The sequence below is a fragment of the Microcaecilia unicolor genome, chromosome 1 (genome assembly GCF_901765095.1).
Source record: "Microcaecilia unicolor chromosome 1, aMicUni1.1, whole genome shotgun sequence".
In the NCBI taxonomy this organism is placed as follows: domain Eukaryota; kingdom Metazoa; phylum Chordata; class Amphibia; order Gymnophiona; family Siphonopidae; genus Microcaecilia; species Microcaecilia unicolor.
This window is the reverse complement of record NC_044031.1, coordinates 731767792-731891922: the sequence shown is the minus strand read 5'-3', so window position 1 is coordinate 731891922 and position 124131 is coordinate 731767792. Positions and strand designations below refer to the sequence as shown.

Below are 124131 nucleotides of genomic sequence, written 5' to 3'. Positions count from 1 at the left end.
TGTTGAGTTGAGGACAATGTCAGAATTTAAGAAAGTGTGGGATAAGCACGTGGGATCCCTTTGGGAAGAGTTAGGGGTTACAGGGGGATGGGCAGACTGGATGGGTCATTTGGCCTTTATCTGCCGTCGTGTTTCTATGTTTTTTCTGCGCACTTTTCTGTATCTGTGTTTAATAGCTAATACCTTCATTACCAGGGGATTTAAATGAGCTGTGTGCTGATGTCAGTGTGAGGCTGTGCACAGTTACCTCATGCACAAAACTGATTTTAGCATAGAACACCCACAGTGGCACACAAAACTGTGCACAAAAGGCACACTAAGCCCCTCTTTGTAATATCTGCAGGCTTTTCCGAAGGAAGTGTAGCACAGACGTCCTTCAGATGCTCAGGCAAAGTTGACACTTGCAGACCGCAGCAGCCCTTCAGGTGCTATACAGTGGATTCCGGTTAATTGGGTCACTGCTTAATCGGGACAGGACCATTGATATGAGGCACAAAACTTTGTGGCTTGGTGATCCCATTATACTAAGGCTAAATGTGCCTCATATCAATGGACCTCTATGTCTTGAGACAGCTGATTGCGAAACTCTGACCAAAGTCGGTGTGATGGACTGACCAGTTACACATTACCTGTTCTACTTGATAATTAAGTTAATCATCATGTTTGGGGATCTACTTGAAGTCAGTTCTGTGAAGTCAGCATTTTTACACTACAGTTTTTGGGTTAGAAGGGGTTTTTTGGAGCCCGTGAAGATTTAACAGACCGTTGATTTCTTTCCACCCATGTTGTTTTCAACGTTGTTTTTGGGTGGTTGGTTGGGCTTTCCACTGAGGCTTTTTTTTCCCCTTTTCTTCAAAAGGAAATATTGAACTTTACAGCTAAAATATTCTGCAATGCACGTCACAGAACCATAGTCATATATATATATAGAAAAATACTTTGGTGCCAATATATGAGAGAAATATTAGAGGATATTATATTTACCCATATTATACAGTTTCTCTGTAGAGAAAGATGAAGGGTTAAGGGGGTATTGGGGGTATTAAGGGGGAAGGGGTTTGACACTATGCTTATTACTGGGGGTGGGATGAGGGTCAAGGGAGATAAACGAGAAATACTTATTGGAAGCCCATTTTAATGGCTTCATGTTTCATGTTTCTATACTGAATGTTCAAATATTTTCTGTCTTGAAACATTTGTATTGGTTACTTTGAGTCATCAATAAAAATTGATGAAAGTAAAGGTGTGAATAAACATGTGGATAAAAAAAAAGAGAAAGATAGGACCATCCTCTATTCATTTAATTTCACTTATTCAACTTACATAAGCACATGTCGGAACTGCAAACACCCAAGGCGGTTCACAACATGCAAATATAACTTAATAGGCAATCATTTAAAAATATTACATAATGACACACATTAAACCAAAGTTAGATTATTTATGCAAAGTACAATTAATATGCAATCAACACCATAATAATAAACAGTGGAGCACTGTCCCAAAAATTAAAACCGTGGCTAACAAAATTACTTTTTACACACAGCCAAATGTACATGTTAAACAAAAACTCTCCCAATCACTGTGCAGATTAAAAAAAAGAAATATAAGAAGCCATGATTTAACGTATATCTAAATAATTTTTAGAAAGTAATTTCTAAAGCAGCCTGTCCTAGAAGAGAATTCCAGAGGTTGGTAGGACTGTACAAGTGAAAGCCTGTTCTCAAATACCTACTAACATGGGATACAGTACTTAAAAATGCATCCTACTGTGCCAGCCTCAAAGCACAAACTGGGAAGGGTCTTTCAAATAACCAGGCCCAAGATCAAACAGTACTTTAAAAGCAAGCATTAACAGTTTAAACTTAACAGCATAAGAACATAAGATGTGGCAAAGTAAGTCAGACTAATGGTCCATTGAGCCCAGCATTAGTGCTGGCTTAACCATTAAACATTCCACAGATATTATTACTCCGAAACACTAATAAATAAATAATGCAAAAAAGGAAGGAAAAGCCTCAAAGGCGCTCAGACCCTATTGGGTTTTGCAGAGTGGTAGCCATCTAAACAGATCATTGCTTCATCATCGGCAAAACATCTTCTGTAGATTTTATCAATTTTATCAATTTTATAGAACCACTTATCTTGTAAGGTGACGACTATTTTTGATGTGTCAGAAATAATAACTTTCCCCCAGGAAGGGTTTTGCCGATGATGAAGCAATGATCTGTTTCGATCGCTACCATTCTGCAAAACCCAATAGGGTCTGAGCGCCTTTGAGGCTTTTCCTTCCTTTTTTCATTGTTTATACATTAGTGTTTCATAGTAATATCTGTGGACTGCTTTTGAGTTATAGCTTCAGCATTGGTAATTCCACACCCTTTTCTATCTCTATAGCAGTGCCGTAGCGAGGGCTAATGGCACCTGGGGTGGGTCGCCGCTGCGCACCCCCCCCCCCCCCGGGTGAAGCATGGCACGACCCCCCCCCCTCTGCGGCGCACCCCCCCTCCGGACTGCAACCCCCCCCCGGACCGCATTCTTACCTGCGGGAGGGCCGATCCGCCCCGAGTGCACGTCACTCGGAGCTGCGTCGGCCCCGCTGGTTCCCTGCTCTCTCTGCCCCGGAACAGGAAGTAACCTGTTCCGGGGCAGAGGGAGCAGGGAACCAGTGGGGCCGGCACCCCCCGAGCGTGTGCACCCGGGGCAGACCGCCCCTCCCGCCCCCCCTTCCTATGCCACTGCTCTATAGTTAACCATTAAACAGACTAAGATGTCACCTAGGGGCCCTTTTACAAAGCAGCGGTAAGTCCACCGCGGCTTACTGTGCGGCAATCTGGAACTACTGCCAGTCGAGCGCAAGCTCCAGCGGTAGTTCCATTCCCAGTGCATGGCATTTCCAACGCTAGCGGAAATATTTGAAAAATATTTCAACAGGGGGTTACTCGGCGGTAATCAGGCAGTGCCGCATGCTGCCTTTACCACCACCTCAGTGAGTGGTAGTAAGTGTCCCCCCCCCCCCCCCCCCCGCATGGCCACACAGTAAGTGCAATCTTACCATATGGCCATTTTTTTTCGGCCTTTTTACCCGCTGTGATTAAAAATGGCCTCAGCGCATGGCAAGAACGGCCACCACCACTTTTACCGCAGCTTAGTCAAAGGACCCCCTAGAGTGGCAGGTTCTAGGGGGCAGCAAAGAGCAGCTGCAGTCAAAGAAAACAACCCAACCTCAGAGAACCATCCATGCGAACGTTTACCTGCAGGGAAGGTGGGCGAGGTTCAAACAGAGCATTCACATGGGTAAATGGCTTTTGAGAATGGCCCTCATTGGGTTGATTTTAGAACAAGGTGCTAATGTTGAATGTCAAAAAGGTGCTTGTTTTATGTCCATTCTATAAAGGTGTTGACAACACAGCGAAGGTGACTAACCCCCTGTTTTCTAAGCTGCGCTAGCGACTGCCATGTGCTAATGCTGACACAGCGCATTCACTTTGAATGGGTTGTGTCGGCATTGCCGCACGGCTTAGTAAATAGGAGGGTAACCCACCACAGGATTTTTGAACACACCTGTGTTGTTGACATCTTTTGAGACCTGCGAGGGTCTGTTCTTCCGTCCATTCTGTAAAGGCAATGTTTATGCCTACATTACTTCATAAAATAAGCACGGTGAACTAGCGTACAAAAGTCCACAGAGATTTCCACCTGTTCCAAAGAAGGTGGGAGCATATGCATCAGCCTAAGAGGGTAATTCTATGAGGGGCTACCTAGATTTAGGTGCTAGGATAAAGCCTATTTGAAGTGTACTCTACGAAAAAAAAAAAAGTAGATGTGTAGATTATGAAATGTTAGAATCTGCCTTTGTAACTATGTGCCCCTCCCATGTCTGGCCATGTGATCAGTAAGCACCAAAGCATCTAGATTTGTATTTACAGAATACTGTTTAACAGGAAACTACTCATTTATACAACTATGTATTCACATATGAGCAGAAATGACTAGGATACCAGCATTCACATATGTAACGCCTCTTTGCCTGGGCGCTTCTGGGTCTGGGGTTCTAGTGGGCTGGAGCCCCTGCAAAGGGCAGACTCCGTCAGACCCTTACTCACTCACTTGGTGTGCGTGGTGCCTCCACCTAGGGAAAGACGTAGTGTGTGGGATGACCCTCTTCTCCCCCCCAGGAAACTCACAGTCAAGGTCCAAATCTCTGTGGGAAACAAAGCTGGCAGTTAAGATAGGTCTGTCTGTGGGGAGACAGCTGTACACCTTTTATTCCAAAAGACCACTCCACAGGCAGCAGATTAAAACTCAAACAGTTTAGGGGGCGTGTCAAGATGGCTGCTTGACCAGTTGGTTAGTAAACGCTCTGATCGTCTGGGCTAGAACAGATTATTTTTCTCAATATGCCGCATTCTAAAAGAAAAGGAACGTTGAGATTAGTTCCTCAGCCTACCTCAACCTCCTCTCCAACCAAGCCGTCTTTAGAGCGTTACTTCCCCGGTACCTCCAAGCTACAGCGGGGAAATGATCCTATAGCGGGGGTTTCTGGAGAAGCAGACTCCCCGCCGGGAGATGAAACTTCCCTTTCTCCACCATCAGTTTCGATGATTCCTCCCTGCCCAGCGTCGAAGGCGGTCCTAGAGGGAAACCTAACCAACCCCGGAAGTGCATTGGAAATGGCGACCAGCGAGGACCTAGGCCTGCAGCAGCCGACGCTGAAAGCTGAAGGAGCTTTGTCTTCTTCGGTGAAGAGCTCGGAGGTAACTCTGGAAACGATTTGGGTGATGTTAAAACGGATTGATACTACATTTCAAAAAGCGCCAGGCGATGTTGAAAATCTTAATAGTAAGTTTGAAGGATTAAAAATGACTGTAGACTCTGTCAAACAAGATCTAACAACGCAAGTAATATCTTTGCAAAAAGAGGTTGATTCAATTAAAGACTTTAAAAATATGGTCATTAAAGACAATGGCGATCTAAGAAGAAAAATAGAGCAGATTGAAAACTTTAATAGACGCCTCAATCTCCGCCTCTTAAATTTTCCTAAGTTATCGGGAGTAACTCCAATAGAGACACTCCGAAGATATTTGATTGAAATATTGAAAACTCCTCCCGAGGCTATACCCCTGGTAAATATGATATATTATATTCCTAAACCAAAAGGAGAAATAGGAGGTGTGGAAAACGATATTCTTGATCTTCAAAATATATCTGCCATATTGGAACAATCTTCAGAAATAATCATTGAGAGAGCTACATTGATTGTTTCAAATAATACAATCTTAAGACTTTACTTTAGAAATTGTAAAGCTCAATTTTGCGGTTCTAAAGTCTGGATATATCCTGACGTGACTAAACAAACTCGGCAAAAAAGGAAATCTTTTCTTGCCTTGAAACAAAAGACAATAGAAATTGGGGGTTCCTTTTTTTAGCATACCCTTGCAAATGTGTAGTTAAAATGGGTCAAACCAAATATACCTTTTTTTCGCCGGAACATCTAAAATCGTTCCTAGAGTTGAAACAGTTGAAATAATGTGTAAACTAAACTTGGAGGCTTGTCGGCCTTTTGCTTTCGGTTTTGTATTATGCCTATTTGATTACTTCTCTAATTCATTACTCCCCTTCACTGATTTGAGGTCTAAGAAAGGGTAATATGTTTCCTCATTTGAATTGTCTAAATTCTTAATTCTCTTTTTCATGTCTTATTATTAGTTTTTCTTCTTATAATTTTCTCTGTATATTAATTCAAGGATTGTGAAATGAGAATATTAATATTATTATTCACCTGTGTTTCTGTTCACAAGATCACTCTTGTTAAATTATGTTAAAACAATAAATAAAGGAAAAAAAAAACCTCAAACAGTTTATTCTTCAACTTCAAACCACAGGAACATCCGACTGTATGAACTCTTCATCAAATAGTACAATCCTTAAGTAAATGTTCCTCTGGTATTCCCCCAGCGGAACTCCTATATTCTCCTCCCAATGTTACAAGGCACTCTTAAACAAGGTTATTTACACTTTGTACAGCTCCAGTCTGTGCCTGTCCCCAAACTGTATTTAAAACATGTATTGATTTTAACATAACCCTACTCTGTAAGCCACATTGAGCCTGCAAAAAGGTGGGATAATGTGGGGTACAAATGCAATAAATAAATAAATAAATAACGGAATTCAAACATGCGTGGGATATGCATAAAGGAATCCTGTGCAGCAGGAATGGATCCTCAGAAGCTTAGCTGAAATTGGGTGGCGGAGCAGGTGGGGGGAAGAGGGGTTGGTGGTTGGGAGGCTAGGATAGGGGAGGGCAGACTTATACGGTTCTGTACCAGAGCCGGTGATGGGAGACGGGACTGGTGGTTGGGAGGCGGGAAATACTGCTGGGCAGACTTATACGGTCTGTGCCCTGAAAAAGACAGGTACAAATTCAAGATATGAGTTTATCTTGGGCAGACTAGATGGACCATGCAGGTCTTTTTCTGCTGTCATCTACTATGTTACTATGTAAGATAGTGTTCCAAAGGCTGTGGTCCTCTCTATGATTCAGGTTCAGGCCCTCTTGTTTTAACCTCCACCCAGGATGACCTTTGCATTGGCTCCATCCTGGCTGTGGGATGGGCACTCCCTGACTCCTATCCCACATTCCTGGGTTGGGTCTCTCCATTGCCCACCCAGAGCTCTTATTCACAGTTACTGTTTCTCTTAACAGCAAGTCTCCCTTCCTTTAGCCAATGGATTCACTTCTTCTCAATGGGACCCCCCCTTCTCTTTTTGGGGGTCATTTGGCAGGAGCTTGCAGGCAACCAAAGACCCACAGCAGCGAAAAGAAAACCAAACCAAAGAAAAGAAAGACCCAAAAGAAAAGACCCCCTATAGGGCAAACACTTAACTTTATCTCCTCCTAGTCTCTTCCCCCCCCCCCTTGCCACTCTTCAGTCTCTCAGCCCTATCTTTCAGCATTTTATTTTATTATTATTATTAACATTTGTATAGCGCTACCAGACGCATGCAGCGCTGAACACCTGACACAGAGAGACAGTCCCTGCTCAATAGAGCTTACAGTCTAAAAATACAGACAGACAAGACAATTAAGGGCGAGGAAAGTACTGGGTGAGAAGGAACAAGGATAGGGGAATTGAGTAGTGGTTAGGAGCCAAAAGCAGTGGTGAAAAGGTGAGTTTTCAGCATAGATTTGAAAACAGGTAGAGATGGAGCTAGACGTATAGCTCAGGAAGTTTATTCCAGGCATAAGGTGCTGCGAGGGAAAAGGAACAAAGTCTGGAGTTAGCAGTGGAGGAGAAGGGGGCGACAAGAGAGATTTGTCCAGCGAGCGGAGTTTACGGGAATGATTGTAGGGAGAGATGAGAGAGGAGAGGTAATGGGGGACTGCAGAATGGATGCATTTAAAGGTCAGTAAGAGAAGTTTGAACTGTATGCGGAAGCGGACAGGGAGCCAGTGAAGTGACTTGAGGAGAAACAGTCCCCTTGGGCTGGACTTCCTCCTACCTGGGGACCTCCCAGTCACTCCCCCCCCCCCCCCCCCATTGACTCTCTACAAGGACTTTCTTAGCAATCCCAAACTAATAGGGGATTACACATCTATTTTTGCTGCCTGAAACTAGGCTACAATATAAGTCATCCAAAATTTGAGCACAGATCCCAGATCCATGTGCAAACTAATTAGTGAATGAGCCGTTAAAAATCAATAAATTGGTGTTAATTGGCAGTCATTTGGGTTTATGAGCGGATCTATCTTGCACCCTATTCTATAAAATACATGCCTTAATTTTATGATGCACAACTCAAAAGAGGGTGTGGCCATCGGAGGGGCATAGGTGGGTCAGGGGCGTTCCTGGAATTTAGGAAGTTATGGAACAGGGTCATTTACACACCCAACCACCATTAATTGTACACCAGCATTTATACCAGGTTTCAGCAGGTGAAAGTTAAGCCCGAGATCTGCGCTAAGCTAGTATTCTGCAAAGACCACCCTGTGCAAAGCGCCACTTACAGAACACTTGTTTAATGTGGATCTTCCCACTGCCTGTGAGTATAACTTTCCTAAACTCAAGTCTTATAGCTCATACAGAATGTGAGTAATTCTGTCCAGCAACCATCTCCGGAAAAGGTTCATTTGCAGATTAATACCTTTCAAATATTTGAAAGTCTGTATCATATCACTCCTGTTTCTCCTTTCCTCCAGGATATACATGTTCAGGTCAGCAAGTGTCTCCTCATACGTCTTGTAACGCAAATCCCATACCATTTTTGTATCTTTTCTTTGCACCGCTTCAATTCTTTTTACATCCTTAGCAAGATATGGCCTCCAAAACTGAACACAATACTCCAGGTGGGGCCTCAACAACGACCTGTACAGGGGCATCAACACCTCCTTTCTTCTGCTGGTCACACCTCTGTCTATACAGCCTAGCAACCTTCTGGCTATGGCCACTGCCTTGTCACACTGTTTCGTCGCCTTCAGATCCTCAGATACTATCACCCTAAGATCCCTCTCCCCGTCTGTACATATCAGACTCTCACCGCCTAACACATATGTCTCCCGTGGATTTCTACTCCCTAAGTGCATCACTTTGCATTTCTTCGCACTGAATTTTAATTGCCAAACCTTAGACCATTCTTCTAGCTTCTGCAGATCCTTTTTCATGTTTTCCACTCCCTCCTGGATGTCCACTCTGTTACAAATCTTGGTATCATACGCAAAAAGGCAAACTTTACCTTCTAACCCTTCAGCAATGTCACTCACAAATATATTGAACAGAATCGGCCCCAGCACCGATCCCTGAGGCACTCCACTACTCACCTTTCCCTCATCCGAGCGAATTCCATTAACCACCACCCTCTGGCACTTGTCCATCAACCAGTTCCTAATCCAGTTCACCACGTCGGGTCCTATCTTCAGCCTTTCAAGTTTATTCAAGAGCCTCCTATGAGGAACTGTGTCAAAAGCTTTGCTGAAATCTAAGTAGATTACGTCTATAGCACGTCCATGATTCAATTCTCCAGTCACCCAGTCAAAGAATTCAATTAGATTCGTTTGGCACAATTTACCTTTGTTGTCTCAGATCTTGCAACTTATTGGCTTCCAGGAAATTCACTATCCTTTCCTTCAGCATCGCTTCCATTACTTTTCCAATAACCGAAGTGAGGCTTACCGGCCTGTAGTTTCCAGCTTCTTCCCTACCACCACTTTTGTGGACCACAATATGCTCTTCTCCAATCCCATGGAACCTCTCCCCTCTCCAAGGATTTATTAAACAAATCTTTAAGAGGACCCGCCAGAACCTCTCTGAGCTCCCTCAATATCCAGGGGTGGATCCTGTCCGGTCCCATGGCTTTGTCCACCTTTAGATTTTCAAGTTGTTCATACACACTCTCTTCTGTGAACGGTGCTATATCCACTCCATTCTCATATGTACTTTTGCCAGTCAATCAAGGTCCTTCTCCAGGATTTTCTTCTGTGAAAACAGAACAAAAGTATCTGTTTAGCAAATTTGCTTTTTCTTCATCATTATCTACATAGCGGTTCGCTGCATCTTTCAGTCTCACAATTCCCTTTTCAGTCTTCCTCCTTTCATTAATATACCTGAAGAAATTTTTGTCACCCCTCCTTACATTTCTAGCCATTTGTTCTTCTGCTTTCACTTTCGCCAGATGTATCTCTCTCTTGGCTTTTTTCAGTTTCATCCGGTATTCCTCTCCATGTTCCTCTTGAGTTTTTCTGTATTTTAGTAACGCCAACTCTTTAGCCTTTATTTTCTCAACCACTTGCTTGGAGAACCATATCGGTTTCCTTTTTCTCTTGCTTTTATTTACTTTCCTTACATAAAGGTCTGTGGCCATATTTATAGATTATTTCAGCCTGGACCACTGTCCTTCCACTTCTCGTATGTCCGCCCAGCCCATCAGCTCCTTCCTCAGGTATTCCCCCATTTTACTAAAGTCAGCATCCTTGAAATCCAGGACTGAGTTTTGAGTGGCCACCCTCCACTTCAGCTGTCATATCAAACCAAACTGTTTGATGGTCATTGCTGCCCAGGTAGGCACCCACTTGGACATTTGACACACTATCCCCATTTGTGAGCACCAGATCCAGCGTCACTGCCTCCCTCGTGGGTTCCGTCACCATTTGTCTGAGCAGAGCACTTTGAAAAGCATCCACGATCTCTCTACTTCTTTCCGATTCCGCAGATGAAACCTTCCAATCTACATCTGGCAGATTGAAATCTCCCAGCAACAGCACCTCTCTCTTCTTTCCCAACTTTTGAATATCTGTGATCAGATCTTTATCTAGTTCCTCTGATTGTGTTGGAGGTCTGTAGACAACACCCACGTGGACAGAGGTTCTATCATCTCTTTTTAAGGTGATCCATGTCGCTTCTTCCTTTCTCCAGGTCCCTGTCACTGCGATATCATTTCTCACATACAGAGCTACTCCTCCACCTTTACGACCATCTCTATCCTTCCTAAATAGATTATAGCCTGGTATGTTTGCATCCCATTCATGGGAACCATTGAGTCATGTCTCCGTGATTGCAACAACGTCTAAGTCTGCCTCCAACATCAGGGCTTCAAGGTCATGAACTTTATTGCTTAGACTGCAAGCATTTGTGGTCATCGCTTTCCATCTACATTTCAGTGGAATTTTTATCTTCTGTTTAGTTTTTTATTTTTTTGTTTAGTCTCACTTCCTGCTGTGTTGGTAAGAAGTGATTTGCTAAGATTGTTGTTTTCATTGCTTTCTTTTCTACTGTTGCATCTTGTCTTTAGCTGGGGGTGAACACTTGAAGTGACCTGCCTCCATATGCCACCCCCGTCTTCTAGTTTAAATGCCTAGAAATATATTGTCTGAATTTCTAATAATTCATAACATTCTGTTTGCTTTTATGACCACCACAGGATTCTGAGCGCAGGATTTCAGCATATAAGGCTGAATTCTATATATAATGCCTAAAACATCTGCGATGAAAAAAATATGCCTAGTTGTATTTTATAAACTATGCCTAAAATTAGGTGCATTTTATAGAATGTGCCTAAATTTAGACATAGTTTATAGAATACACCCAGTGCCCATTTCCTGCGACTATATTTAGTCATGGCCATTTACGCCAACTAAAACCTAGTGTGAATGCTGATGCCTAAGCTATGTGCAGAGCGGATATATTCTATAACACTGCGTGTGAATGCAAGGAACACCCATGACTCACCCATAGCCATGTCCCCTTTTCAGATCTGTGTCTTAGAATTTAAGCACATCAGTTTCTAGAATACGCTTAGAAAGCTGTGTGCGTAAATTCTAATTAAAACCAATTAGTGGCAATAATTGGGAATGGGACTTGATATACCGCCTATGTTTTTTTTTTTTTTTTGCAACTACGTTCAAAGCAGTTTACATATTATATACAGGTACTTATTTGTACCTGGGGCAATGGAGGGTTAAGTGACTTGCCCAGAGCCACAAGGAGCTACAGTGGGAATTAAACCCAGTTCCTCATGATCAAAGTCCACTGCACTAACCATTAGGCTACTCCTCCAGTGGCAATTATTGACACTGATTGGCTTGTTAAGCCAATTAAATTGTGTGCGCAAAACAGAATACAACTAGATTTGCAAATGCAACTTAGGTCATACTATATAGAATGTTGGGGATAGTCCACAATGACTCAAAGATCCTTTTTCTGGTTAAAATCCTAATACAGAGTCCAGCATTATATAACAGTAATTAGAATTTGTTTTCCCTATCTGCATCACTATGTGCTCGTCCATTTTCAATTTTGTTGCCTTTTTGATACCTGTTACTTGAGTCTGGTCAGGTTCATCATATTCTAGCTTAAATACTTTTGCATTGGCTGTAAATTCAATCCGTTTTTTGTTGCTTTGTGTCCCAGCCCAGATTCCTTAGCCACGATGGACAAAGATCATCCAAGTAGGTTGCTGACATAATCTTGGCTAAGATTCCCTTAACATTATTTCTTTCAGCCACCCCAAAACCACATAGGGGCAGTTCTATAAACTGGTGACTCCATTTAGGTGTCCCAATGCTGTGAAGTTAGCATCAATTCTATAACGGTATCTTGGCATCGAGATTCCATTATATAATTCTAGCATAAGGTCAGTATTGGTGAGCCACAAGCATGGGCGTAGCCAGACAACAGATTTTGGGTGAGCCTAGGCAAGAAGTGGGTGGGCACCAAGTGTTCCCTCCCCCTCCCCCACCAAAATGCTCTTTTCTAACTTGGCAGTCTGCAGCAGGCATGCGCTAAAAGCTCAGCATGCGCAGGTGCCGGTATTGTGGACAGTAGCGTTTTCATTACCATCAGGGGGAAGTCTTCAGCTGGTGGAGCCTGGGATCCCCACCAGCTACTGCTAAACGTGTGCTAATGTTGGGTGGGCCTGAGCCCTAAGTGGGTGGGCACCGGCCCACCCAGGCCCACCTGTGGCTATTCCACTGGCCACAAGTAGGCCAACTCTCTTTTGCCATGCCAACAGGAGGTGTAAGTTGGTGCGCCTAGGTGTGACAAGTGATGCGTGTAGTCTTTAAACTATACACATAAAAGGGAGACATGCCCATGGCCCACTCATGCTCTGCCCATGTGTTCGACCCCCTTGGCCATTAGGCACAATGGCACTTTGGTGCTACCTTAGAAAATAGGTGCCTAATACTAAGTTATGGTTTCTTTCATGCGAGTAAGTGATGCCTACCTCTAGCAGGAAAAGAAAAAGGAGAAAATCTCTGCAAAGTCAACCAAAGGTTCGAAAACAACAGAGGTGGTGGTCCAGGAAAGGACGTCCAAGATGCTGCTGCTGCATTAGACCGTTATTTTTTGTTTTGAGTAACGGCCACATACAGCAGCATCTCGGATTTCCTTTCCTGTTTTTAAGGACATTGTTTAAGGACTTGTGTCCTATCGAGTTCACATTGAAGGCTGTGTTTGATTACAGCTGATGACTCTGGACGAAGGCAATTGCCAAACTCAGCCGAGTAAGGTCATTCCTCAATGAAACTTTTTGTGAACCTTTGGTTGTCTCCTCCTTTCCTGGACTACCACCGCTGTTGTTTTCAGGCCTACCTCTAGGCGTCATGCTATAGAATTGCCCCATAGTGATGAGGAACTTAACCCACTAGTTACCTCTGCATAATGTGTCTTAATGCAGAATTGTCATTTTTTTTTTGTTTGGTTAGGTTTGATCAATCTGATTTAGCAACACTCACCCCCCCAATGGGATCAGGTAACAAGACATACTGTACAGGTTCTCAGTCTCAGATCTCAGTCTCTGCAATAATCCAGTTTATTTGACCTGAAAAGGAACCAGAGTTCATTCCGTAAAATGCACCTTCCAGCTATGGTGAGTTACATCCCATTGCCATCCTTTCTCAGCAACCTGCCTCTTCCTCCTTCTTTAAACTGCAGAATAGAGAGAGGGGGGGTGAGGAGGGGGGCCGCAGGAAGTTTGGGGGCAGAAGAAAGACTATTTCTGGAAGAACATACAGTTGACAGACACAGCACACCCATGGATAATTTAACACTGACAAATGAACAAACAGTACAATCCTTCACATTCTTCAGTCAGGTGACTTTTATCACCGCATACCTAGGTTAACAACATTGTTGTAAAAACCTAGGTTAACAACATTGTTGTAAAAACAAAGAAAATAAGCCAAGCATACTCAAATAAATCTCACTTCCCACTCACTAAAGGCTAAATGAAATAAGTTTAGGGACTAGAGGGAGGGCTTCGAAGTCACCTAGGGTGCCAGGGGGCGTAGCCACGGGTGGGCCTGGACGGGCCCAGGCCCACCCATTTTCCCTCCAGGCCCACCCATCCTTCGCACGCTGTCGCTGCCCTTTTGTCCCGCGGAGGCAGCGTTCAGCGTTTCCTTCCTGCCCTGTCTTCTCCCCAGGCTCCGCTGCATTGACCCGGCCTGCAAGAGGAATCGTTTTCCTTTTCGGCCGTCGCGCTGCGCTGCCATACACACAGGCAGCTTTGCTCCTCCCCCGCTGCGTCCATTCTGGCCCTCTCTGATGCACTTCCTGTTAGGGCCGGATGAACGCGGCGGGGGAGAAGCGAAGCTGCCTGTGTGTATGGCAGCGCAGCGCGACGGCCAAAAAGGAAAACGATTCCTCTTGCAGGGACGATGCAGCGGAGCCTGGGGAGAAGACAGGGCAGGAAGGAAACGCTGCCTTCGCGGCACAAAAGGGCTGCAACAGCGCGGGAAGGATGTGGATTCGCGGGCCTGGGGGGGAAGTGGCTGAGCTGCTGGGACATGGGAGGGAGAGGAAGAAGGGACTGACGGGAAGGGAGAGAGCGTCTGGGATATGGGAGGGAGAGGAAGAAGGGACTGACGGGAAGGGAGAGAGCTACTGGACATGGGAGGGAGAGGAAGAAGGGACTAGAGGGAAGGGAGAGAGCTGCTGGACATGGGATGGAGAGGAGGAGGGGATTGGATGGAAGGGAGAGAGCTGCTGGACATGGGAGGGAGAGGAGGAAGGGGCTGGAGAGCTGCTGGACAAGGAAGGAAGAGGAAGAAGGGACTAGAGGGAAGAGAGCTGCTGGACATGGGAGGATAGGGAGAGAAAGAGGGGAGATGGATGAAAGGATGCAGAGAGAAAGGGGAGAAACTAGAAGGATGTGGAGAGAGGGAGGAGACTGAACAGAAAAGGGTAGAGAGATAGACACTGGATAGAAGGAGAGGGGAGATAGAGACACTAGATGGAAGGATCAGGAGAGAGGGTAGATGAGTGGAAGGATAAGGAGAGAAAGAGGGAAGACACTGGATGGAAGGGTAGGGAGAAAAAGGAGACGCTGGATGCAAAAGAAAGAGGGGAGACACGAAGGATGGGGAGAGAAAGAGGGGAGCTGCTGGATGGAAAGAGGGAGAGGATAGAGTAGGGAAAGACTGGAGAATAAGAGGAAGGGGCATGTGGAGAACAATGGTGAGGAAAAGATGAAAAGCCATAGGTGGTGAATGGACAGGAAACCCTGGCAAGAGAAAGACGAAGGAAAGCAGAATCTAGAGACTGGGAGCAACACAATGAGAAAAAGTAAATGGCCATACAACAAAGGTAAAGAAAATAATTTTATTTTTAATTTAGGGTAAAGTAATATGGTGTTAATAAAGTTTCAGAGACCAATACTTCCTTCCTTAGGTCAGGAGAGGATACCGTAACAGCATTATACTGACCTGAGGCAGGAGGTTTTGGCCTCTGAAAGCTCACTGAAAAGTGTGACTAAATATTTCCTGGGGGAGGGGGGTAGAGAGAAAATTTTGTGCCCACCCACTTTGGGTTCAGGCCCACCCAAAATTGGCAGTCTGGCTACGCCACTGGTTTGGGGGGTGGCACAAGATCAAGCAGAGCCGGCCTGGTGGAGCAATATGGGAGAGATCCACAAGCCCCATCAGCTGAAGAAAGAACAAGTCAGCTAGGCGGGGAATCTGTACCACAGCTCCCCACCTTTCTTCCTTCTCAAGGCCAGCACCACAAGCATGTCCAAATTTTAGAACTAAAAGTAAACGTACCTTTCATTGAAACGAGATGTTGAAATCCCTCTTTTTAAAACAGGTTATACTCACATTCACCATATACTGTAAGGTCACAACCTATTCAAACTTCAATCAAGTCCAAAACATGGCAAATGGATTTAAAAGAAAACTGAGAAGGCTGTGATCACTATGAATTTCATGCTTGATTGAGTGGTAGATGTGAGTATAATCCATTTTAAAGGTGGAACTTGAAGTCTGAGATTTCATTTACGGGACTTTTTTTTATCTTTCAGTGTGGAACTCATATTTTTGAACAATTCCTGTTGCAATTTATTTTACTGTCTTACGTTGGATTTTCAGATTTTCTCTGCAGAAGAATTCCAACAAGATTTACATCTCTTTTTTCGCCATGTTTAATTAAGAATACATTTTCTTCATTCCTAAGTGACTACTGACATAAGTATAGCTTTAGAAACTGTATATTTCCCTTAACATTATCTGAGAAAAATTTTTTCTAGTGCAAATTTCAGGACATTATATTGAACTGTTTTTGTTTGGATATGCATAAAGATCTTTGCAGAGTGAAATTGCGAGATTAATAGCTGCAGACACAGATCTGATCGGAAACAAGCTACAGGAATGCTTTGATAAGTTGGGTATAGGTATTGCACCTTATGAGCTCTGGAAGCAGCTCTCTAGCACAATACAGTAACTGTAAAATAAGAGTCTGAGGTCATGCTCCACATATGCAGTGAAAACACAAGAAAAATCCCATTAAACACCATTCATAAGCTCATGGAAACCTTACTTACCTATGAAAACTCAGAAGCAGAAACAAAAAAACAACGGAAAATCAAGCACGAGTCAAGCAACGAGGCAGATACAACTCGCCGGTAGCCGTTGTGATCGAAAAATCACTCGCGTGCCTATAAGGTCCGTATAGTGACGTGTATGTTACACGCCCTAGACGCACGTCTATGATGTGTGACATGCGTACACTACCCACGGTGATACCGTGTGTTTCCCGAATGAATGTTGTGCGCATGCGTTTCCTACACCGCTAGCGGGGATTTCACCAGAATAGCGATACTTTCATGCATCCGACTCTTGAATACCTCGCCGAAAATTTTCCAGTTGTGCTTTTTTAGAGCATCCATTGTTTTTTCTAAAACGGTAAGTCTACTACGTGACTTTTACGTTTTCGGCTCTTTAACGTTTCGTTGATGCATCTGGCCCTCTGTGCTGTATATGTGAACTGCACAAACCAACAAATGCACTGTGCTGCCAAAAAAGGTGAAATCAATGAATAGAAACTCACTATTTAAGGGGCCCTTTAATAAAGGGTTGCCGCGTGGCAACCTGGAACAACCACCGGCCCGATGCGGGTGCCGGCAGTAGTTCCAACCCCAGCTTGCGCCATTTCAGGAGGGTTACTGCCAGGGGAGCACAGGTGCCCTTACCGCCACCTCAATGGGTGACGGTAAGTGCTCCCCCCCCAAAATGACCATGTGACAAGTGCAAATTAGCTGGACCCAAAGATGGAAAGAGAAGAATCAAGACAGGTGCTAGAGAGGACAGAGTGGACAACAAAAAAACAGATCAGAGGCAGAGAGATAGAGAAGGAAAAGAAGAAGACAAGAGAAGAAAGAAGACATGGAAAAGCAAACCTGGGAAATAATTTTGAAGACTGACACAAGGGGTCAAGGAAGGAGAGAGGTTCTGCATGAGGGGCAAGGAGGGAGAGAGGTGTCGGGCAGGGAGGTCAGTTAGGGATTTAATGAGCTGGGTGAAGAGAGGGGGCATGGAGAAGGAAAGAGGTGGTGTAATGGTATCAGTTTATTATATTTTGCTGGATTATATATACACCAATATATTTGTGCAGCTTTTATATATTTGACAGTGCAGCAGAGAAAATAGTTTCATTTCAAGCCCCTCTCTCCCCATCCCTTTTTCTAGGAACTTCTGATAGCAGGGATAGTTAATTACAAACACTTAAACACAAAAGAGCTTCCTCTGCCCTCCCACCTAACAAAAGATGGACTAAGGTGGGTACCTGGACGCTCATCAGGACATCTCTGAAAACCAAAGACCCAAGAGACCGAAAGTCTGGAGAGCCCATTGAAGACAAAGACTTCAGAGGGGAAACCATAAACAGGACATTTGCTTGTCAAAGGTATACCTGCCCCTCCCATCAGCTTTCAGACATGTGCAGAAAGGAAGGACTTATAATGTGGTCATGTGAACAGACTACATTAACCATAATATCTTGCAAAATATCCAGGACATGCACACACCATGCTTCTCTGCTAACATTATAAAAGGCCTGGAAACAGCCCAGCTCGTTCTCTTGGAACCTGCCTCCTCTTGGGACCTGCCTCCTCTTGGGACCTGCTGCTCTCTTTGGGGTCTGCTGATGCCTTGCCCCTCAACATGTGCTCATCAATCAGCTGGACCACAGCATGCTTGTAACAAGGACTTGTAAGTTAACCTACCTGCTACTTTGTTCTATTTTATGCACAGATTATCTGTAAAGATCTCTTAAAACCTACCTCTCGTGTGCAATTGTATATTAAATCAACCTTTTTGAAGCTAAAATTACGGTCTCTTTGTGTTCTGAGTATATGGTATCTTTTATATATACTTAATTTATTTAATTTATTGCAATTATCACCTTTGGTGATTGGTGGAGAAATTAATATCCTAAAACTTATAAATACAGCACCTGCTCTTAAATTATAAACAGTGGCGAGTTGCTCTAGAGCTATTTTCCCCAAAATAAATCCTTTCTTGTAGTGGTGGGCTTGGGGGGAAAGTAGACTACTTCCAGGACCCGCAGGGAAAGGAGGAGGAGTAGAGACAATACCACAGTGGAAAATGAGTGAAATGTTGCACATGTAGGGGAGACATGCTACACATAAAGGGAAGAGAGGAGACAGGTTGAACATGAAGGGAAGAGGGGAGACGTGCTGCACATAAGAGAAGGGAAGAGGAGAGACAGGTTGAACATGATTACCGCATAGCCATTTCAATTTTTGGCCTTTTTAGCCACTGCAGTATAAGGGGCCCTGGTGTGTAGAAAAAAAAACTGCTGCTAGCACAGGGCCCCTTTTACCACAGCTTAGTAAAAGGGCCCCTAAGAGAAGAAAAATACCTCAGTAACCGTCGTTTTTATAAAGTATTTTAACTTTCTGCCAGCTGTAACTGTCTTTCACAGGTCATCTTTAAAAACCTCTCATCTTTCACGTGCTGCTTTCATCCAAAACTTGGTGGAGGAGTAGCCTAGTGGTTAGTGCGGCGGACTTTGATCCTGGGGAACTGAGTTCCATTCCCACTGCAGCTCCTTGTGACTCTGGGTAAGTCACTTAACCCTCTCACAGAAACAGAAGCCTGCGCAGCCGCATTGCTGATCTGCAAGGGCAGGCTTCTACATGGAATGTTGCTAGTGGAGGAGTAGCCTAGTGGTTAGTGCAGTGGACTTTGATCCTGGGGAACTGAGTTCCATTCCCACTGCAGCTCCTTGTGACTCTGGGGAAGTCACTTAACCCTCCATTGCCCCTGATACAAAATAAGTACCTGAATATATGTAAACCGCTTTGGATGTAGTTGCAAAAACCTCAGAAAGGCAGTATATATCAAGTCCCATTTCCCTTAATAAAAATTTGTGCCATATATTCTTGACACTTTTCCTATGGCTAATACTCATAAACAAAGTGATTCTACTTCACAGGATCCAAGCCATAGGAGCCAGCTCTGTGGGTCCTTGAGCAACCCCCAATATTGAGCAAACTCTTTAACTGTGTCCAGGGAGGGGCAATTTCATAAGTACTGCCATACTGGGACAGACCGAAGGTCCATCAAGCCTGGATTGGCCACTGTTGGAAACAGGATGCTAGGCTTGATGGAACTTTGGTCCGTCCCAGTATGGCAATACTTATGTACTTATGTAAGCCCAGCATCCTGTTTCCAACAGTGGCAGGTCCAGGTCACAAGTACCTGGCAAGATCCCAAAACAGTGCAATACATTTTATGCTGCTTATTCTAGAAATAAGCAGTGGATTTTCCCCAAGTCCATTTTAATAATGGTCTATGGACTTTTCATTTAGGAAGCCATCCAAACCTTTTTTAAACCCCACTAAGCTAACTGCTTAAAACATTCTCTGGCAATGAATTCTAGATTTAATTACACGTTGAGTGAAGAAATATTTTCTCTGATTCATTTTAAATGTACTACTTTGTAGCTTCATTTCGTGCCCCCTAGCCCTAGTATTTTTGGAAAGAGTAAACAAGCGATTCACATCTACCCTTTCCATTCCACTCATTATTTTCTAGACCTCTATCATATCTCCCCTCAGCCGCCTTTTCTCCAAGATGAAGAGCCCTAGCTGCTTTAGCCTTTCCTCATAGGGAAGTCGTCCCATCCCCTTTATCATTTCTGTCGCCCTTCTCTATACCTTTTCTAATTCCACTATATCTTTTTTAAGATGCGGAGACCAGAATTGAACACAATATTTGAGGTGCAGTAGCATCATGGAGCAATACAAAGGTATTATAATATTCTCATTTTTGTTTTCCATTCCTTTCCTAATAATACCTAATATTCTATTTGCTTTCTTAGCCGCTGCCGCACACTGAGCAGAGGGTTTCAACATATCATCAACGATGATGCTTAGATCCCTTTCCTGGTTGGTGACTTCTAATGTGGAACCTTGCATTACGTAGCTAATAATTTGGGTTCCTCTTTCCCACATGCATCACTTTGCAGTTGCTCACATTAAATGTCTTCTGCCATTTAGATGCCCAGTCTCATAAGGTCCTTGTTTAATTTTTACAATCCTCTTGTGATTTAACAACTTTGAATAACTTTTTGTGTCTTTAGCAAATTTAATTACGTCACTAGTTACTCCCATCTCTAGATCATTTATAAATATGTTAAAAAGCAGTGGTCCCAGCACAGACCCCTGGGAAACCCCAGTATCTACCCTTCTTCATTGAGAATACTGACCATTTAACCCTACTCTCTGTTTTCTATCTTTTTACCAGTTTTTAATCCACACTAGGACACTACCTCCTATCCCATGACTCTCCAATTTCCTCTGGAGTCTTTCATGAGATACTTTGTCAAATGCCTTTTGAAAATCCAGATCAATTGGCTTTCACATTCCCAATCATTTTGAAAAGTTGACTCCTATGATCCAAGCAAAAAACGAGCACTTATCTGAAAACCCAACAGGGGTTAGTCCAATAAAAAGGTAATTATGTCAACTGTTTTTTGTTGTTGTTCACCTTTCTTTCTATGTATCAAATAGGGGAACCAAGCATTGTGAATAAAGGTCCCCTTGAAGCAGCTTTGAGCTGCATGGCAGTCCTCTGCCTGCATTCCTGCCAGTAGGGGTGGTGTACTGGCAGCAGCCCTCTGCTCACCCGCCTTCCCTCCCCCCTCAGCATCTCTCTCTCTCTCTTTCTCTCCTTCCTTCCATTACTCCAGTCTCTCTCCCAATCTTTTTCTCACTGATCTCTCTCTTATCTCCAGGTCACCTCCCCCTTCCTAGCATCTCTCTCCCTCCCTGCCTCGTGGTCATAAGTACATAACTAATGCCACACTGGGAAAAGACCAAAGGTCCATCGAGCCCAGCATCCTGTCTACGACAGCGGCCAATCCAGGCCAAGGGCACCTGGCAAGCTTCCCAAACTTACAAACATTCTATACATGTCATTCCCGGAATTTTGGATTTTTCCTAAGTCCATTTAGTAGCAGTTTATGGACTTGTCCTTTAGGAAACCGTCTAACCCTTTTAAAACTCTGCCAAGCTAACCGCCTTCACCACATTCTCCGGCAACGAATTCCAGAGTTTAATTATGCGTTGGGTGAAGAAAAAATGTCTCCGATTTGTTTTAAATTTACTACACTGTAGTTTCATCACATGCCCCCTAGTCCTAGTATTTTTGGAAAGCGTGAACAGACGCTTCACATCCACCTGTTCCACTCCACTCATTATTTTATATACCTCTATCATGTCTCCCCTCAGCCGTCTCTTCTCCAAGCTGTATAGCCCTAGCCTCCTTAGTCTTTCTTCATAGGGAAGTCGTCCCATCCCCGCTATCATTTTAGTCGCCCTTCGCTGCACCTTTTTCAATTCCACTATATCTTTCTTGAGATGCGGCGACCAGAATTGAACACAATACTCAAGGTGCGGTCACACCATGGAGCGATATAACGGCATTATAACATCCTCACACCTGTTTTCCATACCTTTCCTAATAATACCCAACATTCTATTCACTTTCCGAGCCGCAGCAGCACACTGAGCAGAAGGTTTCAGTGTATTATCGACGACGACACCCAGATCCCTTTCTTGGTCCGTAACTCCTAACGTGGAACCTTACATGACATAGCTATAATTCGGGTTCTTTTTTCCCACATGCATCACCTTGCACTTGCTCACATTAAACATCATCTGCCATTTAGTCTCCCAGTCTCGAAGGGTCCTTCTGTAATTTTTCACAATCCTGTAGCGAGTTAACGACTTTGAATAACTTTGTGTCATCAGCAAATTTATTTACCTCGCTAGTTACTCCCATCTCTAAATCATTTATAAATATATTAAAAAAGCAGCGGTCCTAGCACAGACCCCTGAGGAACCCCACTAACTACCCTTCTCCATTGTGAATACTGCCCATTTAACCCCACTCTCTGTTTCCTATCCTTCAACCAGTTTTTAATCCACAATAGGACTTTTCCTCCTATCCCATGACCCTCCAATTTCCTCTGTAGTCTTTCATGAGGTACCTTGTCAAACGCCTTTTGAAAATCCATATACACAATATCAACCGGCTCCCTTTGTTTCCCTGCCCACCCTATGCTCAGCTGATGGGCAACATTTTTCTCCTCTCCCCCCCCTAACTTCAGGCATCTTCTGCCCACACCAGCGCCCCACCAGAACCATCATCTTCCACCCTTGTCCCCTCCCCTGCCTGAACCAGCATCTTCAACCATACCCATGCTCCTCCAGAACTGGCATCTTCCACCCGCGCCCATGCCCCCCCCCATAACTGGCATCTTCTGCCTGTACCCCCCCCCCCCCAAGAACCAGCATTTTCCACCTGTGCTCCTCCCCCCCCCCCCCCCCCAAAGAACTGGTTCCTGTGCTTCTCAAAGGTAGTTTGCAGGAATGTTAATCATGAAATGGTCACACATCTCCCTGTATATTGGCAAAGTATCTCAAGGGTTTGCTTTATGGTGCAAAAAGCTGGAAACATTTTTCTAACCCAAAATGATAAGAATGTGTTTATTTGTGTGTGTGTGTTTGAGGTAGCCCCCAATGTCCCAAGAAAGGTTCCATGGGAAAAAAAAGAGAAGTAATTGCAGTGTTAGTTTGCTTATATAAGTAAAAATGAAGGTCGACAAATAAGAGGTAGGTGATATCTTTGAACTGGACTTTAAACTGATGGATTTGTGACTAGCATGCATGAGTTGCATTCCTTTATTTGGAGGCTGATGCACTAACATGCAAAATGTTTCCACAAACAGGGCTTCAGATTAAATAAAAACATACAAAAATGTCTACGTTTTAGGGGGTTGTATGTTTTTCTAGGGGTGTGCAGTCCCATTTTCATTGTGTATGGATTTCATGTCTGTTCTGTCCTCTGACAGCCTTGGACTAGTTTATAACGTGATCCTAAAATGTGTTTAATGCCTCTACTGTTATTCTCATTTCTAAGGACTATCATCGCTGTAGTTCCCACTACAAAGATATGTGAGCAATGCATTATGTGTAATGTAGTTCACAGGTAATGCAGCCACACTTGCTTGGCTGTATAAGAACTGTTACCATTGGTTGTGCGGCTGCCCAGACCTCCTCTCTCTCTCAGCCAAGCTTGGCTCCTTTGTCTATCTGTTATCATTTCCTAGTCATTCTTACTATCTCTGTCCTGAGAAGTCAGCCAGGTATGACCTTTCTCTCCAAACAAGGGCTGTCCTCTAGCACCTCCCTTGCCACCAGGTGGCAGGCTCTGACCCTATTGGTCCTTACCTCCTCCTCCCTGAGCCTGTGTGAGGCTTCTTGAGCTCCATGTCCCTTCAGCCATGAGGCATTCACCATCTTGCTACAGACAGCACTGTCCTGCTGAAACTCCCTGCACTGAACTTGGTTTTTTACCTTGAAAATATCTCCTCCCTAATGAAATATCGCACACTCCAGTCACCCAGCTTTGAGCCATTTCTATCTGCTCAACTATCTCTCACCTCCGCTATAAAGCTAACTCTCTTCAGATCTCCACCTCCAACCACTGAAACAGCTCTTAGGATTACGGAGTCTCTGTGCCCTGGGGCAATACTTCTGAACATCTGACTGTGAGTAAATCACCTGTGTTTATGCAATAAAAGAAAATTCAGAAAATAATAGAGACTTCAGGTGTGCCAAGGTTATACTCCAAGATATCACAGACTTTACAGTAATGGCTATGAGAGGCTTGAACAATGTCATTTGTGGGAATTTTTGTTTTATTGGGGGGGGGGGGGTGTTTTTTGTTATGGGAGCAATATTGCTAGTAATGCACACTTTCGGAAAAAATGAACACTTCTAAAAGTGTGTGCAGTCTTTCCCGATAGTGCACACAGGAGGGAATTCAATAAATGTCTCTGAAACCTAGGTGCTGAAAGCATTCAGTGATGTTCCACCCACGCGTGCCCCCCCCCCCCCCCAAGAACCGGCATCTTCCACCCATCCCCCAAGGTTAAGCAACTATTTTTATGCCTTTCTTCCTCTGACGCTCTTCCAACCTTCTCATTCAATGCCAGCAGCATCAGTGATCCAGGCAAGCCACTCCCTAAAGCAGTTTTCTTGGGGGGTGTAAGTGAAAGATGTTGGTTCAGGTGGGGGGGGGGGGGGCATGGGTGAAAGATGCAGCATATCTCTGGGATCCCCCCAGCACACCTGGGATCAGCCACAGCACACTGGTTGAAAAACAATGAATTAGAAAGCACATGTCTAACATTTTACAAAAAAGTAGATTGATATTTCATCAAAGTTGGTAAAGAATTCCAAATTTGACATGACTGGTAAGAGAATAAAACTAGTGTAAAGTATGTCTTAAAACACAATCCTTTAAAAGAAGGAGAACATATATATTAAATCTGCCATGAGTATCATATTTTGAAAAGCGTGTAGCAATCAAAGCAGACATATAACTCAGCGCTAAACCCTCCAATATGTTATGAACCAGGCAACAAAGTTTATTTAAAAAACTCTAGTCTCTATTGGCAACAAATGGAGCTTTTCATAGCATATAGAAAGTTTATCAAATTTACTCAAGCCACATACAGGCAAATTGCGGTATTCTGGATAGTTCTAAGCCATCTCAGAGGTATTTTGTACAACCCACATATATAATGTTACAGTAATCAAGCTCTATAAGAATTAATGCTTGCACTAACAGTTGAAATGATTGAGGTAAAATATTTACAAATCCATCAGCACATACTTTTTTTTCCAGCAAATCAGTTTAATATTTTAAAATGTCTAATTATGCATTTTTATAGAATTCATATAAGATGACCATGGTTTAGAGTTTAACTATCAGAGCCTTGGGTGTGGGCCAGGGACCTGAAAATGAATTGAGTGAGGGGGGGGGGGGGGGGAATGACTGAAAATTTACCTAGGGTGCCAAACAGTCCTGCACTGGTCCAATCAACCAAGTCTCTTTTTTTAGATTTTTGCTCACACCTTTTTCAGTAGTAGCTCAAGGTGAGTTACATTCAGGTACTCTGGATATTTCTCTGTCCCAGGAGGGCTCAAATCTAAGTTTGTACCTGAGGCAATGGAGGGTTAAGCGACTTGCCCAAGATCACAAGGAGCAGCAGTGGGATTTGAGCCATCTCTGGATTGCAAGACCAGTGCTCTAACCATTAGGCCACTCCTCCACTCCACTTTATATTTGTGCCTCCTCAATTAACTTTCAGGCCCTTAGACCCCACCCCCTTGATGTTTTGATAATTAAACTCCACAATCATGATCACCCCCCCCCCCCCCCAGCACCACTTTTCTAGAATCATCTATGTAAATGCGTGGCCCTGGCTAGTGACATTTTGGGATGTAAGAAAGCAAAAAATATTTTAAAATAGAAGTCAAATAACAGCAATGACAACATTGTGCAAAGACACTTAAAACAAATCACTATAAACTCTTGTAACACTAGTATAACTCCTTCAGAAAGAGCAAAGCAGTACTCTCGGTTGCCCAGACCATAATTAATTGTTTTCCTTATATGTGTTAGGTTTTATGTTAGCTAATTTAGGAAGAGAAATGAAGGGAAACGAATACAGATTCTTTACAGAAAGACTTTCATTTTTACCTCAAAGGTGCTCTTAAAATTTTCAAATACCACTTCGGAAAAGGAAGTATCTATAGGCCCATAACATATCAGAAACATGAAATTACAGTAATTCAGGAATCTTGTCACTCCTCCAGTCAGAAGTGTGAAGTGCAAAAGTGAGGAGGGTGTGATTGTAGCTTGCCACCTGCTGCTGTGACTGGTAAATATCTACATATCCCGGCAGCTAGTCTTTTTCTATATTACCTCTAGCAGATGCTAAAGTAACTGCTGGTCCTAGGGGAAAGTGTGCACTAATTTTCACCACAGGGGGCGGGGCGCAGGATGAATCGAGTGTGTGCCACTGCCACTGTGGGAGTCGGTCTACAGGAGTTTGGGGCGGGGTGTTATGGAGGAGGGGCTGCCGGGCAGCAAGTGGCCGGGAGAACCAGGCAGGAAACGGTGATCAGTTGGGCGGGACTGGACGAGGGCAGAGGAAGGAGGAGCAGCACAGCCTCCCTCCACCTCCTGAAAGCAAAGATCCACCTGCAGGGGGCCCCAGGGCAGCCGATCCGATCCCGACCAGCAGGTGCTTCCAGGCTGTGTGCGAGGAAGAAGATCGGTGCCGCTACTGCCTTCGGGTCCAGGTGATTTCCGATGGGTTCCGACGAGATCTCCCGGCCGGAGCTCAGGCGCCTCTTCTCCGCCTGCGACGTGAATCATTCAGGGCTGGTGGAGTTCGAGGACTTCGCGTCCCTCTGCCGGGACCTGAACGTGAAGCCCACCCAAGTCCGGCTGCTCTTTGATAAGCTGGATGTGGACCGGGACGGGATCATCGACTTTGAGGACTTCTCAGCCCGCTTCCAAGAGGTGTCCGAGACCCTGGACCTGGCCCACTTTTCCCCCAGTGCTCACACGGCTTGGGATGAGTTCGAGGACCGGCTGGGAGAGGAGGTACAGCATCTGGTCAGGTAAGAAACGCCGAACTGAAGGACCCGAGTGACCATGGCTGGGCTGTGTCCGAAGCACTGTCCAGGGACCAGCGTTAACCCCAAGGAGAGGCACATGGGTGTTACTGAATCGCAAGCGGTGCATTCGTGCATAACCCTTACACCTTGTTGTGACAGGGTGAAGACATTGTGGGGTGAGGAGGAGGGGGAGGAGATGGGAACCCACCCCAGCTAAACTATTTATTTATTAAGATTGATTTGCCGCCTTTATGAAGGAATTCACTGAAGCTCGTGTACAGTAAAACTAGTCAGGGATTGACTGACTGTCTCTGTAGCTCGGTAAAGTCCTGGGTTTGTCAGTCTTGGAGCTAGAAAGATGCAAATTCAACCGTAGGGTCCCCAGATAGACAACAGGCAGGTCTTAGAAGTAACACTCCCAGTTGACTGATGCAGCTTTGTAGTTCAGAAATGCAAGAAGTGCATCTGAGAATGCTACAGGGATATCATAGTAACATAGTAACATAGAGATGACGGCAGAAAAAGACCTGCACAGTCCATCCAGTCTGCCCAACAAGACCATAATACCCCTATGGCATTGAGAAAGTGAGCAGTTGCCCTAGTAAAGCGGGGACAAGTACCAAGGGAGCAACAGAACCTCCAAAAGTAATTAATCTAATTTATTTGAAAAGAGTATATGTCAGGGGCGTAGCCAGACACCCAATTTTGGGTGAGCCTGGGCCCAAGATGGGTGGGCAGAAGAACTCTGCCTCGTCCCACAAGTGATTTGGTCTCTCCCTCTCTCACCTGCATGCCATATGGTCTCTCAAATATTCCCCCTTCCCCCACATACCTTTTAAATAGCAGATTTTCTCCCCGGCAGCAAGCAGCGCCCCACAGCCTTCTCTCTGATGCAAATTCTTGTTTCCGCATAGGCGGGAATACATCAGAGGGAAAGCTGTGGGGCCCATGAAAGCAGTATCAGTCGCTGCTCACTGCAGCGACTGGAGAGACAGTTGTTGGGAGTTTTCAGCTGGTGGGGTTTGAGGATCCCTGTCAGCCACATCATAGGTGTGCTGCTACTGGGTGGACCTGAGCTCAAAGTGGATGGGCCCAGGCCCACCCTTGGCTACGCCACTGGTATATGTGCCACCATAGGAGACAACTTTTCAAAATTATTGGGGGTGCTAAGCCCAGTGGAAATAACCCCTCCCTGGACACATACAAGGAATTTTCTCAATATTGGGGGTGCTCAAGCACCCACAGAGTCGGCTTCTATGTGTTCCACTTACTATGCTGGATAATCGGTTCAAAGCAGCTTACGGCCGATAAAATGTCACAAAATCCACGATGCAGGCATGAATCAGCTCGGGACAGGAACGTTCCCATCAATTGTGTGTCCGTACAAGTAGATCCCATGAAAAGCGGGCCATTTATTTCGCAGACTGGAACCACCAAGAACTGCGTGGCTGTTGCTCTGTGGATTTCCCAATGTAAGCAGAAGATGTACATGGGGATGCAACGTGTGGCAAACGTTGGGACTGAGGTTATGGTCCTTGCTAAATGCATCCACGTTTTCTGCCCTTGCTTTGGTCTTCAGTATAAGTCTTACAGTTTTAAGACCCCAGATGCACTTGTTTTGGTGCTTTCAATTGTATGCCTTGTTAGTAAGAACAGGTGACAAAATGGCATCCAGCACCGATGACTGGGCTCAAAGGATCAGCTTCTAGTTCATGGGATCTCCCTTGCCCAGGAAAAAACAAAACTGTCTGTTCACGCTCTCCAAAAATACTAGGACTAGGGGGCATGCGATGAAACTACAGTGTAGTAAATTTAAAACAAATTGGAGAAAATTTTTCTTCACCCAACGCATAATTAAACTCTGGAATTCGTTGCCGGAGAATGTGGTGAAGGCGGTTAGCTTGGCAGAGTTTAAAAAGGGGTTAGACGGTTTCCTAAAGGACAAGTCCGTAAACCACTAATAAATGGACTTGGGAAAAATCCACAATTCCGGGAATAACATGTATAGAATGTTTGTATGTTTGGGAAGCTTGCCAGGTGCCCTTGGCCTGGATTTGCCGCTGTTGTGGACAGGATGCTGGGCTCGATGGACCCTTGGTCTTTTCCCAGTGTTGCATTACTTATGTACTAAAACTGGACATTTAAGGTTTGTTTATGATAGCAGAAGAAAGTGGGACTGTTAGGGCCATTGCTTCCAATAGGATCACTGCTGTGGGCTGAAACTTTCATCCTGCAGACACCAGCTCATAAATATTTGCTGAGCCCTGGCCGGCAGTGATTTTATCTCATTGTTCTGCCCCTTGTCTGCTAGTAGCACACTGAAGTCCTTGTTTAAGCCCAAGAGCCCCAGTCTAGCAAGAACATTGGGGTTGGGCTTCCCACTCCAGCAGCCTTCATCACAGCTGCTGGGACAGGAAAGGGAGGGCTAGTGACACCAGACGGGGGGGGGGGGGGGGGGGATAAGAAGCCTTAGGGGGATTGGCTAATTCATGGGTCAATGGCTTTTCCCACCAAGATCCCAGACTATGGCAGGTGTCTAGGGAGGGGGAAGGGGGGGAGAAGGTGATTTAAGGGGGGCTGCCTCTTTTCTGCTCCTCAAAGGCGGTTTATCCACCCACCCTCCCCGTGTGGATTTGGATATTGGGTTGGGGCATTGGGGTTCTCTCCCAGGGTCTGAGTTGGCTGGGTTGTCGCAGCAGGTGGACACCCGAGCTACGGGCATCAGCTCATCAGGAAATGAGCTTACTTGAGGCTCTAAGAGCCGGCAGGTTGGGGGGAGGGGGGTCAGGTGACCCAGTATAGGTAGGCATGGAGGTCCACGCCACTAACACTGTCCTAGCTGACATGTCAGGCTGTAAGGGCTAAAATATGTTTATTGATATTTATGATATGTTATTGTAGCTTGGGTTAAAGTTTGGTTAAGAATGCTTATGGTTAAACTGTTCATTTAATAAACAAGCTGCAGCCTATATATTTTGCTACCAATTCACATAGTTAAATTTTTATGTAGGGATGGGATGCAAGGAAGCAGAACTTTGTGGGGGGGTGGGGGTCACTGGAGGAACAGTCCCAGCGCCCAGTGTTAACAGTGCTTTGTAATATTGTCCAGGTGTCCAGCATATGAAACCTTTGTGTTGGGTTAAGGTTGGTTCTGATTCGATTGGAGGTAGTTCTCTAGAAGAGACCATATTCTTTTTTTTTTTTTTTTTTTTTTTTTTTTCTTCTTTCTTTCTCGCCCTTTCTCTTGGGTTCCCCATTCTTCTCCATTGCATTTCCTTGTCATTGTATATTTGGAAAACTAATAAAATATCTTGAAATAAAAAACCCCCAGTGCTTTGCGATTGACAGAGCTTCACATTGTGCAGCATCTCAAACCAAACACTGTGTGTCGATAGGATCTTTGAATCAAGGTAGTCATAGGTGAGTCCCTAAGTCAGTATTATATGTAGCAAAGAATAGATTATAGACCTGATGTTCATTAAAAGTTGAGCTCCTGCATTTATGACCTTTTTAAAAACAAATTTAGGAGCCTACCCTGCCCCCCCCCCCTTTTATAAAGCCACATGGCAATGCCAACACAGCTCATTCACTTTGAATGGGTTGTGTCAGCATTACCACACCAGCAGCTGTTAATGCGGCTTTGTAAAAAGGGGGAGGGGTAGGTTTTCAGCTGAAAATTCGTCTTAATTTAGGAGCTTAAAAGTTATGCTTATAAAAGAATTACCATTTATTTGCCCTGATTTATGAGCCTAGTACTGAAAATCAGTATTAAGTTCCTAATTATTTGTCCCACCCTAAATCTGTCCCTGTTGCCACCGACTTTTTATGCCCCTAAATTTAGTTTAGCAACATTTTGAATATAAAGTTATGCTCGTAGCCTTTCTAAATTTTCAAATAGGCCAATTTATGAGCCTAACTCTTAAGCTTCAATAAATCCTTTGAAAATCGGACTCTGTATTTATGACTTATTTAAAGAACAATATTCTCAAGTACAAATCCAAGGGGCTCCAGCTGTTATAATTATTACACTCCCACAAAAACACCAGAGTCATTTAGAGCCACAAGACTGTGGTATTAAAATGTATATCTATATAGTTCTTATTGTTCCGTTGTTTTGAAATGCCTGTGATGTGCTGCTCCGAAGGTGTTGATAGAAAAACTGCATGAGAGCTGCTGAAAACAATTGAAGTTCGGGGCTCCAAACACCAGTGAACTGAAATGCGGAGCTTCAAATGCCAAACTTACTCCAGCACAGTCTGTTTCACCCTATGGAGAATCAGCATTTCCCTTAGATTCAGGCTGTGTACCAACACACAGCTGTGACGTCTTCAGGTCCATATTAATTAGTTGGTATCGGGTGGGTTCCCCCCCCCCCCCGGGACAATTACCACCAAGGACTTTTTAACTGACCATATAGTTTGGGTGGTGTGGGGGACATTGCAGTTTGTATTTATCTATTTATTTATTTACTTGTGCAAAAAAGGCCCATTTCTCAAAAAAAATGAAACGGACCCTTGGAAGGCTCTCATCTAAGCAATTTGTCCTCTCTCCCCTGCCCTCTCCTCTGTGCAGCGATTCTCCCCTGCCCTGGCCTCCTCTCCATGTCCAGCGATTCTCCCCTCGCCTCCCATCTCCTCCATGTCCAGCGATTCTCTCCTGCCCTCCCCTCCATGTCCATCAATTGTCCTGTGCCCTGCCCTCCCATCCGTTCGTAACATCCTGACGTCAACTCGCCTCCAGCATTCCCTTCCCTCTCACTGTTCCGCCCTCCTCTGATGTAATTTCATCTTTACGTGAGAGCGGGACAGCGAGAGGAAAGGGAACGCTGGAGGCTTGCTGACGTCAGGATGTTACAAACCCAGCTAGCCAGCCAGCCATAGAATGTTGAGGTACAAATTATTATATTAGATTTATGACGTTTAGAGATTAAATATGAATTAGATTAAAACCTAGTTTGGGTGGTGTGGGGGGCATTGCAATTTGTATGTATTTACTTACGTATGACATGGGCAAGTCACTTAACCCTCCATTGCCCCTGGTACAAAATAAGTACCTGAATATATGTAAACTGCTTTGAATGTAGTTGCAAAAACCTCAGAAAGTCCAATTTCCCTTTCCCTTTAGAGATTAAACATGAATTAGGTTAAAACCTAGTTTGTGGGGGGCATTACCCCCCCCCCACAAACCGCATGCCTGGAAGGGGAAAGGGATGTGTAAAAGATAATGTTGTGAGGGGCTACTGACCCCCCCCCCCCCCCCCAATGATCTAGAAGAGGAAAGGAAGGGAGATTACTTGCCCTAGTGTGTTGTGTTTTGTATTTTGGGGGGGTTATGGGTGAGAATTGCCCTCCCTGCTGTAGTGGGACTTGTCCAGATGGGAATTGGTGGGTGGGAACCGTCCAGGTAGGAACTGACCTAGAACCTAATTTAGTTTAATTCTAGTTTATGCATTTGGTTCCTAGATCTGAAACTCATTCGTAGTGACTCTTGTTGTAGCCAGGGCTGTCCCAAGGGCTGTGCAAGCAACACAGCTGCCCAGGGCACAAGGGAGGCAGGGGGGACACAAAATTGCTCCCCATCCGTTGTCTCCACGGTGCAGCGGGTGGGCTGGGACACTAAGAGGCATATTTTCAAAGCACTTTGGGAGGCTAAGTTCCATAGGTTTCTATGGAACTTTGGGAGGCTAAGTGCTTTGAAAATGAGCCCATAAGTGTTGTGTGTGATTCTGGCTTGGGACACTCTTGGTTGTAGTGATGGGAACTTGTATGCTCAGCTACCCAGTCTGTGAAAGCAGCCAAGGAGAACACAGGACCATTTCAAATCGCACAGAGTAGGCGGCCACCTTAGTTAGCAGCTGAGGGAGTACACCATGCTGCCACTGTCACTATAGCAGTGGTGACACTTAGTTCCTTCTCAGCTGCTTCACTGCAGTCCTGCCACTGTTAGCAATGGTGCCCTCAGCAGGAACTTCTCACTTGCTCACCTCACCAGAGAATAACATAGTAACATAGTAGATGACGGCAGAAAAAGACCTGCACAGTCCATCCAGTCTGCCCAACAAGATAAACTCGTATGTGTATCCTTACCTTGATTTGTACCTGCCTTTTTCAGGGCATAGACCGTACAAGTCTGCCCAGCAGTATTTCCTGTCTCCCAACCACCAGTCCCGCCTCCCATCACCGGCTCTGGCACAAACCGTATAAGTCTGCCCTCCCCGATCCTCGCCTCCCAACCACCAACCCCTCTTCCCCCACCTGCTCCACCACCCAATTTCGGCTAAGCTGCTGAGAGGGGATGCTTCGTCCCCTGCACCTCCGTCCTGCAGCATCACCTTTCCGGGTAGGGCTGTAGCAGAACTTAGCAGCATCCTGGAAGGCAGGTAAGTAAAGCAACAAAGCTAAGTGGAGTAGGGAGCAATATTCTGCAGTCAGTCCTGAGTTGTTGACATATATCTTAGCTTGGGTAGACTGGATGAGTCAATTGTCCTAATCTGCTGAATCTCTGACAAAAGTACAATGAACAATGGTTACTTATTGCAATTAATATTGCATTAATCTGAGTTAAATATTTAAGTACTTTGTTGATATTGCAGAAACCATACAAAGGATTATTTCTGTTTTATGGAATGTCAGTGCTACATACAGAGAGGCAGGAGAGGATAAAACATTAGCGAAACCAAACCACAGCAGCGTCAGCAAAAGGCATCACGTGGACTGTACCTGGAATATCTTTCTCTTCAACTGTCTTTACCACTGAGCTGTTGTAAGGAAACAGTATGCTTTCTTCGGGTATTACAAGACCTGAACCATTTACTATAGACACAGTAAAGCCTTTAACAGGAACGGATTTTACTTCGTACTCCTGCAGACACAAGGCTGATCTGCCACATGTTGACTGCACATTTTGTCCATTAGATTGTAAGCTCCTTCGAGCAGGGACTGTCCTTCTTTGTTAAACTGTACAGCGCTGCGTAACCCTTGTAGCGCTTTAAAAATGTTTAGTAGTAGTAATTACGGCTCTAATTGGCTATTGATATTTGTACAGCTTTCAAACACATTGATAATTCAATGATGTTTAAATAAAACCTCCTGAATATACTTAACTTCTTGCTTGAGTTGGTAAGTGAGATACAAGATTGCTAACGCCCCACTTTGCAAGTCTAACTATCAGTAGGGAAGGAGAGTCTGCAGGAGAAGGGGGTGGTTTAGTTTGAAAATAGTGTTTTTTCCTATGAGTTTTACTCAGAAATTTTTACCTTGTATCTTGTCCTTAAGTTGTGGTCTACAAGATGTAAATTTACCTATGTATAATTGATATTATTATTCTTTTTTTTTTTCTTCTTTTTCTGTAAATAACATTTCATGTTATTTTTGATGACTAAAGAAAAAAAAAAAAAAAAAAAAGAAAATAGTGGAGAGGGAAAAAGGGAGGAAGAAGAAGCACATACTCAGTAGGGGTGCCAAGATCATAGGCATATTTGGGGGGCGCAAGGGGATGATCCCCCCCCCTAAATTCTGCAGGGCAGTGGTAAAGAAAGGAGTGCCTCCTTTCCCCCCATATAGTCCAGCATCTCCCCTTCTGCCCAGGCTCATATCTTCTTTGTTCCCATGTGGCGGGGAGGGGGGGCAGGGGGGGCCCATGGCATGTCTCTCCTGCTCCAGTCCTGTGTGCCGCAGAGCAGAGTTATCTCGCTATCGTGTTAACTCTGTTCTGCCAGCCACAAGTCCTTCTTTTGGCACTGTCCAGCCTCCTGTGTGAAGTACTTCCTGTTTGAACGCGACAGGAAGAAGGACCTATGCAGCAGAGCAGGAGAGGAGACAAGCAGGCCCAGAGGGGAGGCATGGACTCGGGGGGGGGGGGGGGCGTTTGCCCTGGGCCCAGCTTTTGTCTCTCGGTGGCCCTGCCACGTGGTTGCAACTGTTAGCACTAAAAGCAGCAAGAACGGGCCACGGAGCCTCCAGTGCAAGTGCCCTGCAAATCTCTTCCTCCAGGACGAGGTCGAGAAGCCATGCGCTAGGGCACTGGTACTCTCTGTGATAAAGAGCTGTCTGCCCAGTGATGCTCTGATTAAAGAAAGATTTATTATAAAACATTTTTAAAGCAGGTCCAAGTGTATAAAGTGGGGCTTCCAGACTGTATTCAATGGTTGTATTCAAGCACACAGCTGGTGATTGGAGTGCTAGGTATGACTAAAGCTTAGTTACACCTGCCCAAATCATGAAAAGCTACATCATGTGTTGGATTGTCATCGTCCCCTCCACCAGCCTGTGAATCACTGAACATACGTGCGCTAAAGTAAAGTCTGTGCAGCCTGAAGTATCTTGCATGTCACATCATAATCTGGGTATTATATTCAGTGCCCTGGGTCTTTCTCAATTTCACAAATAAGTCAAGAATATGAAACAGGAAGGTTAAATTACTTTTGTCCAAATAATGTACATGATCTTTGAAAGCTGGGAATCTCTCTTCATTATCTTGAGGTGAGTGGACATGTGGTGTGGAGGGGAGGTTGGAGCACCATTTGGGATATCCAGCGGTTCAAATCCCATTACTGCTCCTTGCGATGTTGGGCAAGTCACTTAGGGGTCTTTTTTTACTAAGGTGCACCGAAAAATGGCCTGCGCCGATGTAGACGCATATATTGGGCACACGCAGGTCCATTTTTCAGCGCACCTGCAAAAGCCTTTTTTGGGGAGCCGAAAATGGACCTGCAGCAAAATGAAAATTGGCGTGTGTCCATTTTGGGCCTGAGACCTCCTTACCCGTTGACTTAGCGGTAAAGTCCCATTCGTTAACCGGGTGGTAATTGTCAGTGCACGTACAATGCTGATTACTGCCTGGTTAGTGCCATGCGCTGGAAAATAAAAAATATTTTCCAGCGCACGTAGCGGATGTGCGTCAAAAATTGTTACCGCCCAGCCACGCAGTAGCCGGGCAGTAGTTCAAAACTGATGCGCATAGGATACACGTACATGCCTAGGCAGCTTAGTAAAAGGGCCCCTTAACCCTCCGTTGCCTCAGGTACAAACTTAGATTATGAGCCCTCCGGGGACAGTGAAATATCCAGTGTATCTGAATGTAACTCACCTTGAGCGACTACTGAAATAAAAGTGTGAGATAAATATAAATCAAATTTTTGTTTGTCCTCTGAGGAGAAAGTGTGCCTGGGCCCAAAACTAACTAATAATCAAGCAGTGAGGATCCATGAGGCTCCTGACATCGCCTTCCAAAATCCAGGGAAAGTCATAGTTTAGGAGGGTGCAGCCTGCTTAAAATAAAACGGAGGTGTTTATATTCTAAAATCTTTAGGAAAGCAAACTGAGTCAGCTGCGGCGTGCCTGAGCTGGTCCGACCTGCTGAAATTGATGAAGGGCCAGAAGAGAGATTTTTCTGCTTTTGTTTCCTGTGCCAGTGAGAAGCAAGATGAACATCGGGCTCTGTAACCAAACCCGAGACAAGATATTTATTACCTCGCCCTCGGACAAATGCTACTTTTAGACACACAATCAACTCACCTACATTTAAACCGTTCCGTTCTAATGTTAGTCGCTTCCCACTCAACTAATTGCATTATCTGCTGGATGAACCTTAGTAAACCCCAAAAGGTGGATCTTGCAGTTTTCATTAGCTGTGTAGAAAAGCAGAAAATGTTATTTTAGCTACTTTTATTTTAGTGGGAAAACAGTATTTTTTCTACTTTCATAAGCTGGACAAAAGAGCCAGATTTACTAAAAGCTGCTATTTGGTTACTGTGCATTAATACATATTAGCACATTGTTTACCACTGATCTGGGTTACTACTACTATTTAGCATTTCTGCAGCGCTGCACAAACATAGAAGAATGACAGTCCCTGCTCAAAGAGCTTACAATCTAATAGACAAAAATAAAGCAAGCAAATTGATTAATGTTTAGAGGAAAGAGGAGGGTAGTTGGGGGCGAGTGGTTACAAGTCAAAAGCAATGTTAAAGAGGTGGGCTTTCAATCTAGATTTAAAGATGGTCAAGGATGGGGCAAGATGTAGGGGCTCAGGAAGTTTATTCCAGGCGTAGGGTGCAGCGAGACAGAAGGGGCGAAGTCTGGAGTTGGCAGTAGTGGAGAAGGGAACAGATAAGAAGGATTTATCCATGGAACGGAGTGCACGGGAAGGGGTGTAGGGAAGGACGAGCGTGGAGAGATACTGGGGAGCAGCAGAGTGAGTACATTTATAGGTTAGTAGAAGAAGTTTGAACAGGATGCGAAAACGGATAGGGAGCCAGTGAAGGGTCTTGAGGAGAGGGGTAGTATGAGTAAAGCGACCCTGGCGGAAGACGAGACGGGCAGCAGAGTTTTGAACCGACTGGAGAGGGGAGAGGTGACTAAGTGGGAGGCCAGCAAGAAGCAGATTGCAGTAGTCCAAATGAGAAGTGACAAGGGTGTGGATAAGGGTTTTGGTAGAGTGCTTAATGCTTTGGGTCTTATTTTATTTATTTATTTATTGCATTTGTATCCCACATTTTCCCACCTCTTTGCAGGCTCAATGTGGCTTACAATACATCATGAATAGTGGAATTGCATAGAGAATAGACATCTAGTGTTACAGAAAGATCATTTGGCAAAATGATGATGAAGAAACATGATAGTAGTATAACAATCAGATATTATAAGACAATGCTGAATATATGTGGAGGAGTTGTGTATGTGTACATTGGTTGATCTTTGTGGTATGCCTTGTTAAAGAGATGGGTCTTCAGCAGTTTTCAGAAGTTCATTAGTTCGTCAATCGTTGCGCGGTAGTGCATTCCATAACTGTGTGCTCAAGTAGGTAAAGTTTGACGCGGGCATTAGTTTGTATTTTAGACCTTTACAGTTATTTACTAATAACACACATTTACAGCATTCAAGTACACTAATGAGGTAGTGTGCTGGGCTTCCTTAATCTGGCCCTAGGACAAAGTGTTTGACAAGTGTGGAAGGAGCTGGAGAATTAAGGAAGCGATGACAGGATAGCAGTCACAGACTGAGTCCCTTCTCTTGGCGTCACACACACAGAATTTGTGTGAACATAAGAATAGCCATACTGGGTCAAGCCGATGGTCCAGCTAGCCCAGTATCCTGTTTCCAATAGTTGCCAATCCAGGTCACAAGTACCTGGCAGACTCCCAAATAGTAACAAAATTTCATGCTACCAAGCTCAGAGATAAGTGGAGTGGAGGAGTGGCCTAGTGGTTAGGGTGGTGGACTTTGGTCCTGAGGAACTGAGTTCGATTCCCACTTCAGGCACAGGCAGCTCCTTGTGACTCTGGGCAAGTCACTTAACTCTCCATTGCCCCATGTAAGCCGCATTGAGCCTGCCATGAGTACATAAGTACATAAGTACATAAGTAGTGCCATACTGGGAAAGACCAAAGGTCCATCTAGCCCAGCATCCTGTCACCGACAGTGGCCAATCCAGGTCAAGGGCACCTGGCACGCTCCCCAAACGTAAAACATTCCAGACAAGTTGTACCTAAAAATGAGGAATTTTTCCAGTCCATTTAATAGCGGTCTATGGACTTGTCCTTTAGGAATCTATCTAACCCCTTTTTAAACTCCGTCAAGCTAACCGCCCGTACCACGTTCTCCGGCAATGAATTCCAGAGTCTAATTACACGTTGGGTGAAGAAAAATTTTCTCCGATTCGTTTTAAATTTACCACACTGTAGCTTCAACTCATGCCCTCTAGTCCTAGTATTTTTGGATAGCGTGAACAGTCGCTTCACATCCACCCGATCCATTCCACTCATTATTTTATACACTTCTATCATATCTCCCCTCAGCCGTCTCTTCTCCAAGCTGAAAAGCCCTAGCCTTCTCAGCCTCTCTTCATAGGAAAGTCGTCCCATCCCCACTATCATTTTCGTCGCCCTTCGCTGTACCTTTTCCAATTCTACTATATCTTTTTTGAGATACGGAGACCAGTACTGAACACAATACTCCAGGTGCGGTCGCACCATGGAGCGATACAACGGCATTATAACATCCGCACACCTGGACTCCATACCCTTCTTAATAACACCCAACATTCTATTCGCTTTCCTAGCCGCAGCAGCACACTGAGCAGAAGGTTTCAGCGTATCATCGACGACGACACCCAGATCCCTTTCTTGATCCGTAACTCCTAACGCGGAACCTTGCAAGACGTAGCTATAATTCGGGTTCCTCTTACCCACATGCATCACTTTGCACTTGTCAACATTGAACTTCATCTGCCACTTGCACGCCCATTCTCCCAGTCTCGCAAGGTCCTCCTGTAATCGTTCACATTCCTCCTGCGACTTGACGACCCTGAATAATTTTGTGTCATCGGCGAATTTAATTACCTCACTAGTTATTCCCATCTCTAGGTCATTTATAAATACATTAAAAAGCAACGGACCCAGCACAGACCCCTGCGGGACCCCACTAACTACCCTCCTCCACTGAGAATACTGGCCACGCAATCCTACTCTCTGCTTCCTATCTTTCAACCAGTTCTTAATCCATAATAATACCCTACCTCCGATTCCATGACTCTGCAATTTCTTCAGGAGTCTTTCGTGCGGCACTTTGTCAAACGCCTTCTGAAAATCCAGATATACAATATCAACCGGCTCCCCATTGTCCACATGTTTGCTTACCCCCTCAAAAAAATGCATTAGATTGGTGAGGCAAGACTTCCCTTCACTAAATCCGTGCTGACTTTGTCTCATCAGTCCATGTTTTTGTATATGCTCTGCAATTTTATTCTTAATAATAGCCTCCACCATCTTGCCCGGCACCGACGTCAGACTCACCGGTCTATAATTGTGGGAAAGCACAGGGTACCAATGTAACAACAACAAAAAAAGTAGTGGCTTCCCCATGTCTATCTTAATAGCAGATTATGGACTTTTCCTCCAGGAACTTGTCCAAACCATTTTTTTTTTTTTAAACTCAAATATACTAACTGCTGTTACCATATCTTCTGGCTATGAGTTCCCCAGAACTTAACTATTCATTGAGTGAAAAAAAAATATTTTCTCCTCTTTGTTTTAGTTTAAATCTATTTTATTGATGGAATAACATCAAATACAGCAGTTAAATCACAGTGAAACATTTCTTGAACATGTAATTCCATACATTTTCTTCCCCCCCCCCACTTTCTCTTCCCTCCCCCCAACCCTTCCCTTCCCTATACCCCAACCCCATTCCAATCCCAACGTTATGCAAAAACTCCAACAAGTGCTTACCCATATTAAATCTCTAACCCACTTAATCCTTTATAGAGCATAAGGTCGCCCACATAACAAACTCTGCTATGTCATAAAAAAAAAAAAAAAAAAAAAAAAAAAACTTCCAACAGTGCCCCACTCCTTTGATGTCTTGCTAACAAAAATGCGCAAGGGGCTTTTGGCTCTTATAGCCCCCCGTCGCAGTAGGTCACCACTGTGGAATACATGTTCATTGAACCCTTGTTAATATTTGCCATTAGGATTTACTCATATTATGACATTATATACTTGCAACAAATCAAACTCAAAACTTGAACATACCTTTCGACAGCACTCCCAATGCCAATTAAACATTATCCCGTACCAGTCAACCTTTTCTTCCCCCCTACCCCTCCCCCAACTCCCTCCCTCTTACCTATCCCCTATCCTCTATCCTCTTCACTATAGCACCACTTAGTAGTAATTGAGCATGTGATAAGACACAGAACATACCCCCCCTACAACAACTTGATATCCCAATCTTCTCATGTGGGTACTGTAGCGAACATGACATTAAGAATTGAGGCTTCCAACCTCCTCTTCCACTCATCACACCTTTAACTTCCAGTCGTGACGGCTTACCACAAGTTCTCGACACATTCATCCCTATCACATCTCTTCCATGCACCCGATCTAACCTAAAACATTCAATACTTGACTCCGTGCTCTTGGAGATATTTTTTGCAAATAGGCCCCCCAGACTTTCATGAACCGCTGCCGCCTCTTTGGTGAGCTACGAGCGTCCTGCATTTCCCATAACATCAGCTCATGAAGCTTGTTCCTCCAATACCAATAAGAGGGGCCTTTATCCATGATCCAATGGTTGAGAATACATTTTTTCCCCAAAATGCAAACTTTACTAAGAAAATTCTTTTCCTCTAGTGAACCTCTATTCCAAACCCTCACTGAACTAAATAAGACCCGCTCAATGGACAGGTCCACCTGATATCCAAGGACCCAACTTAGGAACCGGGAGAGAGCCGACCAGAACCCCTGTATCACCCTGCACTGCCACACACCATGAAGAAACGATGCATTGTCCACTGCACACTTGGGGCATTCACTGGTTTCCACCACACCTGCATACCACGCCTGTTTAGCTGAAAAATATGCCCTATGGATAGTTCTAAAGTGGCATTCCTGTAACTCAGAACTATGCACCACCCTTACGCCTCCCTGAAGCGCGGCTAATATAGTCCCCTCTATTATTCTACTTCCCACCTCCTGACTCCATTTCTCAGCTAATGGTTTAACATCTCTTTTGGGTTGTTTCCCTATCAGCACCCTGTGAAACCAGGATACTGATATTTGTCCAGCTGCATCCCCGGCCAGGAGCTCCCTGATACTCATCCCAAACTCTGGTAGTAGGTCTGCGGCGGGGAGGCTATATATATAATGTGATAATTGGTAGTAGGCTAATTTCGCTAATATTCCTCCCGCACAGAGCCTCTCAAATTCTAAATAAGTCATGACTTTCCCATCTCTCTGTAGGAAATACTCTAAAAGTATCACTCCCTTTTTCTCCAGATCTCGAAAGACCTTATTTTCCCTCCCTGGCACAAAATCCCCATTGCCCATAATGGGCAGCAATACACTCTGCTCTGGATTATGCCCTAAAAGTCCCGCTACCTCTCTCCACAAATATCGCAAAGGCTGCAAAAGGCAGCTACGTTTTACCCCTTGCGGGAGATTACTAAATTTTGTGTGCAAGAGGTAGTTAAGGTGCCAGGGGCTAAAGTACAGACGCTCCAATTGTGTATCAGTGTATGTAGCAGTGCCCAAAACCCAATCTCCCAGATGGCGGAGCAGACATGCTTGGTTATATGTGCGCATATCAGGAATCCCCAGTCCCCCACTCACCTGGTTCCCGCCAAGACTATGCCACCTGAGTTTTGGTTTCCGCCCCGCCCAACAAAAACGATTTACCTGTCTCTGGTGGGCTTTTAAATCTTTTTTCCATAACCGTATTGGCAATGTTTGTAACATGTATAGCCACTTCGGGAACACCAGCATACGATACAAATGTATCCTTCCCATCAGTGACAACGGCAAGGAGGTCCACTTGACCAACTGTACCTTTGTGTTCTGCAATAACTGAGGAACATTACAGGCGTACAGCCTTGCTGGATCTATTGTTAATTGGATACCCAGATACGTAAAGGATCCAGTCACCCAGCGCAGCGGGAACTGTTCCCAGTCTGCCCTCCTGACCTCCGGACTCGCCAGGGCCTCAGATTTCATATAATTTAAATGTAACCCCGAAAATTCTCCATATTCCTTTATGCTTTCCATAAGATATCCCAAGGACCTCTTTGGGTTTGTAATTAACACCAGCAAATCATCGGCGAATGCCGCAATTTTAAATACCCTATCTCGAATATGTACTCCTTGTATATCTGTATTAGTCCCAATCTCTCGTATCAATGGGTCGAGTGTTAACACGAAAAGGAGTGGAGAGAGAGGGCATCCCTGGCGCGTTCCCCGGCCTATAGGAAACCACTCCGACCCTAGACCATTGACCAAGACTCGCGCCCGAGGGTCGTTATATAATACCCTAACAGCCTGTAGAAAGAATCCATTCATCCCATACGCCTTAAGTGTTTCGAAAAGGAACCCCCAGTCCACCCTGTCGAAAGCCTTTTCGGCATCAAAACTAATTAACATTGCCGGCGTTCCCTCCCTCTGCACTTTTTCCAAAGCTAGAATTATTCTTCGCATGTTCTTTGCTATTTTCCTTCCCCTTATAAATCCCACCTGTGGCTCCTCCACCAAAGCAGGGAGATACCTGGCCAACCTATTGGCTAACAATTTAGCCAAAAATTTAGCCTCTGAATTCAAAAGTGATATTGGTCGATATGATTCTGGGCGATTGGCTGGCTTACCCGGCTTTAACAGCACTGTTATGTGAGCCTTATTCATATGTAATGGCATGGATCCCCGCTGAACTGTTAAATTAAAGACCTCAGTCAGAATCGGACAAACTTCAGTCTGCAATAGCTTATAAAATTCGTTCCGCATTCCGTCCGGGCCTGGTGTCTTCCCCAAGGGGCTCTGCTTAATCACCCACATCACCTCCTCCACCGTAAAGTCTGCATTTAATACCCGGAGTTCTTCCTCTTCTAATCTAGGTAGATCTATACCAGTCATATAAGTCTCGCTAGGCGTGACTAAGTCATCTTGCGGCTGATACAGTTGCTCAAAAAATTTCTTGAATACTCCTGAGATTTCACTATCCTGATGTACCATGGCTCCTTGTTCATTTGCCAGCGTGAGCACCTTACGGTAGCCTGCCTTCCTGCCCATCACCCGTGCCAAAAACTTCCCTCCCTTGTTAGCAAACTTATATAGCCGATACTTATAATAGGCCAGGGACCTCTGAACTATACGATGCACTAGCTCATTAAGACTCTGTTGTGCCTCTAACAGCTGAACCCGGAGCCTCTGCGAATGTCCCTCACTATATTGTCGCCTCAGCATAGTTACTCTCTTCTCTAATCTAAGTATCTCTTGTTTTCTCACTTTCTGTTTAAAACTTGTGTATGCTATAGTCTCTCCCCTGAGAACCGCCTTAGCAGTCTCCCAATAGAGCATTGGATCCGCCCTATGTATCTCATTGGTCTTGCTAAAGTCTTTCCAACATTGAACCAAGTGGGGAAGAAACTGCCCATCCCGATATAGCCAGCTTGGAAATTGCCACACCCTGTCCCCTCTCCTCCCCTCATCTAACTGTAGTCTCACCATTACCCAGGCATGATCAGAGACCACAACTGGGCCGATCCGAGCGGTGTCTACCTGTGTGAACAAGTCCTCTGTGACAAATATATAGTCAATTCGAGACCAAGTGGAGTGAGCCCTCGATAGATGGGTATAGTCCCTCTCAAGAGGGTTAAGTGTTCTCCACACGTCCACCACAGCAAATGCCTCTTCTAGCGCCGCTATTCCCCTCCGAGGTCCGGCCAGCTCTCTCCCCGTTGGTTTAGACCTGTCCAGTGCTGGATCTGCTGCCTCATTAAAATCTCCCCCCATTATAATGGGTATCCCTCCCAAACCCTTCAATATACGAATAAGCTGCGTATAAAATTGTTTTTCAAATGTGTTTGGTGCATAGATGTTACAAAGTATAACCGGTTGCCTATCCAACACTACAGATGCCAGCACATATCTCCCTTTGTCATCCCTCACTACCTTGCCAACCTCCACATGTATTCCTTTTCTTACCAATGTGAGCACTCCTCCCTTCCCTCTCACTGCTGGTGACTCAAAAATTTCGCCTACCCACCATCGTTTCAATTTAATATGTTCTGCCTGTGTTAAATGTGTCTCCTGCAGAAATGCAATTGACGCCTTTTGATCATTCAGAGTTTTTAAAATTTTTTGCCTCTTAACTGGTGAATGTATACCCCCCACATTCCAAGTTAAAACCTGTAGTGGAGCCATGTAGTCTCTACATATCTGTCAATGCCTCCATATGATATTCCTATAATCTCAGCGGCGAGGTGTCCCAGCCACCACCTCCCCGGTGCATCCTTCCATTCTATCACAGCTATTTCATCACACCACTCATCCTTCACATCCTCACCGTGTGCATATTTGTGTTCTGTGTCCCCCCTAATCCCTACCCCCTCTATTTCCCCCTGTGTCCCGTCCCCACCCTCCCCCCACCCCTCCTCCCTGTAACTCTTCAGAGTCTTCTTCTTGTCTCGGACTTCTCTCACTCCTGGAAGCCCCTAGCCCATCAGCACCTACTTATTTTTCGAACCCCACCCCTCAGGACGCCACCCAACTCATGGTCAGATGGCCCTCACAAATCCCAAATCCCCCACAGCCACTGAAACCTCTCTGTGTTCTTACCATTGTAACTGTCCTACCAAAGAAAAACATTGACCATTAACTTACAACCATAACTTTCACGTAACCCCCACATTATTCATCACCTCTGGGTCCGTGGCCCCCACCCACAGAAAAGCGTAGGAGGGGGCCACCCAACTGTCCAGCAAAGTTCATACCCAGTACTATCTCATGTGTTGGGCTCCTTCATATCCTTGTCTAGGAACTGCTGGGCCTCCTGTGTGGTCTGGAACGAACGCCACTGGTTCAGATGGTGAATCTTCAAAATGGCTGGATAAAGCAGCATGAATCTGGTCTTCTTAGCAGCCAATGCAGAACAAATGGGGTGAAAACGGCGTCTCTGCTCCTGTACTCCTGCCGAATAGTCTTGAAAGATCTTTACCTGGGATCCCTCATATATAAGGGAATCTCTCTTCAATCTGTAACCCCGCATGATTTCTTCCTTGTGCAGGTAATTGAGCACTTTAATGATGACGATTCTCGGTCTCTGCAAGTTTTGTTGCCAGCGCCCCAACCTGTGGGCTCGTTCAATACACAGCTCTCCGTAACTGTCAGAGAGAGCCAATTCTTTTTTCAACCACTGTTCCAGTAGATGTCCCAACGATTTTTCCGGAATCTTTTCAGGGATTCCCACAAGTCTCAGGTTACATCTCCGTGCACGGTTTTCCATGTCTTCTATTTTTTCCTGTTGCAGCTTAAGCTGATTCTGGAGTCTGGCAATCTCCTGTGTATTGTGTGAACAACAGTCCTCCGTTGTGGCTATTCGATTTTCCGCCTCTCCCACCCTCCTCTCTGTGTCTGCTGCAGATGATTCCAAATTTTTTAATTGCCCCGCCAGCAGATCAAGCCTTGGGCTGAGGGCCGCACTCACCGCTGCTGTTATTTGTGCCAGCTGTTTATCAGTAAACTCTACCTCCACTGAACTTTTCAAGTCCTCCATTTTATGGTTGGGCCTGAGAGGTGTGGGCTTTTCTTTATCAAACTTCGTCCCCTTGCGAGTGGTCCCAGGCGACATGTGTTTCAGGTATTGCTCCATACACAAAGCTCACCAGTTCATATGCGTCCTCCGCACAGCTTGCCTCCCGAATTTACTAGGCTTTAGTTGTCCAACTTCTGTGGGGACTGAGCTCCTATGCGTATTCTCAGCGTCCTCGGGGCACTCCGGAGTTCTTCTGGCACTCAGCCCGTACCTTCCGTGGTCTCTCAGGTTTGGAGACGGGGTGGGAGAAACGTTATACCACTTAGGCTACCGTCCAAAACCTTCACCCCCAGACTGGGGGGAGGGGGGCAAACAGGAAGCATACACCGCACTATCCTGCCCGAAACTTGTGCCCACGATATGCCTCAGAGAGAAAAGAGAAGAGAAAAAAAAAAAAAAAAAAAAAAAACTTGTGCCTCCCCCAGACTCTCTGCTGCTCTCTGTCACTTGCCTGCTCAAACCCGTTTGAGCCTCGCTTCTACTCCGGGGTTCGCATTGCGTCTGGGGGATCTGCTGTGCCTGCTTCCGATCCGCACCTCTCTGCCTCCAGTTTTTAACAGGTGCGGACTTCTCCCCTCGCGTACGTCCCTTCTCCCCTGATCACCGCTGGCCTCTGGGTTTCACTGGTGTCGTTTCTCTTCTGCCGCCGCCATCTTGGAAATGCGGGTCGTGGGAAACTCTGCGCGGGGGCTGTCGGCTTCTGTGGTGGGGCCGTTCGTAGGTGCTTCCTGGTCTCCGCTACCCTCCGATGCCCCTTAGAGCCATCGGAAGCGGTGCCGGTGCCGTTGGTTTCGGGGCTTCGCTCGAGTGATACGGAGCTCACAGCTTGACGGCCATCTTGCCGCTCGGCTCCACCGGAAGTCTCTTCTCCTCTTTGTTTTAAAAGTATTGCCATGTAACTTCATTGAGTATCCCCTCAACTTTGTACTTTTTGAAAGAGTAGAAAATCAATTTATCTTTACCTGTTTTACACCACTCCAGGATTTTGTAGACCTCAGTCCTATCTGTCTCTTTTCCAAGCTGAAAAGCCCTAACCTTTTTGCCTTTCCTCATCTGGGATGGGTTCCATCCCCTAAATCATATTGGTTGCCCTTCTTTGAACCTTTTTTGAGATATGGCAACCAGAATTGCACAGAGTACTCAAGGTGAGGTCGCGCCATGGAGTAACAGAGAGGCAGTATAATATTCTTTGTTTTATTTTCTATCCCTTTCTTAATGAATTCTAGCATTCTGTTCGGTTTTTGACCACCGCCACACAACAGAAGATTTCAACATCTCACCTAGATCTTTTTCTTGGGTGCTGACTCCTAATGTTGAACCTAGCATCAAGTAGCCATGATTTGGATTACTTTGCATCACTTTGCACTTGTTCATATTACAGCCACATTGAGCCTGCAAAGAGGTGGGAAAATGTGGGGTACAAATGCAACAAATAAATAAAATAAATAAATTTAATTTGCCATTTGGATGCTCGGTCTTCCAGTTTCCTAAAGTCTTCCTGCAATTTCTTACAGTCTGCATGCATTTTAACAACTTTGAATAGTTTTGTGTCATCTGCAGATTTAATCACCTCACTCATTCTCATTTCCAGATCATTTATAAATATGTTAAATAGCACTGGTCCCAGTACAGATCCCTGGGGCCTCCACCCTCCTCCACTGAGAGAAATGGCCATTTAACCCTACCCTCTGTTTTAACTAGTGCCCAATCAAAAATTACCTCCTGTCTCATGACTATTTTTTATTTTCTCAGGAGTCTCTCAGTTTATGCAAATCTGGTTAATAAGTACATAAGTACGTAAGTATTGCCATACTGGGACAGATCGAAGCCCAGCATCCTGTTTCCAACAGTGGCCAATCCAGGTCACAAGTACCTGGCAAGATCCCAAAAAACTACAATACATTTTATGTTGCTTATTCTAGAAATAAGCAGTGGATTTTAATAATGGTCTATGGACTTTTCCTTTAGAAAGCCATCCAAACCTTTTTTTTAAACCCCGCTTAGCTAACTGCTTTTACTGCATTATCTGGCAATGAATTCCAGAGTTTAATTACACGTTGAGTGAAGAACAATTTTCTCAGATTCGTTTTAAATTTACTACTTGGTTCCTCTTCTCGCTCCTTGACAGGACGCAGGAATGTGATGACCCAGCACATAAAAACACTGTAATGGACGGTATCCATGTGAAACAGCCCTATTTTTTATAACAGTTTTAATCTGAGATTTGCCGCCTTTTTCAGGAACTATTAGCACGTGGCTGTTTTATTCAGAAAATGGAAAATTGGCCATTTTTCAGCTGCGGTAGATATGGCCTTAATTCTATATATAGCGCCTTAATTTCTGTCTGGAAATCAAATTGTATTCTGAAACAATGCGCACAACTTAATTGGTAAACTACCTCATCAGTGCTGTTAATTGGATGCTAACTATTAGCACTAATTGGCATTAATTATAATTTACGCATACAACTCGCTAAGTGTATTCTGTAATGTGGTGTGTGTAAATTCCCAAGTCGCACAGTTAAAAAGGGGGTGGGGTTATGGGTGTGGAATAGGCGTTTCTAAAATCTATGTGCATTATTATAGAATAGACCCGCTCTGCACCTAATACAGGCATCGGGATTTACGCATAGTAAAGCATAGCCTAAATGGACGTTATTCTATATACTGTGTGAACATTTAAGCCTATTCTATAAAATTTAGACATGCTTTAGAAAATACACCTAGGTGTATTTTTTTACTCGCAGATTTTTCACGTGCAATATATAGAATATATAGAATCTACCCCTTAGCGCTCAGGAAATTCTAATATAAGGTTGTGCAAAAGCCACTTTTTACTACAACTTAGTAAAAGGATCCCGTTGAATGACCATGATCCTGCCTAGCTAGCAGACAGACTAAGTTGTTATTCTCCAAGCTGTTTAAGATCTGTTGCAGATGGATTCGTCAAGGTTCTGTCAATTTGCCAGATCTAAGGCTGGTATCTTTGTGTGCAGTTCCTGTAAGTGGAATGCCTTAGGAAGAAGAACAAGGGAAATATGATTTGGGCTTCAGCTGGTGAAGGCAGAACTGTTTCGGAGTGTTTTTCCTTAACTCACGTCTGAACTTTCATGGCCACGTATTTCATCCTTTATTAAGATGTTCAGATTGAAATTGCTTTTCCTCTACTTATTTCTGAGCTATATGGCTACAGATTTTGCTTTTGTTGGGCTTATGAACATAAGTATTGTCATAGTGGGACAGACCAAAGGTCCATCAAGCCCAGCATTCTGTTTTCAACAGTGACCAATCTTGGTTACAAGTACCCGGCAAGATCCCAAAACAGTACAATAACATTTAATGCTGCTTATCCTAGAAATAAGTAGTGGATTTCCCCCTGTCCATTTTAATAATGGCTTATGGACTTTTAGGAAGCTATCCAAACCTTTTTTGAAACCCTGCTAAGCTAATTGCTTTTACTACATTCTCTGGCAAAGAATTCCTTGTTGCCTTGGACCCAGTAATCCACTGGATTCCAAACACTTTAATATTCTCTGCTTTAAAAGTGTTTCCATTAATTTACTTATAACATGAGTCAGACTGGCTGGTCTGTGGTTCCCAACCTCTTCTTTACTTCCGCTTTTCTGGAGAGGATCACATGTGCTCTTCTCCAGTCCTCCGGGACCACTGGTGACTCTAGAGAAACATTGAAAATGTCAGCCAGTTGAGCTGCTAGAACTTCCTCTAAGGTGTCTTTTTACTAAGCCGCAGTAAAAAGTGGCTTGCGGTAGTGTACGCGCGGGTTTTGAGCGTGCGCAGCAATATTTTTCAGTGCACGCACCAAAAATGCCTTTTTAAAATTTTTGCCAAAAATGGACGTGCAGCAAAATCAAAATTGCCGTGCGTCCATTTTGGGTGTCTGACCTTACTGCCAGCCACAGACCTAGCGGTAAAGAATCTACGCAGTAATGACCTACGTGTGTCAGATGCCACTTGGCGCACGTCTGCTATGCGTGTCCGAAAATTGAAAAAAAATATTTTTCAGACACGCGTAGTGGACACGCGGCAAAAATGAAATTACAGCAAAGGCCACGCGGTAGTTGGGTGGTAAGTTCATTTTGGCACGTTTTGGGCGCGTAGATGCTTATGCAGCTTAGTAAAAGGGGCCCTAAGTTTCTTCAATACCTTCTGATGTGTGCCATCCTGCCTCATTGCTTTCTCCACCTTTAGTTTAGCCAGTTCCTCATAAACGCAGTCTTCTGGAAATTGTTCAGGGTCTACCACACCTTCATTCCTATTTGTGTTTGTCTTCTGCAGTCCTGCTCCCAGCCCTTTAGCTATGAACGCAACAGAAATATTTGTTAAACAATTCTGCCATATGTTTATCAGTTTGTACATATTCCTCCCCTTCACTTTGAGTCTCACAGTGCCACTTCCTCCTATCTAGTGGCATACCAAGAGGGGGGGGCGGTGGGGGCAGTCCACCCCGGGTGCACGCTGCTGGGGGGGTGCCGCGGCGCGCGCCTGTCAGCTGAGTTCGCTGACTTTGCTAACTTCGCTGCAGCTCCCTCTGCCCCGGGAACAGGTTACTTCCTGTTCTGGCCGGGGCAGAGGGAGCTGCAGCGAAGTTAGCGAACTCAGCTGACAGGCGCGTGCCGCGGCACCCCCCCCCCCAGTGGCGTGCACCTGGGGGGGTGTCATTTTGCCGGGGGGGGGGGGGGGGCCACACTGCACCCGGGGGGGGGCGCATCGGCGATCCGCCCCGGGTGTCATGCTGGCTAGGATCGCCACTGCTCCTATCACTAACATATCTAAAAAAAAATGTCTTGTCATTGTCCCCATTTTACCGTATTAGCTATTTTTTCTTCCATTTACATCTTTGCTTTCCTGACTACTCTACCATATTCTCTTAGCTTTTCCAGATATTGTCGCCTATCTTCCTCTTTCTGCGATCTCTTGTAGTTTATAAAGGCTAACCTCTTTTTCCTTACCTTTTCACCTACTGCTTTTGAGAACCAAAGCCGTCTCCTTTTCCTCTTAATTACTGTCCTTTCAAAAAGGTTTGTTGCCTTTACAATTGCTCCTTTCAGTTTTGCCTACTGCTTTCCAACTTCTTCCAGATGTTCCCATCCAGACAGCAATTCCTTGATGTATACGTGTTCTATAGATAGGGGTCAATTCTATAAAGAGTGGCAAAATGAAGGAAAAATGGAGAGCATTAAGCAATCATTTTATAACAGCATCTGGGTACTCAGATTCTATAGTAGCGCTATAGAAATGATTAGTAGTAATAGTAGTAGTAGAGATAGCAGTCTTGCCTTGGTTACCTTACTCAGTAGTTTTGGGCTGGGATTTCCCCATTTATGGTGCCATCTGGGCCTGATCGATGGCCCAAAGAAGGAGGAGGGGTCTTTTTTTTTTGTTTTGTTTCCTGAGATCTTCCTGCTGATGGACTCCAATTTCTATATTGAAAATTTCAATATCTGGGTACTCAGATTCCATTATGGTAACATTAGGAGTGAGCACATACCCCTGGTTTATGGCAGGCGTAAATGTTTATACCTACGTGTGGCAGTTAGACGCAGAGGCGTAGCCAGACTTCGGTGGGAGGGGGGTCCAGAGCCCGAGGTCAGGGGGCACATTTTAGCCCCTCCTGGCATTGCCGACCCCCCCCCCCCCCCACCGCCACCACCACCACCAACTTTGACACCCCCCCTGCCGACGACCCTCTCGACCCCCCCTCCCGTTGCCTACCTTTGCTGACGGGGGACCCCAACCCCCGCCAGCCCAGGTCCTCTTCTTCCGGCGCAAGGCTTTGTTCTGTTTCTGAGTCTGACGTCCTGCACGTACAACGTGCAGGACGTCAGACTCAGAAATGGAATGAAGCCTTGCGCCAGAAGAAGAGGACCTTGGCTGGCGGGGGTTGGGGACCCTCACCAGCAAAGGTAGCTGATGACGGGGGGAGGGGGGTCGAGAGGGTCGTCGGCAGGGGGGTCCAGGGCCAAATCTATGGGGGCCCAGGCCCCCGTGGCCCCAAGTAGCTACGCCACTGGTTAGAAATATGACTGGCAGTATTCTGTGTTACAGGCGTAAATGTGAGACTTTCCCATGGCCTGCCATTTCTCCACCCATGTGTACACCCCCTCATCCTTATGCGCTAACTGTGCTGAAATCCAGGTGTATTCTATAACTATGTGTGTAACTTAATTGACTTAACAAGCTAATCAGTGTTTTTAACAGTACTTAACAGGCAATAATGTGCAGTAATTGGCAAGAATTTACACGCACAACTCACTAAGCATATTCTGTAATGAACTGCGTCTAAATTCTAATGTGCACAGTTCAAAAGGGGCATGGTTATAGGCGGGGAAATGGGCATTTCATGAGCATTCCAAAATTTTGATTCATAGTTATAGAATATGGTCCAGTGTGTGTAAATCTACATGCAGGGATTTATGCCACATTTTCGTTGGCGCAAATAGACGCGCATAGTTTTAGGTGCTGGGCTATCAACTAAGCATATTCTGTGCCTCGGTGGGCCAGGGCCCACCCACTTAGGGTTCAGGCCCACCCGACAGTAGCATACATTTAGTGGTAGCTGGTGGAGATCCCAAACTCTATCAGCTGAAGACTTCCCTTTGATGGTAAGCCAAGGTGGAAAGAAGCGTTTTCTCGCCAGCTGAGATATTTTTTTGGTGGTGGTGGCGGCGGTGAAGAACACTTGGTGCCCACCCACTTCTTGCCTAGGCCCACTCAGAATCTGTTGTCTGGCTACGCCCCTGGTCTGTTCATGCTTTCCAAAAATACTAGTACTAGGGGGCATGCGATGAAGCTACAATGTAGTAAATTTAAAACGAATCGGAGAAAATCTTTCTTCACTCAACGTGTAATTAAACTCTGGAATTCGTTGCCAGAGAATGTGGTAAAGGCGGTTAGCTTAGCGGAGTTTAAAAAAGGTTTGAACGGCTTCCTAAAGGAAAAGTCCATAGACCGTTATTAAATGGACTTGGGGAAAATCCATTATTTCTGGGATAAGCAGTATAAAATGTTTTGTACATTTTTGGGATCTTGCTGGGTATTTGTGACCTGGATTGGCCTCTGTTGGAAACAGGATGCTGGGCTCGATGGACCTTTGGTCTTTCCCAGTATGGCAATACTTATGTACTTATGTACATCAACGCTGCTGGCCTCCTAATACAACAGGATAGGGTTGTCAGAAATCCAGGACTGGCCAGAAATATCCCTCCGGGAATTGGGTAACTTGGCAGCTCTGCAAAGGGAGAGAAAAGTATTTGATCTAGGTACGTGCCTGGATTCGTGCATATGCATTCCAGAAGTAGTATCCATCATTTCTACATGAAGTGTCTTGAGGCTCGGGTTGGGTGTTTAGTATTTGTGTTTTTCTCTGATGCATTTTGGTAGCTGCATCACTAATTTCATGCGAAAAAGCAGGCCTAGAAACCCACAATGCACAAGGAAGTAAAACTACAAATCCCAGGACAGGCAAAAGTGCCTCCCAGAGCAGACTGGGTGAAGGTCATGTGGCAGCTCTGGAGTGTTGTGTAACGAGTTCCTTGAGTAGGAATAGTAGAATCAGTTGTACTGTGGTTAGACTGAGTATCTGCTGAGAGCAATGAGTCATAAACAGCTGTAGTACATGCATTCAGAGAACGAGGAGTAACTTCAGGAAGGAAGAGAGAAAGTGGCCGCAAGAAATATCCCCCGGATTCTGTACAGCTTGCCCACATTTGGACGTGGATCCCAGATCCACACATTAAAAATTAACCAATGTTATCAATAATTGGTGTTAACAGAAATTTAATTAGCAGTAATTAGGATTTATGCGTGGATCTGCCCTACACACTATTCCAGTGGTTCGCAAACCAGAGCTCAGCCTGTCAAGTTTTTGGGATATCCAGTGCATGCCAGTCTCTCTCATGAATATTCATTGTGGATATGTCAGACCTGTGAGTTCTTGTACCAAGTAGAGTGTTGCCGAGCCCGGTACTCGGACCAGGTTCTGCTTGGCGGTCGGACAACCCCAGGCTTAGCCCCTAGGTGCAGGCGGCCTGCAGGGCTTACGAGATGGAGCAGGGTGATGAGCATGATGGCCAGACAGGCAGCAGGCAAGAGAGTGATCCAGGTACAGGCAGAGGCAGCAGGTACAAGAGTAATCCAGGCACAGGCAAGGTCAGTAGGCAGGCAGTAGACATGAGAGTAATCCAGGTACAGGCAAGGTCAGTAGGCAGGCAGCAGACACGAGAGTAATCCAGGTACAGGCAAGGTCAGTATCAGGATAACAAGACAAGAAAGAAAACAGGGTAGAGAAACGCTTACCCCAAATAGAAGCCGAAGCAATGAGGCAGAGGGAAAGCGTCCCAGAAGTAGTGCTGGTCTTCAGACATTAAGAGGAATCAGCTGGAGAGGAGAGCTGCCATATGTAGGTGGTTTGAGAAAGAGGAGTCTGCCCGCGGAGAGGGCCAATCCCTGAAGAGTAAGGAGGCGGACCGAAGGTCCCGACCAGCCCTGGAGGCGCGCAGAGCCAGCAGGACGTAGGGTGACGTGGCAGTCTGGGCACGCGTACCGCGCTGAGGAGAGAGAGGGGGAGCGTCGCACAGACTGGAGTGCCGGACCTGCTACGACGGCGAGCGTTCCTGCGCCGCCGGAGCATCCCGCCAAAGAGGAGGTGAGGGCCGTGACAGGATATCCCCAAAACCTGACTGGCTGTGAAGCTCTAGGCAGCAAAATAGGTACCAGGAGCCTTCACAAGCGGGACAAACCTTGGAGTAAGGGGGACGCTGTGCTCCTGTGAAGAGTAAGCAGGAAGATTTTGCATTCATTTTTGCCACGTTTGTTGTGATTTCTGCTCTGGGCTGGTTTCTTCATTCTAGACAATTACAATCGAATGACCCCTGACGCAGGCGCTTGGTGCTGAAACATGGCCCCTGTCGAGTTAATTGGTACAAGATTTACGTACAAGACATATGATGTACAATTAAAGGTTTGTCCCTCTTGTGAAGGCTTCTGGTACTTTTTTGCTGTTTGGACTTTTGTTGTTTTGTTTTTTTGTGTGTGCTTTGAACCCTCTCTTTGTTGTTTGGGGTGCATCCAGGATCAGGTTTGGAAACTACTGCCCTATTCCATAACACGCATGCCTAAATTTCTTATGGGCCGATGCCCAAAACCTAATGCTGGCTGGAGGCGATTAGCACCTGACTGGCACTGGTGTTAGTGAGCGTGAAATGCTCACACAGTTCTAGTGTAGGAGCCAATGTGAGCACCAAAGATTAGTGCAAATAGCATGCAAATGTAGTCAATCCTATTCCCTCCCAATGCTCAGAGAACAGCGCACAAAACAAAGCCGCCCTTACCGCTGAAAACCTAATGCCAGCTCGGATCATGCGTTGGGGTGTTTGAAGAGAGAATTTCCCATGGTTTTTTTCTTTAAAAGCAGTTTTTTTTTTTTAAATTTCATTTGAAAGCAGAAGGAAGCTATTGCAAGCCTCTAAGCACTGGTAGTGAGAGACAAATGTATGCAAATCAGGAAAAAAAACCCGAAAGTGAAAGCACACCCTGGAGCCTGTTTTCTGCGCTTACATATTTTATTTATTTGTTACATTTGTGTCCCACATTTTCCCACCTATTTGCAGGCTCCATGTGGCTTACATAGTACCGTGAAGGCATTCGCCAATTCCGGTATGAACAATACAGTAATGTTGTGGTAGAATAAGGTTCGTGTGCTTATCACAAAAACTCTTGTGCGCACGCGCCAGGCATGTTCCTCCCCCTTGCACTGACTCAAACATCGTGCATATCATTTGCATCTTTTTACGGTTGAGCATTGGGGAGCTATTTTTTTTTCAGCGCTGGTCCCGCAGTATTGATCGGGCACTGTTCCAGATAGTGCCGAGTTCTGAGCTTCGGCCCAATAGCGAGCAACTTGAAAGGGGCATGTGGGCGGGTCAAGGGTATTTGCACACGATATTATAGAATACCTGCATTTGCATTCCTGACTGTCCTCGCTTTTAGCAGGTATAAGTGCTCACACCCAAAGTTAGGCGTACGAAGTGCACCAAGCTACTGAAGGATGCACTGCGCAGAATACTATCTCGGCACAGATCGTAATGGCGCCTAACTTTGGGTAGCAAAGAGAGGGGGCGAAGTACAAACAAAAATCCAAAGTACACAACAAAAAAGTACCAAGAGCCTTCAAAAAAAAGGGGGAGGGTAAAACCTTTAATCATATGTTTAGATGAAACAGTTCTTGAATGAAGCAGACACTGTCCGTGTTTCAGCGCCCAGCGCCTGCGTCAGGGGTGTAACAGAGTGCATACGGCTGTATTATAGAATACAGTATCTTTACTAAAAACAATGTACTGCGCCGCCGTGTTGTCCCTGAAGGCAAACCTTTGCACAACATGAAACAAAGAGATACTATCCCAAATGAACGCTTTCTGTCACGGATTCAATGAATGAGGTTTGTTTGTTTTTTTAATTCTAGCAATGGCATTAAAAAATGTATATTTACTGCTCATTATTCAGATAAGCTTCAGTGCTGGTAGCCATTTATACAGCCAGAACCAGTGCAAGAATATTAGATGCTTTAAGGGGTCCTTTTACTAAGGCGTCCAAAAAGGTGGCCCACACTGCCTTTAGCGCGTGGGTTTCCAATGCGCTGTGGCCACATTTAGCGCACCAGTAAAATGGTCGTGTCTGTGTATTTTTTTAATGGTCATGCCAGTGGTGTAGGGACCGCCTACCCATTTTGGGCTCAGGCTCACCCAGTGGCAGCACATCTGTGATATGCCTGGCGGGGATCCCTAAGCCCCCACCAACTGAAAACTCCCAACACCTCTCCCTCCTGTGTACCTTTTCATTAGCAGATCCTCACCAGCAGTGAGCAGCGTGACTGATACACACTGTTCGTGCCAGTGGTGTAGCCACAGGTGGGCCTGGGTGGGCCCCGGTTCAGGCCCACCCAACAGTAGCACATGTTTAGTGGTAGCTGGTAGGGATCCCAAACTCTGCCAGCTGAAGACTTCTCCCTGATGATAACGAAAACGCTACTTTCCAAGATACCGGCACCTGCGCATGCTCAGTTTTCAGCGCATGCCTGCTGCAGATTACCAAGGTAGAGAGAAGCATTTTCCCACCAGCTGAGAGATTTTTTTGGTGCCCACCCACTTCTTGCCTAGGCCCACCCAAAATCTGCTGTCTGGCTATGCCCTTGGTTCATGCCGACCCCACAGCCTTCCTTCTGACGTACTCCATCTATGCAGAAAAAGGAAGTTGCATCAGAAAAAAGGCTGTGGAGCCGGCGTGAGCGGTATGTATCGGTCACGCTGCTTGCCTCCAGCGAAGATCTGCTCTTTAAAAGGTACATGGGGTTGGGGGGGTTGTTGAGAGACCGGTTCGCCCTTCAGGGAGATTTGAGAAACCAGATCGCCTGCAGGTGGTGGATTGAGAGACGGGGTTCTCTTTGGGGCAGAGTTCTGCCTACCCAATTCGGGCCCAGACCCACCCAAAATTGAGTGTCTGTCTATGCCCCTGGGCCATGCGCCAGTTTCCCCATTAGTGCGTTGGCATTACCATGGGAGCCTTTACCACCACCTATTTAGGAGGCCGTAAGGGCTCCTGCGCTAATCGGGAAGCATGCGGTAATGTGCTCGCAGTACCCGATTATTGTGGGCATGCCTACTGCCTGCCTTCCGTGCTGAAAAATTAAACAATATTTTTCAGTGTGGGATTAGGTGTGGTAAGTGGCACAGCACCATGGGGCCTCTCAACACGTCCTGCGGTTGTGTTTTTAGCGCACGGTAGGCCCGCGTTCGGCCTACCACACCTTAGTAATAGGACCCCTAAGTGAACTTTCAGTCCCCCTCCATGAGATTTTATATAATTACTCGACAATCATAACCCATCCCAGAACAATCCTGTAAAAATGCATAGATGGATATCGCACTTCTAGATATGAAATTTGTTCTCTATGTACATAAGTAATAAGAGCAATTTCCATGATGGAAATTGCTCTTATTACTTATGTACATACAGAATAAATTTTAGTCATGTAAATGGGTTATTTAAACATTACAACATACCGATTATCTTAGCCAGCAGCGCTCACAGGTCTGTTCTCCCTGGGGCAGGTTTTCGTAACGCTGGCCATCAAAGGCGGATGGATTTTCAACATATTTTCTAAACAGAGACCTGGTTGCTCTGACAAAGGATTTTAGGTTGGATTTGGAGGGTGTCAGTCCTCAGCTTTCAAGCTGTTTGTTATGAAAAGATTTCATGTTAAGTCGATGATATTTTTGGTATAACTGAGAACAGCATAAGAATGATTTTTAATAGTATTTGAAAAGTATATTGGACAATACAGATTCTTAAAGGAAGGTCTACTACCATTTACAGAAAAGCAGTAGCCCAAGGTCGGGTGCTGGAATAGATTTCTGAGGCTTTTTCCTTCCTAAGAAATCTGTGGTATGTCTCAAAGAGTGTGTTGAATAGAAAATCTAATGGATTGCGTAAGACTCTGATTAGTGGGGTTGCTGGTATTTTGAAATTTTGAGTCCCTCACTGAGGAGTGGCCTAGTGGTTAGGGTGGTGGACTCTGGTCCTGGGGAACTGAGTTCAATTCCCACTTCAGGCACAGGCAGCTCCTTGTGACTCTGGGCAAGTCACTTAACCCTCCATTGCCCCATGTAAGCCGCATTGAGCCTGCCATGAGTGGGAAAGCGCAGGGTACAAATGTAACAAAAATAAAATAGATACTATTGGAGATTCTACATGGAATGTTGCTATTCCACTAGCAACATTCCATGTAGAAGGCTGCGCAGGCTTCTGTTTCTGTGAGTCTGACATCAGACTCACAGAAGCAGAAGCCTGTGCGACACATTGGTGATCTGCAAGGGCCGACTTCTACATGGAATGTTGCTAGTGGAATAGCAACATTCCATGTAGAATCTCAAATAGTAGCAACAGTGGAGGAGTGGCCTAGTGGTAATGGAGGAGTGGCCTAGTGGTTAGGGTGGTGGACTTTGGTCCTGAGGAACTGAGTTCGATTCCCACTTCAGGCACAGGCAGCTCCTTGTGACTCTGGGCAAGTCACTTAACCCTCCATTGCCCCATGTAAGCCGCATTGAGCCTGCCATGAGTGGGAAAGCGCGGGGTACAAATGTAACAAAAAAAAAACTGTGAATATTACCCACCTTCTGTACGGGTAAAATTACCTCCTGCTTTCTGTTTGAATTTGTGTGCTTGTCAGGATCTGTCTTGCTGTTGAGTGCCTCCCCCCCCCCCCCCCCCCCCCCCCCCCCCCCCCCCCCCAGAAGCTTCCACCCTAGGTGGCTGCCTGTTTTCCCTGATGGTTAAGCTGGCCCTGCATTTAGCAGTGATATGGCTGTGCAGTTTAAGTTAGGACAGTGATTTATATATACAAACTCAAACCATGAAACTATGAGTGGCTGATTTTCACTGCCATAAAGTAATAAGCCCTTGCTATGCCCTGACACTATTATCTTTCCTTGCATCTTTTCTTCAAATTTGAGTAGTAAAAGCATATCAAAAAGTTCATCATATTTAAAAAACGTAGCTTTCATAAGTCTGTAAAAAAGAGTCCAATGCCCGTTATATTATTGATATTAGTTTTGTGCTTCATTGATGTGGGCATAATATATATTGCTATTCTAACCACTGAGCTGTGTACATTTGTTTCAACGTGTTCTCTTGCGGAGGAAAAAGTCTCAACAGACTCCTTAACATAGCCTTGTGGCTTTTAATTAACCAGAGTTCTTGCTGTCATCATCGGCAAAAAATCTCCTGTGTGTTCAGTCTCATTAACTAATTGTTGCTTATTTGTACAGTCTGTGTTCTAATTTCTTGCTTTAAATATCAAATAAAGCCAGCACTTATCTTGCTGCTGTGGCCGTGGCGTGGAGAGACTAAGGGGAAGATGCATCAATGAAACGTAAAACAACCGAAAACGTAAAAGTTTTAGAAAAAACGATGGATGCACTAAAAAAAACAAGTCGCACATGTTCGGTGCGGTATTCTAAAGTCGTATGCATGAAAGAATCGTTAAACTGGTGTAATCCCCGCAAGCGGTAGAGGAAACGCATGCGCACAACCACTAAACCTACGATATCACCGTGGCTATTGTACGTCCTTTATGGACGGGCTTGCCCCCCCCCCGCTCCGCCCGAGGTCGCCGCTGCTCGCCGCTGCCCCCTGCATTAAAATCATGACTTTTTTTAGCCAGCCACGGCCCCCCCTCCCTTCCTCTCTTTCTGAAAACACAGCTCCCACCATCCTCCGCCTCCCTCCGTCTTACCGGGCCCGTGCCTCTCACCTCTGTGTGATGGTGCTGCACGGGCAAGAACAGCTGATCGCCTCCTCCGCGAGTCTCACACAGAGGTGAGAGGCGCTGCACGAGCCTGGTAAGACGGGGGGGGGGGAACGGCGGCGATGACCTCGGGGGGGGGGGGGCGGCGGGGGCGGAGGATGGCGGGAGCTGTTTTTTCAGGAAGGGAGGGAGAGAGGGGGGTGTTAATTTTATTAGGATCTGCCTTCTCTGTTGCGCAGCGGAGCCATGGCCCTTCTATTACTCCTGACAGAAATGTCTATCCCCTCTAGGTACTTAATTATCCCAACCTCGTATCTGCACATGACAGTGTTAGCAGTCAAGGCAGTATAAACCTATGCAATTATAAAGGAACCCAGTATTTAGTAGGTAAAGAAGTATAGTTTATTAATATTGATATCTTACCAAAGATAGTACAAGCAGTTCAGTCATATGGTAGAACAGCATCTCACGCCACGTCTGTATCCTTCTCTCTCCTAGCTCCTGGCTTCTTCTCTGATCTTTCTCTTCTGCCCTGATACCTCTCTGACTGCATCTCTTATACCATTCTGGTACAATTGATTCCAGTGGCCCCTAGCGTTCTCACCAGGGCTCTTGCCCTTTATCAGTTGATAAGGAATGACTTCACTTATTCTCCAGCTCTAACTATAAACAAAATAGGCCCAGAGCACATCTTGTGAGATGACTTCACAGGTCATTTTGCTCTCTTCAGCACTCCTCAGCTCTCCCCCCTCCCTTTGGGTATGCTCAACCTAGGTACATCTAGCCCTTTATCAACTTAAATGAGCCTAAAATAACTTTCTCATGACTTCTCACAGGTTCTAGTCCCATGGGTTGTTTACCAGAGCAGATGCCCCCTCCCTTGCCTGTCAGCTCTCTGGGAACTCACTTCAGCCTCAGCTGCAGTGAGAAATACATTTTGTATCAGACATGATTTTTCCTTTTTAAAGAGGCCTAGCTCTTAGCCTGAGCCATTGGCCTGTATTTTACTGAGAGCAAGGGCTACCATATTTCTTCAGGGGCTGGGGCTGGCTAAAAAAAAGTCACGATTTTAATGCAGGGGGGAGCGGGGAGCAGCGGCGACCCCGGGCGGGGCAGGGGGGCAAGGCCGTCCATAAAGGACGTACAATAGCCACAGTGATATCGTAGGTTTAGCGGTTGTGCGCATGCGTTTCCTCTACCGGGGATTACACCAGTTTAACGATTCTTTCATGCATGCGAGTTTAGAATACCGCACCGAACATGTGCGACTTGTTTTTTTTAGTGCATCCATCGTTTTTTCTAAAACTTTTACGTTTTCGGTTGTTTTACGTTTCATTGATGCATCTTCCCCTTAGTCTCTCCACGCCATGGCCACAGCAGCAAGATAAGTGCTGGCTTTATTTGATATTTAAAGCAAGAAATTAGAACACAGACTGTACAAATAAGCAACAATTAGTTAATGAGACTGAACACACAGGAGATTTTTTGCCGATGATGACAGCAAGAACTCTGGTTAATTAAAAGCCACAAGGCTATGTTAAGGAGTTTGTTGAGACTTTTTCCTCTGCAAGAGAACACATTGAAACAAATGTATACAGTTCAGTCAGTGGCGTTCCTAGGGGGGCTGACACCCAGGGTGGATCGCCGATGCACCCCGCCCCCCGGGTGCAGCGCCCCCCTGGAACAGCGTGACACCCCCCCCCCCCCCCGGTGAAAGAACACCCCCCCCGGGTGCACGCCGCTGGGGGGGGGGGGTGCCGCGCGCCTGCCGGCTCTTCTTTTTCATGCTCCCTCTGCCCCGGAACAGGAAGTAACCTGTTCTGGGGCAAAGGGAGCATGAAAACGAAGAGCCGACAGGCGCACGGCACCCCCCCAGCGGCATGCACCCGGGGCGGACCGCTCCCCCCTTGGTACGCCACTGAGTTCAGTGGTTAGGATAGTAGTGTGATAGTACTGAAGTAGGTTGATCCTAAGAGACACTAGGATATAGTGCATAATATATATTGGACACTTTAGTAGTTTTTTACTTGACTGTCCACATAGTGCTGCTGAACATTCACGGACAAGGAACTTATACATTTAGCAGTTGCCACTATACGTATAAGTTCCTTTGACTGTTGACTTGGCATTTTGTGGGGAGGAAAGAGGTGACACCAACCTCTGGTACTATTCCTGATCCTAGAGCAGAAATTCTTAACCCTGTCCTTGGGACCCACCCAGTCAGTCTAGGTTTCAGCACATCCACAGTGAATATTGCCTGTCAATGTTTGCAGCATTTCAAGCATTCCCCAGTTTTGGGGGTTTGAGTTTGATATTGTGGTACTTGACTGTTAAAGTTATTTGTTTCATGCAGAGTCTGGTTAGTTTCTTGCTTTGTATTTTTCTATGTTCTTTTATGTAAACCGCCTAGGGATAGGCAGGGTATACATTTCTTTAAAAAAAAAATATGAGAGGGATTTGCATGCCCTGTCTTCATTGTATGCAAATCTGCTAGTGGATTCCTGTATTGACAATCCCTGCCCTAGAGGGAATTGGGAGCTCCCCCAGACCCTGCCAAAGTTTCTCTCTCTCTCTATTTCCCCCCCCCCCCCCCCCCCCCCCCCCCAATTCAACCTACGTCTGCCAGAAGATGAACAATGTCTTTTACCCCTGACTGGCTTTGATCCTCAGACAGACTTGAAAGGGAAGCCGGCAGAAGAGAAAGAGGTTACAAGTTAGTACTGTTTGGAGGGAGAAGGGGAGAGAAGAGAGTGTTGACACTACTTGTAACAGTGACATAGCGCTGTTTTCAAAGCATGGAGCTCAGGGTAGTCTCAATTCTCCCCCCCCCCCCCCCCCCCCCCAAGGATGATCCTGCTACTCCAGTATCGCACAGTCCAGCCTATGAGGTTTGTCATTTCCTCCTGCAGTACACTGCTGGCTCTAAGGAGTTTCTGGAGTAGGCGTGCAGAACAGTGCAGGAATGATTTCACTTCACCCTCTATCCTAGGGCCTGATTGTTTAATCCCTGTGATGTTGCTGAGGTAACAGTGAAGCTGACTCAGTTTGGCTTGCCTCCACCTGAACAGCAAACAGATGTAAATTGTGCAAGCCATTGGCAATCCAGGTGTTCCGTCAAAACAGAAACGTTGAGGTTAAGGCGACCGACCCACTAAATGAGCCTCACCCTCTCTTGGGAGATAAGGGGCTTTCTTCCATCTCTGCCTTAGTTATATAGGGTTGATAATCATTATAGTCCCCAGAACTCTGACTCCAGGAGATCTTTCAGTTGTGTGCTACAGTCCCACCTCCTCCCTGGAAGAGTTTGGCTTTATAGAAAACACTGATCTTAGGTTATTCAGCATTCTCTCTGAATATGAGTGTGTTATAGACTAGAGTGAGGTCTGTGCCTGTATACTAAACAATAAAGCACAAAAAAATAAGTACATAAGTAATGCCACACTGGGAAAAGACCAAGGGTCCATCGAGCCCAGGATCTTGTCCACGACAGCGGCCAATCCAGGTCAAGGGCACCTGGCAAGCTTCCCAAACGTACAAACATTCTATACATGTTATTCCTGGAATTGTGGATTTTTCCCCAAGTCCATTTAGTAGTGGTTTATGGACTTGTCCTTTAGGAAACCATCTAACCCCTTTTTAAACTCTGTCAAGCTAACCACCTTCACCACGTTCTCCGGCAACAAATTCCAGAGTTTAATTATGCGTTGGGTGAAGAAAATTCTTCTCCGATTTGTTTTAAATTTACTACACTGTAGTTTCATCGCATGCCCCCTAGTCCTAGTATTTTTGGAAATCGTGAACAGATGATTCACATCCACCTGTTCCACTCCACTCATTATTTTATATACCTCTATCATGTCTCCCCTCAGCCGTCTCTTCTCCAAGCTGAATAGCCCTAGCCTCCTTAGTCTTTCTTCATAGGGAAGTCATCCCATCCCCGCTATCATTTTAGTCGCCCTTCGCTGCACCTTTTCCAATTCCGCTATATCTTTCTTGAGATGCGGCGACCAGAATTGAACACAATATTCAAGTTGCGGTCGCACCATGAAGTGATATAACGGCATTATGACATCCTCACACCTCTTTTCCATACCTTTCCTAATAATACCCAACACCCAATGCATTTTCAATTCTTACACTCCAAAAGCAAGTGCAAAGGGCATGATAAATCATAAGCAGCAAAATAGCCCCTGTGTTTACTAAGCTGCTTGGCAATGCTGACACAGCCCATTCAAAGTGAATGGGCTGTGTTGGCATTAGTGCACGGTAGCTGCTCGCCCCGCTTTGTAAGCAGGGGGGTAGGTATGTGCCTAAGGCCCAAAGGTTTAGGAGACACCATCTCAACCGTGTTAACTCAATGGCTTCCAAAACAGATTTGTGTTCTCATAAGATAGCTGCTGGCAGAAAAGTGGGAGGAAGGATCGGAGCCACCACTGCAGACTGTTTGTCTGTTCTCCCCATTCCTTGTGCGGTGTCATCCAGTCAGGAGTTTACCTGCTGCTGCTTTCTCATTTAAAATATGTATCCAAAGGTTTCCACCTCCGAAGAATGGCTGCTGCTTTTTTCTCTGTCAGTTTTCCTCTGTAGTCTGAAATGCTTTGATGTTTCACTTATATATACTGTCATCTACCATCATTTGCTTATTTCCGATCTGACGAAGAAGGGCAACCTTCGAAAGCTAATCATAAGTACATAAGTAGTGCCATACTGGGAAAGACCAAAGGTCCATCTAGCCCAGCATCCTGTCACCGACAGTGGCCAATCCAGGTCAAGGGCACCTGGCACGCTCCCCAAACGTAAAAACATTCCAGACAAGTTATACCTAAAAATGCGGAATTTTTCCAAGTCCATTTAATAGCGGTCTATGGACTTGTCCTTTAGGAATCTATCTAACCCCTTTTAAACTCCGTCAAGCTAACCGCCCGTACCACGTTCTCCGGCAACGAATTCCAGAGTCTAATTACACGTTGGGTGAAGAAAAATTTTCTCCGATTCGTTTTAAATTTACCACACTGTAGCTTCAACTCATGCCCTCTAGTCCTATTATTTTTGGATAGCGTGAACAGTCGCTTCACATCCACCCGATCCATTCCACTCATTATTTTATACACTTCTATCATATCTCCCCTCAGCCGTCTCTTCTCCAAGCTGAAAAGCCCTAGCCTTCTCAGCCTCTCTTCATAGGAAAGTCGTCCCATCCCCATTATCATTTTCGTCGCCCTTCGCTGTACCTTTTCCAATTCTACTATATCTTTTTTGAGATACGGAGACCAGTACTGAACACAATACTCCAGGTGCGGTCGCACCATGGAGCGATACAACGGCATTATAACATCCGCACACCTGGACTCCATACCCTTCCTAATAACACCCAACATTCTATTTGCTTTCCTAGCCGCAGCAGCACACTGAGCAGAAGGTTTCAGCGTATCATCGACGACGACACCCAGATCCCTTTCTTGATCCGTAACTCCTAACGCGGAACCTTGCAAGACGTAGCTATAATTCGGGTTCCTCTTACCCACATGCATCACTTTGCACTTGTCAACATTGAACTTCATCTGCCACTTGCACGCCCATTCTCCCAGTCTCGCAAGGTCCTCCTGTAATCGTTCACATTCCTCCTGCGACTTGACGACCCTGAATAATTTTGTGTCATCGGCGAATTTAATTACCTCACTAGTTATTCCCATCTCTAGGTCATTTATAAATACATTAAAAAGCAACGGACCCAGCACAGACCCCTGCGGGACCCCACTAACTACCCTCCTCCACTGAGAATACTGGCCACGCAATCCTACTCTCTGCTTCCTATCTTTCAACCAGTTCTTAATCCATAATAATACCCTACCTCCGATTCCATGACTCTGCAATTTCTTCAGGAGTCTTTCGTGCGGCACTTTGTCAAACGCCTTCTGAAAATCCAGATATACAATATCAACCGGCTCCCCATTGTCCACATGTTTGCTTACCCCCTCAAAAAAATGCATTAGATTGGTGAGGCAAGACTTCCCTTCACTAAATCCGTGCTGACTTTGTCTCATCAGTCCATGTTTTTGTATATGCTCTGCAATTTTATTCTTAATAATAGCCTCCACCATCTTGCCCGGCACCGACGTCAGACTCACCGGTCTATAATTTCCCGGATCTCCTCTGGAACCTTTCTTAAAAATCGGAGTAACATTGGCTACCCTCCAGTCTTCCGGTATTACACTCGATTTTAGGGACAGATTGCATATTTCTAACAGTAGCTCCGCAAGTTCATTTTTTAGTTCTATTAATACTCTGGGATGAATACCATCAGGTCCCGGTGATTTACTACTCTTCAGCTTGCTGAACTGACCCATTACATCCTCCAAGGTTACAGAGAATTTGTTTAGTTTCTCCGACTCCCCCGCTTCAAATATTCTTTCCGGCACTGGTGTCCCCCCCAAATCCTCCTCGGTGAAGACCGAAGCAAAGAATTCATTTAATTTCTCCGCTACGGCTTTGTCCTCCTTGATCGCCCCTTTAACACCATTTTCGTCCAGCGGCCCAACCGACTCTTTGGCCGGTTTCCTGCTTTTAATGTATCTAAAAAAGTTTTTACTATGTATTTTTGCTTCCAACGCTAATTTCTTCTCAAAGTCCTTTTTTGCCCTCCTTATCTCCGCTTTGCATTTGGCTTGGCATTCCTTATGATCTATCCTGTTACTTTCAGTTGGTTCTCTTCTCCACTTTCTGAAGGATTGTTTTTTGGCTCTAATGATTTCCTTTATCTTACTGTTTAGCCACGCCGGCTGACGTTTAGTCTTTTTTCCCTTTTTTCTAATACGTGGAATATATTTGTCCTGAACCTCCAGGATGGTGTTTTTAAACAGCATCCACGCCTGATGCAAGTTTTTTACTCTGCGAGCTGCTCCTTTCAGTCTTTTTTTCACCATTTTTCTCATTTTGTCGTAATCACCTTTTCTATAGTTAAACGCTAGCGTACTTGATTTCCTAGTTTCACTTCCTTCAATGCCAATATCAAAACCGATCATATTATGATCACTGTTATCAAGCGGCCCTCGTATCGTTACCCCCTGCACTAGATCATGAGCACCACTAAGGACTAAGTCTAGTATTTTTCCTTCTCTTGTCGGCTCCTGAACTAGCTGTTCCATGAAGCTGTCCTTGATTTCATCAAGAAATCTTATGTCCCTTGCGTGTACAGATGTTACATTACCCCAGTCTATATGCGGGTAATTGAAATCCCCCATTATTATTGTGTTGCCCAGTTTGTTTGCGTCCCTGATTTCCTTTAACATTTCCGCATCCGTCTGTTCGTCCTGGCCAGGCGGACGGTAGTACACTCCTATCACTATTCTTTTCCCCTTTACACACTGATTCCAAGAAGTGTTTTGCTTCCTGCAGAATTTTCAATCTATTTGATTCAAGGCTCTCGTTAATATACAATGCTACCCCTCCACCAATCCGATTCACCCTATCACTACGATATAATTTGTACCCCGGTATGACAGTGTCCCACTGGTTATCCTCCTTCCACCAGGTCTCAGAGATGCCTATTATATCTAATTTTTCATTTAGTGCAATATATTCTAACTCCCCCATCTTATTTCTTAGGCTCCTGGCATTCGCATATAGACATTTCAAACTATGTTTGTTGTTCCTAAGTACATCATGCTTAGTACTTGACAGTATTAATTGGCAATCTTTTGTCTGATTTTTATTGTTATTTAAAGATACCCGATCTACTACAATCTCTTTTGCAACCTCACTATCAAGAAATGTATTATGTCCAATAAAAAAGGTATCATCTTATTTTCTTTTCCATGTTTTATTTTGTTTTATTTCTATTGATTACCTCTGTAGTCAGAACCACATGGGGACCAGTTTGTGAGAGTTTTGAAATGTATTTATAGTATGCTACGGGGCCCACCAGTCCTGTCTTTCAAACCTGTTTTCTCCAGTCAACCAACCACTTGTATTAGAGCTAGGGGTGTCTTTTTGATTGCGTTTTGTTCTTTTGACTTGCTGTTTTTGGAGGCTGACATCTATTAGGGCACAGGGTGAATAAAATGAATCAGATCTTTAATGTTAAGACTTATGTATGAGAGAGAACACTATCCAGTTTATTTTCGAAGGAGATCGCCGGCCATCTTCTGACACAAATTGGGAGATGGCCGGCCATCTCCTGAAGCCGGTGAAATCGGTATAATGGAAAGCCGATTTTGGCCGGCTCCAACTGCTTTCCGTCGCAGAGCCGGCCAAAGTTAAAGGGGGCGTTTCAGGAGGGTATGGGAGGCAGGACGGAGGTGGGACGGGGAGCGTTGTTAAGACATGGCCGGCTTCAGCTGATAATGGAAAAAAAGAAGGCCGGCTCTGAGAAGCATTTCACCGGCTTCAATTGGTCCATTTTCTTTTTAGGACCAAGTCTCAAAAAAGTGCCCCAATTGACCAGATGACCACCGGAGGGAATAGGGGATCACCTCCCCTTACTTCCCTCAGTGGTCACCAACCCCATCCGACCCAAAAAAAAACAAACCTTTTTTGCCAGCCTCTATGCCAGCCTGAAATGTCATACCCAGCTCCCTGACAGCAGTATGCAGGTCCCTGGAGCAGTTTTTAGTGGATGCAGTACACTTCAGGCAGGTGGACCCAGGCCCATCCCCCCCCTACCTGTTACACTTGTGGTGTTAAAAGGGAGCCCTCGAACCCCCCCCCAAAACCCACTCCCCACGACTCTACACCATTACCGTAGCACTTATGGGTGAAGGGGGGCACCTATATGTGGGTACAGTGGGATTTGGGGGGCTCAGCACCCAAGGTAAGGGAGCTATCCACCTGGGAGCTATATATATATTTTTTTTAATTTTTAGAAGTGCCCCCTAGGGTGCCCGGTTGGTGTCCTGGCATGTGCAGTGCATTACAAATGCTGGCCCCTCCCACGACCAAATGCCTTGGATTTGTCCGGGTTTGAGATGGCCGGCCTCGGTTTCCATTATCGGCGAAAACCGATGCCGGCCATCTCTGACATTTGGCCGGCCCCAACCGTATTATCGAAACGAAAGATGGCCGGCCATTTTTTTTGATAATACGGTTCAGGACTGCCTTTTACGGCGCCGGCCATATAGATGGCCGGCGCTGTTCGATTATGCCCCTCCACATATTTTTTAACTAAATAATTTAGTCAGATCATATTATGACTGCCTCATAGTATTCACTAATTATTAACTTCCAGCTTTGGTGTGGGAGATGTAACATACAACAAATGCAGTGTCCTCACTGCAATAATTATCCTTATTAACTTACACTGTATAAACTACAATTCGTGTATTGTATAAATAATAATTTTATTGGCTCTTAGAGGGTGGATATCTGCTAAGATTTGTTTCACCACTCTTGTGGCAGAGTGGAGGAGTCAGAACCTGGGGAACTGGGTTCAATTCTCATTTCAGCACCTTGTGACCTTGGGCAAGTCACTTAACCCTCCTTTGCCCCAGGTACAAAATAAGTACCTATGTATAACATGTAAACCACTTTGATTGTATCCCCAGAAAGGCAGTATATCAAATTCCTCCTCTTCCCACCCCCCACCCCCATAATGGGTCCATTTTCATCTACAGGATGACCCTTTTTCAAGGTAAGTTCTTAATTTTGAAATTACAAATTAAGGGCCCTGTTTACTATGCCGCCCTGTAGGCGTGCAAACGTTTTAGCGCGCGCTAATGCTAGAGACACCCATAGGAATATAATGGGTGTCTTGATCGTTAGCAAGCGCTAATTAGCGTGCCTACAGCGTGGCTTAGTAAACAGGGCCCTAAATAATTATATGGGTATAGAAGCCACGAATTAATAAGTATATCAGAGATGAAAATGGACTGATGACGAAAAGAGGTAAAATCAATGTTAGCAGAAATGCAGTGTACTAAGATTTCCACCCTCTGAAGGTCCAACAAAAATATTATTTATATCATGTAGTAATTGGGCATCTTTAATTAGATAGGTCATGTATTATCTTCATGCCTCCATGAAGAGGAAGTTTTTGGTACATACCGTATAAGTCAGGGGTTCTTAACCTTTTTGGCCATTTTAACTGACCAATGAAACTCTCACACCCTCTTCCTAAACCTACTGGTGATTACAAACAGCTACATAGGTCACTGACTGTTAGCCGCCAACAACGTTAACTTGCTAGCATGTCGCTACAATTGCAGTAGTCCACAGTTATACAAACCAATAACTGCCTTCACTCTGTCTGGAAAGTTTCAGTAAATTGCCTCAGATTTCAAGACCCTTCTCCGCACCTGGTTTGACCTTCTCCTAAAATCTTTGGGGGTGTGGGCAGCACTGGTTAAGAACCCCTGGTCTACGACATCTAGCTGGTAAGAAATACCTACTTATTGACTCGATGCTCCTTTTTCTGCAGAAGTCGGGACCAGCTCTGCGAGATGTACCAGCTGATCCATGCGGGCTCAGACTTTGGGCTGCTCCAGCAGTACGAGAGGCTAATAGTGGACATGATCCAGGACTTTCGTGCCCAGAGACTTAACACAGAGAAGCTGGAATCTGTACTGAAAAGGTAGAAGCTTATTTTGAAGGGAATGAGGCACTACATTTCTAATGGGCCGTAGGTAGCATAGTAACATAGTAAATGTTGGCAGATAAAAACCTGTACGGTCCATTCAGTCTGCCCAACAAGATAAACTAATTTTACATGGTATATGATTTGGTAGTTTGATTTGTCCTTGCCAATCTCAGGGCACAGACCGTAGAAGTCTACCCAGCACTGTTCTTGTACTAAGTTCTGGAGCTAACGTCGAAGCCCCTTAAAATTTTACACTCCAGCCCATCATCCCTATCTATTCAGTCACAATCAGGACATAGACCGTAGAAGTCTGCCCAGCTCCAATTTTGTTTCCCAATTACCGACGTCGCCACCCAATCTCCACTAAGATTCCGCGGAACCATTCCTTCTAAGCAGGATCCCTTTGTGTTTATCCCACGCATATTTGAATTCCATTGCCGTTTTCATCTCCACCACCTACCGCGGGAGGCCATTTCACATCTCCACCACCCTCTCCGTGAAAAAATACTTCCTGACATTTGTCCTGAGTCTTCCACACCCCCCCCCCCCCTTCAACCTCAATTCATGTACTCTAGTTCTACCGCCTTCGAGATGGTGGTAGAACTAGAGGACATGAATTGAGGTTGAAGGGGGGCAGACTCGGGACTAATTGTCAGGAAGTATTTTTTCACGGAGAGGGTGGTGGAGATGTGGAATGCTCTAATATGAAGCGTCAAGTGTGCCAGGGGTTGAGGCTTCAAGGTCCAGGACTTAGGGCTGGAAATGTGAACTGGAATTAAGATGAACCCCTGACATACGGTTGCCAACTGGATTCAGATTTGCCCAACACTTACCCCATTGCATGCAGGGACTTGTAGCCGTGCTTTCCCTTGGAAATCCAATGGGGAAATCAAAAACCACAAGTCCCTGCATGCAAAGGGGTAAATTCAGGACTGGATCAACCCCGTTGGGCAAATCTGGATCTAGTTGGCAACCCTACCCTGGCACCTCATCATCAAACACAGGTGACGCGTCACAACTCCTGATCCATAGCATTTTTACAGCTTCTAAAGACTTGGCGGAGCTGGGGGGAGGGGGCTGTTGAAAAACCCTGATGTGTCACCTATTTCTGATAACCTTGGAGTCAGTCTACCTCCTTCCCAATAACATAGTATCCTTCGCTGGCTCCCTATCCGTTTCTGCATACTGTTCAAACTCCTCTTATTGACTTATAAGTGCATTCACTCTGCAGCTCCTCAGTACCTCTCCACTCTCATCTCTCGCTACATTCCTCCTCGGGAACTCCGTTCACTGGGTAAATCTCTCTTATCTGTACCCTTCTCCTCCACCGCTAACTCCAGACTCCGTTCCTTTTATCTTGCTGCACCATATGCCTGGAATAGACTCCCTGAGCTGGTACGTTAAGCTCCATCTCTGGCTGTCTTCAAATCTAGGCTAAAGGCCCACCTTTTTGATGCTGCTTTTAACTCCTAACCCTTACTCACCTGTCCAGTACCTATATATTATCATTCCCACCTTAGTTATTCCCTTATCTCTTATTTGTCCTGTTTGTCTGTCCTAATTAGATTGTAAGCTCTGTCGAGCAGGGACTGTCTCTTCATGTTCAAGTGTACAGCGCTGCGTACATCTAGTAGCGCTATAGAAATAAGTAGCAGTAGTAATAGGGAGTTTGCCTTAATTTATAGCAGCTTTCCTTATTTAAAAAGAAAACTTCCATTTTCAAGAAGTCAGAAAGTTAGATGCATTGTTCCAAGTTGCCAAATAACCCAGAGGAAAGATTTAAACCAGTCCAGCTTTTAGAGAGTCCTCCCTTCTGATGCATTGTGGTATTTGTAGTCATAGGCAGCAGAATGGGATGGGACTCGGGGTTCATGGCCCCGCTAATATTTCGTCCAACACAGCATCAGCACCTAGAGAGCTCAGGAAGTAGTTCAAAAACCAGAAATATCCAAAAGTCTTTTGATGGAGACCAGGTCACATGGCACCCCCCTGGCAATTCAGAGTTTCCACAGATTTGTATCAGGTGTTCTTAAGTGTGTGATCACACTGTAAGAGTCAGGTGGAGGGAAACAGATTCACAGAAACACAGAAAGAGTGGATGATCCTGTTGATGGATGTCACCCTGTCCCCAGATAATGAATAACTGCAGAAATGAGTCCAGTCAGGCCAATGGAAGCCTGATGAGAATAAGGATGTGTGATACACAAGAGGGACAATTTCAGCAGGATCAGCTCCCACTGCGCTAGGGAGAGGAGGGGGGGCGAGGCAGAAGAGTGTGCTGTCAGAACAGTGAATTTCCCCTTCACTGCCTGAACCCAGCTGCTTCCTCACAAAATGAGGCTCTCCGTTTCCATATATGCCCCACCACCAGGACACTGCAGGAGGCTCTTGGCTTCTCTGTTCCTGTGACTTGACATTTGCAGGCATAACAAACTGATTAGTCCTTCAAGTGTCTGGGCAAAACCTTTTCATCTTTGCTTGAAATGCAGTGTAAAATCCTGTCTTGAGAACAAGAGAACACGCCATGGAAGAAGGGAAATGAAGTAACTGGGATATAGTCAGTGCACCAGTTGCTGTACTTGTCCACCAGCTGGTTTTTGCTTGGGTCCCTAATCTGGAATGTGCCCCCACTCCCCCAGAGGTACCTGTTGCATCAGTACAAGACAGATCTCAGCCAGGGGCAGGCAGGCAGGCTGGACTCCAGTCACCTCGCTAATGAGAAAATTTAAATAAGTGTACATTTGACTCCTTTTCATTGTATTGTCTAAAGCTGTGTGAATGAATATTTTTTTGGTGATCAAACTCTTTATGCTTGTTACTCTAAGGTCAAGGGCACTGAGCACTTAACATAGTAACATGAACATCTTAACCTCCTGGGCCAACGCCTTCAAAATTAAACTGAATAAAGAAAAACCTCAATGCTTAATCCTCTCATCAAAACACTCCACTCTACTCCCAACCACTCTGACCACTCTCGACGTTACAATCCCGATATCCAATAATCTAAAAATCCTAGGAGTAACGTTGGACAACCATCTAACTCTAGAAACACACGCTAAAGCCACAACAAAGAAGATGTTCAACATGTGTGTACTGAAAAGAGTAAAACCATTCCTCCCCCAAAAAACTTTCCGCAATCTGGTACAATCCACAGTACTCACCCATGCCGATTACTGCAACAGCATCTTCATTGACTGCACAGCCCAAATCTTGAAAAAAATCCAAACTGCCCAAAACACAGCAGCTAGACTCATCTTTGGCAAATCACGATTTGAAAGTGCAATACCACTTCGTGAAAAAATACACTGGCTCCCTATTAAAGAGCGAATATAATTCAAAGTACACACACTAATCCACAAGATCCTTCATGGAGAATCCCCAAGCTACATGACCAAACTAATCGATCTCCCAGACAGGAATGAATCCAAATCCTTTCGAACATATCTCAATCTTCACCTCCCCAATTGCAAAGGCCTCAAATATAAAACCTACTACGCTTCCAACTTCTCCGTTATAGGCAGTCAACTCTGGAATACCATACCAAAATACATCCGAACAACCAACGAACTCCTACCCTTCCGAAAGCTGCTGAAAATGTATCTCTTCAAATGAGCATATCTGACCGACCCAACTTAAATTACGAACCTAACCCACATCACTAATCCACACCACTAACACTAAGTATACCTCAGTTCTTCCCCCCATGTCTTCATCTTGTCATTCTCCACACAACTTATCTCTGTAACACTTTGTAACCATACATTGCGTTATATACTCTGTAGCCATACTATGAGGCATATTTTCAAAGCACTTTGGGAGGCTAAGTTCCATAGGTTTCTATGGAACTTTGGGAGGCTAAGTGCTTTGAAAATGAGCCTCATTGTGTTATATACTTTGCTTTACACTTTGTAACCATACACTGTGTCATCTCTGTAATACCTTTTATCCATGCTTTGTAAGCCGCACTGAACCTGCTATTGAGTGGGAAAGAGCGGGGTATAAATGCCACAATAAATAAAAATAAATAAATAAAACATAGTAAATGATGGCAGATAAAGACCTGAACGGTCCATCCAGTCTGCCCAATAAGATAAACTCATTTTACATGGTATGTAATACTTTATACGTATATTCGAGTTTGATTTGTCCCTGCCTTTCTCAGGGCACAGACCATAAAAGTCTGTCCAGCACTGTTCCTGTACTAAAAGTTCTGAAGCTAACGTCGATGCCCCTTAAAATGTACATTCCAGCCCCTTCCTATCTATTCAGTCACGATCAGGGCACAGACCGTAGAAGTTCGCCCTGCACCGGTTTTATTCACCAAATACCGGCGTCGCCACCCAATGTCCGCTAAGATTCCATAGATCCATTCCTTCTAAACAGGATTCCTTTGTGTTTATCCCACGCGTGTTTGAATTCCATTACCATTTTCCTCTCCACCACCTCCCGCAGGAGGGCATTCCATGTATCCACCACCCTTTCCATGAAAAAATACTTCCCGACATAAGTCCTGAGTCTGCCCGCCTTCAACCTCAATTCATGTCCTCTAGTTCTACCACCTTCCCGTCTCCGGAAAAGGTTCGTATGCGGATTAATACTTTTCAAATATTTGAACGCCTGTATCATGTCACCCCTGTTTCTCCTTTCCTCTTGTGGTATAAATCTCTCCCTTACCTCAGCTGAAGCCTTTTTCCTCTGGAGTTAGACTGGAAATGGAGTAGTTAATCTCTGTCAAACAAAACAAAACAACCTCTTGTTATAAAGACTGCAAAGTACTTATCAATACTACACTCCTACAAAGTGCAAGAGGATATAAAAATGAGAAAGGGAAAAAGCCTCTGCATCCACACCTCCACCCCGTATTTAGTTTTTGAAGTGTAAGAAGGAAAACCGTGGGTGAAAAATTACAGAAGGACCTTACGAGACTGGGTGGCTAAATGGCAGATGACGTTTAATGTGAGCAAGTGCAAGGTGATGCATGTGGGAAAAAAGAACCCGAATTATAGCTACGTCATGCAAGGTTCCACGTTAGGAGTTACGGACCAAGAAAGGGATCTGGGTGTCGTCGTCGATAACACACTGAAACCTTCTGCTCAGTGTGCTGCTGCGGCTAAGAAAGCGAATAGAATGTTGGGTATTATTAGGAAAGGTATGGAAAACAGGTGTGAGGACGTCATAATGCCGTTGTATCGCTCCATGGTGCGACCGCACCTTGAGTATTGTGTTGAATTCTGGTGGCCGCATCTCAAGAAAGATATATAGTAGAATTGGAAAAGGTGCAGCGAAGGGCGACTAAAATGTCTCAAGGCGTTCGTGACATCAGTAATTCAAGCACGAGACATCTTCAATGTGTTGGAATCCCTGTAGTTAATCTCTACACCATCTGGAGCTTTCTTGGCAGCAGATGCTTAAAGCTACTGCACTAAAGCCCACAGTGCAAACCCCATAGTGAGACAATAGCGCAGAAAAACAGCTAACCAATACTCAAAGCAAATGAGATTCACATTTTATGCGTGGATAATTTACTCTGTTAAATCGAAAGCAAGGGAAGGAATGTACCAATCGCGTGCACACAAAAGTTTCAAAAGTAAGCGCGGCTCTTGTGCACATGACCAGACAGAACCAGAAGTGTAAGTACACATTGGCGCTGTTCTTCTGTGCCTTTTGAATATGAGCTTTTCAAAAATTGCACTGAAATTTTTGAAAGGCTTATATTTAAGCACAGAAAAACAGGCACCAATGTGTGCTTTTCAATTTCAGTTTTGATCAGAAACATGCACAGTGCACATCTTGGTTTCTCACTCTCTGCACATCAGAGTACATAAGTATTGCCACATACTGGTACAGACCAAAGGTCCGTCAAGCCCAGCATCCTGTTTCCAACAGTGGCCAATCCAGGTCACAAGTACCTGGCAAGATCCCAAAACAGTACAATACATTTTATGCAGCTTGTCTTAGAAATAAGCCGTGGATTTTCCCCAAGTCCATTTTAATAATGGCTTATAGATTTTTCTTTTAGTAAGCTATCCAAACCTTTTTTTAAACTCCACTAAGCTAACTGCTTTTACTACATTCTCTGGCAAAGAATTCCAGAGTTTAATTACACGTTGAGTGAAGAAATATTTTCTCCGATTCATTTTAAATTTACTACTCTCTAGCTTCATTTCGTGCCCCCTAGTCCTAGTATTTTTGAAAAGAATAAACAAGCGACTCACTTCTACCCGTTCCACTCCATTCATTATTTTATAGATCTCTATCATATCTCCTCTCAGCTTTCTTTTCTCCAAGCTGAAGAGCCCTAGCCACTTTAACCTTTCCTCATAGGGAAGTCGTCCTATCCCCGTTATCATTTTTGTCGCCCTTCTCTGTACCTTTTCTAATTCCACTATATCTTTTTTAAGATGCGGTGACCAGAATTGCACATAATATTCGAGGTGCGGTCACACCATGGAGCAGGAATGGACTGAGAGTACTCTGGGCCATGCTGGTTCTGCCCCGCCCCACCCTCCACCATGCTGGTGCTACCTACCCTGACCCCCGCCATGCTGCTGCTACCGGTACCACCACCAGTGCCCCCACCCCTGCTGTGCTGCCTCCCTCCCACCGTGTTGCCACTGTCCCTCCCCCCCTACATTGAAAAGCCCTGGTGGTCTAGTAGCTGTGGCTTCTTCAGGGGCAGGAAATGAATCCCCTCTTTTCTGCCCACCTGCTGCCTCTAAGCGCCATGTTTACAAAATAGCTGCCAAGACTTCTCACGGTACCGTGGGAGTCTCGGTAGCCATTTTGTAAACACAGTAGTGCCGTGCAACCAGGGAGAATAGCGGCAGCAGCCACTAGACCACCAGGGCCCCATAGGGGCTGGAGTGTGTGGGAGTGGGCAACAGGGCAGAGCCTCTGGGCCCTTGGGCACTGCCCAGTTGCCCGAATGATCAGTTCACCCCTGCCATGGAGCGATACAAAGGCATTATAACGTCCTTATTTTTGTTTTCCATTCCTTTCCTAATAATACCTAACATTCTATTTGCTTTCTTAGCTGCCACTGCACAATGAATAGAGGGTTTCAACATATCAACGATGACACCTAGATCCCTTTCCTGGTCAGTGACTCCTAATGTGAAACCTTGCATCACATAGCTATAGTTTGGGTTCCTCTTTCCCATATGCATCATTTTGCACTTGCTCACATTAAACGACAACGTCATCTGCCATTTGGATACCCAATCTCCCAATCTCATAAGGTCCTCTTGTAATTTTTCATGATCCTCTTGCGATTTAACAACTTTGAATAACTTTGTGTCATCAGCAAATGTAATAACCTGGCTCAGATTCTATAAATGACACCCAAATTTGGACACTAAAAAGCATTGGTGCTGAGAAATGCCAGAGAATGTGGTTATCTAGCTTAGCAGGGTTTAAAAAATGGTTTGGACAAGTTCCTAAAAGAAAAGTCTATAAACCGTTATTAAGATATCTTTGGGAAAATCCACTGCTTATACCTGGGATAAGTGGCATAAAATCTGTTGTACTCTTTAGGGATCTTGCCAGGTACTTGTGACCTGGATTGGCCACTGATGGAAACAGAATACTGGGCTTGATGGACCTTCAGTCTGTTCCAGTATGGCGATGGTTATGTACTTGTGCTAAAATTCTATAATGGAAATTACACGTGAAAATTCTGTTATAGAAGTGGTATACTGTCTGCTTAATTTTGGCACCTATATGGTGGCAACCTTTTATAGAGTTGTCCCCTTAAAGGGTAAATTTAGAAAGGGGCATCTGCATTTACTATAGATGCCTACAACACATCTACTTTGCATTCTATTCAATAAACAAAAATAGATGCCCACTTTTCTTTATAGTAAACCAGCATAACATGCTCATATTCTAAACGTTATCACTTTTACCAACTAATGAAAATTATTTCACCAAGATTGCTAAAGAATACACGTAGATTACAGTATTGTATCTATGTGCATAATTGTGCACTTTCCCTTGCATGCCCAAATTCTGCCCATGTGAATGCCCACCTACAAACTATACACCATTGCAATTAGGTGCCTTTTTACAGATTGGTGTGTAACAGAGATATTGACACTTACACACAGATATATGCATAATTGCTAGAATTCTGGTTATTTACTCACATTCTTGGTGCCCTCCTTATAGAATTATCCCCAAAATGAGAGTTAGCTCTTGACAATGACCAAGGCCAACATTACATGGAATGGAATAGGGAAGTATTGTTTTATCTCTTTCTTCTGTATCAAAGAACTGTGATCCAAGGTGACCAAACTGGGACTAGTTCACATAACCTGCCTGGTTTCTGTCTGTCTTCTCTTGTCCATGTCTTCCAAATGGCATCGCCAGGACTGAAGAAACAGCATCCCTACAGATGGCAGAATTAGAAGAAGAATTACAACAGCATATGGCAAAGATGGAGCATAAAATCCGTGAAGAGGTATGAAAGGCAGTTCCTGGATATTATCACCATAGCTAGTAGGATCTCTGCCCATCAGGCTTGATCCCATGTAGACAATAACTCTGAACTAACCTGACTTCTAGAGACAAATCTACTCTTCTTCCATGGAAAGTTACCATTAACCCTTGTAATTATAGTTTGAAAAGAGCACGTCACAATTTTTGTTGACTTATCGTATTGCTGGAATTAAAAGCTGTTTTGACCCTCACTAATGCTGTGCAGTTTCCACCATGTTGGAGATTAATACAGACAAAATTCTTTATTGTATATTAAGTGAATGGCGGATAATAATGCAAAACAGTTAGCTACATCTATTCAGGAGGCATTAAAATGTGCCGTGTTATCTGCTACATTAAGAGTTAACATGCCGGAAGTTACCAAGTCCCTGACCAACCATTTTCCACCCCATTCCGTGGAAATTATCATGCGTTAACTGGTAATACACTCTCTTAAGGGTTAATGCATGTTAACTGCCATACAATTAACAGCTTAGGCGCTCATTTTCAAAAGAGACAAACAAAGCGGCAGATGTACTCAAAGGTTTCTCACAGACGGCAGGTATGGCCAATAAACATTGTTCAAAATATAGAACAGGAAAAGTTCTCTACGATGACGAATCACAGAAGGCAAAAGTAGAGACTAATAGACGATTCACCACTGGAGACGTGAGTCCAACAGTCTTTATTATATCAGAGATAGCGACCCGACACAGGCCGTGTTTCGACGCTAAAAAGCGTCTGCATCAGGGGTCAATAAATACACCAAGTAATGAATGCAAAACGAAGAGTCCTACTTGTATATGTGTTGTCAACTCACTGATCACGTAGCACCAAACAGAATATGCTGGATACAAACTATCAGAGCTCTGATAGTTTGTATCCAGCATATTCTGTTTGGTGTATTTATTGACCCCTGATGCAGACGCTTTTTAGCGTCGAAACACGGCCTGTGTCGGGTCGTTATCTCTGATATAATAAAGACTGTTGGACTCACGTCTCCAGTGGTGAATCGTCTATTAGTCTCTACTTTTGCCTTCTGCAATAAACATTGTTGCCTGAAAAAAGGACCCGAGATGGAGTGTTGTGGCTATTTTTAGGAATAAAAATATGCGCATAGTTTTGAAAATTCAAATGTGTGAAGTGCATGTAGTTTAGTTTATTTATTTGTAGCATTTGTATCCCACATTTTCCCACCGATTTGCAGGCTCAATGTGGCTTACATTTGCCGTAATGGCGGTTGCCATTTCCGGGTAACAGAATTACAAATGGTATTACGTTATGGTGCATACATACATGGTAACATACATGGAACATAGCATATATGGAACAGATCATGGTATATATATATACACCATGTGCATACATACATGGTAGAGGAGAATACATTTTGGTAATGCATGAAGGTTCCTGAGTAGTAAATTGGATTGTAACATATATTAGGTTATCAACTATAGAGAGACCCTATTTGATATAAGGTTTAAGGTGGTAGTGTTTGATCATTGATAGCAAAGAGGTTAATCAGTCATGTGATAAGATTTCTGGTACGTATAGATTGTGTATGGTGTTGTTATTTGGACTTTAAGATGGTTATTTATTTTGTTTTTGTTTCATTTGTACCCCGCGCTTTCCCACTCATGGCAGGCTCAATGCGGCTTACATGGGGCAATGGAGGGTTAAGTGACTTGCCCAGAGTCACAAGGAGCTGCCTGTGCCTGAAGTGGGAATCGAACTCAGCTCCTCAGTTCCCCAGGACCAAAGTCCACCACCCTAACCACTAGGCCACTCCTCCACTGTTGCTACTATTTGACATTCTACATGGAATGTTGCTACTATTGGAGATTCTACATGGAATGTTGCTATTCCACTAGCAACATTCCATGTAGAAGTCGGCCCTTGCAGATCACCAATGTGGCCGCGCAGGCTTCTGCTTCTTTGACGTGCAGGACGTCAGACTCACAGAAACAGAAGCCTGCGCAGCCTTCTACATGGAATGTTGCTAGTGGAATAGCAACAATCCATGTAGAATCTCCAATAGTAGCAACATTCCATGAATCTCCAATAGTATCTATTTTATTTTTGTTACATTTGTACCCCGCGCTTTCCCACTCATGGCAGGCTCAATGCGGCTTACATGGGGCAATGGAGGGTTAAGTGACTTGCCCAGAGTCACAAGGAGCTGCCTGTGCCTGAAGTGGGAATCGAACTCAGTTCCTCAGGACCAGAGTCCACCACCCTAACCACTAGGCCACTCCTCCACCTTCTTGAAAAGGATGTATTTTCAATAGCCTTCAGTAGTTCCAAATCCCACCCCAAAAACATCTCCCCCAAAATAAATGAAGACATGCATAAAATGGCACACCAAGCATATTTTTATCTGTATACAGGGCAGGCATTTTATAAAAGCAGTATTTGTTTGTGTGAAAATGGCTTTGAAAATTGCCCTCTGAATGGTCAAAGAATGGAGGCAGCACTTTTCAGTTCTGCTTTTCAAGAATATCAGACAGTGGCATACCAAGGGGGGGGGGGGTGGTGGGGGCGGTCCGCCCCGGGTGCACGCCGCTGGTGGTGTGCCGTGCGCCGGTCAGCGTCATTGGTTTCCATGCTCCCTCTGCCCCAGAACAGGTTACTTCCTGTTCCGGGGCAGAGGGAGCATGGAAATCAACGACGCTGACCGGCGTGCGGCACCCCCCCCAGCGGCTGCATCCGGGGGGGGCGGGGTGCATCGGTGATCCGCCCCGGGTGTCAGCGCCCCTCGGAACGCCACTGATATCAGATCAGGAAAAGACAAACTGGTAGTGTGGTAGAATGTGACAGAGAGAGGACAGGACAGGGGGCAGGGGAATGATGGATAGATTGCATAGCAGCTTTTTCATTTTTAACTTTATTTTTAGCAATTAAACAAGTAAACCTATAGGCATCCACTTGAATCAGAAACACAATTCACTAATTTACATAAAAGGTAACAAAGTTAGGACTCCTTTTACAAAGCTGCACTCCCAATTAGCAGCAGGCTAAATGCGAAGAAGCCCATTCTATTCGCATGGGCTTCATTGCATTCAGTGCACCGCTAATGGTAGCGCAGCTTTGAAAAGGAGCCCTCAATAAGGAAAATATGGGGGCCCTTTTGCAAAGCACTAATGTCTGCTTACCACAGCAAAATGGGGTGTGCTGAGGTATCCCGCAGTGATTTTGCAATGTGCATGTGCTACCCACTCAGTAAAAAAATAAATTTCTTTTTTAGCTCTGGGAGCAGAGAGTGAGCGTGTTCTGTGCTAATCAGTGGTGTAGCAACGGGGTGTCTTGGGGGTCTGCCCCCCCAAATTGGATCTGAGGCCCCTAGTTTGGCTGGCAGGTCGCACATGCTCAGTTTCATTAAAACCGAGCATGTACGCAATGTGAGGGGAAGCGGGGCATGCAGTGCGCAGAGAAAAGCGCTGGAGATAGGCTTCAGCTGGTGGACGTTGGAGACCCCTGCCAGCCAAGGTATCAGTGGCGTAGCCATGGGTGGGTCCGGGTGGGCCCAGGTTCACCCAATAGCAGCACACCCTACGATGTGGCTGGCAGGGGATCACCAAGCCCCGCCAGCCGATAACTCCCAACAAGTTTCCCTCCTGCGTACCTTTTAAATAGCAGATTTTCGCAAGCATTGACTGATACAGACACTGCTCCTGCCAGCTCTACAGCCTTCCCTCTAATGCAGCTTCTTGTTTCCGCATAGGTAGGAGTATGTCAGAGGGAAGGCTGTGGGGCCATCGCGAGCAGTGTGTATCAGTTGCTGCTCACTGCCAGCAAAGATCTTCTAAGGTATGCAGGAAGGGGGGAGTTGAGAGACCATATGGCATGTGGGTGGGAGAGACTGAATTGACTGGGGGGGGGCAGAGTGGGGTTCTTCTACCCACCCACCTTGGGCCCAGGCCTACTCAAAATTTGGTTTCTGGCTATGCCCTTGCAAGGTATGTGGAGTTGTGATAGGGTGGGTGTTGCAGCAGGGAGGAGGGTCAAACTGTGCTCTCCCAATTTGGGCTCTGGACCAGTGGCGTAGCTACGTGGGGCCACGGGGGCCTGGGCCCCCGTAGATTTGGCCCTGGACCCCCATGCTGATGACCCTCTTGACCCCCCTCCCGCCACCAACCCTCCCCCGCCGCTGCCTACCTTTGCTGGCGGGGGACCCCAATCCCCGCCAGCCGAGGTCCTCTTCTTCCCGCGAAGGCTTCGTTCTGTTTCTGACATCCTGCACGTGGCTTTTTACCCACTGTGGTAAAAGGGGCCGTGGTGTGCGGCAAAAACGGCTGCCGCTGCTAGTGCAAGACCCCTTTTACTGCAACTTCGTAAAAAGTCCCCTAAGTCTAATTAGTAAGGGGTTAGGTAGTTGCCCCCGAATAAGCTTCTTTAACCCCAGAATGGATTGCAGTTGTTCTGGGATTTAAAAATAATTTTAAAAAAGCAGCAGGTAAATGTATTGTTAGATAATTGGGATTAGGTACAAGGACACTGCAGCATATAACTGACAACCGATGCCAAGTCTCCTGTCTCATTGACAGAAAACAACTTTCACCTGTCTTGGGTAACCTGAGCTATGTCAGGAAGTATCCATAATTTTCATCCATAAAACTGAGATTGGAAATATAAATACGTGTGGCCACTTTTTAAATTGTATTTTGAATTGCACTGAATTTACTCCATCTCTAGAAAGCAATTTTCAAAGCTATCCACATTACGTAACTAAGTGGCCTCAAAATGGCCTTTCCTCAATGTGGCTAATAGCAGATGCATTAATCTGTGACACACCTATGTTGAGAGGAGACATTCCCAGGAGCATCTTTAAGTCAGGGGAGGAAAAGTATACACGTGGATGGCATTTTCAATGCTAAACATAGAGACATAAAAATTCTAGAGATAAAAAAAAAATGGATACAAAAGCTGTAAGTTTCAAGGTGAAAATACAGGTGTACTTTCACTTTGAAAACTGTAGGTTAAAAGCACCTGCAGCCTTTGTCCCAGTATAGAGAGTTAGGGGAGATTTTCAAAGTGATATCAATAGAAATCAGACAAAATAAAACATGGAAAAGAAAATAAGATGATACCTTTTTTATTGGACATAACTTAATAGAAGTTATGTCCAATAAAAAAGGTATCATCTTATTTTCTTTTCCATGTTTTATTTTGTTTGATTTCTATTGATAACCTTAAGAGTGGACTAACACGGCTACCACACTCCTCTACAAAGTGATATCTAATTTCTTTTCTTTGACACTCTAGGACCAGCAGAAACTTGAAGCTGCCATCTCGGAGATGCAGAGGAAACACGAGGCTGAACTGTTTGACTTGCAAACTCTTGTTGATAGGTTGAAGAAGGTGGGAATTCATTTTTCGTCATCATTTGATATTCAGTGCCCATAAACAGGAGAAGACATAAGATTAGGGTTACCATATGGCTCCAGAAAAAGGAGGACGGATTGAGCCAGCCGGGTTTTACTTCCATTGCTTTCCATTGAAAGCACTGGAAGTAAAACGCCATATGGTAACCCTACATAAGATTAAGCATATTATGGGATGGGTAGTACCTAGAAACAGCAAAAACTGTAGAACGGAGAGAGAGAACTGTACGGAGTGGGAAAGGAAGAAATGTGAAGCTAAGTGTGAGAGCCGAGAAAGACTTGCTGAAAAAGAAGCTTTGCTTCCCTGGAAGAAATGGTAGTTGTACAAAAATGATACTTTCTCTTAAGCTTCTGACACAGATATGACTCTTCTTGGCCCTCACAGGCCTGTGAGTCAGACTGAGCTAGTATTTACAGTGAAAGATTAAAATGAACGTTTATCTTGGAGACTCCTTTTGCTTCCATATTAACACGCTGAACGGTATTGGTGTAGTACAGTGGTTCCCGAACGTTTTCAGTTCATGGCACCCTCCGTGTCTGAGCAATTATTTGCGGCGCCTCCCCTCCCCCGGCCACACAGGTCTCCATCTTTTTTCTCTGCACAAATATAACAGTGCTAGGGTGTCCCCATAACCAGCCCCTTCAAATGCCACACAGATTACGATTTATAACAAATTACTTCTCTACCTATGAAAAGTTCTTCCATTGTTATACTTCCTCTTTGTACATCTGTCTGCTGCACAAGCCAGCATGTTTAAAAATATAAGTGAGATTAAATAAAAAAAAATGCTACCAACAATTAAGAATGATAACTTGGATGCAGCAGCTCATAGGTTTGCTTGCTTTGTTTTGAATGGGAAGGGAAACAGAGACTGACCTATTGGCTTCAACTTTTTGACTTCATCCCTTAAGAACATAAGAGTAGCCATACTGGGTCAGACCAATGGCCCATCTAGCCCAGTGTCCTGTTTTCCAAACAGTGGCCAAGCCAGGTCACATGTACCTGGCAGAAACATCCTTGGCAGTCACCTCTGCGAGTCCCGAAGGTCGTCTGCTCCATGTCCCCAGTGGCCGTGACAAAAACAAAAAAAAGCAAGCGCGGGGCTGCAGCAGCCTTCAGTCATGGGCTGTCGGCTCTGCTGGTCCTCTGCCCCCGCTGATGTCAACTTCCAGTTCCGGGGACAGAGGACCAGCAGAACTGACAGCACATGTTGGAAGTGACCACTGTGTCAGGGAAGCAGGGGTGGGGTGCCTATCCTGCCAACGGCCCCTTTTGAAGATGGTGGGCCCAACTTGGAGCCTGATTTGCACTCCTACGGCTGAGAATCCAACGTGCTGTTGGCTACAGCAATGCAAAAGAGCACCTGCTTTTTACCTGTTTCCAGTGGCGCACCTAGATTGGCTGCCATCCGAGGCAGGTCTTCGCTATGCCCCCCCCCCCCCACCAGTGCCTCACCCCTCTCCCCCTGAAGTGCATCACCCACCTCCCCCTCCTCCAAAGTGCATCATCCTCACCACCTGGGGGTGGTCGGAGCAGTCGCGTGTCTATCAGCTCCGCCAGTCACCTGCCATAGAACAGGAAGTAACGTTAGAGGGGGCAGGGAACCGGCGGAGCCATGCGACTGCTCCATGCACCCCTTGCTGCCTGCACCCGGGGTAGATCGCCCCCACCAACCCCGCCCTTGGTACGCTACTGCCTATGTCCTTTTTTCGAAGATTGTTGCTCCAACTGGATGTGTAACTCCTGCATGTCTTTCTAGGTATTTTATAAAAAGTTCCACGTTCGGCAGAGTCTTTTGTAAAATACTGGGGGGACTGAACACATCCTGACCTGGACGTCTCAATTCCCCCGTCCACATCATAGGCAAAATGGGACTTTAGCTATGAGCAAGTGTGCCTGAAAGTGTACATTGAGTGCTGATAAACAGAACAGGGATTTAACCAACCATACAAAGCTATGTCATGATCACAAATAGGAAGATTTATCCCTAACATGATGATTAGTTTATGCTAGTGTTCCCAGTTTTACAGGGTTTTTTTTTTCACTACCATAATAATATGCTGTTTTTTTACATTTCTCATAAGGATCAAGATGAAAGAAAGCTTATAGAATCTAAGGAGGAAGGCACCAAGCTTAAGGATCAAGTCTTTGAACTCTCACAGGTGGGTGACCCTTCCGCATGGGCCTGGAGCAGATGATACACTATTTGATGAATGTGACTATGGGGCTGAACTTTCCTGAACACTAGGCCCAGATTGAACACAACATTTTTTTAGAGCTATGCCACTGATGCATAGCACCGATTCCCATGGCCAAATTTGGACGCCAGGACTTAAGCCTGCTGAAAAAAAAACAGGTATAATTCCTGGCAGCTAATTTGGGCGCAGATCCACGGTATTGTTTTACACTGTGCACAAAATTTCCAGAATGCCCCTCCCATGGCCAGTCCCCCTTTAGGGTTGTGTGCTTTGGGATTTGGGGCGTGCGCGCAGTTTTATAGAATGGCATGTAGCAAGGTGCGCGCACACATGCAAAGTGGTACCAATTAACATCAATAATTGATTAGCGCCCAATTATTGACATTAATTGGCTCATTACCCAGTTTAGTTGCGCGCACATCTCAGGTTCACACGTAAATTTGAGCACCCTTTATAGAATCCAGGGATGTGCGTTTATTGAAGGTTGGACCCTACCACTCTATGCGGATTACACTCCTCTTTGCCTAAGTAAGGAAGTCAGTTAAGGTTTGCTTTGATGCCATCCTTCTGCTATATAGGGATCCTCTGTGTTTATCCCATGAGTTTGACAGTTTCAGCATGGATTTTGTCTCCACCATCTCCTCTGGGAGTCAGTGGTGTTCCTAGGTTGCATGCCTCCCAGGGCGGATTGCCGCTGTGCCCCCCACCCCCCCAAGCACATCGCTCTTACCTCTGGGGGGTGCAGGGAGCAGCCACACGGCTGTCAGTTCTTCCGGTTCCCTGCCCCAGCACAGGAAGTAACGTCAGAGGTAGCAGGGAACCAGAGAAGCCAACAGCCGTGTGGATGTTCCCTGTACTGCCGTGCACCCGGGGTGGATTGCACCACCCCGCCCTTGGTACCCCACTGCTGGGAGGGCATTCCAAGCATCCAGCACCCTTTCCTTGAAAAAGGACTTCCTGATGTTGTTAAGTTTACCTCCTTGTAACTTCATTTCATGTCCTCTAGTTCTACCTGGATCTGAACACAAGGCATACACTACAAGGCTGGTTGGTTGCAAATGTTGTGTAATCCGGCCTTGTGGAGAAAGAGTCTGATAGGGTCACAATGAGGAAATGGGAATAATGTAACAGTTGGACTTGTAAATAAAAGTTGGTAGGAAGGGATGGATGCCCAAATACTCTCTGTTGGGAGGGCTGGTGATGAGATCAACAAAATCTTGGAAGGGGGTATTATGGGCCTGAAAATAATTTCAGAGAGGAGAGGGGTTAAAGCCAGGTATGGGAAAGGAAAAACAAAATACAAGTAAGGCATGAAAAGGTGCCCTAAACGACCAGATGACCACTGGAGGGAGTCTAAACATGGTTGCCAGTGGAGCTGTATGATGAATTGCGCTGGAAGATAGCTTCCTGTGACAGGGAGTGGAGTGACAGAGATCTGGTCTCTGAGAAGAGATTCATTTTGGCAGAGCTGTGCTTTGCTGATGCTCTTGGGGCCATTGGGCTTGTCATTCCTCCTGGCAGTTGCTTTGGAATGCAGGGGAACCTGCTGAGTGAGATTTCCTATCTCCTGCCACCCAGACTTTAAGGGGAAGCAGATGTCTGCAATTTTAGCCCATTATGACTTGAATGCATTTAATCCCTGTATCCAGCAACACTGAGGCTTCTGCTGAGCCTCAATTCACAGTTGGCTTTTCTTGCAAATTCACTAATAATTATGAAACACTTGACTTTGAGCACACATGCACACACACATATATACACATAGATACACATACCTGTTTATACATATATAGATATATATATACACACACAGATAGATACACTTATATATGTACACTAGAGAGTTGCATGGTGACAGAAATCTTACCTGTCCCCACAATAATGGTACATTAAAAAAAATTCCGGTCAGCTCTCTGTCTCTCTCTGTGTTCGAGCTGCAGCACTGCAGGCAAGGAAGGAACAGAAGTTGGAACTTGGAACACCCTGGTGCGCACATGTAAGGCTTGTCTCAGAATCACTGTCACTGTGTACCGAGATGTCAGGTGTCATCTGATGTTTGTTCCTGTGTCAGAACTGAGGTCTGCGCGTCAGCCCGGGAGCAGAGAAGATCAATAGTAACATAGCAAGTGACAGCAGATAAAAACCTGAATGGTCCAGTCTGCTCAATAGTCACACTCATTATCAATTCATAACTAAATCAACAATGAATGTGATATTATATACTAGATTATGGTCTTTCTTTGGCGTTTCTGGGACATAGACCATAGAAGTCCGCCCGGCCCGATCCTTATGTTCCAACTGCTGGAGTAGTCATCGAAGACCACTCCAGTCTATTTGTCTTCTCATTTGCGGGAAACAGACCGTAAAAGTCTGTCCAGCACTGTCCTCAGGTTCCAGTCACTAAAGTTGCTGTCTAAACCCTTTCCAGCCCATCCTAAACCAGATTGCCATATATGAGACACAGACCATACAAATCTTCCCAGTATTGGCCCTAGTTCATCACAGCCAGAGTCACCATCTAAGCATCACTCGACACATCCACAAATGCAGTTTAGGGTTTTTTTTATAACTTCCATTTTTTAAATTAGAGATCTTCTGTGTTCATCCCATGCCTTTTTGAATTCCATCACCATCTGTGTCTCTACCACCTCCTTAATGGAGACTTTCCACATCTGTGCTGGTAAAGCAAGGAGGAAGAGGAGACAGCACTCAAAGAATTTGGTACTTGGTTAAGTGAGAGTCTGGCATAAGTGCAGCGAACACTTCCATGGGAACCCTGCAGGAACTGCTTCCGTCCCCGCGGGAACCCCGCAAGGAACTGCTTCCGTCCCCGCGGGAACCCCGCAAGGAACTGCTTCCGTCCCTGCGGGAACCCTGCAGAACTGCTTCCGTCTCCACGGGATTTCCGTGAACCCCGTTCCCATGCAAGTCTCTAATACACGCACACATATGTACACATAGATAACACAGTCCACAAGGGGAACAGGAGGAAGCCCTCTATGGGAAACAATGAAGAACCAAAAAATAGGAGTAGATGGTAACACACGGGTCACAAGACAGGAGAGTTCACATCCAAAGTCTTTATTGGGCACCAAAGTAGAGACTACACAGGCCTGTGTTTCGGCGGGGGAACCGCCTGCTTTAGGGGTCACAGGATTCTGTGTAGTCACTGGTTTAAAATGGTACCTGTGGTATATAGCATACAAGACTGCCAGGCTGCGGGGAATCCCGCCAAAATGTGGCAGCACTCAAAGTTGCTGTTGTCATCAACTTTGAACGCTGCCACGTTTTGGCGGGATCCCCCATGGACACACACATACACACAGATATATATATATATATATATATATATATATATATATACATACACATTTTATTTATTTATTGGGATTTATTAACCGCCTTTATAAAGAGATTCACCGAAGGCGGTGTGTGTGCGTGTGTGTATATGTATGTATATACAGTGCACTCCATTTAAGTGCACGTCGGATAAGCGCATGCTCTGTTTAACTGCATGCCATACTTCCATCCTGTTTTTGGCGCGATCAATTTCTATGGGGACAAACTTCGGTTTTAGCACACCACTGATAAGTGCAAGATTCGCTTATATGCATGGTTTAAGACTGCTCCTCTGCAGGAAAGACTCCGCATAAGCGCACGCACGGAATATGGAAGCTGATTGGCACGTGACAAAGGGGCGATAAATTTGAAATCTCGGTTAACTGCCACAGGCAAAATAAGCGAAAGAATGTTGTTAGAGTGTACACTGGAGTCATCGTCATCATCGTCGCGCAACTGTAAGACTTTAACACTGGCTGAACGAATAGAAGTTCTTAAAAAATTAGAAAACAAACAAAGTCAAGCATCTACTGCTAAAGAATATGGTGTCAATCCCAGTCAAATTTCACTTATCTTGAAGCAGAAAGATCAGCTTCTGGAAGACTGGCAAAACAATACAAATCCACACAGGAAACGAAAACGGGCGGGAAAAGCTGAGGATGTAGAAGATGCTCTTCTTCGGTGGTTTTCTCAAGTCAGGAGCAGACAGTTTCCTGTCAGTGGTCCACTGCTTATGGAGAAAGCTAATCGGCTAGCTGAAAGTCTTGGACTAACTGAATTCAAAGCCACTGTTGGATGGTTGGAAAGATTGAAGGAGAGGAGCAACATAAAATTCAAGAAACAGCATGGTGAAAAACAAGACGCTGATGACTTTGGTGCTGAAAATTGGGTTGTTTCAGTTCTTCCTACCATCTTGAACGAGTTTGCACCTTGTGACATTTCAATGCTGACGAAAACGGTCTCTACTGATGAGCGATTCCTGATAGAACACTTGCATTCAAACAAGCCGAAACTACAGGAAGTAAAACATCGAAGGACCGACTGACGATCCTCCTTTCCTGCAATATGAATGGGAGTGAGAAGTTGGAACCACTCGTTATTGGAAAAAGCAAACAGCCCCATTGCTTCGAGAATGTTAAGCGACTTCCCGTGTCATACGAGGCTAACGCAAATTCATGAATGACTAGGGAAATTTGGAAGCAGTGGCTAAAGAAGTTAGACACTAGAATGTGGGCACAAAAGCGTCAGATTTTGTTGCTTTGTGATAATTGTGCTGCACACAGTGATGATGTCAGGCTGTCTAACGTCAAGGTGGTCTTCCTGCCTCCAAATAATACCTCTCTGATCCAACCTATGGATCAGGGCATAATAGCCAATTTCAAAGAACATTATCGGGCTCTTGTGCTACGTTGTCTGATGAGCGTTATGGATGACCAGACTGGCAAGGATAAATGTGCTGTTGAACTGGCTCATAATCTATCACTGTTGGATTCCCTACATATGCAGAAAGAAGCCTGGAATCATGTTACACAGGCAACCATTGTGAACTGCTACAAGCGGGCAAGCTTTGTTAAGGATGTGGAGAGGGACGAAACAGACGCAGCTGTTGCAAACGCGTCAGATGAATAGGCTATTGACATCCTAGCCGGTGTTACTGAAGAGGAGTTTCATCACTACGTAGCTGTTCATTACGATCTACAAACAGCCAATGACAGCACTGATGTCGAGATATGCGCCTACATGCAGGCAACGGCTGATGTTGAAACAGATGATGAAATGAGCAGCGAGGCACATGCTGATGAAATTCAACAACCTCCTGTCACTTTTTTGCAAGAGCGCTGGAGAGTCTCAACACCGTGTGGTCCTACCTGGAGGCCACTGGATGTCAGTGCTATGACAGTTTTTACAGTCTGGCAAACGTAGTCTGTGGAACTCACAGACACAATAGTGTACAGAGGACTATGACTGATTACTTCAAGTAAGCCTAATGTCAGTTAACGGAGACTGTATAACATCAGTTAACGGAGACTGTATACTGTACATATAATAAACAGTGCTGTACATATGTTTATCAGATGTCAAGCTTCTTTGGGTCACAACGGTTAAGTGCACGCTCCGGTTAACTGCATGTATTTCTTTGGTCCCAGACCCTTGCACTTAAGCGGATTACACTGTATATATGTATGTGTGTGTATGTGTGTGTGTGTATATATATATATATATATATATATATATATATATACACACACACAGGCATGATTGCTTTCAAGTTCAGCCTCATTGCAATCTTTTTTAACAGATGAAAGCTGTGAAACTGTTGTTGAATGCTTGTCACTTTGAATTTGGGAACTGAAATCAAGATGCATCTTAAGATGTCTGTAAGACTATTGCAACAGTATGAGGTGCCCTAAGCAAACCTTCAACTTTGTGCCCAGCCCCAATTAATTGGACAGTATTAGTCTCCCCCCTCCCAGATTTTGAAAAACGCAACAACCATGATCACTCTGCTACCACCCCTCATAGACGAATTCTGTAGAAACAGATAATTGAACATCATGGATACATATTCAGCCAGTAACGGTCATCGATTTTTATTTATTTATTTTTTTAGCTGCCCCCAGCTTTATGCTCCGGATATTCAATGCTGGAATGTGTCCGGGAACCAGCATTGAATATCCGGGTATGTGTCGACAGCCCTTAAGGAGGAGATTCTATATATGCGCCTAAAAAAAAAAAAATGGCGCTGAAATCAGTGCCAACTAAGTGTATTCTATAATCAGTGCCTAGATTTAGGTGCTGATCATAGAATATGCTTAGTTGATATTTCAGCGCCTAAATCTACGCGCATCCATTTACACCAGTGAAAACTTGGTGTAGATCCTTGCTCACAGATTTAGGTGCACTAGGCCATATTCTATAACTAGGCGCCTAAATTTCAGAACACCCATGAAATGCCCATTTCTCCGCCCATAACCACACCCCTTTTTGCCTGTGCATGTTAGAAGTTCTCATTAGCTTGTTAAGCCAATTAATATACATGCGGTATTATAGAATCTGTGCTGATTTCAGCATCTGAATCTAAGAGCACTATATAGAATCCAGGGGTATACGGATAAGTGAAACTGGACAAAGATAGGACTGTGTTTTCTGAGGTTCGATTTGTCCGGTTATCTTATACTGTTAAGAGCTGACTATCAGCACATAACAGCAGACTCCATCACAACTCTGTCCGTGGACCGCCCAGAACATACCCAGTTTCGGCTTGGGTGGTTAGAGGGTATATTCAGTAGCACTGCCTGGCCAAGTGCTACTGAATATCCCTGGATTGCCCCACACAGGAGATTTAACCGGAAAGGAGCCACTGCTGCCCATATAAATCGTTTTGAATATCATAAGTGCATAAGTATTGCCATACTGGGACAGACCGAAGGTCCATCAAGCCCAGCGGTGGCCAATCCAAGTTACAAGTACCTGGCAAGATCCCAAAACAGTACAATACATTTTATGTTGCTTATTCTAGAAATAAGCACTGGCTTTTCCCTAAGTCCATTTTAATAATGGTCTATGAATTTTTCCTTTAGGAAGCCATCCAAACCTTTTTTTAAACCCTGCTAAGCTAACTGCTTTTACTACATTCTCTGACAACAAATTCCAGAGTTTAATTAATTAAAGTAATTTCCAAAATGAAATTCACCCAGGTAAATGTACTGTTTGAAAACTGCCCACCCCTCTTAGGGGTAAAAGTATATGGGGACAGTTCTTTGAGGTGGGGTTCACTAGGTGAGCTTAGACACTTGCCCATGGCACCAGAATTTGGGAACTGATAAAATGGCTGGGCAGAACAGCATGGCTGGGAAGAATCCCCATACTCTGCCAACTGAAGAGAGAATTGACTGGGCTGGGAGAGGTGACAGGAGCCTGTGCTGTGGATCCCTAACATTCTTCTTCCTGTTCATAAAGTCCAGCACCGCAAACATATTAAAAATGTGTGATAGTGGGGTGTATCACGAGAACAGCATCAGGAAGTGCTGGCCCTGTGACCACATGCTTTGAACATGCTCACATGCAGGCCTTCAAAGGAAGAAGAGCAGTAAGTAAGTTGGGGTTGGAGGGGCAGGCACAAAGTTGGTTTGCCTAGGGCACCCAGTACCCTTGGTCTAGACCTGGTGTGGCATCAGGACCTATTGTTTAATGGCAGCTGCTGTTTGCCACTTTCCCCTCAGAAGTTCTCTAATGGTTAAGTTGGTCCTCAACATCTGGACCCCCCTGAATTCTGGCTTTCATATTGTGAAGTTTATGGGTTGTTTGTTGTCACATTTTTTTAAAAGCCTGCACAGTATATTCTGCAAAAAGCAGAGAAAAATCAGTTGCATTTCCTAAAAGCAAGTCATCGTCACCAGCTGGAAACTTGACATTGAAGCTGTGGCGTGGTTGGTAAAGGCTGGTGAAATCTTAAGTTTAGGTCACCACCATGGCAATACTGCGTAGTGCAGGACCTTAGGAAAAGGATATGATGCAATTCTCCACAAATGACTCCTCTTCCTTCCTTCTAGGAGAACGAGCATTTAAGAAGGAATCTGCTGGAATCTCATACCAATGTGTCCCTGCTCCAGACGAAGGTGGACAAGTTGAAGAATGATCTGGCAGACCAACAGCTGCAGCATGAAAGGTGAGAGGTATAGGGAACGGACTCATGGACTAACAGATGCCAGTTAAAGCAGTAGAGCAGATGAGTGATCTAAGGGAATAGTAATTGTAAAATGAGATGAACTAAGAATCTCCAACATGTGTTCAGGCTGAGGTCCAGTGAATGGTACTGCTGACCAAAAGATGGAGTGGAAAAAGTGATTGGAAAGCTGCAGATGAGATGAATGAAAACGGTTTAACCTGTCCTATCGTTACAATGAGTAGTAGGACTCGGCATTATTAGAGCACATGGGGTGAAGACTGGTTCGGTGTATTGGATGGAAACTATCTTTCAGCATGATGGAAGATGTTATGCTTTCTGTAGTTGTCTTCTGTGTTTTAACATTCTTTCTTGGTTCAGGGAGAAAGAGATTATGAGGATGGTGGCTGAAGACAGCAGAGGAATTAGCAGCCAGATTGAAATTCTGCAGTATGTATATAACACATTTATTTAGTCTACATGCTGCTCTCCTACCCATGCTAACCCAATGCCCTCCTGTCTTGGTTATGCCTATACCTACTCTTTGTTATTACACTGTCATAAAGATTAACATGGAAGCACATTGTATTTGATGCTTTACCTACTATTGCTCTGTGCTACTGAGAAGGAACTATGGGCTCTGATATCTCATATGTTTGTGCCTGTGATGCTGCATGAAGAATTAGTCCTATGCCAGATTGGCCTGTGTTAAATTCTATTCGATAATGTTCCTGAGCCCTTTGCAATGCCAAAAAGCAAGTAGAATGTTAAGAATTATTCAGAAAGGAACCAGAACACAAAGCAGGGGCTTAGCCAGACCTCAAGGTGGGAGGGAGACAGAGTCCAAGGTGGGGGGTGGCACTTTTTGGTCGCCCCCCCCCCCCCCCCGCCGCCCACTGCTGCCGCTGTAACATCTTGGCTGGCAGGGGTCCCCAACCCCCACCAGCTGCAGCACTTCCGCCGCAATACCTTGGCTGACGGGGGTGCTGCAGACTTCGTCCAGTGCTGGTCTCTGGCGCCACCACGTTACCTGCCCTACTCTCTCTTCCGCTCACATCCAGCATGCTCCTTTTAGTGAAACTGCGCATGCCCGATGTGAGGGGAAGAGACAGCAGGGCAGGCAATGCGGCAGCGCCGTCGCAGACCAGTGCTGGACAAAGTCTTCAGCTGGCGGGGGTTGGGGACCCCCACCAGCCAACCAGGGCCCAGAGCAAATTTGGGGGGTCCAGGCCCCCTTGGCCCCACCTAGCTACGCCATTGATGCAAAGATGGTATAATAGCTCTGCACTTATCCATGGTGCAACCACATCTTCAGTATTATGTACATTTCGGCTTCTCACATTGCAAAGATGTAGCCGGCACTATCCTATCAAGATCTGCTGGGTTCTTCACAAGTGACCCAGACTGACTACTGTTGGAGACATAATGCTTGGCTTGCTGAACCACTGGTTTGTCTTAGCATGGCACCTCTTGTGTTCTTATGTATACTGATCGCTTGTGTGCAGTTGATAAAGTACATGATCCCTGAATGGGGTAGAGATGAAAAGCAGAGGGATCAAGGAAAATATCAAAGAGTGCATATGCTTTCGACTGGATCTCATGGTCTGGATTTTCCAGCCATCATCACTCACCTTAGCAACAGCTTAGTCAACATCCCTAGCATAGTACTGTAGGAGCATGGCTGAAAAAGAGACTTGAATAAGCAGAAGGGATGGGAGAATTATTGAGTGAGACACAGACATGCATTATCAATCTGTTTATCCTTATTACAGGGCAGCAAATAAGTCCCTTTACGACAGCAATGACAGTCTGAGGTCTGCACTCCTCTCTAATTCAGAAAATTCAAGGCAGCGGGTGAGTTGGAATCTTTGGTATGCTTGAGAAAGAGTACGTTGGCTAGATTTCAAACAAGTGCTATTACGTCACGAAGATTTGCCCTAACAATTTTGGCATCTTATTTGCGGAATTATTCAGTCCAGGTCTGTATGCCAACAGCTGAGAAGTTGGCGAAGCTGCAGCTGAGCAAGAAGTTCAGTGAAGTCGCTTTTCATATTAGTTCAGTAGAGTAGAAATCAGGATAATCACAGTGGGCTCAATCTGCCCCAGCTTGGGCTCTAAAAAAATATATATGATAGAAATGTATGCAGTTCTGATTGGGAGCGTTTTCTGTGCTGAAATGGATGTGAAAATTAGATACAAGTAGAAGTAGGTGCAGTGTGTCAATGCAATAGACTGTTGGGTTGATGATCAAAAGCTCCACACTGTTCCAAACGGCACTCTAAAAATAGCTCCGGAACAGCGTGGGCCTATAACGCCCCTATGATCAAAGCTAAAAGCATGCAAATTTATGTCCAGTGGATTTTTTATTTTTTTGGAGGGGGGGGGGGGGCAGGCTTAGGTTTGACAGGTCCGGGAGTAAAGGCCGGACTTGTCAGACCTCGTCAGTGGGTCTCCCTTATTCCTCCCTCACTAGCAAACCCTAACGCCAGCTCCGAGCTGGCATAAGGTTTGCAACTGTAGCAGCGCCCTTGTTTGCCCACTGATCATGAGGGATGAATGTGGGAGACCCTTATTTGCATGCAGTTAGCATTGTGAGCTGGCTAGTGTGTTATTACACACGCTCACCAGCTCTGTTCATTGGGCGGGAGCAAACACAGGCTCAATTGGCCTCTAGCGCCCGTGTTTGCTTCTGATCATCGGCCCATGTATTTGGGGTTGAGGGTTCCAAGAGGCAAATAAAACCTATATAAGCATATACAGGGTGAGACAAAAAAAAGTAACCCCCTAGAGATTTTTACCGTTTTCTCAGCAACGGCTTTGAATTTCAGTGAGAAATTTTACATACTTATTAGTCATCATACTTACATATTACTATTACACAACATTTAATTATCTTAAGCTACGTTAAAAAATGTTACTGACATTTTAACCCCCTGTTTACTAAGCTGTGCTAGCAGCTGCCGCAAAGCAATGCCGACACAACCCATTCAAAGTGAATGGGCTGTGACGGCATTAGCGCACGGCAGCCATTAGAGCAGCTTAGTAAACGGGGCGGGGGGGGGTTAGTGTTACTACCAACGATTTTTGTGCATTAAAACTGTTCAACAGAAAACACAGTAAAATAACGTCATTCAAACAATACAATAATAATGTGGCAGAATTCCGCAGTCACTGTTTATTTATTACATTTATAACCTGCTTATCACCTAAGTGGTGTACGAACAAACATACATAAAATAAACAAACAAACATTCTTGATGCCTGTTAACATAAGGATGGTATGTTAACAGGTATCAACAATGTTTGTTTATTTTATGTATGTTAACCTATGTATGTTGAAATATACAGTAGTAGAATGTAAGGGAACCAGTCTCAAAACCCGAAAATCACTTTAAGTAAAAAAACCTATGTATGTTAACATCATTGCATCATTAAATCACAATTAAGCCTGAACAAATAAATAGGTTTTCAGTTTTTTCTTAAAATCAGATATGGATGTTGATAAATGAATCAGTCCTGATAACTCATTCCACAAATACGGATATTACAACCTAATATAGTAACATAGTAGATGATGGCAGACAAAGACCTGTACAATCCATCCAGTCTGCCCAACAAGATAAACTCATATGTGCTACTTTATATGTATACCTGACCTTGATTTGTATCAACCATTTTCAGGGCACAAACCGTAGAAGTCTGCCCAGTACTAGCCCTGCCTCCCAACCGCTGGTGCTGCCACCCAATCTCCGCTAAGCTTCTGAGGATCCATTCCTTCTGAACAGGATTCCTTTATGTTTATCCCACGCATTTTTGAATTCCGTTAACGTTTTCATCTCCACCACCTCCCGCGGGAGGGCATTCCAAGTATCCACCACTCTCTCCGTGAAAAAATACTTCCTTACATTTTTCTTGAGTCTTCCCCCCCTTCAATCTCATTTCATGTCCTCTAGTTCTACCACCTTCCCATCTCCGGAAAAGGTTCATTTGCGGATTAATACCTTTCAAATATTTGAATGTCTGTATCCATATCACTCCTGTTTCTCCTTTCTTCCAGGGTATACATGTTCAGGTCAGCAAGTCTCTCCTTATATGTCTTGTAACGCAAATCCCATACTAATGAACTTTAGCCAAAGAAGATGCATCAACTGTCTAGTTCCCGTTGACCTCAATAAACGACCTGACTCATAACCTATAACTTGTTTAAAATAGTCAGCAGACACATCCGTTAAAGTTTTACAAATCAATATCAGTATTTTATATTGTATCTGGTACTTAATCGGAAGCCAATGCAAAGACGTCATTGGAAGTGTCCACCCCCACCTTTAACACAGATCTTCGGTCGCTTTTGGAAGTTCTTAACAGCCTTGTCGATCGGTCCCTGTGGCAGGCTGACCCAGCTCATCTGCAGCACTTCCTTGAGCTCGGCGATTGTTTGCAGTTTTGGGTGGAGCTTGTGACAGGTCTCCATCATTGCTTCTCAGAAAAAAGTCTACATCACTGTGATGTCATTAACAGTAAGCTGATATCTCGGGTTTTTTTTGTTTTTTGTCAAATAATGGTAGTTGTACAGTGCAAATATTTGTGAATGCGTGAAAGTCGCTGGGTGGTCATGTAAAAAGTCTGTAACTGCCATATTTAAAGATAATTTCATTCCACTTGGGGCATAAACGTAGATAGTAACAACAAATAAAGCTGTAAAATTTCACTTTGAAATTCCAAAAAAAAAAAAAACTTGCCTCACCCTGTAGGTATATAACCTTTGTGGAGTGGAGGGTATAAATGGAGCATTTGGGATGGCTCTGCTCTCCTGTATAGTAACATAGTAACATAGTAGATGACGGCAGAAAAAGACCTGCACGGTCCATCCAGTCTGCCCAACAAGACAACTCATGTGTGCTACTTTTGTGTATACCCTACTTTGATTTGTACCTGTGCTCTTCAGGGCACAGACCGTATAAGTCTGCCCAGCACTAGCCCCGCCTCCCACCACCGGCTCTGGCACAGACCGTTTAAGTCTGCCCAGCACTATCCCCGCCTCCCAACCACCGACTCTGGCACAGACTGTATAAGTCTGCCCAGCTCTATCCCTGCCTCCCACCACCGGCTCTGGCACAGACCGTATAAGTCTGCCCAGCGCTATCCCCGCCTCCCAACCTCCAGCCCCGCCTCCCACTACCGGCTCTGCTATCCAATCTCGGTTAAGCTCCTGAGGATCCTTTCCTTCTGAACAGGATTCCTTTATGTTTATCCCACGCATGTTTGAATTCCGTTACAGTTTTCCTCTCCACCACCTCCCGCGGGAGGGCATTCCAAGCATCCACCACTCTCTCCGTGAAGCTCTCTCCGTATAGCCTGAATATCTCTCTGACCACGTTAAATATCTCCTGAATATCCTCATTGACAATAATTTTTATTTGGAAAAGCCAATATATATGGTGAATTGAGTTCTAAAACAGTATTTCCCAAGTCCGAACCTGGAGTACTCCTTGCCAGTCAGGTTTTCAGGATATCCACAATGAATATGCATGAAAGAGATTTGCACATAATGGAGGCAATGTATGCAAATCTCTTTCATGCATATTCATTGTGGATATCCTGAAAACCTGACTGGCAAGGGGTACTCAGTGTCTGATCTTGGGAAACACTGCTCTAAAATATGGCTGCACCATTTGGGATGTATCAGAAGAAGGGAGAAAGAGAACTATTGCTTTTTTACACTGAAGACTTTCAGACCTTTCTACTCCTGATATCTCACCTTGCATCCAAACCAAAGTTTCAGCGTGCTTGTCTGATATTGCTGTCTGGATGTCTCAATGCCACCTGAAATTAAATATGACCATAACCGAGCTTCTCATTTTCCCCCCCAAACCCACCTCCCCGCTCCCCCCATTTTCTATTTCTGTTGATGGCTCTCTTTCTCCCTGACTCCTCAGCTCGAAACCTTGGGGTCATCTTTGACTCTTCTTCTCTGCTCATATCCAGCAGATCGCCAAGACCTGTCGTTTCTTTCTTTACCACATCCGTAAAATCCGCCCCTTTCTTTCTGAGCACTCTACCAAAACCCTCATCCACACCCTTGTCACCTCTCGTTTAGACTACTGCAATCTGCTTCTTGCTGGCCTCCCACTTAGTCACCTCTCCCCTCTCCAGTCTGTTCAAAACTCTGCTGCCCGTCTCGTCTTCCGCCAGGGTCGCTTTACTCGTACTACCCCTCTCCTCAAGTCGCTTCACTGGCTCCCTATCCGTTTTCGCATCCTGTTCAAACTTCTTCTACTAACCTATAAATGTACTCACTCTGCTGCTCCCCAGTATCTCTCCACACTCGTCCTTCCCTACACCCCTTCCCGTGCACTCCGCCCCATGGATAAATCCTTCTTATCTGTTCCCTTCTCCACTACTGCCAACTCCAGACTTCGCGCCTTCTGTCTCGCTGCACCCTATGCCTGGAATAAACTTCCTGAGCCCCTATGTCTTGCCCCATCCTTGGCCACCTTTAAATCTAGACTGAAAGCCCACCTCTTTAACATTGCTTTTGACTCGTAACCACTTGTAACCACTCGCCTCCACCTACCCTCCTCTCCTCCTTCCTGTACACATTAATTGATTTGATTTGCTTCCTTTATTTTTTGTCTATTAGATTGTAAGCTCTTTGAGCAGGGACTGTCTTTCTTCTATGTTTGTGCAGCACTGCATACGCCTTGTAGCGCTATAGAAATGCTAAATAGTAGTAGTAGTAGTAGTAAGACTTGCCGGCTAAAATTCTGCACAAGAAGTGTAACTTGTGCCTTCTTTTCCTCTTGCAGCACTCGTCCCCTGGTCGTCACAGTTTACCGGACAGAGTGAGTCCAAATACGTTACCTGTGATCACATACAGCAGGTGAGAAAATACTGTGCCATGGGAGCAATGAGCCCATGCTTTATAACAGCTTTCTAGCTATTAACCATCTAAATCTACCTTTAGCTATACATCTGAAGATGATTCCTACAGGAAGTTCTCAAACGTGGCCCATTGGGCTGATAAGTATCTTGACAGTGGAGTTTCCCTGCCGCACAGTGACGAGGACAACTCTTCCAGTGATTTTGAGAGTGACCGCAGTGAGAGCTCGGAGGAGACTATGCATCAAAGTTATTCCTACTTGCCCTCAGATGTGGAGGTGAGAAGTTCAGGTCTTGTGTGGGCTAAGTCCAGGCTTTCAGACAAGAACATGTACAAATAGAAAAGGAAATTTTAGGGTCCGAACTTCAGAAACTTGACTTTAGGATTCTTCTCAAGAATGACCATGTTGTTTAATTCTGGTCTCACACGTGGTATTTGGTTTATTGCATTTGTTATACCGCCACTGTGTAATCTAACTGACATGTAGCACAGATCTGAAGAAAGGGTCTATGTGGTTTCCAAAGCTTATGTACATCATCCCCTTCCGGTAACTTATTGTGGTCCAGTAGAACTTATGACCGTTTGTGGTGAATCTAGTTGAATGATTATGGTTCTGTATTGATATTTTTTTATGTAATCATATATTCATGGAGTTGGTCCTTTATATAACGTCATCTTTTCTGGTATTACACCTGGATATGAAATACTAGATAATAGTGTGCGTGTTTTAAAACCATTTAACTTTTGGAAGCGCTATTGATCTGCTCCCAGTGACCTTTCTTTGCATTTCTGCAGATGACAGAGGCTGATGGCAGAGCTAAGGGCAGGACAGTCTCTCGACCGGTTAGTCGCTCTGAATCATCTGCCTCCTCCAGGAAGCGGCTCCCTGCTTTCATGCCAAAGGTACCCAGTAGTCTAAGGCTTTAATTCCAGGCGATCCCCATAGGAGTGGGCAAAGAAATAAAATGACCAAGAGTACAGAGGAGAAATGAAACTAAGCAATTAGCTCAGAGAGAGAGAGAGCTTCCAGCTAAAGTTCTTAAGGTCACACCCAGTGACGATCCTAGGTTGGCTGCCACCTGGATCGCCGATGCGCACCCCCCCCCCCCCCCGGGTGCATTCCTAACTTCTGGGAGCAGCCACGCGGCCCTCTGCTCTGCTGGTTCCCTGCTCCCTCTGCCCCAGAACAGGAAGTAACCTGTTCCGGGACAGAGGGAGCAGGGAACCAGCAGAGCCAACAGGCGCGCGGCTGCTCTCTGCACCCTTCCAGTGGCATGCACCCGGGGCAGACCGCCACCGCCCCGCCCTTGGTACGCCGCTGGCCACACCTTGGTGCAACTTACAGGGAATGAAGACAATCCCTAAATTTGACCTGGTGTTAGATGTAGATTCAGAGACTAGAGACGAGTGCTGAGACAGGCCTCTCCTATCATGTGGGATGTCCTGTGAGTTGCTGTTTCTGTCCCACATGGGGTAGGAGGATATTTTGGAGCATTTACGTATGAAGATCTTATGTTTCTGCAACTAGTCTTGACATATTGACATCAGCAAAATCCTGTCTCCATAAGACCCAGTTACACAATCAGCTCAGTGGGTTCTGAAGACAAGAACATATTCAGATCAATGATTAAACTCCGTGGTCTGCATTTAAACATGTACCCAAATATTTTGCACTGGCCACGATGAATTGTAAGCCACATTGAGCCTGCAAAGAGGTGGGATACAAATGTAATAAAATAAAATAAATAAATTTGGATAAAGTAATATTCCGCGCTGCTCCCCAGATAAATGCTTTTAAATATTGGTCCTATTAGAGTTTATCAATTCGGAAGCAGAAGAAATATAGCATCAACGATCCAAAAGTCCAAACAGTCAAATGTTTTTGTAGAACAAAACACCTGATGTGGCTATGTTTTGCCTGAACAGGATGCATTAGGGGTCTTTGAAGTACATAAGTAATGCCACACTGGGAAAAGACCAAGGGTCCATCGAGCCCAGCATCCTGTCCACGACAGCGGCCAATAGAGAAAAATAGAAAAATAGAGGCGTCGGAGTTGCAAGGTTGGAAGAAGGGAAAACAGAAGCAAGCAAGAAAGGGCTGAGGATCAGATGAGAGGGGAGCAGAGGACAGAGATATTCACCCCAAGCGCTAAAATGCTTAATTACAGCTCAAGCAGCAGAAGCAAAAGCCTGTGGTTTTTCAGATTACATCTGAATCATTTACAGCCCATGGAGGTGCACACAAAATATCTAAAGTACTGACTTGGAATTTGCTTTTCTTCCTCTTTCTAGAAAGATGGGGTTATGGTGGAAGAGGACTCCCAGAATGCTGGCCCCATATACAGGCTGGTACTGGCTGGAGATGCGGGAGCTGGAAAATCCAGTTTCCTGCTCCGACTATGTTTGAATGAGTTCCGCGGGGAACTTCCGACCACATTAGGTAAAGCAAAATGTCTGTCTATTTCTTTTTAAAACTGTACAGTATGCTGTGACGAGGGCTTCAGCATTTTCGATAGCAGGACCTCTGATGTGGAACCCCCTTACTTGGTCAATTGTGTTTATGCTCAAATGTTTTGCAGTTTAAGAAACTGTTAAAGACACAGCTTTTAGTTCAGGCATTTGTTAATGCTTAATGATTGGGCACAGATAAATGATGAAAGATGATCATGGCAGCGTATTTGTAGTTTAATTATGTATGTTTTTATGGTAGCTGCTTAGGTGTTAAGCGGGTTATAGGTTTTTAAAATAAATAAATGCAAGTTATAAGGGAACAAAAATGTAATGTGCCCTGCGATGTAGCAGAATCTCTGCTTGATAACATTCAAGCCCCTTTAATCCCTTTCTAATTGTGACTGTTTTTTCTTTTTGGATAATTTTTTTTCCTGTGGTTTTCCCCCCTCCGTTTTCTTGCTATTTAGGAGTTGATTTCCAGATGAAAAAGCTCTTAGTTGATGGGGAACGTACAACACTACAGATCTGGGACACAGCTGGTCAGGAAAGGTATGAAGCAACTGGTGGTTTGTTTTGTTTTGTGATGCTGATGTTGTTATTGGTATGTCAAAGTTTTTTATGTTTTTATTAGATTTTATGTTTTTTTTTTTTGTAATGCACTCTGTTTAGGCTTAGTTAGTGAAAGGTTGCTGAATAAAACTATTTTAAATTAAGGGGCCCTTTTACTAAGCTGTGGCATGCACTAATGCATACTTACCGCACCAAAAAAAATGCCTTACTGAGGGCGTGCTCAGGCGTCCCGCAGTAATTTTGGAATCGGCATGCGCTACCCGGACGCTAAAAAATAAAATCTATTTTTTAGCACTGGAGCAGGTCTGGGCGGCAAAGAGTGGATGTGTTCTGCGCTAATCGGTTAACGCAGCTACATTGCCGTGCGCTAACCGATTAATGTGTGAGCCTTTACCGCCTACAAAATAGGTGACGGTAGAGGTTCACGTGCTAATAGGAAAATTAGCGCTTGGCTATCAATACTGACAATAGAAAAATTGATCGTTTTACCCCTGTGGTAAAAATGTCCTTAGTGTGCGGGAATGACCCGTTTAAGGACGTGCTAAGGCCATCTTTTACTGCAGTGTGCTGAAAGGGCCCCTAAATTAATTTATCTGCTATTTTCTGGTTGTGTACAAGCAGGGTGATCGTCAGGGGGATGAAACCAGGGCAACTACCCTGAGCCCCCATGCTACAGGGGACCTGATTCTACCTGAAGCTGAATGTGGCCTGCCAGACAGCAGGATATGGGTCCCCAACACGTCTAACACTGGATCTTGATAGAAGTCCTTTAATGTCCACAACTTTAGGAGACAAACTGTAAAACTCTAAGAAGAAGCAGCGTACAGTACTCCAGTGTTTTTTTTCTTGCAAGAACAGTTTGGATTGTCTTGCTCAGCTTTTGTTCACTTGCCAGGAAAGTTAGTCACAATGGTGAAGCTAACAGTAATCCTTCTTGTCCTTGTGCAGGACAAGCAGTATCTGATAAGTAAAAGAGAGGTAACATAACATAGTAAATGATGGCAGATAAAGACCTGTACTGTCCATCCAGTCTGCCCAGCAAGATAAACTCATTTTACATGGTATGCGATACTTTATAGCTATACCCAAGTTTGATTTGTCTTTCGCATTCTCAGGGCACAGACTGTAGAAGTCTGTCCAACACTGTTCTTGTACTAAAAGTTCTGAAGCTAACATCAAAGCCCCTTAAAATTTACACTCTAGCCCATCCATGGGTAATGCAAAAAACCAAGGCCAAAATGAAATATTACCAAGGATAACTGTCAATAGAGTAAAAATAATTTATTAAAATCAAGCCTGATGTGACCACAGTTTGTTCTCAGGCTGTGCTGTGCAGTTGAGATATGCTGCCTTAGGTTCAAGGAAGATCTTGCCAGAATTATTTTTAAAGCTTATTTTCCCTATGAATACATCATACATTTATTGATGTTTTAAAACCCTGATGTAGCCTGAGGGTGAAAGGTGGCCATGCTGGGTTGAGTTTAATAAATTCTTTTTACCATATTGACTCTTCTCCTTGGTAATATTTCTGTTTGAGTGGAATCTGATTCAGAATTTTCTCAAGGGAAGGTTGGTTTTAACTATCGCTTTCACCTCCATTAAGAAGAGAGCTACCTAAATTTAGATAACCCCGTAGGATGTTAGTAACATAGTAGATGATGGCAGAAAAAGACCTGCACGGTCCATCCAGTCTGCCCAACAAGATAAACTCACATGTGCTACTTTTTGTGTATACTTTACCTTGATTTGTACCTGTCCTTTTCAGGGCACAGACTGTATAAGTCTGCCCAGCACTATCCCCGCCTCCCACCACCGGCTCTGGCACAGACCGTATAAGTCTGCCCAGCACCATCCCCGCCTCCCGCCACTGGCTCTGCCACCCAATCTTGGCTAAGCTCCTTAGGATCCATTCCTTCTGAACACGATTCCTTTATGTTTATGTTAGGGTAACGCTTCTTGATTTTCTGTTCCAGGTTCCGTAGTATAGCCAAGTCCTATTTCCGGAAGGCACATGGGGTGTTGCTGATGTACGATGTCACCTCGGAGAGCAGCTTCCTCAATGTTCGTGAATGGATGGAGGAGATAAAGGTAACAGAAGGGAAAGGACCCAACTGACCAGTTAAGTTATAGTGGTTAAATATAAGACTGCTATTTATGTGGTCCAATTTAACTGCTAATCTTATCTGGTTTGGCACTGAATATATCACCTAACTGGATAAGTCATGCAATATAGCTGATTTTAGCAGTGTGCTTATATGCATTGAACAGCACACAGCGCCCCCTTGTGGCTAGAACTAGTTCAGAATAACTGCCATTGTCCCCAGGAGACTCCACACTAAGAAGAACTCTTAAGAGTTCATGTGGGCGCATGACTACTTGATAACATTCTTTGTTTAAATGTACCCAGCAGTTCAGAAGACAGAAGAATTGTTAAGGAAATTGGAGATTAGCAACACTGGGCTGTATCCCTGTTACTATCCAGTGATGCATTAGGAAAAACAGAGTAAAAATCTTTCATAACGTTTCTATGCTCCATTTCCTAAAAGCTCAGTGTAGTACTGGGGCAATTAGCTGAACGATGTTTTGTCCTTTGTAAAACAAACATGTTCCACATTATAAGTTCCTAATTGTGGTTTTAGGAGGCTCTGTACTGGTGGTGGCCCTACCCTGCCCAATCTGGGCATGTCCCACCCTCTGCTCTCCGACTCCAGCACACTTCTGGAGTTTGCTGGGCTTCTTGGACAAGTGCAACCTGCCCATGTCCTGTGATGCCAGTCATTGCTTTGGAGTTGTAAACAATTTTAAAAGACATAAAAACATAAGCATTGCCATACTGGGACAGACCGAAGGCCCATCAAGCCCAGAATCCTGTTTCCAACAGAGGCCAATCCAGGTCACAAGTATCTGTCAAGATCCCAAAAAAGTACAGTACATTTTATGCTGCTTATCCTAGAAATAAGCAGTGGATTTTCCCCCAAGTCCATTTTAATAATGATTTATGGACTTTTCTTTTAGCAAGTTATCTAAACCTTTTTTAAACCCCACTAAGCATTCACTGGCAATGAATTCCAGAGTAATTACAATTTTCAAAGATATTTTCTGTACATAAATTTATTTATTGCATTTGTACCCCACATTTTCCCACCTTTTTGCAGGCTCAATGTGGCTTACAGAGTAAGGTTATGATAAAGTCAATATATGATGTAAATACAGTTGATCAAAAGCTGGGGTAGAAGAGGATTTAGATGTTGGGTAGGTTGTGTGAGAGGTGATTTTGGTGTGCTTGGGTAGTTTAAGGGATGATATGTATCATTGAGGTTGACTTTTGTAAGCTTTGTTGAAGAGGTGTGTTTTCAAAGCTTTGCGGAAGCTGGTTAGATTGTTCATGGTTTTCAGGGTCTTGGGTAACGCATTCCAGAACTGTGTACTTTTGCAAAGGTCATAGCATAAGCCTGTTTGTATTTCACTCCTTTACAGCTGGGGAAATTCAGATTGAGGAATTTGCGGGCCGATCTTTTGGCGTTTCTGGGCGGTAGGTCCACCAGGTTTAGCATATAGAGTGGGGCATCTGCGTGAATGATTTTGTGTACTGTTGTGCAGATCTTGAACTCAATTCGTTCCTTGAGCGGGAGCCAGTGAAGTTTCTCTCTCAGGGGCTTTGCACTTTCATATTTAGGTTTTCCAAAGATGAGTCTGGCTCCGGTGTTCTGGGCTGTTTGTCTACCCTTTTAAAATTTCCACTCTTCCCAGGATAGGAAATATAGGCAGTGCTGCTCTAGGAAAATACTTGCAGTAAGTTCATTTTTAGCTCATCACTTATATCTCCTAGCAGAATTTCAATTAATAGAATGCCCGACACAAGCCATGTTTCGCCCAAAGGGGCTGCGTCAGAACCCCCCCCCCCCCCCAGCACAATCTCTACTTTAGTGCGTGGTAGCATGCTGCCATCTTCTGGAGAGCACCTTTTACTTTGAAGTAGAGATTGTGCTGGCTTTTTTTATCTGCTCTGGTGCCATATTCAGTTGGCTCCCAATTATGTATGGTGGAAACTATTGAATACACCATTTACTTATTTTGGTGATGAAGATCACAGTATAGCCCCTGACGCAGCCACTTGGGGTGAAACATGGCCTGTATTGGGCATTCTATTAGATTGAAATTCTGCAATAAAGATTTGTTCGGATTTACCACTGATCTGATTTGTTTGTTCCACATTGGAGTTTGCGGATCGTCTGCCTTGTTGTTGTTTTTGGGACTGTCTATGAAGATGCATGAGACAGATTTGCATTCACGGGTCTTATATATACATACGGATTGATCTCATGTTGATTGCCTGAAATCCTGACTGCTTTGGGGGGGGGGGGGGGGGTGTTCAACCTGGCAGGTTTGGGAAACCCTACTGTTTCTGTAGAAAGCAAAGACTTGGTAATCAGTGTGTGTTTCGCTGTGTTAGAATTCTGCAGAGAAATCTATTCCACTAATGGTGATTGGCAACAAGATTGATCGGAGAGCAGAGCTGCCAGACTCCCGTGGTATCCATACTTCACATGGAGAGAAATTGGCCATGGTGAGTAGGCATTTCTTAGGAGAGTGAAAGCAACACTAAAAAGTGGTGCCATTTTTGCATGTCCTGCTTCTGTATCAATAACAAGATAGTGGATCTGCTCTATTTACTAACATATTAATGTGACGAGTTCTAGTAATCATTATTGGTCCTGGAGAAAACTGGAGTCTTTGTACACAGCGATACCTTTAAAGAGCTCTCAAGACCATATCAGACCTTTGTGAAAGGCTCTGAAGGATCTTTCAGAGCTTAAGCAGCTTGGTTTACATGTACCATAGCACTGTTGAGGTTGCCATGCTGCTTCTTGTGGATATGTTCTGCAAATATTATGGCAATGCTTATGCAGAGTAATTCTACAGTATATAGTGTACTAAAAGTTAGGAGCCAATTAAGCATCTTAACTTATGGTGCTCAAATGGAAGGTAACAGCAGTGTACTAGCATATAACTGCAAAGGGGACATTCACATCTGTGGGTCATGGGTATTCTGACTAGTTTTGCACACACTTTATAGAATAGCTGTAATTATGTGCCCAACTGCCGGATTTAGGTACCACCATTAGAGGCCAACCGAAACCAAAACCGCGGCCAAAATTCACCACTCAGTGGAAGAAGATGCAACCCCCCACTCCCACCACAGAAAAGGAATCCCTCCAGGCTGCTGCGCCCCTCCCCCAGCAGAGACCTGGTCCCTAGAGCTGCCAATCCCCCCCCATCGGCCCTACCTGGGCTTACATTAACAAGCCCTTGTGGTCTACTGGCTTCTTCATTCCTGTCTGGTGTTGGTGCTCAATGGAAATGGCCACCGAGACTGCCACAGGAGGTCCTGGCAGCCATTTTGAGATTTGGCACTGGCATTAGCAGAAGTGACTTGAGATTGGCACTGGCGTAAACAAAATCAATCTCAAAATAGCTGACGGGATCTCCCACAGCAGTCTCATGAAGCCACCACAGGAAGTCTCAGCAGTGGCACTGGGATTAGGCCACTAGACCACCAGACCTTGTTAAGGTTGGCCTGGGGAGGGCCTACAGGAGTAGTTGGGCAGCCTGGGGAAGCCAGGTCTCTGCCTGGGGTGGGGGGGGGGGGGGCGTGATGGCTCAGAGGGATTCCTTTCCTGCGGTGGGGGGGGGGGGGGGGGGGGGGGAAGCATGTCTTCTACCATCGAGTGATCCAAGGGGGAATGGAGAGTGGTCACGGGTGGGAGAGGGGAGAATTTTGATTTCTACTGAATATGCACTGGCATACTCGGCAGAAACCTGAACCTGGATTTCGGGCTGGTTTCGATGCCAAATCTGAAACCAAAACTGACATTTGATCAGCCTCTAACCACCATCTATAAATGTACCTAAAGTTTGGTGCACAACTACTGATTTATGCTACTATTGTAGAACTGATTTGGTGTGCAACTCTGCCGTTATCATGCTTTAATCCCTAGAAGACTTCAGTTCATACTCTAGCTGTGGCCCATCTTGCCACATCTTTCTGCTCCATTCCTTCCAGTTTATTCTGACTTGAATATGTTGCCTTTTCTTTTAGGCCTACAACGCCCTGTTCTGTGAGACCAGTGCCAAGGACGGCACCAATGTTGTTGAGGCTGTTCTACACCTGGCCAGGTAAAAGGAAGGGAGAAGAGCTGAACATGTGTAACTAAGCACCTCGGTTATCCTGTCCTAAAAGTTTTGGATAAAGTTGTGTGTTAGTCCACTTGAAAGGTGAATAAGTAAAAATCAAAACAGAAAATGGAAAATAAGATGATACCTTTTTATTGGACTAACTAACTTCAGACATTATAATGGGAATTCTATAAATGTTATTGAGGCCGATATTCAGACCGCGGGAGTTAGACCGGCTAGCTCCCACAGTCACCGCTAAACCCAGATATTCAATGCCGGGCCATTTCCGGTGACCGGCGTTAAATATGCTGTTTATTTTCGGCCAGTTCAAAGATAACCGGCTATGTTGATATTCAGCCGGTTTATCTTCCCACTGGCCAAAGATATCCCACATATTCATACAGCCAAATATAGCCACTAAAGTGGGGCTGAAAATCGGCGGATAGCCAGTTATGTCAGCTGATATAACTAACTGTCTGCTAGCCACTAACAGATGATATTCAGCAGGAGGTAGCTGGCTAGCCCCATTGAATATCACCAGTTATGGGGTATTGTCTAACACTGCGCCTGAATTTTGGAATGGCCCTGACGCCCCCTTTTGGGCATGCAGCATTACAGAAGAGCATGAAGGCAGGAATGCCTGTAAAACCAAATTAGTGCCAATAATTGGTGGTTAGGAACACTATGAGCAATCATTAGCAGGGAGACACTTCTTTCCTGAAGACACAGCATCCAAGAACGGCGTCTCTCTGCTATTGATTGCTCATATTGTTCCTTTGATAATAACTTATTTGGTATACCTTCTTATAATCCTGCTAATGCACAAGACATCCCAACTAGGACGCCTGATGAAGGCATTGATGCCGAAACATGGCCTGTGTTGGGTCCCGTTGTCTCACCACAGTTTTTCATCCTGATCAAGTGTGTATCATACACCACTGCTGAATAAAGGACATCCTTGATGAATTCCTAGTTCAACTGTTTGGTCAATCCCACGGTGCTTTTTCTGTGTTCGTGGTGTGTGGGGTTACCTTGGTTTTCTTCTTTCTTTGTTTGAAAGCTCCTCCTCCACAGAGGATGTGGCTTTAATGAGCAGGAACTAATGCTAATCAGAAATCCATGCAGGCATTTATTTATTTATTTATTTGCATTTGTATCCCACATTTTCCCACCTATTTGCGGGCTCATTGTGGCTTACAATACATTGTGAATGATGGAAGTGCAATTGGTTGCAGTACAATTCTGAGTTACATTGTGAAGAGTTATAGAAAACAAAGTAAATACAGGGTATCATTTGGGATGGAACAGCGGAGTATATGGGAGTACAGTTGGTTGCAGTGCGCTTATAGGTTACATTAAGAAGAATTGTAAAAGACAGAGTAAGTTCGGGGTATCATTCGGGAATAGAACAGCGGAATATAACAGTGGCGAGTTGAAAAGGGGGACATGAAGGACTAATAATTTTATCTGTGGGAGGGGTTTTAGGATTGGTGGGAGTGCGGGAGAGGGGACTTCAAGAGAGAGTGTGTAGGTGCGTATCTATTAAATTGTAGGCACTGCACTGAAGAACAAAACTACAAATATAGCATGAACCAAGAAGTGGTATCAGGGAGCAGGGATTTTCAAAAGAAAAGGTGGCGTTTATAATAAAAGTTGCACAAAAAGAAACTTATGTAAAGTTAAAGAAGGCCCCATAGTAAGTATAAAAGAGGAAGCAAACTAAGTCCACTTATTTGTAGCTTGCTTTTGAGATATCCAGCAAAAACTTACTGCTTTAAATACTATCAGAACACCTAGCAAGTTAGTAAGGGAAATTATGGCCCTTATTTTAGAAGCTGTATTTATGTTTTAGATGTACAAAAACTGGCATATAGATATCCATATTGTATATGTCCAAATCCCGATTTTATAAAGCCAGGATCTGGATGTCTAAAACAGCAATACATCCTTATGGCAAAGAGGTGTGGTCTGAGCTTGTTTTGGGTGGAATTGAGGGAGGGCAAAATATGGACATCCAACTACAATTTCAGAAGGGGAAGGGACACCAGTGTCCAAAATGATAGATATTGGTATTTAGACCTGGTACCCAGCACGTTCAGGTTGCAGAAAGGAGCTCCAATTAAGCAGCTCTCTCCTGGAGGGGTTAAGGGAAGTCACCTCTTTAATACGCTTACCAGGCTCTGTGACAGCATCAGGAACTATGGACTTTCATGGTACTCAGGGTCCGGTTTAGTAAGCCATGTTATAGGCACGTTAGCTTTTTTTTTAATGCGTGTTAATCATGTACACACATTAACCTTGTACACGCCTACAATATCCTTATAGGCGCCTACACTGTTAGCACACACGCTAATTGTTAGCTCATTAAAAACACTAACGCAGAGAGCTGAGTAGAATTTTAAAAAAACCAAACAAACATATTTGTGCGATCTATACTTAATCACACATTTACACGGAAATTTAAGAAAGAACAAATTTCCCACTTGTAAAACTGCAGGTCTCAATAGAAAAAATTGCTTCCTCTTCTGTTGTGTTTCACGTGAAACATCTGGAAACATACTGATTTTAAAGTTCAAGAACTTTTTATTTCTGTTTTTAAAATACTTATGTAGAACCCAGTCTTTATCTGAAGCAAAAGTAACTAGACGAGTGGTCAGATGAACCATCCAAGGGTTCCATGGGTTGTTTTTGTTCCAACTGAGTCCCATCATCAGCTCGTTTAAATGGAGGCAAATAAAAAAAATTTTACTAACGGCGGTAGAAGTTCAGATGATACTTGTAAAATCTCTTTAAACAATTCCTTACCTGAGATAGAAAATAGAAATGGAAAATTAAGTACTTTGTTATTCCTTGCAGCAGTTTCCACCTTAGCTTTAAGAATATTTTCCTTAATTACAGTAGGCTGAAAAGATTTCACAGTTGTCAGAGATGGCATCAACTTGATTTTTGAGTACCTTCTGCTCCAATTCTTGAACTTTTACCACTCATTAGAACATTTTAAGAAGTCAACAGACTTACCCAATTTATTAATAGCTGTCCAGATTGAGTCCAACGTGAAAGTTTCAGGTTGAGTAATATTAAACTAGAAGGAAGAAGAGACAGGCTTGCACTGCTCCCAGTCAACAGCAGTTCACCAACCACCCCAAGCTCGCTGCTCCTGGGCGATCCCCTGTGGCTCCACGCTCTCCTGAGATGCCTCTCTGATGGTTCTCCCTCACACTTCAAAGAACGAATCACCTCCCAGTATCCCCTTTTCAGCTGGGATCATACCCTGGGCCAAAGCTAGCGGTTGAGGCCCTCTGTTCTGGGCTCAACCAGTGTTCCACCCCAAGGGACTGCTCTGGTCAGTGGCATTCCTTGGGGGGGGGGGGGGCGGTGGGGGCGGTCCGCCCCGGGTGCACGCCGCTGGGGGGGGTGCTGTGCGCGCCTGGCCTTCCTTCGTTCCATGCTCCCTCTGCCCCGGAACAGGTTACTTCCTGTTCCGGGGCAGAGGGAGCATAGAACGAAGGAAGGACAGGCGCGCGCAGCACCCCCCCCCCCCCCCAGCGGCATGCACCCCAGGGGGGTTCTTTCACGGGGGGGAGGGGTCACACTGCATCCAGGGGCGGGGCGCATCGGCGATCCGCCCCGGGTGTCAGCCCCCCTAGGAACGCCACTGCCTCTGGTCCTCCTGTCTCTGGAAGAGACTCCAGTGGGACTGCACCAGAAACAGCTTCTCCTGTACCCAAATCCTGAACAAATCGATCCATTGTTGAAGAGGAAGCTAAATTAGAGGGCTGCGAGGGAAAAGCCCTCATCTTTCCTTTCCTAATTACCCTCAGTAAGGAAAATTACCACAAAGAATCCTGAGCATTTGAGCAGAGCTCACATGGTAGCAGCCATCTTGGTCAGCCCCTTCCACTATTATTTGTATTTATTATTCCAAAGACACCAAATATTCAATGAACTGGTTGAACTTGTAATATAAGTACAGCAACTAAGGATATACAACAAAGAAGTAAGGCATCTTGCTAAAATTACAAAGTTTTTATTTTAATTTATTTCTTATAAACCACCTTCAAGCCATCAAAGCAGTGAACATCCAGGTACAGGAGGTATTTTTCTGTCTTTGGAGGATGCACATTCTAAGTTGGTCTCTGAAGCAACAGAGAATTGAGGTCTTTTACAAAAGTGTACTAGCATTTTTAGTGCACGCTAAACGCTATAGCCACACACAGAAATATATGGGCATATCTAAATTTAGTGCACCTTTGTGAAAGGACCCCTAAGTGCCCTGCCCCAGATCATGAGGAGCTGCAGTGGGATTTGAAACAGGCTTCTCTGCAGACCATTAGGCAACTGCTCCACATGACCATTTAAATGAACATTTTACAACATCCCTTGTTTTGCCCTGTTCATAGTTTTTGTTTGTAACATGGATTTTCATTCTGGACGTAACCAGCGTTGAGCATTCATTTCTCATGTATTTTGGAACAGGTTGTACATCGGCAGATCCTGTACTAAAATACCAGCAGCAGTGCGAGGTACCAACCTGAAAGTCCTTATTCTGAGTTGGATGCCCTTTCTTGAATGACTTTTAGTAATTTGATGCTGACCTGCATCTTTCTACCTAGACTCACAAGTATATCAAGGAAACACATGTCAGCAACAGTAAACTCTTTATATTCCAGTGTATAAAGCCTGGATGTCTAAAGTTGTGCGGGTTGATAATTCAAAGCAATTTAACCGGCCATAAATGGCTCCTGGCTGGTTAATTTGCCTGTTCGGAGCTAACCGATAATTTTCAGCGGCACATAACCAATGCTTCTGAAAATTAATGGTTGACCAATAAAGCAAAAATAATCCCAAAATGAATGCCCTGGTAATAATCAACTCACCAAAAACAAGCCAGAAGCTCAAAACGTGGATACAAAAATGTGGGCAAGAGGTTGATTGCACATTGAATCTAATCTGATATATATTATGACATCAACAGTTCTATGTAATGGAGGGCTCTGAGTCTTCACAGACCCTTAAACGAGATCTTACTCATATGTTCATTAGTCTCGTGGGGCGGTGAGCATCTCAATCATGGAGCCTCTCTGTGGTTTTTATTTTTTATGTATGCGCTTCCTTCTCAAAAACCACAACAGTGCAAAATTAAATATCAAATGTGCACATCAAACTCATACCCCTAGTTCCACTCGCCCTCATTAAAAACTCTCTCTGTAATGATCTTGTACTCAGAAAATACTAGGCATTACACATTATCTTTTAACTTTGAACTGTGTGCTGGGTTTTTTCTTTTTCCAAATTTTGCTTCCTACAACAGCCGCTACGCTCTTTGTGAAATCTTCACACAAAGGCTAAGTAGCGTCTCTCTCCGCAAGTCAGCCAGAGTCCTTGGTTAGCATTGAACTGAAAACTGGCTATTTTGGGGGGGGGGGGGGGGGGGGGGCATTCCGGGGGCAGAATTGGTACTTGGCCAGTTAAGTGCTGATATTCAACATGTAACTGGCAAAGGTCATCACATCTATGGGATCACATAAAAATCAGTCCTATCTTTATGTGGTGCCCCATTAAGTGCTGAGTATCACACTTAACCAGCTACATGCTAGCTGGCTCTGCAAACCCGTAAATTCAATGCTGAAGCCCGGACATGGCCTGGCATTAAATTTCTGGGTTTAACCCTGGCAGTAGTCAGCAAAACACTGAGCATCACTGGTTGAATATCGGGCCTCTGGTTTTTAGGAAGGGAAGACATAATTGAGCTAAAATGTGACTTACGCTTTGGGTTGAAGGCACTACAAGACATTTATTTGACTGCAGCTAACTTTTGCCATCCATCTGTCATACAGGGAGGTGAAGAAGACTGTGGATTTGAGAGAGGAAAATGCTGAACCAGTAACAAAGTTAAGCATGCCAAACAAGAAGGTCTTAGCTAGCTGCTGCAAGACATAGCAGGGTCTGTACATGAGAACCTGAACAGAGTCTACCTTGCCAGAGAAAGAAGGAAGATGAAGATTATGGAGCAAGATATCATCAAATGCGTCCAGCCTTTTGAAACTTCAGACATGATCTAATGACCATTTGTGTGGTCATGAACCTGGCAGCATCTATTCAAGCATGACTCGCCACTACTAGGGAAGAGTTTGCTTATCCCTGACTTAAGACAAGACTTAAAACCATTATTAAAGTAACCAAAATGCAAGCTGACAGAATGAGATCAAACTTTTGTCTTCCAACTTTTACCCCCCCCCCCCCCCCTCACACACGTTCTTTGCTACGTGTTTTTGCTGGCAATTGAAAAATCCCCATTGAGAGCAGGCTTCTGCTTGCAACTCTGGCAATGCAATCCTTTCTAGACACAGCAGGAAGGTGATGGTGATGCACTAAAATCTTTTGGTGGGGGGGGGGGGGGCTTGCCCTCCTCCCCTCTTTCCACTAAACAACAAGCGGCATTGCGATCAACCTTGGACCCTCCAGTCAGCTGCACCCTGAGCCAGAACCGTGCCCTGTGCAACACTCCCCCTGGTGCCCCGCCCCATCCACAACGTAGGAGATAATGGACAGGGAGTAGATATTTGTGCCCTCCTCCCCATCTGCACTGCTTGCATAGCCCTTGGGATAGATCTGCTTCCAGTGTTTGGTCATTTCCCTAGCCTTTGGGGTTGGCCTGAGGAAGAAAGGGTGAAAAGACATGAAGAACTGAATTTTGAGAGTTCTAACTCCACCCTGTATTTATTTTTCACGTAATATCTACAAGTACACATTTTAAGAATAATGATGTGTTGTAAGAGAATTCATACTAAAGGTTCTTTGGCTGTAGGCCACCTTGAGGAAGAGATTCTAAACTATAGACAACAGCAAGTGGCTTTCAACACAGAACATGTTACAAATTCACATTTCTAATTAAGAAAAACATTGTAAGAGAAATGAGGGGTTTAAGGCAGCGCTTCTCACCCCAGTTCTTGGGGCACACCCAGTCAGTTGGGTTTTCAGGATATCCCAAATGCATATGCACGATAAGATATGCCTCCTTAATATGCAAATCTATCTCATATACATATTCCTGAAAACCTGACTGGCTGGTTGTGCCCTGAGGACTAGGTTGAGAAACACTGGTTTAAGAAAATGAATAAGAACAAAAGAATAGACATACCGGATCAGACCAATTCCATCTAGCCCAATTCCAACAGTGGCCAATCCAGATAGCTGGCAGAAACCCAAATAGTAGCACTATTCCATTCTACCAATCTGAGTGCAAGCAATGGCTTCCCCATGTCTATCTCAATAGCAGACAATGGACTTTTCCTCCAGGAACTTGGCCAAACCTTTTTTTAAACCCAGATACATTAACTGCTGTTACCACATCTTCTAGCCACAAGTTCCAGAGCTTAACTATTCGTTAAGTGAAAAAGTATTTCCATGTAACTTCATTGGGTGCCCCCCCCCTAGTCTTTGTACTTCTTGAGTAAAAAAAAAAAAAAAAATCAATTCACTTCACCACTCAGCATTTTGTAGACCTCTATCATGTCTGCCCTTAGCTGTCTCTTTTCCAAGAACCCTAAACTCTTTAACCTTTCCCCATATGAGAGGAGTTCCATCCTCTTTATCATTTTGGTTGCTCTTTTTTTGACCTTTTTCTAATTCCACTATACCTTTTTTGAGATAGGGCGACCAGAATTGAATGCAATACTCAAGGTGCGGTTGCACCATGAAGCGATACAAAGGCATTATAGTATTCTTGGTTGTATTTACCATCCCATTACTAATAATTCCTAGGCATTGTTTTTTTTTTATGCCATTGCACACTGGACAGAAGTTTTATTCTGCTTTTACTGGTTCATAAATGACTAATAGAAAAACTCATTACAAATTACATTTTAACAGATGAATTATTTTTCATGATTATGGACTCCCATGTATGTATTTAAAAAAAAAAAAATACTATTTTTTTAAATAAAGATGCATCAGCCAGCTGCAGTTCTAGCCTCTTTAGAGTCGTAGGCACTTGGAAGTGTAATATCTATTAGCATGAACAAGAAAATTTAACTACCTCAGGTGACACAAGAACAAAGCATGCAGAGCATGGTTCATGGAATTCTTTTCAATCCCTTTGTACATATGTGTGTGAACATGTGCGTTTATATCTGTGCAGCCTCCATCTGTGTGTCTGACAAACAGGGGCAGGCTGGTCTGAAAGGAACAGAATTCAAATATGCTTTTGGTTTGGAAAGAATAATGAAACGAGACTCACGTTCAAAGCACAGACTTACAAAGTTACATGTTACTATGTAACATTGTAAGTCTACGTGCTTTGAAAAGGGGCACCTTGGCAATGTCAAAGTCATTAATAGTTTTCAAAGAATGGATTTACAGTTTAATTACAGCGTGCCACTATTCTAAGGTATTGCTGTGCCTTTTCACCACTCACTAACAGAACACATAACAATCGATAAGTACAAGGTTCAGGCACTAGCTGTCACTGTAAATAAAGACCCTGTTGTCGCTGGGTTGCATTGTAGAATGCAGTGGCATAGCCAAGGGCCCACCCACTTTGGTCTCAGGCCCAGCCAGTAGCAGCACATCTATAATGTGGCTGGCAGGGAGCCCCATGCCCCACCAGCTGAAAATTCCCAACTGTCCCTCCTGCATACCTTGTAAATAGCAGATCTTCACCTGCAGTGAGTAGCGACTGATACATACTGCTCACACTGGCCCCACAGCCTTCCCTCTGATGTATTCCCACCTATGCGGAAACAGGAAGTTGCATCAGAGGGAAGGCTGTGGGGCCAACATGAGCAGTGTGTAGTAGTTGCTGCCAGTGAAAATCTGCTATTTAAAAGGTATGCAGGGGAGGGGGTTGTTTGAGAGACTATATGGCATACAGGCGAGAGAGAGACCAAACTACTTGTGGGACAAAGCAGAGTTCTGCCCACCCAAAATTGGGTGTCTGGCTACACCCCTGGTAAAATGTATAATCAAAGAAACTGAAATAAAAGCTGAATCACTAGAAGCCAATCCAGCAGGGATAAGGATGTGGTAGGGAAAGCATGTAATACATGGCTCATGAAATTATTTCCAATGCTTCTTCTGTGTGTGTTTGTGAGCAAAAGGCTATGCAGTTTGAAAGCAGTAGGGCCTCAGTTGCTACTATTACTACTATTTAGCATTTATATAGCGCTACAAGGCGTACGCAGCGCTGCACAAACATAGAAGACAGTCCCTGCTCAAAGAGCTTACAATCTAATAGACAAAAAATAAATAAAGTAAGCAAATCAATTAATGTGAACGGGAAGGAAGAGAGGAGGGTAGGTGGAGGCGAGTGGTTACGAGTCAAAAGCAATGTTAAAGAGGTGGGCTTTCAGTCTAGATTTAAAGGTGGCCAAGGATGGGGCAAGACGTAGGAGCTCAGGAAGTTTATTCCAGGCGTAGGGTGCAGCGAGACAGAAGGCGCGAAGTCTGGAGTTGGCAGTAGTGGAGAAGGGAACAGATAAGAAGGATTTATCCATGGAGTGGAGTGCACGGGAAGGGGTGTAGGGAAGGACGAGTATGGAGAGATACTGGGGAGCAGCACAGTGAGTACATTTATAGGTTAGTAGAAGAAGTTTGAACAGGATGCGAAAACGGATAGGGAGCCAGTGAAGGGTCTTGAGGAGAGGGGTAGTATGAGTAAAGCGACCCTGGCGGAAGATGAGACGAGCAGCAGAGTTTTGAACCGACTGGAGAGGGGAGAGGTGGCTAAGTGGGAGGCCAGCAAGAAGCAGATTGCAGTAGTCTAAACGAGAGGTGACAAGGGTGTGGATGAGGGTTTTGGTAGAGTGCTCGGAAAGAAAGGGGCGGATTTTACGGATGTTGTAAAGAAAGAAACAGCAGGTCTTGGCAATCTGCTGGATATGAGCAGAGAAGAAGAGAGAAGAGTCAAAGATGACCCCAAGGTTTCGAGCTGAGGAAACAGGGAGAATGAGAGAGCCATCAACAGAAATAGAAAATGGGGGGGAGCGGGGAGGTGGGTTTTCATTGTTTTCATGGTACAGTTGCTGGAACTGTCTCCTACAGAAATACGTTGTGCCATATTATTTTTTGGGGGAGGGGGGCTTTAATTTCTGTAGTGCCTACCCCCGCCCTGCCCCAGCCAATCTGACCCATTTTCAAACTCAATGTGTCATTGTGCTGGTTTTCCCCCACATCAGTGTTGGCCGCATTTTTGCCCTAAGATTGTTACTATTGAACATTTCTTAATTAAATTTCTTTCCAACATTGCAGTGGGTTGGGAAAAAACAAAACAATGCTTTTTCTGTTAATAAGCAGGACTGAGTCAGTCAAGTACATGAGTGGGTGCCTCCCCCCAAACTTAAGGTTGCTCACTTCTTTTTGCATTTTCCCATACTTAGAGCAGCCCAGAGTAGAAAGGGGAGAATTGCTACTTCACACAGATTGGCTAGCAAAGCTTGACCAGAGGCAAGAGTCCTTTACTGTAACTTATTCCAAGCAACAACATGGAGGACTATCCTAGTGGTTAGAACACTGAGCTGACAACCAAAGAAGCCCAACTCAAATCCTGCTGCTGCTCCTCTAACTTTGGCAAGTCCTTCATGTAATACCTTATTATATTCCTCTCTATCATGATCTACTCCATTTATGATATGTTCCATTGTATATTTCTTAACATGTATGTCCGCACATTAATGCAATACCTCTGTAATTCTATTACCTGGAAATGGCATCCGCCATTACGGCAAATGTAAGCCACATTGAGCCTGCAAATTGGTGGGAAAATGTGGGATACAAATGCTACAAATAAATAAATAACCCTCCAGTGTCTCAGGTACAAACAGATTGTGAGCCCTCCTGGGCCAGGGAAATAGTGTACCTTAAATTACTGATAAAAAAGGTGTGAGAAATCAGGTGTGAGAAATCCAATGTATGAAGCAAAGACCATGTTGCTACTGTACAGATCACACCTAGCAAGGCAAACTTAGAAGAACCACTGTGGCTGCAGTAGATCTAAGTTGGTGAGACTGTTTCAAAGCTCAGAGTACTCACTTGCTCATACCAAAATATGCAGGATACCATCTACTTTGCTAGAGTTCTTTTGATAACTGGTATGCCAGTACTGTTGGGGTCAAGGCTGAAAAAAAAAAAAAAAAAAACAGGTAGTTTCCTGATTGACTCCGTTCTCTTGAGGTAGTACGTGAGGGACAATTTACAATCTAGAGTGTGAAAGGCATTCTGAAGTGGATTGGCATAAGGTTTTGGACAGAAGGTAGAAAGAAATATTTCCTCATTGAGGTTGAAAGGTGTGACTACCCTAGGTAAAACCTTTGTGTGAGTTGTAGAATAGAGACTTGCACGGGAACGGGGTTCGCGGGAATCCCGCGGGGACAGAAACAGTTTCTGTGGGGTTCCCGTGGAAGTGTATGCTGCACTTGCGCCAGCCTTTCACATACCAAGTACCAGGTGGTAGAGATACAAATGGTGACGAAATTAAAAAAAAAAAACATGGGATGAACACAGAGGATCTCTATTTAGAAAATGGAAGTTATAAAAAACCTAAACTTAAATGGCTGCATGTGTGTGGATGTGTCGTGTGACACTTACAAGGTGACTCTGGCTGTGATGAACTAGGGCAGATATCGGGAGACCTGTACAGTCTCTGTCTCATATATGGCAATCTGGTTTGGATGGGCTGGAAAGGGTTTAGACAGCAACTTTAGTGGCTGAAACATGAAGACAGTGCTGGACAGACTTTTATGGTCTGTGCCCCGCAAGTGAGAAGATGAATACGCTGGAGTGCGCTTTGAGGGCAATTCTAGCAGTTGGAACATAAGGATAGGGCCAGGCGGACTTCTATGGTTTATGTCCCAGAAATGCCACCGAAAGACCATAATCAAATATATATCACATTCATTGTTGTTTTAATCATGAATTGATAACGATTGTGACTATTGGGCAGACTGGATGGACCGATCCGGTTTTTATCTGCTGTCATTTACTATTACTATTAATCCTCTCTGCTGATGCATAGACCTCAGCTCTGACATAGGCATGAGCATCAGATGTCACCTGACCTACTGACACGTGCATGTGGTGATCTCTTAGCACACAGTGCCAGTGAATCAGAGTCTTATATGTGCGCACCAGAGTGTTCCAACTTCCATCCCTTCCTTGCCTGCAGTGCTGCGGCTCAAACCCAGATACTGAGAGAGCTGACAGGAATTTTTTTTTAAATATACCATTAAATTCTTGTGGGTGAGGACAGGTTAAATTCTTGCGGTGACGGGTAAGATTCCCTACAGGGACGGGCGGGGACAGGTTGGATTTCTGTCCCCGTGCAACTCTCTACTGTAGAACTACCTTGTTATGGTGGTTACTCCACTCTTCCAGCCGAGGTAATAGATATTAAGAAAAGAACTTAGAACTTGTAAGGAGCTTATAAGCAGCAGACTCAAATACTTAAAATAAGGGAAGTTAATACAAGTTTAAGGCCTCATGGAACAGGGGCCTTCTGCACTGGCAGTTTAACATAGAGAAGTCTTCATAAAACATAAAATGATAGGACATGGTAGGCAGAGATTAAGATGCACTATGATGGTAGACATCTAAAGTCCACAACAATAAAATACAGATACTGAAGTATGGTAGGACCATGACCATTTGTGATGCACCAGATGGAAAACCTATCCCACTTGAAAGTGTATATACACCGCACAGTTGGTTTGTTCGCAGCCATCAGAGACGAGACTAAATGCTACTCAGTTTTCACAATGTGAGGGCTAGAGACTTCAGATTTGGATGAAGAAGACAGCCCTCATGTTGAAGCTTCACGTTCACACTTCTGGGGAAGAGATCAACTTGAGGGGTTTCCCATTTTTGAAAGACGGGTTGCATGGTTACTGGATGTCTACACTGTAACATATGCTTGAGCTGACATGAAGCATGAATGATGGTGGAATTGATTCCACTGGAACTTGAGGTCTTATTGAGACCACCTCATTTTCAAATGAGCCAGAAGGTCCACAGTGCCGTTGCCAGGTTGAAGGGTAGAGCCCCAAACTGAAAATACACAAGATACAGGCGTGCAGGAACTGCTTGTGGCTATCCCTTATCTGAATATAAAAGTAGGCCTCTGCAAGATCCAGTGAGGTGAGGAACTCACCCAGCCTGACTGAAGTAATTACTGACCAGTGTTTCCATGTAGAATCACAGCAATCTAGGAAAGGAATTGATCCCCTTCAAGTTCAAGATGGGAAGGAAGATGTCCCCTTTCT

The 124131-nt window shown here is 44.7% G+C and overlaps 1 protein-coding gene across 1 annotated transcript; it reads left to right on the top strand.

The window, feature by feature from the left end:
* Positions 1 to 26205: 26205 nt before the first annotated feature.
* On the top strand, positions 26206 to 117955 carry LOC115459846 (ras and EF-hand domain-containing protein-like). Its single transcript, XM_030189644.1, has 17 exons — positions 26206 to 26778; positions 70582 to 70734; positions 79108 to 79198; positions 84478 to 84573; positions 86682 to 86759; positions 94688 to 94803; positions 95182 to 95250; positions 96573 to 96654; positions 101607 to 101680; positions 101765 to 101957; positions 102476 to 102583; positions 103973 to 104120; positions 104599 to 104680; positions 106675 to 106789; positions 109155 to 109268; positions 110802 to 110878; positions 116716 to 117955. Exons 1-17 carry the CDS (start codon positions 26465 to 26467, stop codon positions 116816 to 116818), a joined length of 2013 nt encoding a protein of 670 aa, XP_030045504.1. The 5' UTR covers positions 26206 to 26464; the 3' UTR covers positions 116819 to 117955.
* Positions 117956 to 124131: the final 6176 nt, after the last annotated feature.

Excerpts from the sequence above, each read along its gene's own strand:
- LOC115459846 (XM_030189644.1), top strand. The coding sequence starts at position 26,465 with ATGGGTTCCGACGAGATCTCCCGGCCGGAGCTCAGGCGCCTCTTCTCC. Across the intron at positions 86,760-94,687 it reads AAGTCTTTGAACTCTCACAG|GAGAACGAGCATTTAAGAAG; the intron begins GTGGGTGACCCT and ends CCTTCCTTCTAG. Across the intron at positions 101,681-101,764 it reads CCTGTGATCACATACAGCAG|CTATACATCTGAAGATGATT; the intron begins GTGAGAAAATAC and ends ATCTACCTTTAG.